This window comes from Gavia stellata, unplaced genomic scaffold, assembly GCF_030936135.1.
Source record: "Gavia stellata isolate bGavSte3 unplaced genomic scaffold, bGavSte3.hap2 HAP2_SCAFFOLD_95, whole genome shotgun sequence".
Taxonomy (NCBI): domain Eukaryota; kingdom Metazoa; phylum Chordata; class Aves; order Gaviiformes; family Gaviidae; genus Gavia; species Gavia stellata.
Genome location: NW_026776961.1, coordinates 128753 through 270423, shown reverse-complemented (window position 1 = coordinate 270423; position 141671 = coordinate 128753). Strand labels below are relative to the sequence as shown.

Below are 141671 nucleotides of genomic sequence, written 5' to 3'. Positions count from 1 at the left end.
CCGCAGAGGATCGCCGCGCCGCCCTCTTGCCCCGCCGTCGAGAGGATCGCCGCGCCGCCCGTTTGCCCCGCCGTCGAGAGGATCGCCCCGCCGTCGAGAGGATTGCCGCGCCGCCCGCTTGCCCCCTCGCCACAGGGGGTCGCCGCGCCGCCCGCTTGCCCCGCCGCCGAAGAGGATCGCCGCGCCTCCCGAGAGGATCGCCGCGCCGCCCGCTTGCCCCCCGCGACGAGATGATCGCCGCGCCGCCCACTTGTCCCGCCGTCGAGAGGATCGCCGCGATGCCCCAGAGGATCGCCGCTCCGCCCGCTTGCCCCGCCGTCGAGCGCATCGCCGCGCCGCCCAGTTGCCCCCTCGCCGCAGAGGATCCCCGCGCCGCCCGCTTGCCCCGGGCGACGAGAGTGTAGTCGCGCTGCCCACTTGCCCCGCCGTCGAGAGGATCGCCGCACTGCCCACTTGCCCCGCCGTCGAGAGGACAGCCGCGCCGCCCGCCTGCCCCGCCGTCGAGAGGATCGCCGCGCCGCCCGAGAGGTTCGCCGCGCCGCCCGCTTGCCCCCCGCGACGAGAGCATCGTCGCGCTGCCCACTTGCCCCGCCGTCGAGAGGATCGCCGCGCCGCCCGCTTGCCCCGCCGCCGCAGAAGATCGCTGCGCCGCCCGCTTGCTCCGCCGTCGAGAGGATCGCCGCGCCTCCCACTTGCCCCGCCGTCGAGAGGATCGCCGCGCCGCCCATTTGCCCCCTCGCCGCAGATGATCGCCGCGCCGCCCGCTTGCCCCGCCGTCGAGAGGATCGCCGCGCCGCCCGCTTGCCCCGCCGTCAAGAGGATCGCCGCGCCGCCCGCTTGCCCCGCCGCCGCAGAGGATCGCCGCGCCGCCCGCTTGCCCCCCGCCGTCGAGAGGATCGCCGCGCTACCCACTTGCCCCGCGGTCGAGAGGATCGCCGCGCCGCCCGCTTGCCCCGCCGTCGAGAGGATCGCCTCGCCGCCGCAGAGGATCGCCGCGCCGCCCGCTTGCCCCGCCGTCGAGAGGATCGCCGCGCCGCCCGTTTGCCCCGCCGTCGAGAGGATCGCCCCGCCGTCGAGAGGATCGCCGCGCCTCCAGCTTGCCCCCTCGCCACAGTGGGTCTCCGCGCCGCCCGATTGTCCCGCCGTCGAGAGGATCGCCGCGCCTCCCGCTTGCCCCGCCGTCGAGAGGATCGCTGCGCCGCCCACTTGCCCCCTCGCCGCAGAGGATCGCCGAGCCGCCCGCTTGCCCCGCCGTCGAGAGGATCGCCGCGCCGCCCGAGAGGATCGCCGCGCCGCCCACTTGCCCCGCCGTCGAGAGGATCGCCGCGATGCCCCAGAGGATCGCCGCTCCGCCCGCTTGCCCCGCCGTCGAGCGCATCGCCGCGCCGCCCCGTTGCCCCCTCGCCGCAGAGGATCGCCGCGCCGCCCACTTGCCCCGGGCGACGAGAGGATTGCCGCGCCGCCCGCTTGCCCCGCCGTCGAGAGGATCGCCGCGCCGCCCGCCTGCCTCGCCGTCGAGAAGATCGCCGCGCCGCCGCAGAGGATCGCCGCGCCGCCCGCTTGCCCCCCGCGACGAGAGCATAGTGGCGCTGCCCACTTGCCCCGCCGTCGAGAGGATCGCCGCGCCGCCCGCTTGCCCCCTCGCCGCAGATGATCGCCGCGCCGCCCGCTTGCCCCGCGCCGCAGAGGATCGCTGCGCCGCCCGCTTGTCCCATCGCCGCAGATGATCGCCGCGCCGCCCGCTTGCCCCGCCGTCGAGAGGATCGCCGCGCCGCCCACTTGCCCCGCCGTCGAGAGGACCGCCGCGCCGCCCACTTGCCCCCTCGCCGCAGAGGATCGCCGCGCCGCCCGCTTGCCCCGCCGTCAAGAGGATCGCCGGGCCGCCCACTTGCCCCGCCGTCGAGATGATCGCCGCGCCGCCCACTTGCCCCCTCGCCGCAGAGGATCGCCGCGCCGCCCGCTTGCCCCGCCGTCAAGAGGATCGCCGGGCCGCCCACTTGCCCCGCCGTCGAGAGGATCGCTGCGCCGCCCGCTTGCCCCGCCTCCACAGAGGATCGCCGCGCCTCCCGAGAGGATCGCCGCGCCGCCCGCTTGCCCCCCGCGACGAGAGCATCGTCGCGCCGCCCGCTTGCCCCGCCGTCGAGAGGATCACCCCGCCGTCGAGAGGATCGCCGCGCCGCCCGCTTGCCCTGCCGTCGAGAGGATCGCCGCGCGCCCGCTTGCCCCGCCGCCGAAGAGGATCGCCGCGCCGCCTGCTTACCCCGCCGTCGAGAGGATCGCCGCGCCGCCCGCTTGCCCCCTCGCCACAGGGGGTCGCCGCGCCGCCCGATTGCCCCGCCGTCGAGAGGATCGCCGCGCCGCCCGAGAGCATCACCGCGCCGCCCGCTTGCCCCGCCGCCGCAGAGGATCGACGCGCCGCCCACTTGCCCCCTCGCCGCAGACGGTCTCCGCGCCGCCCTCTTGCCCCGCCGTCGAGAGGATCGCCGCGCCGCCCGCTTGCCCCGCCGCCGCAGAGGATCGCCGCGCCTCGCGCTTGTCCCGCCTTCGAGAGGATCGCCGCGCCGCCCGCTTGCCCCGCCGTCGAGAGGATCGCCGCGCCGTCCACTTGCCCCATCGCCGCAGAGGATCGCCGCGCCGCCCGCTTGCCCCGCCGCCGCAGAGGATCGCCGCGCCGCCCGAGAGGATCGCCGCGCCGCCCGCTTGCCCCCCGCGACGAGATGATCGCCGCGCCGCCCACTTGCCCCGCCGTCGAGAGGATCGCCGCGCCGCCCGCTTGCCCCGCCGTCGAGCGCATCGCCGCGCCGCCCGCTTGCCCCGCCGCCGCAGAGGATCGCCGCGCCGCCCGCTTGCACCGCCGCCGCAGAGGATCGCCGCGCCGCCCTCTTGCCCCGCCGTCGAGAGGATCGCCGCGCCGCCCGTTTGCCCCGCCGTCGAGAGGATCGCCCCGCCGTCGAGAGGATTGCCGCGCCGCCCGCTTGCCCCCTCGCCACAGGGGGTCGCCGCGCCGCCCGCTTGCCCCGCCGCCGAAGAGGATCGCCGCGCCTCCCGCTTGCCCTGCCGTCGAGAGGATCGCCGCGCCGCCCACTTGCCCCCTCGCCGCAGACGATCGCTGCGCCGCCCGCTTGCCCCGCCGCCGCAGAGGATCGCCCCGCCGCCCGCTTGCACCGCCGTCGAGAGGATCGCCGCGCCGCCCGAGAGGATCGCCGCGCCGCCCGCTTGCCCCCCGCGACGAGATGATCGCCACGCCGCCCACTTGCCCCGCCGTCGAGAGGATCGCCGCGCTGCTCCAGAGGATCGCCGCGCCGCCCGCTTGCCCCGCCGTCGAGCTCATCGCCGCGCCGCCCGCTTGCCCCGCCGCCGCAGAGGATCGCTGCGCCGCCCGCTTGCCCCGCCGCCACAGAGGATCGCCGCGCCTCCCGCTTGCCCCGCCGTCGAGAGGATCGCCGCGCCGCCCTCTTGCCCCCTCGCCGCAGAGGATCGCCGCACCGCCCGCTTGCCCCGCCGTCGAGAGGATCGCCGCGCTGCCCCAGAGGATCGCCGCGCCGCCCGCTTGCCCCGCCGTCGAGCGCATCGCCGCGCCGCCCGCTTGCCCCGCCGCCGCAGAGGATCGCTGCGCCGCCCGCTTGCCCCGCGGCCACAGAGGATCGCCGCGCCGCCCGCTTGCCCCGCCGTCGGGAGGATCGCCCCGCCGCCCACTTGCCCCGCCGCCGCAGAGGATCGCCGCGCCGCCCGCTTGCCCCGCCGTCGAGAGGATCGCCGCGCCGCCCACTTGCCCCCTCGCCGCAGAGGATCGCCGCGCCGCCCGCTTGCCCCGCCGTCGAGAGGATCGCCGCGCCGCCCACTTGCCCCCTCGCCGCAGAGGATCGCCCCGCCGCCCACTTGCCCCGCCGCCACAGAGGATCGCCGCGCCGCTCGCTTGCCCTCCGCGACGAGAGCATCGTCGCGCTGCCCACTTGCCCACTCGCCGCATATGATCGCCGCGCCGCCCGCTTGCCCCGCCGTCGAGAGGATCGCCGCGCCGCTCGCTTTCCCCCTCGCCGCAAAGTATCGCCGCGCCGCTCGCTTGCCCCGCCGTCGAGAGCATCGCCGCGCCGCCCGAGAGGATCGCCGCGCCGCCCGCTTGCCCCCCGCGACGAGATGATCGCCGCGCCGCCCACTTGCCCCGCCGTCGAGAGGATCGCCGCGATGCCCCAGAGGATCGCCGCTCCGCCCGCTTGCCCCGCCGTCGAGCGCATCGCCGCGCCGCCCAGTTGCCCCCTCGCCGCAGAGGATCCCCGCGCCGCCCGCTTGCCCCGGGCGACGAGAGCATAGTCGCGCTGCCCACTTGCCCCGCCGTCGAGAGGATCGCCGCACTGCCCACTTGCCCCGCCGTCGAGAGGATCGCCGCGCCGCCCGCTTGCCCCGCCGTCGAGAGGATCGCCGCGCCGCCCGAGAGGTTCGCCGCGCCGCCCGCTTGCCCCCCGCGACGGGAGCATAGTCGCGCTGCCCACTTGCCCCGCCGTCGAGAGGATCGCCGCGCCGCCCGCTTGCCCCGCCGTCGAGAGGATCGCCGCGCCGCCCGCTTGCCCCGCCGTCGAGAGGATCGCCGCGCCGCCCGCTTGCCCCCTCGCCGCAGATGATCGCCGCGCCGCCCGCTTGCCCCGCCGTCGAGAGGATCGCCGCACCGCCCGCTTGCCCCCTCGCCGCAGATGATCGCCGCGCCGCCCGCTTGCCCCGCCGTCGAGAGGATCGCCGCGCCGCCCGCTTGCCCCGCCGTCAAGAGGATCGCCGCGCCGCCCACTTGCCCCCTCGCCGCAGATGATCGCCGCGCCGCCCGATTGCCCCGCCGTCGAGAGGATCGCCGCGCCACCCGCTTGCCCCGCCGTCAAGAGGATCGCCGCGCCGCCCGCTTGCCCCGCCGTCGAGAGGACGCCGCGCCGCCTGCTTGCCCCCCGCGTCGAGAGCATAGCCGCGCCACCCACTTCCCCCTCGCCGCAGACCGTCGCCGCGCCGCCCTCTTGCCCCGCCGTCGAGAGGATCGCCGCGCCGCCCACTTGCCCCCTCGCCGCAGACGGTCGCCGCGCCGCCCCCTTACCCCGCCGTCGAGAGGATCGCCGCGCCGCCCGTTTTCCCCACCGCCGCAGAGGATCGCCGTGCCGCCCGCTTGCCCCCCGCGACGAGAGGATCGCCGCGCCGCCCGCTTGCCCCCCGCGACGAGAGGATCGCCCCGCCGCCCGCTTGCCCCGCCGCCGCAGAGGATCGCCCCGCCGCCCGCTTGCCCCGCCGTCGAGAGGATCGCTGCGCCTCCCGCTTGCCCCGCCGTCGAGAGGATCGCCGCGCCGCCCACTTGCCCCCTCGCCGCAGAGGGTCGCCGCGGCGCCCTCTTGCCCCGCCGCCGCAGAGGATCGCCGCGCCTCGCGCTTGTCCCGCCGTCGAGAGGATCGCCGCGCCGCCCTCTTGCCCCCTCGCCGCAGAGGGTCGCCGCGCCGCCCGCTTGCCCCGCCTTCGAGAGGATCGCCGCGCCGCCCGCTTGCCCCGCCGTCGAGAGGATCGCCCCGCCGTCCACTTGCCCCATCGCCGCAGAGGATCGCCGCGCCGCCCGCTTGCCCCGCCGCCTCAGAGGATCGCCGCGCCGCCCGAGAGGATCGCCGCGCCGCCCGCTTGCCCCCCGCGACGAGATGATCGCCGCGCCGCCCACTTGCCCCGCCGTCGAGAGGATCGCCGCGGCGCCCGCTTGCCCCGCCGTCGAGCGCATCGCCGCGCCGCCCGCTTGCCCCGCCGCCGCAGAGGATCGCCGCGCCGCCCGCTTGCACCGCCGCCGCAGAGGATCGCCGCGCCGCCCGCTTGCCCCGCCGTCGAGAGGATCGCCGCGCCGCCCGTTTGCCCCGCCGTCGAGAGGATCGCCCCGCCGTCGAGAGGATTGCCGCGCCGCCCGCTTGCCCCCTCGCCACAGGGGGTCGCCGCGCCGCCCGCTTGCCCCGCCGCCGAAGAGGATCGCCGCGCCTCCCGCTTGCCCTGCCGTCGAGAGGATCGCCGCGCCGCCCACTTGCCCCCTCGCCGCAGACGATCGCTGCGCCGCCCGCTTGCCCCGCCGCCGCAGAGGATCGCCCCGCCGCCCGCTTGCACCGCCGTCGAGAGGATCGCCGCGCCGCCCGAGAGGATCGCCGCGCCGCCCGCTTGCCCCCCGCGACGAGATGATCGCCACGCCGCCCACTTGCCCCGCCGTCGAGAGGATCGCCGCGCTGCTCCAGAGGATCGCCGCGCCGCCCGCTTGCCCCACCGCCGCAGAGGATCGCCGCGCCTCCCGCTTGCCCCGCCGTCGAGAGGATCGCCGCGCCGCCCTCTTGCCCCCTCGCCGCAGAGGATCGCCGCACCGCCCGCTTGCCCCGCCGTCGAGAGGATCGCCGCGCTGCTCCAGAGGATCGCCGCGCCGCCCGCTTGCCCCGCCGTCGAGCTCATCGCCGCGCCGCCCGCTTGCCCCGCCGCCGCAGAGGATCGCTGCGCCGCCCGCTTGCCCCGCGGCCACAGAGGATCGCCGCGCCTCCCGCTTGCCCCGCCGTCGAGAGGATCGCCGCGCCGCCCTCTTGCCCCGCCGTCGAGAGGATCGCCGCGCCGCCCTCTTGCCCCCTCGCCGCAGAGGATCGCCGCGCCGCCCGCTTGCCCCGCCGTCGAGAGGATCGCCGCGCCGCCCGCTTGCCCCGCCGTCGGGAGGATCGCCCCGCCGCCCACTTGCCCCGCCGCCGCAGAGGATCGCCGCGCCGCCCGCTTGCCCCGCCGTCGAGAGGATCGCCGCGCCGCCCACTTGCCCCCTCGCCGCAGAGGATCGCCGCGCCGCCCGCTTGCCCCGCCGTCGAGAGGATCGCCGCGCCGCCCACTTGCCCCCTCGCCGCAGAGGATCGCCCCGCCGCCCACTTGCCCCGCCGCCACAGAGGATCGCCGCGCCGCTCGCTTGCCCTCCGCGACGAGAGCATCGTCGCGCTGCCCACTTGCCCACTCGCCGCATATGATCGCCGCGCCGCCCGCTTGCCCCGCCGTCGAGAGGATCGCCGCGCCGCTCGCTTTCCCCCTCGCCGCAAAGTATCGCCGCGCCGCTCGCTTGCCCCGCCGTCGAGAGCATCGCCGCGCCTCCCGAGAGGATCGCCGCGCCGCCCGCTTGCCCCCCGCGACGAGATGATCGCCGCGCCGCCCACTTGCCCCGCCGTCGAGAGGATCGCCGCGATGCCCCAGAGGATCGCCGCTCCGCCCGCTTGCCCCGCCGTCGAGCGCATCGCCGCGCCGCCCAGTTGCCCCCTCGCGGCAGAGGATCCCCGCGCCGCCCGCTTGCCCCGGGCGACGAGAGCATAGTCGCGCTGCCCACTTGCCCCGCCGTCGAGAGGATCGCCGCACTGCCCACTTGCCCCGCCGTCGAGAGGACAGCCGCGCCGCCCGCCTGCCCCGCCGTCGAGAGGATCGCCGCGCCGCCCGAGAGGGTCGCCGCGCCGCCCGCTTGCCCCCCGCGACGAGAGCATCGTCGCGCTGCCCACTTGCCCCGCCGTCGAGAGGATCGCCGCACTGCCCACTTGCCCCGCCGTCGAGAGGACAGCCGCGCCGCCCGCCTGCCCCGCCGTCGAGAGGATCGCCGCGCCGCCCGAGAGGTTCGCCGCGCCGCCCGCTTGCCCCCCGCGACGAGAGCATCGTCGCGCTGCCCACTTGCCCCGCCGTCGAGAGGATCGCCGCGCCGCCCGCTTGCCCCGCCGTCGAGAGGATCGCCGCGCCGCCCGCTTGCCCCCTCGCCGCAGATGATCGCCGCGCCGCCCGCTTGCCCCGCCGTCGAGAGGATCGCCGCACCGCCCGCTTGCCCCCTCGCCGCAGAGGATCGCCGCGCCGCCCGCTTGCCCCGCCGTCGAGAGGATCGCCGCGCCGCCCGCTTGCCCCGCCGTCAAGAGGATCGCCGCGCCGCCCACTTGCCCCCTCGCCGCAGATGATCGCCGCGCCGCCCGATTGCCCCGCCGTCGAGAGGATCGCCGCGCCACCCGCTTGCCCCGCCGTCAAGAGGATCGCCGCGCCGCCCGCTTGCCCCGCCGTCGAGAGGACGCCGCGCCGTATGCTTGCCCCCCGCGTCGAGAGCATAGCCGCGCCACCCGCTTGCCCCCTCGCCGCAGAGGATCGCCGCGCCGCCCTCTTGCCCCGCCGTCGAGAGGATCGCCGCGCCGCCCACTTGCCCCCTCGCCGCAGACGGTCGCCGCGCCGCCCGCTTGCCCCGCCGTCGAGAGGATCGCCGCGCCGCCCGTTTTCCCCACCGCCGCAGAGGATCGCCGTGCCGCCCGCTTGCCCCCCGCGACGAGAGGATCGCCGCGCCGCCCGCTTGCCCCCCGCGACGAGAGGATCGCCCCGCCGCCCGCTTGCCCCGCCGCCGCAGAGGATCGCCCCGCCGCCCGCTTGCCCCGCCGTCGAGAGGATCGCCGCGCCGCCCGAGAGCATCGCCGCGCCGCCCGCTTGCCCCGCCGCCGCAGAGGATCGCCCCGCCGCCCGCTTGCCCCGCCGTCGAGAGGATCGCCGCGCCGCCCACTTGCCCCCTCGCCGCAGAGGGTCGCCGCGGCGCCCTCTTGCCCCGCCGTCGAGAGGATCGCCCCGCCGCCCGCTTGCCCCGCCGCCGCAGAGGATCGCCGCGCCGCCCGCTTGCCCCGCCGTCTAGAGGATCGCCGCGCCGCCCGAGAGCATCGCCGCGCCGCCCGCTTGCCCCGCCGCCGCAGAGGATCGCTGCGCCTCCCGCTTGCCCCGCCGTCGAGAGGATCGCCGCGCCGCCCGTTTGCCCCGCCGCCGCAGAGGATCGCCGCGCCGCCCGCTTGCCCCGACGTCGAGAGGATCGCCCCGCCGTCGAGAGGATCGCCGCGCCGCCCGCTTGCCCCCCGCGACGAGAGCATCGCCGCCGCAGAGTATCGCCGCGCCGCCCGCTTGCCCCGCCGTCGAGAGGATCGCCCCGCCGTCGAGAGGATCGTCGCGCCGCCCGCTTGCCCCCTCGCCGCACAGTATCGCCGCGCAGCCCGCTTGCCCCCCGCGACGAGAGCATCGTCGCGTTGCCCACTTTCCCCGCCGTCGAGAGGATCGCCGCGCCGACCGAGAGGATAGGCGCGCCGCCCGTTTGCCCCGTCGCCGCAGAGGATCGCCGCGCCGCCCGCTTGCCCCCCACGACGAGAGCATCGTCGCGCTGCCCACTTGCTCCACCGTCGAGAGGATCGCCGCGCAGCCTGCTTGCCCCGCCGTCGAGAGGATCGCCGCCCACTTGCCCCGCCGTCGAGAGGATCGCCGCGCCGCCCGCCTGCCCAGCCGCCGCAGAGGATTGCCGCGCCGACCGAGAGGATCGCCCCGCCGCCCACTTGCCCCGCCGCCACAGAGGATCGCCGCGCCGCTCGCTTGCCCTCCGCGACGAGAGCATCGTCGCGCTGCCCACTTGCCCACTCGCCGCAGATGACCGCCGCGCCGCCCGCTTGCCCCGCCGTCGAGAGGATCGCCGCGCCGCTCGCTTTCCCCCTCGCCGCAAAGTATCGCCGCGCCGCTCGCTTGCCCCGCCGTCGAGAGGATCGCCGCGCCGCCCGAGAGGATCGCCGCGCCGCCCGCTTGCCCCCCGCGACGAGATGATCGCCGCGCCGCCCACTTGCCCCGCCGTCGAGAGGATCGCCGCGATGCCCCAGAGGATCGCCGCTCCGCCCGCTTGCCCCGCCGTCGAGCGCATCGCCGCGCCGCCCAGTTGCCCCCTCGCCGCAGAGGATCCCCGCGCTGCCCGCTTGCCCCGGGCGACGAGAGCATAGTCGCGCTGCCCACTTGCCCCGCCGTCGAGAGGATCGCCGCGCCGCCCGCTTGCCCCGCCGTCGAGAGGATCGCCGCGCCGCCCGCTTGCCCCGCCGTCGAGAGGATCGCCGCGCCGCCCGCTTGCCCCCTCGCCGCAGATGATCGCCGCGCCGCCCGCTTGCCCCGCCGTCGAGAGGATCGCCGCACCGCCCGCTTGCCCCCTCGCCGCAGAGGATCGCCGCGCCGCCCGCTTGCCCCGCCGTCGAGAGGATCGCCGCGCCGCCCGCTTGCCCCCCGCGACGAGAGGATCGCCGCGCCGCCCACTTGCCCCCTCGCCGCAGATGATCGCCGCGCCGCCCGATTGCCCCGCCGTCGAGAGGATCGCCGCGCCACCCGCTTGCCCCGCCGTCAAGAGGATCGCCGCGCCGCCCGCTTGCCCCGCCGTCGAGAGGACGCCGCGCCGTCTGCTTGCCCCCCGCGTCGAGAGCATAGCCGCGCCACCCACTTGCCCCTTCGCCGCAGACCGTCGCCGCGCCGCCCTCTTGCCCCGCCGTCGAGAGGATCGCCGCGCCGCCCGTTTTCCCCACCGCCGCAGAGGATCGCCGTGCCGCCCGCTTGCCCCCCGCGACGAGAGGATCGCCGCGCCGCCCGCTTGCCCCCCGCGACGAGAGGATCGCCCCGCCGCCCGCTTGCCCCGCCGCCGCAGAGGATCGCCCCGCCGCCCGCTTGCCCCGCCGTCGAGAGGATCGCCGCGCCGCCCGAGAGCATCGCCGCGCCGCCCGCTTGCCCCGCCGCCGCAGAGGATCGCTGCGCCTCCCGCTTGCCCCGCCGTCGAGAGGATCGCCGCGCCGCCCACTTGCCCCCTCGCCGCAGAGGGTCGCCGCGGCGCCCTCTTGCCCCGCCGCCGCAGAGGATCGCCGCGCCTCGCGCTTGTCCCGCCGTCGAGAGGATCGCCGCGCCGCCCACTTGCCCCCTCGCCGCAGAGGGTCGCCGCGCCGCCCGCTTGCCCCGCCTTCGAGAGGATCGCCGCGCCGCCCGCTTGCCCCGCCGTCGAGAGGATCGCCCCGCCGTCCACTTGCCCCATCGCCGCAGAGGATCGCCGCGCCGCCCGCTTGCCCCGCCGCCGCAGAGGATCGCCGCGCCGCCCGAGAGGATCGCCGCGCCGCCCGCTTGCCCCCCGCGACGAGATGATCGCCGCGCCGCCCACTTGCCCCGCCGTCGAGAGGATCGCCGCGCCGCCCGCTTGCCCCGCCGTCGAGCGCATCGCCGCGCCGCCCGCTTGCCCCGCCGCCGCAGAGGATCGCCGCGCCGCCCGCTTGCACCGCCGCCGCAGAGGATCGCCGCGCCGCCCTCTTGCCCCGCCGTCGAGAGGGTCGCCGCGCCGCCCGTTTGCCCCGCCGTCGAGAGGATCGCCCCGCCGTCGAGAGGATTGCCGCGCCGCCCGCTTGCCCCCTCGCCACAGGGGGTCGCCGCGCCGCCCGCTTGCCCCGCCGCCGAAGAGGATCGCCGCGCCTCCCGCTTGCCCTGCCGTCGAGAGGATCGCCGCGCCGCCCACTTGCCCCCTCGCCGCAGACGATCGCTGCGCCGCCCGCTTGCCCCGCCGCCGCAGAGGATCGCCCCGCCGCCCGCTTGCACCGCCGTCGAGAGGATCGCCGCGCCGCCCGCTTGCCCCGCCGTCGAGAGGATCGCCGCGCCGCCCGCTTGCCCCCTCGCCGCAGATGATCGCCGCGCCGCCCGCTTGCCCCGCCGTCGAGAGGATCGCCGCACCGCCCGCTTGCCCCCTCGCCGCAGATGATCGCCGCGCCGCCCGCTTGCCCCGCCGTCGAGAGGATCGCCGCGCCGCCCGCTTGCCCCGCCGTCAAGAGGATCGCCGCGCCGCCCACTTGCCCCCTCGCCGCAGATGATCGCCGCGCCGCCCTCTTGCCCCGCCGTCGAGAGGATCGCCGCGCCACCCGCTTGCCCCGCCGTCAAGAGGATCGCCGCGCCGCCCGCTTGCCCCGCCGTCGAGAGGACGCCGCGCCGTCTGCTTGCCCCCCGCGTCGAGAGCATAGCCGCGCCACCCACTTGCCCCCTCGCCGCAGACCGTCGCCGCGCCGCCCTCTTGCCCCGCCGTCGAGAGGATCGCCGCGCCGCCCACTTGCCCCCTCGCCGCAGACGGTCGCCGCGCCGCCCGCTTGCCCCGCCGTCGAGAGTATCGCCGCGCCGCCTGCTTGCCCCGCCGTCGAGAGGATCGCCGCGCCGCCCGCTTGCCCCACCGCCGCAGAGGATCGCCGTGCCGCCCGTTTTCCCCACCGCCGCAGAGGATCGCCGTGCCGCCCGCTTGCCCCCCGCAACGAGAGGATCGCCGCGCCGCCCGCTTGCCCCCCGCGACGAGAGGATCGCCCCGCCGCCCGCTTGCCCCGCCGCCGCAGAGGATCGCCCCGCCGCCCGCTTGCCCCGCCGTCGAGAGGATCGCCGCGCCGCCCGAGAGCATCGCCGCGCCGCCCGCTTGCCCCGCCGCTGCAGAGGATCGCTGCGCCTCCCGCTTGCCCCGCCGTCGAGAGGATCGCCGCGCCGCCCACTTGCCCCCTCGCCGCAGAGGGTCGCCGCGGCGCCCTCTTGCCCCGCCGTCGAGAGGATCGCCGCGCCGCCCGTTTGCCCCGCCGCCGCAGAGGATCGCCGCGCCGCCCGCTTGCCCCGACGTCGAGAGGATCGCCCCGCCGTCGAGAGGATCGCCGCGCCGCCCGCTTGCCCCGACGTCGAGAGGATCGCCCCGCCGTCGAGAGGATCGCCGCGCCGCCCGAGAGGATAGGCGCGCCGCCCGCTTGCCCCCCACGACGAGAGCATCGTCGCGCTGCCCTCTTGCCCCGCCGTCGAGAGGATCGCCGCGCCGCCCGTTTGCCCCGCCACCGCAGAGGATCGCCGCGCCGCCCGCTTGCCCCGACGTCGAGAGGATCGCTGCGCCTCCCGCTTGCCCCGCCGTCGAGAGGATCGCCGCGCCGCCCACTTGCCCCCTCGCCGCAGAGGGTCGCCGCGGCGCCCTCTTGCCCCGCCGTCGAGAGGATCGCCGCGCCGCCCGTTTGCCCCGCCACCGCAGAGGATCGCCGCGCCGCCCGCTTGCCCCGCCGTCGAGAGGATCGCCGCGCCGCTCGCTTTCCCCCTCGCCGCAAAGTATCGCCGCGCCGCTCGCTTGCCCCGCCGTCGAGAGCATCGCCGCGCCGCCCGAGAGGATCGCCGCGCCGCCCGCTTGCCCCCCGCGACGAGATGATCGCCGCGCCGCCCACTTGCCCCGCCGTCGAGAGGATCGCCGCGATGCCCCAGAGGATCGCCGCTCCGCCCGCTTGCCCCGCCGTCGAGCGCATCGCCGCGCCGCCCAGTTGCCCCCTCGCCGCAGAGGATCCCCGCGCCGCCCGCTTGCCCCGGGCGACGAGAGCATAGTCGCGCTGCCCACTTGCCCCGCCGTCGAGAGGATCGCCGCACTGCCCACTTGCCCCGCCGTCGAGAGGACAGCCGCGCCGCCCGCCTGCCCCGCCGTCGAGAGGATCGCCGCGCCGCCCGAGAGGTTCGCCGCGCCGCCCGCTTGCCCCCCGCGACGAGAGCATCGTCGCGCTGCCCACTTGCCCCGCCGTCGAGAGGATCGCCGCACTGCCCACTTGCCCCGCCGTCGAGAGGACAGCCGCGCCGCCCGCCTGCCCCGCCGTCGAGAGGATCGCCGCGCCGCCCGAGAGGTTCGCCGCGCCGCCCGCTTGCCCCCCGCGACGAGAGCATAGTCGCGCCGCCCGTTTGCCCCGCCGTCGAGAGGATCGCCCCGCCGTCGAGAGGATTGCCGCGCCGCCCGCTTGCCCCCTCGCCACAGGGGGTCGCCGCGCCGCCCGCTTGCCCCGCCGCCGAAGAGGATCGCCGCGCCTCCCGCTTGCCCTGCCGTCGAGAGGATCGCCGCGCCGCCCACTTGCCCCCTCGCCGCAGACGATCGCTGCGCCGCCCGCTTGCCCCGCCGCCGCAGAGGATCGCCCCGCCGCCCGCTTGCACCGCCGTCGAGAGGATCGCCGCGCCGCCCGCTTGCCCCGCCGTCGAGAGGATCGCCGCGCCGCCCGCTTGCCCCCTCGCCGCAGATGATCGCCGCGCCGCCCGCTTGCCCCGCCGTCGAGAGGATCGCCGCACCGCCCGCTTGCCCCCTCGCCGCAGATGATCGCCGCGCCGCCCGCTTGCCCCGCCGTCGAGAGGATCGCCGCGCCGCCCGCTTGCCCCGCCGTCAAGAGGATCGCCGCGCCGCCCACTTGCCCCCTCGCCGCAGATGATCGCCGCGCCGCCCTCTTGCCCCGCCGTCGAGAGGATCGCCGCGCCACCCGCTTGCCCCGCCGTCAAGAGGATCGCCGCGCCGCCCGCTTGCCCCGCCGTCGAGAGGACGCCGCGCCGTCTGCTTGCCCCCCGCGTCGAGAGCATAGCCGCGCCACCCACTTGCCCCCTCGCCGCAGACCGTCGCCGCGCCGCCCTCTTGCCCCGCCGTCGAGAGGATCGCCGCGCCGCCCACTTGCCCCCTCGCCGCAGACGGTCGCCGCGCCGCCCGCTTGCCCCGCCGTCGAGAGGATCGCCGCGCCGCCTGCTTGCCCCGCCGTCGAGAGGATCGCCGCGCCGCCCGCTTGCCCCACCGCCGCAGAGGATCGCCGTGCCGCCCGTTTTCCCCACCGCCGCAGAGGATCGCCGTGCCGCCCGCTTGCCCCCCGCAACGAGAGGATCGCCGCGCCGCCCGCTTGCCCCCCGCGACGAGAGGATCGCCCCGCCGCCCGCTTGCCCCGCCGCCGCAGAGGATCGCCCCGCCGCCCGCTTGCCCCGCCGTCGAGAGGATCGCCGCGCCGCCCGAGAGCATCGCCGCGCCGCCCGCTTGCCCCGCCGCTGCAGAGGATCGCTGCGCCTCCCGCTTGCCCCGCCGTCGAGAGGATCGCCGCGCCGCCCACTTGCCCCCTCGCCGCAGAGGGTCGCCGCGGCGCCCTCTTGCCCCGCCGTCGAGAGGATCGCCGCGCCGCCCGTTTGCCCCGCCGCCGCAGAGGATCGCCGCGCCGCCCGCTTGCCCCGACGTCGAGAGGATCGCCCCGCCGTCGAGAGGATCGCCGCGCCGCCCGCTTGCCCCGACGTCGAGAGGATCGCCCCGCCGTCGAGAGGATCGCCGCGCCGCCCGAGAGGATAGGCGCGCCGCCCGCTTGCCCCCCACGACGAGAGCATCGTCGCGCTGCCCTCTTGCCCCGCCGTCGAGAGGATCGCCGCGCCGCCCGTTTGCCCCGCCACCGCAGAGGATCGCCGCGCCGCCCGCTTGCCCCGACGTCGAGAGGATCGCTGCGCCTCCCGCTTGCCCCGCCGTCGAGAGGATCGCCGCGCCGCCCACTTGCCCCCTCGCCGCAGAGGGTCGCCGCGGCGCCCTCTTGCCCCGCCGTCGAGAGGATCGCCGCGCCGCCCGTTTGCCCCGCCACCGCAGAGGATCGCCGCGCCGCCCGCTTGCCCCGACGTCGAGAGGATCGCCCCGCCGTCGAGAGGATCGCCGCGCCGCCCGCTTGCCCCGACGTCGAGAGGATCGCCCCGCCGTCGAGAGGATCGCCGCGCCGCCCGAGAGGATAGGCGCGCCGCCCGTTTGCCCCGTCGCCGCAGAGGATCGCCGCGCCGCCCGCTTGCCCCCCACGACGAGAGCATCGTCGCGCTGCCCACTTGCTCCACCGTCGAGAGGATCGCCGCGCAGCCTGCTTGCCCCGCCGTCGAGAGGATCGCCGCCCACTTGCCCCGCCGTCGAGAGGATCGCCGCGCCGCCCGCCTGCCCAGCCGCCGCAGAGGATTGCCGCGCCGACCGAGAGGATCGCCCCGCCGCCCACTTGCCCCGCCGCCACAGAGGATCGCCGCGCCGCTCGCTTGCCCTCCGCGACGAGAGCATCGTCGCGCTGCCCACTTGCCCACTCGCCGCAGATGACCGCCGCGCCGCCCGCTTGCCCCGCCGTCGAGAGGATCGCCGCGCCGCTCGCTTTCCCCCTCGCCGCAAAGTATCGCCGCGCCGCTCGCTTGCCCCGCCGTCGAGAGCATCGCCGCGCCGCCCGAGAGGATCGCCGCGCCGCCCGCTTGCCCCCCGCGACGAGATGATCGCCGCGCCGCCCACTTGCCCCGCCGTCGAGAGGATCGCCGCGATGCCCCAGAGGATCGCCGCTCCGCCCGCTTGCCCCGCCGTCGAGCGCATCGCCGCGCCGCCCAGTTGCCCCCTCGCCGCAGAGGATCCCCGCGCCGCCCGCTTGCCCCGGGCGACGAGAGCATAGTCGCGCTGCCCACTTGCCCCGCCGTCGAGAGGATCGCCGCACTGCCCACTTGCCCCGCCGTCGAGAGGACAGCCGCGCCGCCCGCCTGCCCCGCCGTCGAGAGGATCGCCGCGCCGCCCGAGAGGTTCGCCGCGCCGCCCGCTTGCCCCCCGCGACGAGAGCATCGTCGCGCTGCCCACTTGCCCCGCCGTCGAGAGGATCGCCGCACTGCCCACTTGCCCCGCCGTCGAGAGGACAGCCGCGCCGCCCGCCTGCCCCGCCGTCGAGAGGATCGCCGCGCCGCCCGAGAGGTTCGCCGCGCCGCCCGCTTGCCCCCCGCGACGAGAGCATAGTCGCGCTGCCCACTTGCCCCGCCGTCGAGAGGATCGCCGCGCCGCCCGCTTGCCCCGCCGTCGAGAGGATCGCCGCGCCGCCCGCTTGCCCCGCCGTCGAGAGGATCGCCGCGCCGCCCGCTTGCCCCCTCGCCGCAGATGATCGCCGCGCCGCCCGCTTGCCCCGCCGTCGAGAGGATCGCCGCACCGCCCGCTTGCCCCCTCGCCGCAGATGATCGCCGCGCCGCCCGCTTGCCCCGCCGTCGAGAGGATCGCCGCGCCGCCCGCTTGCCCCCTCGCCGCAGATGATCGCCGCGCCGCCCGCTTGCCCCGCCGTCGAGAGGATCGCCGCACCGCCCGCTTGCCCCCTCGCCGCAGATGATCGCCGCGCCGCCCGCTTGCCCCGCCGTCGAGAGGATCGCCGCGCCGCCCGCTTGCCCCGCCGTCAAGAGGATCGCCGCGCCGCCCACTTGCCCCCTCGCCGCAGATGATCGCCGCGCCGCCCGATTGCCCCGCCGTCGAGAGGATCGCCGCGCCACCCGCTTGCCCCGCCGTCAAGAGGATCGCCGCGCCGCCCGCTTGCCCCGCCGTCGAGAGGACGCCGCGCCGTCTGCTTGCCCCCCGCGTCGAGAGCATAGCCGCGCCACCCACTTGCCCCCTCGCCGCAGACCGTCGCCGCGCCGCCCTCTTGCCCCGCCGTCGAGAGGATCGCCGCGCCGCCCACTTGCCCCCTCGCCGCAGACGGTCGCCGCGCCGCCCTCTTGCCCCGCCGCCGCAGAGGATCGCCCCGCCGCCCGCTTGCCCCGCCGTCGAGAGGATCGCCGCGCCGCCCGAGAGCATCGCCGCGCCGCCCGCTTGCCCCGCCGCTGCAGAGGATCGCTGCGCCTCCCGCTTGCCCCGCCGTCGAGAGGATCGCCGCGCCGCCCACTTGCCCCCTCGCCGCAGAGGGTCGCCGCGGCGCCCTCTTGCCCCGCCGTCGAGAGGATCGCCGCGCCGCCCTCTTGCCCCCTCGCCGCAGAGGATCGCCGCGCCGCCCGCTTGCCCCGACGTCGAGAGGATCGCCCCGCCGTCGAGAGGATCGCCGCGCCGCCCGCTTGCCCCCCACGACGAGAGCATCGCCGCGCCGCCCGCTTGCCCCCCTCGACGAGAGGATCGCCCCGCCGCCCGCTTGCCCCGCCGTCGAGAGGATCGCCGCGCCGCCCGAGAGCATCGCCGCGCCGCCCGCTTGCCCCGCCGCTGCAGAGGATCGCTGCGCCTCCCGCTTGCCCCGCCGTCGAGAGGATCGCCGCGCCGCCCTCTTGCCCCCTCGCCGCAGAGGATCGCCGCGCCGCCCGCTTGCCCCGCCGTCGAGAGGATCGCCCCGCCGTCGAGAGGATCGTCGCGCCGCCCGCTTGCCCCCTCGCCGCAGAGGATCGCCCCGCCGCCCGCTTGCCCCGCCGTCGAGAGGATCGCCGCGCCGCCCGAGAGCATCGCCGCGCCGCCCGCTTGCCCCGCCGCCGCAGAGGATCGCTGCGCCTCCCGCTTGCCCCGCCGTCGAGAGGATCGCCGCGCCGCCCACTTGCCCCCTCGCCGCAGAGGGTCGCCGCGGCGCCCTCTTGCCCCGCCGTCGAGAGGATCGCCGCGCCGCCCGTTTGCCCCGCCACCGCAGAGGATCGCCGCGCCGCCCGCTTGCCCCGACGTCGAGAGGATCGCTGCGCCTCCCGCTTGCCCCGCCGTCGAGAGGATCGCCGCGCCGCCCACTTGCCCCCTCGCCGCAGAGGGTCGCCGCGGCGCCCTCTTGCCCCGCCGTCGAGAGGATCGCCGCGCCGCCCGTTTGCCCCGCCACCGCAGAGGATCGCCGCGCCGCCCGCTTGCCCCGACGTCGAGAGGATCGCCCCGCCGTCGAGAGGATCGCCGCGCCGCCCGCTTGCCCCGACGTCGAGAGGATCGCCCCGCCGTCGAGAGGATCGCCGCGCCGCCCGAGAGGATAGGCGCGCCGCCCGTTTGCCCCGTCGCCGCAGAGGATCGCCGCGCCGCCCGCTTGCCCCCCACGACGAGAGCATCGTCGCGCTGCCCACTTGCTCCACCGTCGAGAGGATCGCCGCGCAGCCTGCTTGCCCCGCCGTCGAGAGGATCGCCGCCCACTTGCCCCGCCGTCGAGAGGATCGCCGCGCCGCCCGCCTGCCCAGCCGCCGCAGAGGATTGCCGCGCCGACCGAGAGGATCGCCCCGCCGCCCACTTGCCCCGCCGCCACAGAGGATCGCCGCGCCGCTCGCTTGCCCTCCGCGACGAGAGCATCGTCGCGCTGCCCACTTGCCCACTCGCCGCAGATGACCGCCGCGCCGCCCGCTTGCCCCGCCGTCGAGAGGATCGCCGCGCCGCTCGCTTTCCCCCTCGCCGCAAAGTATCGCCGCGCCGCTCGCTTGCCCCGCCGTCGAGAGCATCGCCGCGCCGCCCGAGAGGATCGCCGCGCCGCCCGCTTGCCCCCCGCGACGAGATGATCGCCGCGCCGCCCACTTGCCCCGCCGTCGAGAGGATCGCCGCGATGCCCCAGAGGATCGCCGCTCCGCCCGCTTGCCCCGCCGTCGAGCGCATCGCCGCGCCGCCCAGTTGCCCCCTCGCCGCAGAGGATCCCCGCGCCGCCCGCTTGCCCCGGGCGACGAGAGGATCGCCGCACTGCTCACTTGCCCCGCCGTCGAGAGGACAGCCGCGCCGCCCGCCTGCCCCGCCGTCGAGAGGATCGCCGCGCCGCCCGAGAGGTTCGCCGCGCCGCCCGCTTGCCCCCCGCGACGAGAGCATAGTCGCGCTGCCCACTTGCCCCGCCGTCGAGAGGATCGCCGCGCCGCCCGCTTGCCCCGCCGTCGAGAGGATCGCCGCGCCGCCCGCTTGCCCCGCCGTCGAGAGGATCGCCGCACCGCCCGCTTGCCCCCTCGCCGCAGATGATCGCCGCGCCGCCCGCTTGCCCCGCCGTCGAGAGGATCGCCGCGCCGCCCGCTTGCCCCGCCGTCAAGAGGATCGCCGCGCCGCCCACTTGCCCCCTCGCCGCAGATGATCGCCGCGCCGCCCGATTGCCCCGCCGTCGAGAGGATCGCCGCGCCACCCGCTTGCCCCGCCGTCAAGAGGATCGCCGCGCCCCCCGCTTGCCCCGCCGTCGAGAGGACGCCGCGCCGTCTGCTTGCCCCCCGCGTCGAGAGCATAGCCGCGCCACCCACTTGCCCCCTCGCCGCAGACCGTCGCCGCGCCGCCCTCTTGCCCCGCCGTCGAGAGGATCGCCGCGCCGCCCACTTGCCCCCTCGCCGCAGAGGGTCGCCGCGGCGCCCTCTTGCCCCGCCGTCGAGAGGATCGCCGCGCCGCCCTCTTGCCCCCTCGCCGCAGAGGATCGCCGCGCCGCCCGCTTGCCCCGACGTCGAGAGGATCGCCCCGCCGTCGAGAGGATCGCCGCGCCGCCCGCTTGCCCCCCACGACGAGAGCATCGCCGCCGCAGAGTATCGCCGCGCCGCCCGCTTGCCCCGCCGTCGAGAGGATCGCCCCGCCGTCGAGAGGATCGTCGCGCCGCCCTCTTGCCCCCTCGCCGCAGAGGATCGCCCCGCCGCCCGCTTGCCCCGCCGTCGAGAGGATCGCCGCGCCGCCCGAGAGCATCGCCGCGCCGCCCGCTTGCCCCGCCGCCGCAGAGGATCGCTGCGCCTCCCGCTTGCCCCGCCGTCGAGAGGATCGCCGCGCCGCCCACTTGCCCCCTCGCCGCAGAGGGTCGCCGCGGCGCCCTCTTGCCCCGCCGTCGAGAGGATCGCCGCGCCGCCCGTTTGCCCCGCCACCGCAGAGGATCGCCGCGCCGCCCGCTTGCCCCGACGTCGAGAGGATCGCCCCGCCGTCGAGAGGATCGCCGCGCCGCCCGTTTGCCCCCCACTACGAGAGCATCGCCGCCGCAGAGTATCGCCGCGCCGCCCGCTTGCCCCGCCGTCGAGAGGATCGCCCCGCCGTCGAGAGGATCGTCGCGCCGCCCGCTTGCCCCCTCGCCGCACAGTATCGCCGCGCAGCCCGCTTGTCCCCCGCGACGAGAGCATCGCCGCGCCGCCCACTTTCCCCGCCGTCGAGAGGATCGCCGCGCCGACCGAGAGGATAGGCGCGCCGCCCGTTTGCCCCGTCGCCGCAGAGGATCGCCGCGCCGCCCGCTTGCCACCCACGACGAGAGCATCGTCGCGCTGCCCACTTGCTCCACCGTCGAGAGGATCGCCGCGCAGCCTGCTTGCCCCGCCGTCGAGAGGATCGCCGCCCACTTGCCCCGCCGTCGAGAGGATCGCCGCGCCGCCCGCCTGCCCAGCCGCCGCAGAGGATTGCCGCGCCGACCGAGAGGATCGCCCCGCCGCCCGCTTGCCCCGCCGCCGCAGAGGATCACCGCGCCGCCCGCTTACCCCGCCGTCGAGAGCATAGCCACGCCGCCCACTTGCCCCCTCGCCGCAGAGGATCGCCGCGCCTCCCGCTTGCCCCGCCGTCGAGAGGATCGCCGCGCCGCCCGAGAGGATCGCCGAGCCGCCCGCTTGCCCCGCCGCCGCAGAGGGTCGCCGCGCCTCCCGCTTGCCCCGCCGTCGAGAGGATCGCCGCGCTGCCCGAGAGGATCGACGCGCCGCCCGCTTGCCCCGACGACGGAGAGAATCGCCGCGCCGCCCGCCGCTGCAGAGGAGAGCATCAGCATTTGGGTTGTTTGGGAGTCCTGCACCTTTTGGAGTATTTGTTGGGGGGTCCTGCACAGTTTGTAGTAATTTTTGGAGGGACCCCTGCACCGTTTGCAATAATTTTTAGGGAGCTCTTCACCGTTTGCAGTAATATTTGGGGAGCCCTGCTCCGTTAGGAGTAATTTTTGGAAGGACTCCTGCATCCTCGGTCTTTTTTGGAGTTCTGTGCGCTTGGTCTCGTTTTGCAAGGGTCACCGTTTTGGGTTTTGGGTGCCCTTTGTGGTTTTGCTGTTTTTTAGAATATTATAAACCCCGTCATTTCTGGAGCGCATCACTCTGCTGCGCACCCCCCCGCCAAAGGAGAGGATCACTGCGCCACCCTCCCCCACCCCCCCCACCCCTCCGGAGGAGAGGATCACCGCGCCGCCCCACCGGAGGAGCGCATCACCATTTGGCTTTTTTGGGAGTCCTGCACCGTTTGGAGTAATTTTTGGAGGGAGCCCTTCACTGTTTGGGGTAATTTTGGGGAGTCCTGCACGATTTCGGGTATTTTTTTGAAGGAGTCCTGCAGCCTGCGGTTTTTTTTTTTAATCACTCCAATTTGTCACTTCTTGGAGCTCTGTACCCTTGGTCTTTTTTTTTGTATGCATCAGCATTTTTTGCGAGCTTTTTTTTTTTTTTTTTTTAAATATTACAAAACCCGTGATTTCTGGAGAGCATCTCTGCGCTGTCCCCCGCTCCGGAGGAGAGGATCACCATTTGGTTTTTTGGGGGAGCCCTGCACCGTTTGCAGTTTTTCTGGGGGAGCCTTGCACCATTTGGCGTGGTTTTGGCAGGAGCCTTGCACCGTTTGGAGTAATTTTTGTGGAGTTCTGCACTGTTTGGAGTATTTTTGGGAAGGAGTTCTGCACTCTGGGGCTTTTTTGGATCCCTCCAACCTGGCACTTTTTTGGAGCTCTGTACCCTTGCTCTTGTTTTGTGTACATCTCCGTTTGGGTTTTTTTGAGCCCTTTCTGGTTTTGCTAGTTTTTGGAATATTACAAAACCCGTGATTTCTGGAGCGCATCACCGCGCCGCCCCCTCGGACGAATGCATCACCATTTGTTTTTTTGAGAGCCGTTCACCGTTGATTTTTTTGGATGTTCCTGCACTGTTGTTTTTTTTTCTGGGAGCTCTCCAGACTAGTTCTTTTTTGTACCTCTGTACCCCGGGGCTTGTTTGTAGCGCGTCACCATTTCGTTTTTGGGAGTCCTTTACAGCTTTGGTGCCTTTTGGAATTTTACCAAACCCGTTTTTTCCAGAGACCTTCACAGCGCTGCCCCGGAGAAGTGTATCACCGTTTGTGTTTTTGGGGAGCCCTGCACCATTTGGAGCCATTTTTGAGGAGTCGGCTTTTCCCCTATTTTTTTAATATTCCGAAACACAGATTTTCTGGAGGCCTTCACAGCGCTGCCCTAGAGGAGTGCATCACCGTTTGTTTTCTTGGGGAGTCCTGCACCGTTTGGAGTTTTCTTGTAGGGAGTCCCGGACTCTGGGGCTTTTTTTGATTGCTCCAACCTGGCACTTTTTTGGAGGTCTGTACCCCGAGACTTGTTTTGTGTGTGTGTCACCATTTTTTTTCTTGTGATCGCTTTACAGCTTTGCTGCTTTTTGGAATAGTATAAACCCCGGAATTTCTAGAGGGCTTTGCATCCCTTCCCTGGAGGAGTGCATTACCGTTTGGTGTTTTTTTGGGGGAGTGCTGCACCATTTGGTGGTTTTTTGGAGGCAGTCCTGCACCCTCGGGCTTTTTTGGAGGAGTCCTGCACCCTGGGACTTTTTTGCATCCCTCCAACCTGGCGCTTTTTTGGAGCCCTGTACCCCGGTCTTGTTTTGTGTGCGTCATCGCCATTGTGGTTTTTGGAGCCTTTTACAGTTTTGCTATTTTTTGGAATATTACAAAACCTGGGATTTTCAGGGTGCATCACAGGGCCACCCCAGAGGAGTGCATCCTCATTTGGGTCTTTTTTGGGAGAGTCCTGCACCATTTGGGTTTTTGGGAGATCTCCAAACCGGCAGTCTTCTGGAGCTCTGTACCCCGGGACTTGTTTGGAGTGCGTCACCATTTTGGTTTTTGGGAGCCCTTTACAGCTTTGGTGCCTTTTGGAATATTGCCAAACCTGCTATTTCCAGAGGCCTTCACAGCGCTGCCCCGGAGAAGTGCATCACCATTTGTGGTTTTGGGGAGCCCTGCACCATTTGGAGTATTTGTTGGGCAGTCCTTCACCATTTGGAGTTGTTTTGGAGGGAGTCCTGCGCCCTCGGGCTTTTTTGGATCCCTCCAACCTTGCACTTTTTTGGAGCTGTGCACCCTGCAGCTTGTTTTGGGTGCGTTCGTGTTCGGGGCCAGCACAGTGCGGTAAGTTCTGCCTCTTCGGAGTAGCCACGGTATTTTTTTTTTTTCCAAACATTCTGTTACTTCCTCAGGATCCTGTAGTTGTTGGGGAGTGAAGTTCCAGAGCTTTGGAGGTGAGTTCTCTAGATATCTGCCCATATTCTCCCCCAGGGCCGTGCCACCCATGACCATACTCTCCCGGAGCCTGGGTCATATTCCTGAATTGCTTCAGTACAGAGACCAAGTACCAGATTAAGCTCAAGGTCAGTGTTTTAATAACGAATCTCCCAGGCAAAACATCACTAATCACTACAGAGCAGAGCAAACTGGAAAAGCCAACACCAATCTTTAACAGGTAGATCAAAAAAGAAGAGCACAGTGCAGATCAAATTAATGTCGAGAACAGCTGAATCAATATCGTGACCTGCAACTGTTAACAGACGTAAATCGCTTCTAATACGCTCTGTTGAACCTTCGAGCCCCACGTCGGTGCCAAAAAGGACTGTCATGGTTTAACCCCAGCCAGCAACTAAGCTCCACACAGCCGCTCGCTCGCTGCCCCCTGCCCCAGCGGGATGGGGGAGAGAATCGGAAAAGCAAAAGTGGGTTGAGATAAGAACAGTTTAAGAAATGAAATGAAATAATAATGCTAATGTTAATAATAAAAATTGTAATGAAAAGGGAAATAACACCACCACCACCAATTAAAACCCAAGAAAGACAAGTGATGCAAGGGAAAACAACTGACCAGCCTGTCCCCGAGCAGCGGTCCCCCGGCCAGCTTTCCCCCTGGTTTATATACTGAGCATGACGTCATATGGTATGGAATATCCCTTTGGTCAGTTGGGATCAGCTGTCCCGGCTGTGTCCCCTCCCAGCTTCTTGCGCTCCCCCATCCTCCTGGCTGGTGGGGCGGTGTGAGGAGCAGAAAAGGCCATGACGCTGTGCAAGCACTGCTCAGCAGTAACAAAAACACCTCTGCGTTGTCAACGCTGTTTTCAACACAAATCCAAAACATGGCCCCATACTCGCTACCATGAAGAAAACTAACTCTATCCCAGCCAAAACCAGCACGACAGGTCAAAACATTCCAGGAGATGCCTGGGAGGAGTCTCGGGTGCATCCCTGAGGAGAGAGCTTCCTCTAAAGAACAAAAACCGTCTTGGGAAGCTTTCTTGGGGGAGTCTGGGGCTGCTACCCGAGATCTCAGGTCCCTAAAGGAGAGGAGAAATACTCCGGGACGTGCCTGGGAGGCGTCTCAGGTGGATCCCGGAGGAGGGAGCTTCCTCCAAAAGAGGCCCAACACCTCAGGCAGCTGCCTGGGAGGAGCCCTTGGTTGCTGCCTGGGCTTACAGACACCTGCCAGAGGACGAAAACCACCTCGGCTGTCCGTGCTGGGAAGCCCCTGAGGTGCCTCCAGTGGAGGGAGGGAAGGGCTCAGGCAGCACTGGTGTCCCCTGCAGCCGGGGCAGCCCTGGGCCCTGGGCGGCAGGTCTGGCTCCCGTGCTCAGGGAGCAATCGCCAGTTCTGGGCTCAGCAAGTATTTTTCCCCCGGGGCAGATTGGCACAGGTCCCCGGGGGTTTTCCGCCTTCCTCCCCAGCACTGAGGAGGGCCCCTCGCCCGCGCTCCTCAGGGCCGTTTCTGGCCAGCGGTTCCCCGCTGTTGCAGGAGCAGGAGTCCGGCTGTGCCCTCCATCCCGCCGCCTCTCTTCCCTGTGCCAGGCGGGCAGGGGAGCCTCCAGGACTTCCCCGCATGAGGTCCCCTGGGGCTCTTCTGCCCTGTGCCGGACGTGGCCCGCTCGGAAAGGCTGCAGGCGTGCTGCTCCGTCGGGAAGGAGCCGCCGCTTGCGCTCGCTGCGCGGCCGTGCGCGCAATAAAAGCGGAGCGTCCGTCTCCTCTGCCGGAGCTGCCGTGTGTGTCTCGTCTGTCCTGGTCGCGCTGCCCGGAGCTGCCTGTACCCTCCTGCCCGTGGGGCCGTCCCCCGTGGAGAGCCCGCAGCTGCGGTTCCCCGCCAGTCCGGGGGGTTTCCCCCGGCAGCGTCGGCCCGCGGCGTGTTCGGCTGCTGTCCCCCGGGCAGCGGGTCGGGCTGTTGTCCCAGGCCAAGGGCCGCCGTGGGTGCCGGCTGCTCCGCACCCGCCCGTCTCCCGCAGCCCCCTCCGGGAGAGCCCGGCAGCCTCTGCCCCGCCGGCAGCCGGGGCTTCCCTGGGCCCGTCCCCGCGGGCAGGGACGGGACAGGAGCCCGTTGCCGGAGCCCGGCCCCGCTCCGGATCCCCACTTCCCCGCGGGCATCCCGGTGCCGGCGGCCCTGCCAGAGCCCCAGCAGCAGCGGGCAGGGGCCGGGCCGTGCCCGGGGGCTCCGGAGGGGCTGCGGGGAGGGAGGGAGGGGAGCACCGCTGCCCCCCCGGCCTGGCCAGCATCCAGCCCTTCTCGCCGCGGGACGTGGCCGACACGAGCCCTGCGCTCCGCTCGCCCTCCGCCCGCCTCGTCCCGCACCCCGGCCGCCCCCTTCCTCCTCCCCGCCGTCCCGCCTCTGCTCCCGGGCAGCGCTCAGGCCCCGGGAGCGGACCAGCCCCCTCCGCCCCTTCCCGGCAGAGAACCCGCCGGACGGGCCCGCCGGGCCCCGCGCACCGCCCGGCTGCGGCGGTGGGAGCCCCGGCAGGGATGCGCGGCCGCGCCCGCCCCCCGCCCCGGCTCCGACCCCGTCCCCCACCCCGGCTCCGTCACCGCTCCGTCCCATCTCCGTCCCCACGCCCCATCCCAGTCCCCCCGCCCCGGCTCCGTCCCCGCTCCGTTCCCCGCCCGCGGCCCCGTTATTCCAAACTGCTGCGAAAGGAGGAAAATCAAATGCACACGCCGGTGCGCGCGCGCTGCCCACCCGGGACGTGGGGGGTCGCCGGCGGGACGCCCCCCACCCCGCTCCCCGCAGCGGGGCTCGGCGGCGGCACCGTCTCCCGGGGGAGATGCTCCGCGTCCCGGGGCTGGAGCCAGCCGGGCGTCCCCGGCCAGGGCCCCCTCGCTCCGGGAGCTCCTGCGGGGGGGCGCGTTTGGGGTCGGCAGCCGGGGGCCTCTTCCACCCGCTTCGGTGCCGCCGCACGGGTGGGCGTGGGGCAGCAGCCCCGGGACAGCCGCTGCGGACCCCTCTGTCCCGGGAGGGGAGGGGAGGGGCGGGGAGGGGCGGGCCGGGACCGCCGCGCCTCTGCCCTGCGCCCGCCGGGGTCTCTCGGTCCCGCCGGCTGCCGCCCAGCGAGGGGGGTTCGGCGGAGCTCGGCAGGGGTGTCCCGGGACCCGCCCGAGGAGAGCTCCTGCGTGGGCAGCGCCCGGGCCGGTTCGCCTGGGCGGGGGCTGCGGCACCGGCACCGGGCCCGGCCCAGACCCGCCCCGCCGAGTCCCGCCGGGTCCCGCCGGGTCCCGCCGGGTCCCGCCGGGTTCAGCCGAGCCGGGCCGAGCCCCCCCGGCCCGTCGGGGCGCAGCGGCAGGGGCGGGCGCGGCGGGACGCTGGCGGGGGCCGGGGAGCGCCCCGGGGGTCCCCGTGTCCCGGGCGGCGACGAGGACACCGAGGCCAAGGGGCCGTCCCGGCGCTCCCCGGAGGCGCACGGTGCCGGCCGGGACGAAGCCCGCGCCGGCCCTCGGCCGCACGTGCGGCAGACTGCGCCCGGTGCTCGGCGCTGCCGGCTGGCCCGGCCCCGCCGCCGCGCTCGGTAGCCAGCCGGGCTCGGTAGCCAGCCGCGCCCGGGCTCGCCCCGCTCCCGGGGGCGCGCCCCGCTCGGGAAGCCCGGCCCGGGCCGGCCCCGGGAGGGGACCGGCTCGGGAGCGTTTTCCTGCTGCCGCCGCTCCCGCCCGTCCCCCGCGCAGGTCTCCGCCGGGCTCTGCCCGACGGGACGGGACCCCTCGGGCTCCGTGTGCGCAGCCCTGCCCCGCACGCTGGGGACGGGCAGCAGCGCCATCCCGCTGCAGCTGCCGCGGGGACAGAGCCGCGGGGGAGAAGAGGCGGGCGGGGGCGCGGGTGGGGGCCGCGGGAGGCGGCGGGGCCGGGCGGGCTGCGGGTGCGGTCCCGGTCCCTACACCGGGGCTCTTCGCCCGCTGTGCACAACGCCCGTCAGCACCGGGGGCCGAGACCTCGGTCCGTATCGCCGCTCTGCAGAGCGGGGTGCCGGGCACTGCCCATCAGCCAGCGCACCCCTGGGACACACGCGGGGTCCTTCGTACGGAACAGCGACAAGGACAGAATCACGTCGCAGTCACGGACTGGTCGCTCACACCAAAGTCCGTCTGCGCCTGTCTTCGTTTTAATGTCACTCGTGACACTGAGGTGGACCTGTACTTGCACCTAAAATCTCCTCCGAGGGGGGCATCTTTTACTATTAAAATCACTAACTGAGGTTAGTTTAGGATACGGGTCTTGATGACATCCCAGACTCCTTCTCCACAACAACTCCCACGTCCCCACACGCCATCGCACACACTCAGTCGGTTGTTGCTGTTACAGGACATGTTGAAAAACAAGGGTTAAAAGTAAGTGAGAAGAATGTAAAGAAGATACTTCATAACAATTGCGCCTGGTACTTAGACATATTAGAGATAAAGACTGTCTTCACTAACTCTCTGCTAACTAGCAATAACGATTAGCACAAGGACGAATAGAATGGACTGCCAAAATAGTGCCCTACAGTTAACTTGCCTAATTATAGCCTCATTATAATACTAAGGCACACACCTCCTAGCTAGAAAAGCCCCAACCCAATTAAGCCCCCTACTCTCTGAGCATGCGTGGTGAATTAAAAGAGAACTGTAACTTTAAGATGAAGTAAGAAAAGTATTAACCAAGAGTTAATTAAGGGGTAGCACCAGGAGGCGTAACTAACTTTGTTAACTGTTTTAAATACCTGTCATGATTTTAACCCGGTGTGCATGTTGGGAGGAGAAATCCCCTTGCACCCGGGACCGCAATAAACCAATGTCGGCTTTATACCTCTGTGTGAGTTGTGCAGTTCGTTTCCGCGTGTCAATTTTGGCACCCCAGGTGGGACCCTCTCTGCCCGGCTGCGGGACCGGCTGAGAGGGGGACATCCTCGGCGCGCCCCGAGATTTCTCGGAGGACCTCCTTCGCTCGCCCGGTCACTGCAGGGACAGACAAGGACCATCAGCGGACCCGGTGTGTTAAGGGAGGGGAACCTGTAAGTCGTGAGGAGACGTCCTACGGGAGGTAGAGAGCGTTGTGCTCGCCCCGGGTGGGATTCGAATCCAGCAGTGAGGGCGCGGGAACCCCTGGATAGGGAAGTAGGCAGGGGGGTGCTCTTCGCTGAAATTGCAGGAGTGAAGGATACCTACGCGAACGCGGGAATCCCTGATTAAGGGAAGTACGCGGGGGTGCTGTCGTTTGTACCAACTATTATAACCCATGGGAACTGAAATTCGTATTATTGTGGCTATAATTGACATTTTATGATAGTCATTACAATCTATATACTTAGGAAGTTTTGTGCCCGGTACCGTGTATTCTGTGAAAAGTGCTTCATTATACAATTAATGTTGTTGTAAGTTGGGTGAGTGTTTGAGTGAGTGAGGCGCAGTCGGACTGCGGGGCGAGTGCGGAGTCCTGATCCGCGGTTCCGCGTTCTCCGCGAGGAGAGCGGCCGGAGACGGACGAAGCGTATGACGGACTGTGTTAATCGAACCGATTGTTATCCCTTATTGTCCTATACACAGATATCAGGATTTTTCATGCAACCCAATATATGTTTTTGAATGTTTTGGTTGTAAATAGGACGTTTGAGTATGGTTTGGGGACAAGATCATTTCTGGAGTAGTGAGTGTCAAGGAAATGGAATAAGACTGAGGGCTCAGGCCAGCTTAGGCAGGTGCTTTGTGGAAATGTAAAAGGTATAAGGAATCAGTAGGAATGTCTCTGGTATGTGTGTGTGGGGGGGAATGTAGATGTAGTGATGGGTTTATTTGGCGTGGAGCAAGGACGAGTGCCTGTCTGATTTGCCATTGGTGTTGCTTGTTTGCTCGTGTTAAGTGTTTGGGGTGTCATAAGTACATTTTTTCCTTTTCGATAATTGTCTTGAATTTCGGTGCATTCGCTGTGGGGCGAGTACGCCTTCGCATCTTTTGCCCTGGATAGGGTAGTAGTGTTGTCAGTTCAATAGGTTGTGTTCTTAGGCTGAGAAATAAGCCCCTGCGGGCAGGGTGTTCATTATGGGAGGTAAACAAAGGGGCGGAATATTGATGAGGAGCGCTCTAGGCTGTATTTTAGCTCACTGGGAGGAGATAGGAGAGCTGCCAGGAGGAAGCGTGAGCAGAAAGACTTTAATAAAATATTGTCATCAATGGTGGCCTTTGTATAAATTGGATGATGAGGAGAAATGGTCCTTCGATGGAACATTGAATTATACCTTGTTGCAATTGATGTTGTTTTTGAGGGGGAGCCGGTGCCGTGTTTCCCGGATGGGGGGGAAGCAGGGAAACGTCCCCACGGCCTCCCCCGGCTGGGGAGGGAGCTGGAGCCCAAAAAAACCGCTGTGACGAGGCCCGAGCGCGGTGCTGCGTGGTGTGTGCCCCAACCAGCGCCCAAGGGGGCCCCTCCCGCCTCAACGGTGCTTCTCGGAGGCAGCAGCCCCGCTGCTCAGAATGACAGAGAAAGGGCAGACCCCGTCCTTGATTTTATTTTCTCAAGATGAAACCTATCAACCAAGCTTTAACACCTACGGATGATGATTTTGTAACGGTAAAGGAGCTACCGGCCAAAGTGAAAAGGGGTATTTTTTAAAAACCTCTTAAATTTAGATTGGGAAAACAATTGGGAATACACAAATTCTTATCTGTGCCTAACTCACCAAAACCTCTGTTGGGACGAGACTTATTGGAACAACTAAAAGCGGAAATAAAATTTGAGAAATGAATTAATTAAGGAATTAATTATAAATGCATTAGATGCGGCTCAAACTAATGTTTCTACAGCACTCAGTTGTATTCAAGCTCAGTTATGGATACAGACAATAGGAGCTGCAATCATTAGGGAAGGTGAAGACGGAATCCTACCAAAAGAAAGCCGAAAGGTGATTTGGAATAACGCAACGGAATTTGAAAGGAGATTCCAATCGTGGTGGCATTTGGTTAATTTTACCTTTGACCCTACTAACAACACAGCTACAGCTTTTGTACGAACAATATATAAAGCTTTAGTGTATAACATATACCCGATTGTTGCACTAGGATTAAACTACCATGGAACTGTACTTTATCCCCCAGAACATAGGGTATGGGCTATGAAAAACAGGAATAAGTGGCAAACTATTGATGTCGAGGCCTGTGTCGTACAAGACCAGCAAGGATTTCTTTGGAAACACCATCAAAGGGCAAGATATTTGTCTTGACACTGACCAAAATGTTTGTCACTTTGAGGTGCATCCCAACGAGACCCTAAGAACCATCACAATTTACAGGGATATGGGATGTGTTTGTCTGAGATCTCAATGTGATCTTGTACAAGTAGATGATCAAATGGTGGACACGAGCAACCATTCAAATATTTGCATTTGCAACTTTGTTAGTCTTACAGGATGTGATTTTACCTACACGGCTCCTGTTACTACTTATCAATTGCTACAGTTTAATTATACATTGATTCAGGATATACAGCCCACCCCTACTGGAATGAATCTCACTCTAATAAGAAAACTATTGCATCATGAAAATTTAAAAAGGTTGTTAAAACAAGTTGAAGAAAGTGGAAGAAAGACTTTAATTACTGTCCATCATGATGCAGAGGAAATACACCAAGCAGTGGAACGAGTGAAGTCAGAGGGAGAGCACCATTGGTGGGATGTGTTTAGGGGGTATTCCCCGTCAGCTACCAAAATCTTAAACATAATGACCCACCCGATATTGGTGTTACTAATAGCTACGACAACATTAACAACAGTAAATCTTATCCTTTGGTGTAAACGCAAGGAACTTATTGGGCAAGTGTGGACACTAAAAATAATAATGAAACATAACGAACCACTTTTAAAAGCCAAAGAATTTGCTTAGGGGACAGAAAAGGGGAGAATGTTACAGGACATCTTGAAAAATAAGTGTTAAAAGCAACTCAGAAGAATTAGAAGAATGTAAAGAAGATACTTCATAACAATTGCTCCTGGCACTTAGACATATTAGAGATAAAGACTGTCTTCACTGACTCTCTGCTAACTAGCAATAACGATTAACACAAGGACGAATCGTAGAAAAATAAAATGAACTGCCAAAATAGTGCCCTAGAGTTAACTCGTCTCATTATAATCTCATTCTAATGCTAAGGAACACACCTCCTAGCTAGAAAAGCCCCAACCCAGTTAAGCCCCCTACTCTCTGGGCATGCGTGGTGAATTAAAAGAGAACTGTACCTTTAAGATGAAGTAAGAAAAGTATTAACCAAGAGTTAATTAAGGGGTAGCACCAGGAGGCGTAACTAACTTTGGTAACTGTTTTAAATACCTGTCATGATTGTAACCAGGTGTGCATGCCAAGAGGAGAAATCCCCCATGCACCCAGCTGCAATAAACCAGTGTCGGCTTTCTAAACTATCATTTGGTTTGGAGAGTTTTCTTCGTTACAATTTTCGGTAACAGCTTTAGTAGGGAAAAAAGATCATCTAGTTAAACTGCTGTCCTCTTCAAGTAAGAGAAATCGACATCAATTGCAGCTACACGGGGTTTCTTTGTTCACCTTTTTTATTTTCCTCACAGGAGAAAGGTATTATAGATGGGAAGAGTGCTGGGTGGAAAGGGCCCCTCTCTCCCATGGACCAAGGTCCACCCCCCAGGACACATTTCAGGGCTGCACCACCCTCCTGGGGAACAAGTTCTCCCCAAGGCCCAGCCAGAGCCCACCCAAGCTGCAAGTCTGGTTTTGCCCCTTCTTTTACACAGGCTGCCACAACCCAGAGGAGTCCGGCTCCACTGGCCTTGCAACGGCCCTTAAGTAGCTGTAAACTACTCTCAGGTCACTCCTGGGACTCCACAAGCCCAGACACCTCAACCTCTTACCTTTACTTCTCCTCAGTAAAAGGCATTGATTTGGAAAATACTCAGGGGAACAGTGCCCAGAAATTAACAACAGCCCTTGTATTTCCACTTGTTCAAGGTAAATGCAGGTTAAGGGGGGTTTTTTTGAGAAAATACAGAAAAAGCTCCCATCAGTTTGTTAGTCTAAAACATACAACACACCATTGAAATGACAAATTACACATCTCCCTTCACCTTTGCTAAATTCTTTTAAAACACAGAAACTTCAGCATACTTGCGAAGGAAGTATTTTGGCAACCGCTCCACTACAACCACAAGAAACTCTCAAACTGAAGCTAAGCTGCTCACTCGCAACAGGCTTCTCCCCGCTGCTTTTGGAAGGGACTTTGAAGGAAGCCTTGCTTTCAGTCCGGCAGTCCCGATCGCTCTTTCTCTCTGGTACCACACACCTCTCTTCAGCTTCCCCTTGACATTCCTCAGACACAGCCTCTGTCACTTGGTCTGCTTTCTGTCTTTCACTTGCAATATTTGTCTCGTCAGAGAGGAAGAGACAAAAGGGACAAAAGATCTCTTGTCTCTTCAGAGGCGATGGGCTTTCTTGAGAGACATCACCTTTTTTCCCCCTCACGCCCAGGAAGGTTTCTCCAGATAGAGAGAACATCCAGCCGATGCTTTGGCTCCTCAGTGACAAGGCTTTTACTCTCGTACAGCATTTTCCCTGGAAGAAAAAGCAGGTTCAGGTTAAGTAGCTCAGCCTCAGCATTTGATTTTCCTACGGACGGAGAACAGCTGTAACAGAGACTGTGTTCAGATTTCATCCACGTGTGAATCCGGGAACCACAGCAGCAGCAGACATCACAGGCACAGCCGAGCTCTCAGCACCCACCCACCCACCCCACCAGCAGAGACCCAGGCACCCCTCTCATTACCAGCTCTGCAGAACCAAGATTGAATCGTGCAGGGGCTGAATTCTGCACAAGAATTCAGCAGCTCTAGAAAACCAGACCAGTCATTCCCAGGGACGGAGGACCAGCCCACCATGCCATCCTCCCCAGAAAGCACTTGGTCCAGGATTGGAGCTGTGGGACACCTGCCAGGGTTGAAAGACAGACATGAACATGAACCACTTTAATTCAGCTCAGAATAAAAGCCACAAGTTTACAAAGGAAACATCTCCTTGCTGGTCATCAACCTGCCCTCAATCCTGCAAAGTCTCTGACACACGCCTGAACTTACACCCGTGGGGAGTCCTCTTGACCCAGCGACAGCATGAGAGGGACGAGGAATACAGAGGCCAATTCACTTAAAAACCTTAAAGCTGGTGAATTGGGGAGAGCTGGGACAAGGTATTTCTACTTCTTGTTTAGACTCATGGTTACATTTGATCCTCAAAGCTGAAGGCCATCTGTGATCTCCCAAATACAACACCAGCAGCACGCAGACATCAATCTGTCTTACCTGAAATTCTTATTCCGACACCGACAGAGGATGTGACCTGAGTAGCTGAGGTTTACAAGAAGTCTGTGCGCTCAACAGTGAAGTGACACAGGATATACGTCTGGATCCGCGTCGCCTCAAAGAAAATGACTCCCCGCTAAAAGGCACACAAGAGGTCCAGAACGGGACTTCAGTTTCAGGGGGGAGCGGGGTTTTTTTGGGGGGGGTGGTGTTACACAAAGACATACCTGTCCAGTGCCAGCAGAACACAAGCTGGCGAGATCTCCGTTTCAAACGTGTTTGAAGCCATTTTCAGCACTAAACAAGCATCGCAAACACACGTCGGTGAAGGATCCACAGCCGTCAGTAACTAAGCGAAGTAAATCAGACACGAATTTCATACCTGGGACGTGAACTGGGGCTCCTCCCCCCGCGCACCCCCCCCCGCGAGCAAACCCGAGGGGTGGCCCGAGGGAAGGAGGCAGGGCCCCCCTTCTCTCCAGCACCTCCAGCCGGGGCTTCTTCCGCAGCCGCCCCCCAGCCCCGCGTCTGCTCCGCCCGCCCCCCCCGCCCCGCTCCGTGCGGAGAAGACCTTTCCCCGACGCCGTTCCCCCCCGGGAAGAAGCGGAGCCGAACCCCCGCGGGAAGGCGTTCCGGGCGAGCGCTGCCCGCAGCCCCGCAGCCCCTCAGGCCCGCTCGCCCCGGGCAGGGCGGAGGGCAGCGCGGAGCTCAGCCCCCCGCGGGGGGCGAGGGGACGCGGCCCGCCCGAGCGGCTCATCTCCCTGCCCGCGGCAGGGGCGGCCCGGACGGCCCTGAGGGGTCCCTTCCGACCCGGGACCGGGCCCGGGCCAGGCCCGTGGGGCCCCGCGCGGGCGGCGGCACAGCCCACGCCGCGGCCGCGCCGGGGAGCGAAGCGAACGAGGCCGCGTTCCCCGCCGCTCCGGGCCGGGCCTGGCCGGAGAAGACCTTTCCCGGACGCCGTTCCCCCCCGGGAAGAAGCGGAGCCGAACCCCCGCGGGAAGGCGCCGGCCCCCCCCCCACCTCCGCCGAGCCGCGCCCGCCCCTCCCGCGCCGGGGAGGGCTCCGGCAGCGCCCCGCCGCCCTCAGCGCGGGCCGGGGGGCCCGGCGGGACCGGCCCTCCGCGGCGGGGCCCCTCCTCGGGGGCGGCTCTCCCCCCTCGTCGGGGCCGGCGGGAGTCGCTCGGCAGCGCCCGCGCCGTGCGGGAGGGCAGTCTGCGGACCCCCCCGCGAGCCCCCCCGGCCGCAGGCGATGGCGGGCAGGAACCGGCCCCTCGGCACCGCGCACCGGGCGCTGCAGCTCCGCGTCCTGCCCCGCTCCGGCGGGGGTGGGGGGGCAGGACGCTGCCGGGGTCCGGGGAGCGCCCCGGGGGTCCCCGTGTCCCGGGCGGCGACGAGGACACCGAGGCCAAGGGGCCGTCCCGGCGCTCCCCGGAGGCGCACGGTTTCGGCCGGGACGAAGTCCGCGCCGGCCCTCGGCCGCACCCGCGGCAGACTGCGCCCGGTGCTCGGCGCTGCCGGCCGGCCCGGCCCCGCCGTCAGGCTCGGTAGCCAGCCGGGCTCGGTAGCCAGCCGCGCCCGGGCTCGCCCCGCTCCCGGGGGCGCGCCCCGCTCGGGAAGCCCGGCCCGGGCCGGCCCCGGGAGGGGACCGGCTCGGGAGCGTGTTCATGCTGCCGCCGCTCCCGCCCGTCCCCCGCGCAGGTCTCCGCCGGGCTCTGCCCGACGGGACGGGACCCCTCGGGCTCCGTGTGCGCAGCCCTGCCCCGCACGCTGGGGACGGGCAGCAGCGCCATCCCGCTGCAGCTGCCGCGGGGACAGACCCGCGGGGGAGAAGGGGCGGGCGGGGGCGCGGGTGGGCGCCGCGGGAGGCGGCGGGGCCGGGCGGGCTGCGGGTGCGGTCCCGGTCCCTACACCGGGGCTCTTCGCCCGCTGTGCACAACGCCCGTCAGCACCGGGGGCCGAGACCTCGGTCCGTATCGCCGCTCTGCAGAGCGGGGTGCCGGGCACTGCCCATCAGCCAGCGCACCCCTGGGACACACGGGGGGTCCTTCGTACGGAACAGCGACAAAGACAGAATGACATCGCAGTCACGGACTGGTCGCTCACACCAAAGTCCGTCTGCGCCTGTCTTCATTTTAATGTCACTCGTGACACTGAGGTGGACCTGTACTTGCACCTAAAATCTCCTCCGAGGGGGGCATTGTTTACTATTAAAATCACTAACTGAGGTTAGTTTAGGATCCCAGTCTTGATGAAATCCCAGACTCCTTCTCCACAACTCCCACGTCCCCACACGCCATCGCACACACTCAGCAGGTTGTTGCCCACTCGAAGGCCCTCGCACAACACCGTTATCTTTGCCAGGACACGTATCCCAGCGACCAGGGTAAGTCTCTGTCCCCTACCTCAGGGAGACCTGAATTCCGTTGCTCTAATCTGGTTCCAGATACAGCAATTTCCCCCCTTTTGAGGCTTATGGATATGTTTTACAATTCCCACAAGTCTCAACCTCCTTAATTTCCATTGTCTTCTGTTCGATCTTGCCAACAAAGGGGTTAATTTCTTTTTGCACCATTAAAATATTATTTGAAGGCTTTTTCTGAGAGATGATTTCAGCCAATTAGAACCTAAAGGTGAGCATTGTATCATGCAACAGCTGATCAGCATCCTAAATACCAGGAGGAGGCCAGCTATAAACAGCTGCTTTAACCATCCAAAACTGGGCAACCAGGATGTCAGCCAAGAAAAATCCAAGCCTTCTCTCTCTTTGGTGTTTTCCGCTAATTCTTTCAACTGTTGGATCTTTTCTTCTGTGATCTGAGAATCGTCTGTCAAATTAAAACAACACATTCCTTTAAATTCCTCACATCCATGGGTATGTCTTAAAAGCAGAGAGTCCATAGCTGCTTGGTTTTCTGATGTGGCTTCTCTAATTTGTGTCATCTCTTCTCCCAAGGCAGCGAGCACCTGGGAAGGAAAGTTAGTGGTTTTGGCTAATTCACAAGCTAGTCTCTTTATACTGTGATAATTCATAGCTACCCCAACTCCAGGTGCAAGGATGGCAGCTGCCATGATTTCACTAGGGCTCCGTAATGTCAGTTGAGAGTTACAATCTGGAGACAGAGTAGAGACTTGTCTCTTCTGGCTAACAGTTTTCTTTTCATGTGAGCCTTCCTTTTTTTGGTAACATTGCTGTTAACCTTCCCATGGTCCTCCAGTGACGTTTGCAGGGATATAGGCATATGATCTCTTTCCACAGAGAAGAAACCATCCTACTGGCAATTTAGCATGGGCCCAAGCATAACTCACTGTCTCAGTTTTATTACGTTTCAGTGGGGACTCGAATCTTGAAAGATTTTCACATTTAGACCGTGGAGTGCAGTTCACAAACTGAACACAACTTTCAGCTGGAAACATGCCCTTAACTCTCACTCTTAGCTTACCTTTTTCCCTGATTTTAGTTGGTTTTCCCCAACTATACATGCTGCTGTATGTCATATTGATACTAAAAAATCTTAAAATGTTACAATTTTTCAAAAGCGTCGGAGGAGTAGGTACTCCTAACAGGCAGGAGGTGAAAACTTCCTCTACTGAGGTTCCACCGGCTAGACAGAAGGTGGTGGTATTTATTACTTTTCTTGCCAAGCTTTCCCAAACATTTCCAGATCTGTCCCATTTTGGGAAAAACACATTTGTACCTCCAACCTGGAAAAGAAACAAAACCAGATAGCTTTTCATTTTGCAACCCGATTACGCAATAGTACAGTTTTCAAGGGTCCCGCCGGAATGGCTCTCCACTTGTCTTCGGGTTCTGGCGGAGGAGCTGGTTCGACTCCCGTGTATTGGATCCAGGAGTTGATTCCTTCTACCTTCACAGCGCTCTAGGTGGTCAGTAGGGTTGTAGAGGGTCCTTTCCACTTCTCTCTCAGTGGCTCATCCTTCCAGGTGCGAATATAAACCAAGTCTCCAGGTTGAAAATTGTGTACTGGCGAATCCAGGGGCAAAGGAGCTCCCTGACTGAAGTACCTCTGTAAGGATGATAAAACACGCGAAAGGGACAGCGAATCATTTCTCAACATTCCTTCCCCTATAACATGCATTTGGTCACTTCGGTTACCTGTGCTTCTGACCGTATGGGGTTTTCCATTAATATTTCAAAAGGGCTTACTCCTTCCCTTGCTCGAGGGGTAATTGTAATTCTCATTAAAGCCATTGGTCAAACATCCACCCGCTTAAGCTGAGTTTCTTGACGTAGCAAGGGAAAGCTTCTGGCCACCCTGAAAACACGTCTGCTAACACTAACCTAAACAGGTTACTGTCTACTTGAAGGTTCTTGTACAGTACTATTGTCTTCACCAGGATGCAGATCCTAGTGACCAGGGTGAGTTTCCATCTCCGTCCTCAAGGATACCTGAATTCCGTTGCTATGATCTAGTGCCAGATACAGCACATGTAACTGTCACCTGAACGATTCCCACTTGCACAGTGATCAGTAGTGATTTTGCTTGAGCGATTTTTCACTGCGTAAGCAAACTCAAATGAATGCAACAATAATAAGAACTCCCAGCAGAGCAGTTGTCATCGCAAGAAAGTCTCCAGAAGTGCGCGTGTGCACACAGACACACACACACGCAAGGTCTATCAGTATTATTAAATTATTATTCTTCTCCCCTTCTCAAACACTTCCTCCGCTGTGTTGCCCCACACAATGATGTCATCAATGCACTGCAGGTGTTCGGGAGCTTCACCTTGCTCCAGTGCAGTCTGTATCCATCCATGACAAATGGCAGCCTTGGGGCAGTCGATTCCAGGTGTACTGGACACCCCTCCATGTGAAAGCAAATCGTGGCCTGCACTCTGCTGCCAGAGGGATCGAGAAAAATGTGTTGGCGCCCAGCCGGGATGCCGGCACTGAGGAGTTCTTCTACAGGCAATTAGGAGAAATCTCTGGATGGGCAGCCCGTGTCCGTATGGGGGATTTCAACTTCCTGGGCACCAGTGGGGAATACCGGTCGCCAGCGGCGTTCCTCAGGGCTCAGTCCTAGGGCCGGTGCTGTTCACTGTTTTGATCCATGGTCTGGATGCGGGAGGTGAACGCCCCGTTGGCAAGCTTGCTGACGCTCCCAAACTGGGCGGTGCTGTTGACTCTCTTGAGGGACAAGAGGCCTTGCAGGGGGATCTGGAGAGATGGGAGCATTGGGCAATTGTCAGCGGCACGATACTGAACAAGTCCAAGTGCCGGCTTCTGCAGCTGGGAGAGTATTACGCCGGGCACAAGCCTAAACTGGGAGAGGAGTGGCTGGAGAGCAGCCCTGCAGAAAGGGGTCTGGGGGTGCTGGTGGGCAGCAGGCTCAGGATAGGAGTCAATTTGGACAATGCCCTTAAGAAGATGCTTTAACTTTTGGTCCGCCCTGAAGTTTGGGTTGTGGGCTTTTTCTTTTCTGCTGTTTTCCTCCTTCCCTGGAGCAGAAGAAGTCTCTGTGGCCCCCGAGAGCTGTGGGCGGTGGCGGTGCAGCTGCTCCAGGGGACAGGAGTTTTGGGGCGAGGAGGATGCTCGGGGCGGGTCAGCGTGCGAGGCAAGACGCTGAGCGGCAGCGGCAGCGGGAGCTGCGCCGTGCCATGCTGACGCCAACGGGACTGTGCCTGCCCGGGGTCCCGAGCGGCTCCCACCAACCCAGCGGGGTCACTGGGACTGCCCTAAGGAAGGGGCTTATCCCCCCGACCCCTGGCACTGTGGCACTGCCCCGACAGGGACCTCACCCTGCACTTTCTGCAAGCCAGAGCCGGAAAGGTGAGGCCACTTCCCGAAGGCGCCGTTGGCTGCATTGGCCCCAGGTTGTGGAGCTGGGATGGGAAAAGGGGGACAAAGAGAGATGAAGTTTCCAGGGACTTTCTGGCTGGTGCAGTGATTTTTTTTCTTCCTTTTTTTTTTTTTTTTGCCACCTTCCTGGTCTTGCGTCTGCCCAAGGTGCAGCCAGACAAGGGGAGGAGGGTCCCTGCCTGGCCTGCAGCTCCCTCCCTCGCCATTCTTGGGGTGATTTGGGGTTATTTTGCTGGGCAGTGAGGCAGAGCTGGCTCCGGAGTGGAGCACGGTGGGACCCAAGGAAGGGTGTGATTGTCTTGAGGCTTTGAAGGGCTTTGCACCGAGCCCTGTCCCTGCTGGAGGGGACACTGGTCGTGTTCGGGACGAAGGCGTTGCAGCCCCCGTTGTCATGTGTGTCCGTCCCCAGCCTGGCCCCCAAGGTCTGTCCTTGTCCCGGGGACTCCATGCTGCTTTCTGCGTGGGGCCGTGTCCGTGTGTCGTGCAGGGACCTGTCTGTCCTGGCTCCCCTGCCGAAGGGCTGCTTCCCCTGGGGAAGGGGACAGGGCAGTCCCCCGGCTGCCGCCATTGTCTGCCCCGCTGCTGGTGACTCAGCCCTGGGGACGGCTCAGTGCCCTTCGGGGCTCGCCGGCTCTGCTGTGGGGCTCTGCGGGGCTTTTGCAGCTCTTGGGTGCCCTTTCCCGGTGCCCCCTGCGCTTCCTCCCGCTCCCACACAGGCACGGAGTAGTTCAGGAGAAATGGCTTTTAATGAAGAAAACAAGAGAAGCGGCCTCATCAAATCTACTATAACACACACCCCCCCTCCCCAAATACCCATCCCTCCTCCCCCACCCCCCACTCCCCCCATCTCCCTCTCACCCCTGCTGTGGGTCTAATCCCCCCCCGCCACCCCCCTGCTGCCGGCGAGAGCCCTGCGTTTGCTGGCTGGCTGTGGCGAGGTGCTCGTGGCCCGCTTCTTCCCCCGCTTCTCTGCCGTGGCAGGCTGGGACGGTGGCGGGTCCCTGCCCTCATCCCCCCACGGCTCCTGGGGCTCCAGCCCCATGACGAACTCGTCCAGGCTGAGGATGGCGTCGGCGGTCTCGGGGACGCTGTAGTCGGGGCTGAGCAGCTCCTCGGGCAGGGAGAGCGAGGCGAAGTCGCAGTGGGGGATGGCTGCACTGGTGCCACCAGGGTCCCCGGGCCTGGGGCCGCTGCTGGGAGCGTCCTGGCTGACCCCCACCGCGTCCGGGGAGCAACCAAAGAGCCTCAGGGCCTCCTCGAGAAGGACCTCCTCGGCCACGGCGAGGTCGCCTGTGGGGTCCCCCAGGGCTTGCTCGTGGGGGGCAGCAGAGGGGCTGGGGGGGACGTTGCTGCCCGGGGAGATGTTGCTTCCCGGGGGTGCTGCCCTGGGGGTGGCACTGCCGGAGGTCTTGGTCTCTGCGGGCTGCCCCTGGATCTGCTGGTAGCCGGGGATGGACGTCGGCAGCAGCGGGGGGGCTGGGGTCACCGCTCTCCCCTGCTGGGTGTAGGGTGGGAGGTGTTGCGGCTGTCCCTGGGGGCTCCGAGGGGCTGCCCAGGCCAGGGGGGTCCCGCAGCCGCCGGGACCCCACAGAGCAGCACCCGGCAGAGAAGCGGCAGCGCGGCCAAGCGTGGCCGTGGCCAGTGGAGGCAGGTGGGTGCTCGTCCATGGGATGTGGAAGAGCCGGGGGTGGAAGCAGCAGCCGCATGGAGCCCTCTGCAGACCTGTGCGGGGGAGAGGGAGCCGTGCTGGGCCGGGGGGACCTTCCAAGGGCACCCGCCGAGCCAGCCCCGATGGCCGAGGTCCCCCGGCTCTGCGCCAGGCACGTGGGGAGCTTGTGGCTGGGGCACTCGCCATGGGGTGAGCTGCCATGCCAGCGGGACGGGATTGCAAATCGGGGAAGGAGACTCACTTCCAGGGGGCTGAAATGGGACAGGTGGCCCCAAGGATTTGGGAAGTTCTGTGGAAATGGGATTTAGTGGGCGCCCGTCACCCAGGCAAGGGCAGGGGATGGTCGCCCGGGCTTGCTGAAGCCCTGTGCCATATCTGCCAGGGGGGGGCAGGGGGTGGTGGGGATGCTGGGAGTGCTTGGGGGTGGTGGGGGGATCCTGGGCATGCCCAGGGGTCGGGGGTGCTGAACGTGCCGAAGGTGGCGGGGTGCCCGAGCAGAGAGGGGTGCCATACCTGCTGGTGGTGCCTGGGGGGCCTGGGGGGCCACCCCCACTGGGGGTGCCCAGGCTGCAGGGAAGAGCTGCTCCTGCCCAGGCAGTTGGCACCGGTTGGGTGAGCCTGCAAGAGAGACAGGAGCGATGGCCATCGGTCACCTCCGCTCTTGCCCCCAAGAGCGTCCCGAGCTGCAGGGGTCGGGGTGGGTCCCTACCTCGGGGGTAGAAGGTTTTGGGGAGCACAAAAGGCTGAAGGAGCCAGGGTGCCGGGGGGGCCTGGGGCCCACGCGCTGGGAGCCGCAGCGGTGGCAGCGCCATGGTCCGTTGTGGCTGTTGGCTGCTAAGGACTCTCTGGGTCTCCCAGGACAGAATGCGGGGGCTCCCCGTGTTCCGCCCCGCCCCAACAGCCTCCCCAGCTCCTCCTGGGGAGGGAAAGGGTTAAGGGGGGCTGGGCCACCCCGGCCCTGGCAGGCGGCTGTCAGGGGCTGTGGGTGTAAGTGCCTTTGGCTGGAAGCCTTGGTGCCTTCCCAGAGCTGGGATATCCTTGGGATTAGTGGGACTTGGTGGAAGGGGTCCTGCTGGGATGGAGGGTCCAGGCTGTTCAGGAGGGGTGGGCAGGGCAGGTGAGGTGGAGGCGTCACGCTGTATGCGAGGGAGAGGTTTGATGGTGGAGCCCTTACAGGCGGCGATGACGTGATCGAGAGCCTCTGGGTGAGGATGAGGGGGATGGAAAGCAAAGCAGATGTTGTAGTGGGTGTCTGCTAGCCATCGCCCAGCCGGGATGCCAGCGCTGGGGAGTTATTCTACAGGCAATTAGGAGGAATCTCTGGATGGGCAGCCCGTGTCCGTATGGGGGATTTCAAGTCCCCAGGCCCCAGCGGGGAATACCATACTGCTGTGTCGAGCAGGTCTGGGAAGTTCCTGACGTTTGTGGGACAGAACGTCTTGTCACAAGTACTCAGGGAGCCAACTAGGAAAGATGCCCTGCTAGACTTGCTGGTTGGGAATGGAGGAGGACTCGTGGGAGATGGGATGCTCTTGGCCACAGTGATCATGAAACGGTTGAGTTTAAAATTGTCAGTGTCATGAGAAAGAAGGACAGCAGAGTTGCTACGCTGGATTTTGAGAGAGCAAACGTTCCGTTATTCAGGGAGGTACTTAGCAGAGTCCCCTGGGTGAGGGCTGTTGAGGGCTCAGGAGTCGGCGAGTGCTGGTCAGTCTTTAAGAAGCACCTTTGATAAGGTCAGAAGCAGGCAATTCCCCTGTGTCGGAAATCAAGCGAGCGGGGCAGAAGAACACTTGTTGAAGATGGTGGCCTGACTGATAGGGACGGAGAAAAAGCAGAGGCATTCAATGCATTTTTTTGCCTCAGCCTTTAATAATACTGATAGACCTTGGGCTGCCCGGTCCCCTGACTCGGTGGAGCACGAGTGTGGGAACAGTGACTTTCCATTTGTGGAATAGTGAAGCTGTCAGGGGCCCGCTGTATCAGCTGAATGCTCACAAGTCCATGGGGCCTGATGGGATTCACCGCAGAGTACTGAAGGAGATGGCAGATGTTATGGCAGGACCCCTCTCGATCATCTGCCAAAGGTCTTGGGACCCAGGAACCTACAGACCTGTGAGTCTAACCTCAGTTCCTGGAAAACTTCTGGAGACGATGGTACTGGGTCCTCTTGAAAGGCTTTAAAAGAATAATGCAATCACCAGGCACAGTCAACATGGGTTCACAAAGGGAAAGTCCTGTTTCACTCATTAGATACCCTTCTAGGATAAGGTCACCCCGCCAGCGGATGAAGGGACGGCGGTGGTGTCGTGGTTTAAGCCCAGCTGGCAACTAATCACCACACAGCCGCTCGCTCACTCCCCCCCGGCCCAGCGGGGTGGGGGAGAGAATCGGAAAAGTAAAAGTGAGAAAGCTCGTGGGTTGAGATAAGAGCAGTTTCATAAATGGAATTGAACAAAATAAAATAATAATGATAATAATACTGAACATTGTAATGAAAAGGAAAATAACAACAACAACAAATAAAAGCCAAGAAAGACAAGCGATGCAAAGGAAAACAATTGCTCACCACCCTCAGACCGATGCCCAGCCTGTGCCCAAGCAGCGGTCCTCTGGCCAGCTTTCCCACTAGTTCATATACTGAGTATGACGTCATATGGTATGGAATATCCCCTCGGTCAGTTGGGATCAGCTGTCCCGGCTGTGTCCCCTCCCAGCTTCTTGCATTCCCCCATCCTCCTGGGTGGTGGAGCGGTGTGAGGAGCAGAAAAGGCCATGATGCTGTGCAAGCACTGCTCAGCAGTAACGAAAACACCTCTGTGTTGTCAACGTTGTTTTCAACACAAATCCAAACCACAGCCCCATACTCGCTACCATGAAGAAAACTAACTCTATCCCAGCCAAAACCAGCACGACAGGTCAAAACATTCCAGGAGATGCCTGGGAGAAGTCTTGGATGCATTCCGGAGGAGAGAGCTTCCTTTAAAGGACAAAAAACATCTTGGGAAGCTTTCTTGGAGGAGTCTGGGGCTGCTACCCGAGATCTCAGGTCCCTAAAGGAGAGGAGAAATACTCCGGGACGTGCCTGGGAGGCGTCTCAGGTGGATCCCGGAGGAGGGAGCTTCCTCCAAAAGAGGCCCAACACCTCAGGCAGCTGCCTGGGAGGAGCCCTTGGTTGCTGCCTGGGCTTACAGACACCTGCCAGAGGACGAAAACCACCTCGGCTGTCCGTGCTGGGAAGCCCCTGAGGTGCCTCCCGTGGAGGGAGGGAAGGGCTCAGGCAGCGCTGGTGTCCCCTGCAGCCGGGGCAGCCCTGGGCCCTGGGCGGCAGGTCTGGCTCCCGTGCTCAGGGAGCAATCGCCAGTTCTGGGCTCAGGAAGGAGTTTTTTTCCCCCAGGCAGATTGGCACAGGTCCCCGGGGGTTTTCCGCCTTCCCCCCCAGCACTGAGGAGGGCCCCTCGCCCGCGCTCCTCAGGGCCGTTTCTGGCCAGCGGTTCCCCGCTGTTGCAGGAGCAGGAGTCCGGCTGTGCCCTCCATCCCGCCGCCTCTCTTCCCTGTGCCAGGCGGGCAGGGGAGCCTCCAGGACTTCCCCGCATGAGGTCCCCTGGGGCTCTTCTGCCCTGTGCCGGACGTGGCCCGCTTGGAAAGGCTGCAGGCGTGCTGCTCCGTCGGGAAGGAGCCGCCGCTCGCTGCGCGGCCGTGCGCGCAATAAAAGCGGAGCGTCCGTCTCCTCTGTTGGAGCTGCCGTGTGTGTCTCGTCTGTCCTGGTCGCGCTGCCCGGAGCTGTCTGTACCCTCCTTCGAGGGGGGTATCTTTTATTCTTAAAATCACTAACTGACCGTAGTTTAGCATCCCAGTCTTGATGAAATCCCAGACTCCTTCTCCACAACAACTCCCACGTCCCCACACGCCATCGCACACACTCAGTAGGTTGTTGCTGTTACAGGACATGTTGAAAAACAAGGGTTAAAAGTAAGTGAGAAGAATGTAAAGAAGATACTTCATAACAATTGCTCCTGGCACTTAGACATATTAGAGATAAAGACTGCCTCACTAACTCTCTGCTAACTAGCAATAACGATTAGCACAAGGACGAATAGAATGGACTGCCAAAATAGTGCCCTAGAGTTAACTCGTCTCATTATAATCTCATTCTAATGCTAAGGAACACACCTCCGAGCTAGAAAAGCCCCAACCCAATTTAGCCCCCTACTCTCTGAGCATGCGTGGTGAATTAAAAGAGAAGTGTAACTTTAAGATGAAGTAAGAAAAGTATTAACCAAGAGTTAATTAAGGGGTAGCACCAGGAGGCGTAACTAACTTTGTTACTGTTTTAAATACCGGTCATGATTTTAACCCGGTGTGCATGTCAGGAGGAGAAATCCCCTTGCACCCGGGACCGCAATAAACCAATGTCGGCTTTATAACTCTGTGTGAGTTGTGAAGTTTGTTTCCGCGTGTCAATTTTGGCACCCCAGGTGGGACCCTCTCTGCCCGGCTGCGGGACCGCTGAGAGGGGGACATCCTCGGCGCGCCCCGAGATTTCTCGGAGGACCTCCCTCGCTCGCCCGATCACTGCAGGGACAGACAAGGACCATCAGCGGACCCGGTGTGTTAAGGGAGGGGAACCTGTAAGTCGTGAGGAGACGTCCTACGGGAGGTAGAGAGCGTTGTGCTCGCCCCGGGTGGGATTCGAATCCAGCAGTGAGGGCGCGGGAACCCCTGGATAGGGAAGTACGCAGGGGGGTGCTCTTCGCTGAAATTGCAGGAGTGAAGGATACCTACACGAACGCGGGAATCCCTGATTAAGGGAAGTACGCGGGGGTGCTGTCGTTTGTACCAACTATTATAACCCATGGGAACTGAAATTCGTATTATTGTGGCTATAATTGACATTTTATGATAGTCATTGCAATCTATATACTTAGGAAGTTTTGTGCCCGGTACTGTGTATTCTGTGAAAAGTGTTTCATTATACAATTAATGTTGTTGTAAGTTGGGTGAGTGTTTGAGTGAGTGAGGCGCAGTCGGACTGCGGGGCGAGTGCGGAGTCCTGATCCGCGGTTCCGCGTTCTCCGCGAGGAGAGCGGCCGGAGACGGACGAAGCGTATGACGGACTGTGTTAATGGAACCGATTGTTAACCCTTGTTGTCCTATACACAGGTATCAGGATTTTTCATGCAACCCAATATATGTTTTTGAATGTTTTGGTTGTAAACAGAATGTTTGAGTACGGTTTGGGGACGAGACGATTTTTGGTGTAGTGGGTGTCAATGAAACTGGTCTAAATGGAATAAGATTGAGCGCTCAGGCCAGCTTAGGCAAGTGCTTTGTGGAAGTATAAAAGGTATAAGGAATTAGTAAGAATGTCGCTGGTATGGAGGGAGATGTAGAACAGAATAGTGACGGGTTTATTTGGCGTGGAGCACTGTCTGATTTGCCATTGGTGTTCCTTGTTTGTTCGTGTTAAGTGTTTGGAGTGTCATAAGTACATTATTTCCTTTTCGACAATTGTCTTGAATTTCGGTGCATTCGCTGTGGGGCGAGTACGCCCTCGCATCTTTTGCCTTGGATAGGGTAGTATTGTTGTCAGTTCAATCAGGTTGTGTTCTTAGGCTGAGGAATAAGCCCCTGCGGGCAGGGTGTTCTTTATGGGAGGTGAACAAAGGGGCGGAATCTTGAAAAGGAGCCCTCTAGGCTGTATTTTAGCTCACTGGGAGGAGATAGGAGAGCTGCCAGGAGGAAGCGTGAGCAGAAAGACTTTAATAAAATATTGTCATCAATGGCGGCCTTTGTATAAATTGGATGATGAGGAGAAATGGTCCTTCGATGGAACCTTGAATTAGAATACCTTGTTGCATATGATGTTGTGTTTGAGGGGGAGCCGGTGCCATGTTTCCCGGATGGGGGGGAAGCAGGGAAACGTCCCCGCGGCCTCCCCCGGCTGGGGAGGGAGCTGGAGCCCAAAAAAACCGCTGTGACGATGCCCGAGCGCGGTGCTGCGTGGTGTGTGCCCCAACCAGCGCCCAAGGGGGCCCCTCCCGCCTCAGCGGTGCTTCTCGGAGGCAGCAGCCCCGCTGCTCAGAATGACAGAGAAAGGGCGGACCCTGTCCTTGATTTTATTTTCTCAAGATGAAACCTATCAACCAAGCTTTAACACCTACGGATGATGGTTTTGTAACGGTACAGGAGCTACTGGCCAAAGTGAAAAGGGGTATTTTTTAAAAACCTCTTAAATTTAGATTGGGAAAAGAATTGGGAATACACAAATTCTTATCTGTACCTAAGTCACCAAAACCTCTGTTGGGGTGAGACTTATTGGAACAACTAAAAGCGGAAATAAAATTTGAGAAAGGAATTAAGGAACTAATTATAAATGCATTAGACGCGGCTCAGACTAATGTTCTAAAGCACTTAGTTGTATCCAAGCCCAATTATGGATACAGACAATAGGAGCTGCAATCATTAGGGAAGGTGAAGACGGAATCCTACCAAAAGAAAGCCGAAAAGTGATTTGGAATAACATAACGGAATTCAAATATTTGCGTTTGCAACTTTGTTAGTCTTACAGGATGTGATTTTAACTACCCGGCTCCTGTTACTACTTATCAATTGCTACAGTTTAATTATACATTGATTCAGGATATACAGCCCACCCCTATTGGAATGAATCTCCCTCTAATAAGAAAACTATTGCATCATGAAAATTTAAAAAGGTTGTTAAAACAAGTTGAAGAAAGTGGAAGAAAGACTTTAATTACTGTCCATCATGATGCCGAGGAAATACACCAAGCAGTGGAACGAGTGAAGTCAGAGGGAGAGCACAATTGGTGGGATGTGTTTAGGGGTTATTCCCCGTCAGCTACCAAAATCTTAAACATAATGACCCACCCGATATTGGTGACAACATTAACAATAGTAAATCTTATCCTTTGATGTAAACTCAAGGAACTTATTGGGCAAGTATAGACACTAAAAATAATAATGAAACATAACGAACCACTTTTAAAAGCCAAAGAATTTGCTTAGGGGAAAGAATAGGGGGAAACTGATACAGGACGTCTTGGAAAAAAAGGGTTAAAAGTAAGTGAGAAGAATGTAAAGAAGATACTTCATAACAACTGCACCTGGTACTTAGAAATATTAGAGATAAAGACTGTCTCACTAACTCTCTGCTAACTAGCAATAACGATTAACACAAGGACGAATCGTAGAAAAATAGAATGGACTGCCAAAATAGTGCCCTAGAGTTAACTCGTCTCATTATAATGTCATTAGAATGCTACGGAACACACCTCCTAGCTAGAAAAGCCCCAACCCAATTAAGCCCCCTACTCTCTGAGCATGCGTGGTGAATTAAAAGAGAACTGTAACTTTAAGATGAAGTAAGAACAGTATTAACCAAGAGTTAATTAAGGGGTAGCACCAGGAGGCGTAACTAACGTTGTTAACTGTTTTAAATGCCTGTCATGATTTTAACCCGGTGTGCATGTCGGGAGGAGAAATCCCCTTGCACCCGGGACCGCAATAAACCAATGTCGGCTTTACACCTCTGTGTGAGCTGTGCAGTTTGTTTCCGCGTGTCACCGCCCCCTCGAAGGCCCTCGCACAGCACCGTCCTCTTCGCCAGGACGCGTGTCCCAGCGACCGGGGTGAGTCCCCGTCCCCGGGGACACCCGAACCCCCTCGCTATGGCGCGGTCCCAGACACGGCAGGAGGGGCGGCCGAGGGGGTGCGGTGCCTCCGCCCGGCAGAGTGGCGGGCGGGTCCCGCAGGAGAGAGCTGCTTCCAGCACCGCGGGAAGCTCCCCCGGAGGGGCCTGGGGCCGCTGCCCGGCTGTGGCGGAGAGGCGCGGGCCGTGGCCGGGGCGAGCTGCCCCGCAGCCGGCCCGGCCCGCAGCGGAGCGGAGCGGAGCGGAGCGGCAGGTCTGGGCGCAGCGGGGGGCTCCCGGGGCGGGAAGCGCCCGGGCCGCGGAGAGAGCCGCCGGCAGCTGCCGCCAGAGCCGGGGCGGGGCCGGGGCGGGGCCGGGGCGGGGCCGGGGCGGGGCCGGGGCGGGGCCGGGGCGGCGGCGGGCGGTCGCCCCGCGCTGTAACGGACAGGAGCGGCCGGTGGCCGAGGGGAGCCGCTCCGGAGCCGGCCCGGCCCGCAGCGGAGCGGAGCGGAGCGGAGCGGCAGGTCTGGGCGCGCCGGGCCGCGGCCGCCCCCGCGGCTCTCGACAGCGGCCGGGGCAGCGCTGGCGCCCGGAGCGGGCGAGGCCGGCGTGGCAGCCGGGAGGAGCTCGGCTGCGGTGCCCCGCCGGCAGAAAGCCGCGTCCTCTGCGCTCGCCAGGCCGGCGGCGGCAGCCGGAGAGAGCCCCCCCGAGAAGGGGCAGCCGCCCGGGCCTCGGGCTGCCGGGCGTGCCGGAGCCTGGGGCTGGTGCCGGCGGGCGGGAGCGAGAAGAGCTGCGGAGGGGTGACCCAGCGGAGCGCCCGCTCGGCCCGGTGGGAGAGCTGCGGGGGGAGGTAGGAAGGTGGGGGGGCGTCGGGGGGCTGAGACGGAGCTGGGCTGGGGGAGCCGCGCGCTGGAAGGAAACAGACGGACCCGGTCTGTTAACACATGTCTCTGTGACTCCTGTCACCATCACAGTTTGGGGTTTTTTGATAACGGGATGGCCGACACAGCACCAGGCCAGCTGGGGTCGGATGGGATTTCTCAAAGGGGGAAGAGGGTCTTTGCTGCCGAGCTAGCGGGTCTCATTGACAGAGCTTTAAAGTAGACTTGGAAGGGGAGGGAGATGATATCAGGCTTGCCCTGACAAGCTGTGGGATGACACGCCAAGGTTAGCGGGACAGGGTGCTAGCGAGAGCCCTCAGCCTGTTGCTCTGAGACGTGCTGGGTACAGGGCAGCACAGGTGAAGTCTTACAGAGATGAGCCGGGGGCTCCTGAGGTAATAGGAGCCAAGAGGGAAACAACAATGAAATCACAGAATCATAGAATGTTTGGGGTTGGAAGGGACCTTTAGAGGTCATCTAGTCCAACCCCGCCCCTGCCATGAGCAGGGACATCTTCCACTAGGTCAGGTTGCTCAGAGCCCCGTCCAACCTGACTGTTTCCAGGGATGGGGCATCTACCACCTCTCTGGACAGCCTGTGCCAGTGCCTCACCACCCTCATTGTAAAACATTTCTTCCTTATGTCTAGTCTAAATCTACCATCTTTTAGTTTAAAGAGATTACCCCTTGTCCTATCGCTACAGGCCCTGTTAGAAGTCTCTCCCATCTTTCTTATAAGCCCCCTTTAAGTACTGAAAGGCCGCAAGAAGGTCTCCCTGGGGCCTTCTCTTCTCCAGGCTGAACAACCCCAACTCTCTCGGTCTTTCCTCATAGGAGATTTGTTCCTCCCTCTGACGATTTTTGTGGCCCTCCTCTGGACCTGCTCCAACAGGTCCGTGTCTTTCCTGTGCTGAGGACTCCAGAGCTGGACGCAGTATTCCAGTTGGGTTCTCACCAGAGCGGAGTAGAGGGGCAGCATTACCTCCCTTGACCTGCTGCTCACGCTTCTTTTAATACCTCAAAGGAATTAATGTGTGTTCCTCTGAGGAGGTGACATGCTGAAGTGCCTCTGCACCAATGCATACAGCATGGGCAACAAACGGGAGGATTTGGAAGCCACCGTGCTGCTAGAAAGCTACGACCTAGTTGCCATTACTTAAAGCTGGTGGGAGGAAGCCCATGACTGGAGTGGGGCTATGGATGGCTACAGGCTGTTCAGAAGGGACAGGCAAGGAAGGAGGGGGGTGAGGGCTTGCCCTCTATGTCCAGAAATGGATAGGTTGTGAAGAGTTGTCTCTGGAGGACAGCCACGAGCAAGTTGAAAGCTTGTGGGTGAGAATTAGAGACTGAGGAAACAAAGGTAACCTTATGGTTGGAGTCTACTACAGGCCGCTGCATCAAGGGGAGCCTACTGAAGAAGCCTTCTTGCTGCAGCTACAGGAAGCATCGCACTCGCAGGCTCTCGTCCCGCTGGGGGACTTCCACCACCCCAACATCTGCTGGAAAAGTAGCACGGCGAGCTGTAGGCGATGCAGGAGACTCCCGGAGAGCACTGAGGATAACTTCTTAAGCCAGGTAATGGACAGCATGTCGTGGATGGCGTGATAGATGCACTTTGCTCCTAAGAGAGAAGCAGCAATATGTTTATTGATATCAAACCTTGTTAAATCACTGTTTCACAGTAAATGTGACAGTGCTTTAACAAGATTCAATGGCAAAGAACACTTGATTATTTACTGCATAGAGGACAGGGTCAGACAGAACTGTTAGGGAGACCCTCCCGCTGACTCACGAGGTAGAGAGGACCCCCTTTGCATTCTAAACTCCTTCCCTTGGAGGTGCGGCTGGATCCAAACTTGGCCTTGGACTTGGTCAACGGTTTATGTCTAAAGGATTATATGTGCACAAGCAATCAAAGGTATAATCTTAGTGAAGCTTACAAAGTTTAGCAAGCTATTAGTCACTTACCGAGGATCTGTTGCGGCAAGGATTCTCTCAACACCGAGGCGTAAGGGATCTCTGCGGCAGGCGTAGCATTGGGAGGCGTCCCTGCTCAAGGGGAGATCCCGTCGTGCAGCCCACTGCCATGCAGGAGAGCTCAAAGGGCTCTTGGGCTGCTCACTATTTATGGGGGTAAGATGACTGACTCCTAGTCATATTTGCATACCGACCACAGAGATCTTAGTTTCTATCAGCACTTGGCTATTGTGTTGTTATCTGTCTCCCGAATCCACTTTGAGCCGGACGTAGCCATCACCACCAGACACAGCCATCATGACTGCCACTGGTGGTTATCGATGGACTGCAAGACCGGGACTGAGGGAGCAAAGTCGCTCCCACTGTAAGAGAAGATCAGGTTCGTGACCACCTGAGGAACCTGGACATACATAAGTCTATGGGACCTGGCAAGATGCATCCCGGAGTCCTGAGGGAATGGGCTGATGTAGTTGCCAAGCCACTCTCCATGCTGTTTGAAAAGTCATGGCAGCCAGGTGAAGTCCCTGGTGACTGGAAAAAGGGAAACATTGCACCCATTTTTAAAATGGACAGGAAGGAGGATGCTGGGAACGACTGACCTGTCCGCCTCACCTGTGTGCCTGGGGAGATCATGGAACAGATCCTCCTAGAAGCTATGCTAAGGCACATTGGGGACAGGGAGGTGATTCGAGACAGCCAGCATGGCTTCACCAAGGGTGAGTCTTACCTGACCAACTTAGTGGCCTTCTATGACGGAGTGACTACAGCAGCAGACAAGGGAAGAGCTCCGGATGTCATCTACCTGGACTTCTGTAAGGCCTTTGACACGGTCCCCCACAACATCCTTCTCTCTGAATTGGAGATGGATTTGATGGATGGACTGTCCGGTGGATGAGGAATTGGTTGGATGGTCGCATCCAGAGGGCAGTGGTCAACAGCTCAATGTCCAGATGGAGATCAGTGACAAGCGGTGTCCCTCAGGCGGCAATATTGGGACCAGTACAGTTTAATATCTTCATCAATGACATAGACAGTGGGATCAAGTGCACCCTCAGCAAGTTTACAGATGACACCAAGCTGAGTGGTGCAGTTGACATGCCTGAGGGATAGGATGCCATACAGAGGGACCTGGAGAAGCTTGAGAAGTGGGCCCATGCGAATTTCATGAGGTTCAACAAGGCCAAGTGCAAGGTCCTGCACCTGTGTCGGGGCAATGCCCGGTATCAATACAGGCTGGGGGATGAATGGATTGAGAGCAGCCCTGCAGGGGAGGACTTGGGGGTACCGGTGGACGGAAAGCTGGACATGAGCTGGCAATGTGCGCTCACAGCCCAAAAGCCAGCTGTATCCTGGGCTAGATCAAAAGCAGCATGGCCAGCAGGTCAAGGGAGGTGATTCTGCCCATCCACTCTGCTCTCCAAAAGAGGAAAAACCATCTTGGGTAGATTCCTTGGAGGAGTATGGGGCTGCTACCCTGGGTCTCAGGTCCCTAAAGCACACGTGAAAAAACTCCTGGAGATGCCTGGGAGGAGTCTTGGGCAGTTCCTGGAGGAGAGAGTTTCACTCAAAGGACAAAAATATACTCTGGGTGCTTCCTTCGAGGAGTCTGGAGCTGCTACCCGGGATCTCAGGTTCTTGAAGCAGTGGTCAGAAGACTCCAGAAATTGCTTCGGAGGAGTCTGGGGCGGACCCGGAGGAGAGAACTTCCTCTAAAGAAGAAAAAATGTCTCAGGAAGCTTCCTTGGAGGAGTCCGGGGCTGCTACCTGGGATCTCACGTCCCTAAAGAAGAGGTTAAAAGACTCTGGGAGATGCCTGGAGAACTCCTGAGGAGGAGGTGAAGGAGGAAGATTACGATGAGTTCTGAGGAGAAGGATGAGGCGGAGGAAGAGGAGAAGAACTCCTGAGGAGGAGGAGTAAGAGAATTCCTGAGGAGGAAGAAGAGGAGGAGGAGGCCGAGGACACCTGAGGACATGGAGGGCTCCAGAACAAAGGAGGAGGAGGACCCCTGAGGCGGAAGTGGAGGAGGAGGAAGAGAATGATGAGGAAGAGGATAACTCCTGACGACGAGGAGAAGGATTTCTGAGGAGGAAGAAAAGGAAACCTGAGGAGAAGGATTCCTACAGAGGAGGAGGAGGATGAGGAACACTCCTTAAGAGGAAGAGGAGGACTCCATAGAAGAAGGAGGAGGACTCAAGAAGAAGAGGACTCTGGAGGAGGAGGAGGAGGAGGAGAAGGACTCCTATAGATGAGATAGAGGAGGAGGATTCATGAGGAAGGGGAAAAGGAGTCTAGAGGAGGAGGAAAACTCCTGAGGAGATGGATGAGGAAGAGGAGGAGGACTCCTGAGGAGGAGAATCTAGACAAAGAAGAGTCCTGAGGAGTAGTAGTAGTAGGACTCCTGAGGAGGAGGACACCTCTAGAGTAGAAGGAGCACTCATGAGGATGAGGAGGAGGACTCCTGAGGAGCATAAGGCCTGCTGAGGAGGAAGAGGAGGTGGACTCCTAAGGAGGAGGTGAAGGAGGACTCCTGAGGAGGAGGAGGAGATGGTGGAAGAAAAGGACTCCTGAGGAGGAAGAAGAGAAGGAGGACTCCTGAGGAGTGCTCCTCGGGAGGAACAGGACTCCTGAAGAGTAGAACACTGTAGAAGGAGGCGTCGTGAGTAGTAGTAGTAGTAGGATTCCTGAAGAGGAGGACTGCTTAAGAGGAAGAGTAGGAAGACTCCTGAAGAGGAGAAGGAGTCCTCCTCTTGAGGAGGAGGTTTCCTTAGCAGGAAAAGGAGGAGGCTGAGTAGGAAAAGAAAGAGGAGGACTCCTGAGGAAGAGAAAGAGAAGGAGGACTCCTGAAGAGGAGGACTCCTGAGAATGATGAAAACTCCTGAAGAGGAGAATTCTGTACAAGGAGTCCTGAGTAGGAGAAGGAGGAGGAGTCCTGAGTAGGAGGAGCAGGAAGGCTCCTGAGGAGGACAACTTCTATTGAGTAGAAGAAGCACTCATGAGGACAAGGGGGAGGACTCTTGAGGAGGAGAAGGCCTCCTGAGGAGGAGGAGGAGCAGAACTCTTGAGGAGAAAGAGGGAGGGGACTGCTGAGGAGGACGAGGAGGAGAATTCCTTAGTGGGAAGAGGTAAACTCCTGAGGAGGAGGTGAAGGAGGACTTCAGAGGAGGAGGAGGTGGATTAGGAAGATGACTCCTGAGGAAGAGGAAGATAAGGAGGAGTTCTGAGGAGGAGTACTCCTGAGGAAGAGCAGGGCTCTTGAGCAGGAGAACTCTGTAGAAGGAGGCATCCTGTGTAGGAGGAGGAGTCCTAAGGAGGAGGAGGCCTGAGAAGGAGGAGGAGGAGAAGAAAGAGGACTCCTGAGGAGGAGGAAGAGAAGGAGGAGGACTCCTGAGGAGGAGGACACCTGAGAAGGAAGAGGAGGAGAAGAAAGAGGAGGACTCCTGAGGAGAAATAGAAGGAGGAGGACTCCTGAGAAGGAGGATACATGAGACGGAGGAGGAGGAGAAGAAAGAGGAGGACTGCTGAGGAGGAAGAGAAGGAGGAGGACTCCTGAGGACATGAAGGAGGAATCCTGAGGAGGAGGAGAACTCTTGAGGAGAAAGAGGGAGTGGACTCCTGAGGAAGATGAGGAGGAGGATTCCTTAGCTAGTAGAGGTAAACACTTGAGGAGGAGGTGAAGGAGGACTTCTGAGTACGAGGAGGTGGAAGAGGAAGAAGGTGCCTGAGGAGGAGGAAGATTAGAAGGAGTTCTGAGGAGGAGTACTCCTGAGGAAGAGCAGGACTCCTGAGGAGGAGAACTGTGTAGGAGGAGAAGTCCTGAGGAGGAGGAGGCCTGAGAAGGAGGAGGAGAAAGAGGAGGACCCTTAAGAAGGCGAAGGAGGAATCTTAAGGAGGAGGAAGAGATGGACTCCTGAACAGGAGGACTCCTGAACAGGAGAACTCCTCTAGGAGGAAGACTCCTGAAGAGGAGAATTCTGTTGAAGGGGGAGTCCTGAGGAGGAGGAGGAGGGGAACTGCCAATGAAGAGGTGGAGAACTCCTGGACAGGAAGAGAACTTCTGAGGAGGACATAGGAGGAGGAAGAGAAGGAGGAGGACTCCTGAAGAGGAGCAGTCCTGAGCAGGATGAGGACTTCTGAGGATAATTATGTACAAGAATGAGTGCTGGGTAGGAGAAGGAGGAGGATTCCTGAAGAGGAGGACTCCTGAGGAGGCGGAGGAGTCCTGAGGGGGAGAAGGAGGAGAAGTCCTGATGAAGTAGTGTAAAACTCCTGAATAGGAAGAGAACATCTGAGGAGGACATAGGAGGACTCCTGAGGAGGAGGAAGAAGAGGAGGAGGACTCCTGAAGAAGAGGACTTCTGCGGAGGTGAAGGAGGACTCCTGAGGAGGATGAAGAGAAGGAGGAGGACTCTTGAGGAAGTGAAGGAGGAATCCTGAGGAGGAGGAGGAGAAAGATGACAACTCTTTAGGAGAAGAAGGAGGAAGATGAGGAGGACTCCTGAGGAGGAGAGTCTAGATAAGGAGGAGACCTGAGTAGGAGGAAGGCTCCTGAGGAGGACAACTCCTATTGAGTAGAAAAAGCACTCATGAGGACAAGGGGGAGGACTCCGGAGGAGGAGAAGGCCTCCTGAGGAGGAGGAGGAGAACTCTTGAGGAGAAGGAGGGAGTGGACTCCTGAGGAGGATGAGGAGAATAATTCCTAAGTGGGAAGAGGTAAAGTCCTGAGGAGGAGGTGAAGGAGGACTTCAGAGGAGGAGGAGGAGGTGGAGGAGGAAGAGGACTCGTAAGGAGGAGGAAGATAAGGAGGAGTTCTGAGGAGGAGTACTGCTGAGGAAGAGCAGGACTCCTGAGGAGGAGACCTCTGTAGAAGTAGGCATCCTGTGTAGGAGGAGGAGTCCTGCGAAGGAGGAGGAGGAGAAGAAAGAGGAGGACTCCTGAGGAAGAGAAAAAGAAGGAGGACTCCTGAAGAGGAGTAGTCCTGAGAAGGACAGGACTCCCAAAGAGGAGAATTCTGTACAAGAAGGAGTGCTGGGTAGGAGAAGGAGGAGGATTCCTGAGGAGGAGGAGGAAGACGACTCCTTAGGAGAAGAAGGAGGAAGAAGGGGATGACTCCTGAGAAGGAGGAGGAGGAAGAGGAGGACACCTGAGGAGGAGAATCTAGACAAGGAGGAGACCTGAGGAGGAGGAAGGCTCCTGAGGAGGACGACTCCTATTGAGTAGAAGGAGCACTCATGAGGACGAGGGGCAGGACTCCTGAGGAGGATAAGGTCTTCTTCTTCTGAGGAGAATTCTTGAGGAGAAAGAGGGAGCGGACTCATGAGGAGGAGACTTCCTTTGCAGGAAGAGGTAAACTCGTGAGGACGAGGTCAAGGAGGACTTCTGAAGAGGAGGAAGTGGAGGAGGAAGAGGACTCCTGAGGAGGAGGAAGAGAAGGAGGAGTTCTGAGGAGGAGTACTCCTGAGGAAGAGCAGGACTCCTGAGGAGGGGAACTCTGTTGAAGGAGGCATCCTGTGTAGGAGGAGGAGTCCTGAGGTGGAGGAGGATTCCTGAGGACAAGGAGATGAGCTCCTGATGAAGATGTGGAAAACTCCTGAAGAGGAAGAGAACATATGAGGAGGACATAGGAGGACTCCTGAGGAGGAGGAAGAGAAGGAAGAGGACTCCTGAAGAGGAGGACTTCTTAGGAGGTGAATCAGGAGGACTCCTGATGAGGAGGAAGGGAAGGAGGACTCCTGAAGAGAAGTCCTCCCGAGGAGGACAAGGACTCATGAGGAGGAGAATTCTGTACCAGAAGGAATCCTGTGTAGGAGAAGGAGGATGATTCCTGAGGAGGAGGAGGAGGAGGAAGATGACTCCTTAGGAGAAGAAGGAAGAGGAGGAGGACTTCTGAGGAGCAGAATCTAGACAAGGAGGAGTCCTGAGGAGGAGGAAGGCTCCTGAGGAAGATGACTCCTATTGAGTAGAAGGAGCAGTCATGAGGACAAGGGGGAGGACTCCAGAGGAGAAGAAGGCCTCCCTCAGGAGGAGGAAGAGAGGTCTTGAGGAGAAAGAAGGAGTGGACTCCAGAGGAGGAGGAGGAGGAAAATTCCTTAGCAGGAAGAGGTAAACTCCTGAGGAGGAGGTGAAGGAGGACTTCAGAGGAGGAGGAGGTGGAGGAGGAAAAGGACTCCTGAAGAAGATAAGGAGGAGTTCTGAGGAGGAGTACTGCTGAGGAAGAGCAGGACTCCTGAGGAGGAGAACTCTGTTGAAGGAGGCATCCTATGTAGCAGGAGGTCTGAGAAGGAGGAGGAGGAGAAGAAAGAGGAGGACTCCTGAAGAGGAGGACTCCTGAGGAGGTGAAGGAAGAATCTTGAGGAGGAGGAAGCGATGGACTCCTGAGGAGGAGGAGGAAGACTCCTGAGCAGGAGGACTCCTCTAGGAGGAAGAGGAGGACTCCTGAGGAGGAGAACTCTGTTGAAGGAGGAGTCCGGAGGGGGAGGTGGACTCCTGAGGAATAGAAGGAGGGGAACTCCTGAAGAAGAGGTGGAGAACTCCTGAATGGGAAGAGAACTTCTGAGGAGGACATAGGAGGACTCCTGAGGAGGAGGACTGCTATAGAGGAGGAGGAGGAGGAGGACTCCTGAGGAAGATGAGGACTCCTGAAGAGGAGGAGGAGGAAGAGGAGGCCTGCTGAGAACAACGGCTTCTGAGGGTGAGGCAGAGGAAGAGGAGTAGGGCAAGGTCTGCTGAGGAGGAGGAGAAGTCAAGAGGAGGACTCCTAAGGAGGAGGAGAAGGTGTGGAATTTGGATAATGAGGTGGGATTCCTGTGCACAAAGAGCCGTTAAGACTGACCTTGCTATCTCCAGGCGGGGAGTGGAGACCCGCCTGGCTAACACAGGGTGCAGATAAGGAGGGGGCCCTGTGGAGGCAGGACAGCCCTGCTTGTGGTCAGCAAAGAGAGCAAGATAACAGAAACCTGAATGGTTCTTTGTTTCTTCCAAAGGCTTCGTGTCCGATCACTGACCTTTGCCTCATTACCGGTGAAATGCATATTACAACTCACACCCCTGCATATGCTAATGAAGATTGAAGAGATCATGCTAAACATGTACGACTATAGCACTCGTTTCTCCACCCAAATCATGCTACATGTCACATAGTGGGGGTGGGTGGGGGTGGGTGGGGAACCTCGTAGTTCTGGGGATAAAAGAGGGAGAAAATGATTGTTGAAGTGGGAGAGAAGAACGTCGATACCTGACGGAGCAGTCGATGGGCTGCGTTCTCTTCCTCCACCCCAGGCAGGGACGCCTCACTGGGTACGCGCTGAACCTCTCACCCTCTGGGTGAAAGTTATCCCCGGGTTCGTGTATTACTGTCAAGTTTGTTAGCAATATTAACCTTAATTAGTAGCACTATTGTTGTTAGTGAATTTATGAATGGCAATCTTGAATCTGTTGTGTCGCTCTCAATAAAATAACTGCGCTCTTTGTGCACCTGCTCACTGCAAGTCCTTTTGCTGGGCTCTGATAAACGAATCGGTGAAAGTCCTGGGGCTCTGACAGACAAATTTCGAAACTACATTCCTTTTAACGCGACAGTAAAAATTGGCGTCATGGACAGCATTGCTATGGATAAACTGCTACAAAAATATAAATGTGCACCGTCCTACACGGGACTAGAGTCAGCCCAGAAATTCTGGAAAGATGAAAATAAACTAATAGAGCGAATCAAACAGTGCAGGAGTGAGCAGAAGGTTAAAGATGGTGAGGGTAAAGGAATTGTTTGCGCTATTTTAGGAGCTTGTTTATTGTGTGCGCAGAAGGAGGCTAAGGAGTTCCTGCCTCCTGAACGAACTGCAGATGTGGAATGTTACCTTAAAGTCATGCAATGATGTGTTACAGAAATCACTACATTTTGAACGTGAACTGTTAGGAAGGCAAGTAGATACCCTCCTAATAGAAATGCAAATTTAAAGAAGTAAAATGAGCTGCTTAAGACACTATTGTTGGCTGTTGGTGAAAAAACCTATAGAAAGTCCATTTTGGGAAAAGTTGCGCTCTGTGCTGGAATCAATGCAGACAGCTAGCGATCCCACAGCGCAGATCCGCAAAATTGTTCGGCACGCTGACCCTGAAACATGGGATGGAGATACCTGGTATGATGATGATGATTCTGATGAACCAGGGGAGGGTTCCAATTCGGATTATACCCCAGAGCCGGTATCCAGATGGCCGCTTATTAAAAATGAAGTCACAAATGAGGGGAGGGACGATGTTCGTACCACTATGCGAACTGTCCCATGGACAGTTCCTTGTTAAGGAGCTCCCCAATGTCAGCCCCTATTGATCCAGCTAGATTGACCCCCCCTTATCCGTGCACTCCCAGATAGTCTAAAGACGTATGTGGCAAATGTGCAAGATCACAAACGGGCCACCCACAATGCTGGGCAACAGGGTGGTGCACGACGAAGACAGGCAGAACAGGTTCGTGTAACTACTTGGGGGGAGTTTGTTCAGGAATTGGTAGATTATGGACGCAGGATGGACTGGGTCTATTTGACTGTCGAGAGGCCCCACAACCACCCCCCTCACTGAGTCCGTCAAGTCCATACTCCTAAGCCAAAACCTGAGGTCAAAACTAAATTTGGTAAGGAGCGCGATGTCCTCTGGCAACAGGCTGTGGTGATAGGAGTGCCTCGACGGTTGTTACACGGCTCACGCAATGCTGATGTCCGAGCTCTGGTAAAAGTGCTGAGCAGGAGAAGGGACTCGCTCCAGGGAGGTTGGTCCCAAAGGAGACCTTTGGCCCCTGACAAACCCCACCCTCAGCACCACAGAGGGATTTGATTGGCGTGACAGATAACCTGCCAAAAAACGCATGTCCCTCGGGAGGACAGTGAGCCATCCTGCCCGGAGGGTGTTAGCTACGCAGCAGCTCTTCCAGGAAACATCAGGAACCAATTATTGCTATACCAGTGGGACCCCGGAGAGTTTTTGTAGATTTTCTTATTGATACTGGCACCCAAATATCAGTGATTACTAAGGAGATGGCAGAACGCCTAAATGTCAAACCTGGCCACTGCAAACTAAACTTCACTGGGATTGATGGGATCATAAAGGAATGCCCCACGGCGAAGATCACTTTATGGCTCCCGGGAGAAGATAAATTGACTCAAACTGAGGTATTCGTAGGTGCAGCCAATACTAACGTATTGGGATTTATTTTAGTATTTGGTAGAACATGGAAACTCCCTGATGGCTCAGGTTGGAGCTTCGCTGGGCAAGTTAACAGAAAAGGGGATGAGGCAAAAAGCATAAATTTATTGGAGATGTCCATACCCTCACCCCCATCAAAAATTACTAATGTGAGACAATACCCACTGCCAGCGACCGTGCAGTTGGGCATTGACGGGGTGGTAACAGACTTGGAAAAAAGAAGTATTATCACTCGCACTCACTCCCCATATAATTCTCCTGTCTGGTCGGTAAAAAAGCCAAACGGACAGTGGCGGCTTACAATTGATCATAGGTGACTGAATGCCAATGCAGCACCTTTAACTGACGCTGTACCAAATATTGCAAAGTTAGTGACCCAAATCCAGGGAGCATCTCACACATGGATGGCAACCCTAGATATAAAGGATATGTTTTCAACAGTGGCAATGGTATTAACAACCCCAAAGAACCTCTATGCTTGGGAAGCAAAGGACGGTTCTGGGAAAATACACCGAATTAGTACCAGATGGGTGGTACCTACTTTTTAACATAACTCTGCCAGTCAGAAGACGACCGAGCATTCTTTTGTTTTCCCTTGCAGAAACATTGACGACAACAAATTACACCTGGAACCACGGCCTATCCTACGTGGAGCTGGAGTGTCCTCAAGGCTAGCAAATAGCTCTAACAATCTGACTTGCTTTCGTAGTATTGATGATAGTTTGGCAACTGCAAGTTTTAACCATGATGCTGGTAGAATATAGTTTGAGTATTCTATTGTTGACTACCTGTGGATGTTTTTTTTCCTCAAACCTTATATTGCGATTGACCTGTGCTTTTAGGCACATGCATAATGTCAGACAAATAACTGCATGTTTGCCTCTACCTGCTGCTTCAGGTTTGGACTGGGGAATTTTAACCCTTGATCTAAATCGAACCTTTACAGCCATGACAAAAACTAGTGTGGGCAAGATGAAGTTTGGAAACATTACAACATATTCTCTTGGCTGGTCGTACATTGGCCAAAAAGAGACCTGCTGGGAGGGTAAATATTCTCCTGCAACAATCAAAGCCACATGTGACAAATTTCCCTGGGGAATGCACTTACCCAAAATATGGGACGCACCCCAAACGGGTGACTGGCATTACATGCAGACCACTGATTGGGATGGGACTATTGGACCATCAAATACCCTCTTTGATGTATATACCAATTTTAAGATTTCCTGTTCGGTTAAACCAAAACACTATAATTGGAACTGTACTAAAGTTCACAATTGCAATAGCAAAAAGAGCGGAACTCAGAAATTGGGCCTGATAATTCGAGCCCTTCGGCTGGGTTGTATTTGGTGTAACTATGCCACCTCTATCAATGACACCTGGTCACGTTTGACAGTTAATGATACCCATATAAATTGTAAGAAGCTAACATTGCCTTCTAGGGGACGCACTGTTTGGGTTACTAGTGATGGACTACCGATTTGCCAGTGGAAGGTCGGCGACGTCGGCGTGCATTGGCATTGTTGACACATTGTCCTCTCTGGTGAAAACAACCTCTTGTGCCACCCCTACGGGGGTAGATCAGATGGGAACCAGAAGACCCTTGGCAGCATCCGACCACAGGAACGGTAGTTGGATGGACTTTGGAATCTATCTTTACACCCCAGATAATGGCTTTCCAGAATCGCATGATGCTGTATAACCTTACGGGACAAATTGAAGCATTGGCTAATGCGACTCGGGTTGGACTGGAGAAATTAAATGAACAACTGCAGGCAACATCGAGAACAGCATTGCAAAACAGAGCAGCCTTAGGTCTGCTATTGCTGTATGAAAATGGAGTGTGTGGATATTTGGGTTTAGTAAATGATACTTGTTGTGTTCATATACCAAATGTAACTAAAGACCTTGACGAACAACTAGATCACATAGAATGTGTGGCAAAGGCCAGCCGTGAAGTGAGAGAAGAGACGGAAACAACCTGGTTGAGCAAGCTGTTACATGGATTGGGATTTTCCCTATCAGGATGGCTTGCTTCTTTATTGCAATCTGTGATTATTGTAGTTACTGTAGTCACTGTTTTCTGTACGATATTGGCTTGTGTCAAATCTCTGTTCACCCAGGTGTTAACTCATCAGGTGCGTATGATCTCTGGCTGTACAGAATTGAAGGTGAGCCCTGGAGTGAGGAAAAGTCGTCTAATGTGAGGGATATCCCCAAAAGCGATTTTATGCAAGTGTGATTTGGATTTCGATCCGAGTGACTATAGTCACGGGGTGGATAATGTGGAATTTGGATAATCCTCTGGGTGAAAGTTATCCCCGGGTTCTTGTATTACTATCAAGTTTGCTAGCAATATTAACCTTAATTAGTAGCACTACTGTAGTCAGTGGATCTATCAATGGCCATCTCGATTCTGGTTCTGTCGCTTTCAATAAAATAACTGATTGCGATTTCTGTGCCTCTGCTCAGTGCAAGTCCTTTTGCTGGGGCTCTGCTAAACGAATCAGTGAAAGACCTGGGGCTCTGACAGACAAATTTCGAAACTGCATTCCTTTTAACGTGCCACTGTATGTATTGAACATGATCGGACTTGTAATACAGGAAATTGGGCATCACTCAGAATCTAAGCCCAGCCGCCCCCAGCCCCTCTGATATCTGAGGACAAGCTGGAATGCAAGGGGGTTTATTTTCTGCCAAATTGCTCAGTCCTTTAACGCAACACAGAGACATCGATTTGTTTTGGAAAATGTGGCTTGGCAGTTGCATGTGTTGAGTCATTGGACCGGGTGTGCTTTTGGAGAACTGAATTTACAAGAAGTCCAACAAATGTCTAAAATGACGTTACAAAATAGATTAGCATTGGCTATGTTAAAGAACAGGGTGCTTGTGGAATGTTAAACCTGACCGACGGCAAATGTTGTATCACCATTCACAGCGCTACTACCTCTACTGAAGAAGCCCGTGCCAAAATGAAGGAAATCGCCAAGCAGACTGCTGACCTATTCCAATCACAACCACCTAAAGATTGGTTTAATGGACTCACCCCTGGGTCATGGGTTATATCTGTGCTAAAACCTCTGGGACTCACAGGGTGGGGAAGATGGCTAGTACAAATTGGGCTAACATTGGTAATCAGATTTATATTTTTACTGATAGGGATAGCTATAGTGCGATGTCTCGCGTACTTGTACGATGTCTTCTATCTCATCTCTCTTTTCTCCATCTGTCCAATACTGAGGATCACCACCCTAGAGGAAGAAATTGAGGCTCGAAATTTGACAAAACGTCTGTTAAAGTCATGGGGTGGTGTAACAAACAGGATGTGTGGCCTATTAGATATGCCTTAAACAAACCGGTTTTGCAAGTCAGTGGGAAAAAGGGAAGTGGCGAGCTTCGCGGAGGCAGGGCGGTGTCGTCTCCTGCCTTAACTCCCCCATTTTGATGAGACGCATACACAAGGAAAAGGTCACATCGTGGTCAGAACCGGAGGAGGGCTGTATTGACCACCAAGACCCCACACACCCCCAGACTCATTTCGAGAACGTTCCAAGTACTCCAAGTACATAGTGCACCTGTGTGTCAAGACTCCACCTGAAGGGAGGATCCCAGGAAGAAAGAGACTACAAAAGACACCAGGACAGACTGGGTAATGGCACTCCACCATCCAGGAACCACGAACCAGACACTACGCAGGAGAAGACATCGCTGGAACCAAGGGTGGTGATATCTCTTTCTTTTTTATTTCTCGCTTTTTCTTGTCTGTTCTTACTCTTCCTTCTTTTTCCTTTTACCCCTCGTTTGGGAATTTTATAACTATAAAGGTAGTAAGGGGTATTTTATCACTTTTGTCTGCAATCAATAAAGGATTTCTATGGAATCGCCTGGTCGCTTGGTGTTAAGCTCGCCTTTATTTCTCCGCAGGGGATCACAAAACCAAAACAGAACTTGTCCTTTAACCCAGGGCTTTAGGACTCAGCTTGCAATAGAAGGTGCAGGTTTTCTTCTTGCCGTTCATCCTGGCACTGAAGTTGATGAGCGAGGCAGGGTAAGTGCTGGACTTGCTGAACAGGGCTTTCACTGACACCCTTACGGGGATGATGGCAATGGTCTCGCCTCCTTCACAGATGCTGGGCTCAATCACCTGCAAACGGAGGAGGGGTTGGTAAATACAGCAGAGGACAGCCTCTATCTCTGTCCCCTGATGCCACCCCAAGTCCCCATCAGCTCACCCTCCCTGCTTAAACGCCTCCTCCAGAGCCAGAGCTTCAGCTCTGCTTAGGAAGCATCACAAATGGTTTCTGAAAGACTTGATTGATTTCATATGGATGAGAGAGGGTTCCCCAAATAAAGCCTTCCTTCCCGAAGACACAGGTCCTGCTTACACTCCCAAGACACGGTGTGCTAACACCGCCTGGCCCAGGCAGCTCACCTGGCACTGCAGGATGGGTTTGTCCTCAATGCTCATTTCCATCTTGGGGTGGAAGAGCAGCCGGACCTGCACGAGGCAGTCAGCACGCCCTTCTGCGGCTGGAGAGTGAAGCGGGATGCCAAGTCGCGTACGTTGGTATCTGCGGTTTCCAGCTCGAAACTGAGGTGAAAGGGAAGGAACAGACCTCTGCAGTTAAAAATACCAGTGCCACCAGCACAGCCGGGACTTTGCATAGGACCATAAAAAATAATACAAGGGAAAGGGTACAGCTCTGCTCGGGGAATCCCAGATCTTGACACAGAGTGCAGACAGTCAGCAGTGCTGTAAGCTAACTGACACCAAAGTTTTTCCTTCCCTCCTTTAAAGAGTCTCATAAAGAGAAATGAGCTGACCCTCAAAACAGGCAATGAACCTCCGCAGTGAGGGGCTTACATTTCAGGGTCTCTCCTTCTGGTTCCTGCTGAGCTGTGAACAACTGCTGGTGTGTGGCTGGATTCTCTATTAAAATATTTGAGATTAGAGAGCCCCGGTTTTGTATTTACTTGAACCGTGAGGTAGCCAGCATGGGAACAGGTTCTAACCATGGACAGAAGGAGAATGCAGGCCTGGGCAGGTGGTGGCACCATGCATTCATGGACCCCGCAGCTGGACCCACCTGTACGCAATCTCGTACTTCCCTTGGTTCTTCAGAGTCAGCACTTGCTTTGCATCATCCAGGACCTTAAGCATCCCAAAATCCACGCTGCTGCCTGTACCTGCAGAAAACCCACAGAGAGAGGTAAGAAATGGTGAATATTTGAGAGCTGCTGCAGACTACACCAAGTGACAAGTTACAGATTTGGAGTTCTCAGGTGGCACAAAACCCTTCTCAGCAAGTTTCCTTTCTGGGAAGTTTTCTCTAGCTACTTTGCTGCCCTCTCCCTTACTCGGAGAATATCCGCAGGGTTTAGCAGCTAAGGAGCTCGCTTTCCATCTCCTTGCTTCCAAGCACAGATCCAACCACTCTCTGTGCCATGCCGAGCCTTCAGGAGTTGCCAACTGCTTGTTCACATCACTGTCATTTCAAAGGCCCCAAATCAATCTGCACATGAAGCTGCACACTTCAAAGTTTAGAGTTGGGAGACTCAAGGCTCTCTCTGTGCCCTGACAGTGCTTCACTCCACGCAGCTTGGAGGATACGTGCGTTATGTATCCGTGCCACGCCTGCGTGGTACCTCATCCTGTCCCAAGTGCTTTGGTTGCCCACCTGCCAAGGCAATGCAATGCACCCGGACTACTTGGCTTCGGGGGCATCCACTCACCTTTAGACATGCTGATGCTCAGAGCAACATCATACACCTCCGCAAGGATTTGGGTATTTTCAATCTGAACGATCCCCAGCACGTTTTCTGCACCTGAAACCTGAGGTGGAAGCAAACAAACACTGCTTGGACCATTCTCCTCAATTCTTTTGTAGACAACATACGAGGCCTTGCCTCTGCCAGCTGCTTCCACCCTGGCCTCCCCTGCTTGACAAGCATTTGTGCGACTCCTAAGCTTTCCTAACCTGTTCATCTCATGGGCTGACCCAGGGAGATTCTGACACAGTAAGAAACCCTGTCAGCCCACCTTGGCACTCCTCTAGCAGCAGTGTTGCTGCTAAAGCACCCTGGGAAGCAAGGCAATGTTAGAGCAACCACAAGAAGTGTGAGGTGTCCCAGAGCATTGACGACCAACCCTCTCCTCTTCAACCACCCAGCACCCTCACTGAAACACAGCCCCTAAACCGTGGGGAACAAAATCCCAGGCTGAGAGTTTGTTGCTCTATGTTAAGAGCCCCAGATGGACTCCAGGATGGCTGCAGGGAGCACACCCAAGTCTGGACAACCAAACAACAGCATTCAACCATGCACAGCAGCAAAGTTGGTGTTGTACGGGCTCAGGACGAAGCCCCGTAACCCAGACGTAAGCCACGCAGAGGCAGCACCTCTTCCTGAGGTGCTGTACAGCAGTACATCTCTTGCAGACTCCACAGCATACTTGCCCCATGAAGCTCAGCTACAAGAGCACCCTAGGAGTCACCTAGTTTCCAAAACGTTATCCTTCAGTGAGAGTCCCTTGCTGCTAAGGGCCTGGCCCTCAGCAATGCAGGTAGAAAGGAATCTCGGGAAGGCTCATCCTTTTGCCCTCTTGGCAGGGTACCCTTCAAGCACAGTCTCCATCCGTAAAAGCACAGCGATCACTCTGCCCTGCTCTGCCAGGGAGGGCACAGTCCTCCTCACCTCCAGTCAGATGATCTTTTTAATGCTTAGAGCCTTTGTGGCCTTGAAATAGAGATGCACACCAAACTCTGTGCGGGGAGCAACGATGCCCTCATCTTGTGACGTGGAGAAGTCCTCGCCGAAGTTTTCCAGCCCACTGACCCACCAGGCCACGGGCAGTGGGGTACTGGTTTGCAGCACCAGGGTCTCCCTGTCCCTCCTGTAGAGACAAGAAGACACTCAGTACCGGTTGCTCAACGGTCATGCTAGCCTTGCAACTGAATGCAACTTGGAGTAGCCCTAGCCATGTGTATGAAACCATACTTTAATGGTTTCTCTATGTCACAAGTCTGAGAGGTGAGGTCCTTGGGGGGCAGCTTGGTGTTACAAGTGTATCCAACAGAAGGGAGATAAGGAGGAACAACTGGACTGCTCTGCAACCAACAGACAAGATACAAATGCATCGAGATGCCCATGGCACAGCATTGCTGGGGGGCTATGGAGCTCGCGGCTGTTATAGGATATCGAAGCCAGCGAGGAATGGTGAGCAAGAGACTGGGAATTGCTGGGAGAAAAAGGGATGCTAGCCCAGCCAGCTGGGAAAAACCTCCCTGGCCTCTCCCTTGTCCCTGCCCCTCCCTTGTCCCTGCCCCAGACTCTTCTCAGGATCCTACAGACTTCATATGCAAGAGTGCATTCAGGGCCCACAGGAGCGAAGATGGCACCAGGCTGCAGTGAAGTGATGGAGGTGACACTGAAGTCCTCCACTGAGGCCCTGTTGCCACAACAGACATAAAATAGGTGAAGGGCTTTGCGTTATTACCTGTCCCACGTCTTTCCTCAGCGCCTTCCTCCTCCTCCTCCTCTCCACATTCAACTTTAGAGTCCACCTTGCTGGACTGGCTTTCATCAAGAATGGAGGAGGGAACGACTGAGCTATGGGATGAGATGGTGTGAACAATCCCAGCAGAGTGCTTTCCTCCTTGGTCTGACACAGACTGGACATCTTCAAAGTTTGCTGAGGAGGAAGGACATGGGGAGGGAAGAGGAGGGTGAATGTGGCCAGGCAATCTGCTCTTGCCATTCATCACTTTGCACGGCCACGTGCAAAAGACGGAAAACTTCCCAAGAAGAGAAACTCCCAAGGCAGAGTTTCCCTGCCCAGGCTGTCTCTGCCCTCAGAATTTTGAGCTTGTGCTTTTGTTACTGGGAAGGAGCGAATACAAAAGAGCTTGTGATATTAGACCTGGTTCTACCGGCTGAAGAACTCATCCAGTCCTACTCTTTGTGGATGAGGGACACAAGGGGATATCCTGATTATTCCCCCAGTCCATGGTAGGCAGATATGAGCTTGCTTAGACTGCACGCAGGGCTGGTAGAGGGTGCGCATTCCAAGCCACAGACTTTCACCTGGGAATTCCTCCACCAAGCTGGGGAACCGGTGGCTGCTAAAAGCATGGGCTTTCCATGGAGAATGAGGTCACGGAGAGCTCAGGGGAGGTGGGCTGGACTCCCTGCTGTGTCCACACTCAGGACAGCCAATGCCAAACCCTCACCGTTGTCCTGGCCTGCTGGTTCCCCAGTCTTGCGCTTTGCCTGCTCATCCTGCAGTCTTTTCTGGTCCTGATAGTACTCCAGCACCTCTGGGGGCAGCTTCTCACCCGGGGCGTGTGGAAGCAGCAAGAAGGTGGTGTGGCAAACGCAGTCCTTGAGCATCCGCAGGATCTGTGTGCGTAGGGAAGAGAAACCATAGACGGGATGTGTTTCTTCACCTCCATCCCATGAACAGACTCCCCAGCCAACCTATCTTCTCCCTCATTTCTTCCTCCCAACAACACAGACTATCCAAGCCCCGCCACAGCCTGCCAGCCCAGTTGGCTAACCCTCAAATGCCACCAGATTTTGCCCTGGGGACTGCCTCCATCTCCCCGGCACAAGCCTGGGAACGCTGGAGCCCTGTGGAGCTACAGGAGTATGCACGTGCAGACCAGACCTTCCCTCTCACCTGCTCCTCAGCAAGTACTGCTGGTTGAACTCCAGCGAGTAAAACTCGACGGGGAACTCGCATGGGTTCTTCACCACCACCGTCCCCCTCCGCCCCACGGCTGTACAGCAGCACCGCTCCCAGCTCGAGCACTGCGGGGCTCAACTCCAGCTGTGGCTCCAGCCCCTGCCCCGAGACCTGCAGCTAGAGGGGCTGGCTGCTCTAGCAAATGTTAATCTTCAGCTCGCTTCTGTAGGAATTCTGAAAAGAGAGAAGTGCAGAGAGCTCCTCCATGAAGTCCCAGGTGACAGGTCCTCAAATTCAACCCTTGCCCCAAGGTCAGGGATGTTACCAGTACCTCTAAGGTGAATGGAAAACAGATAGTAACTTACAGCAGGGGCTACGGCACCTGCATGCTGGCTCTGAGTAATTGGGATGCATCCTGCTGTGAAGTGGAACTGCATATTTGGGGATCAGATGGATCTAAAACAGACTACCACATGTTTCCACCTAGTCAGTCATGAGGGAACGCAATGCTCATAAGAAAGGTCCTCATGGGTGGACTCAGCTCCCACAGGACTCAGGGGCTGCTTCACCTCCTTCTTCAGGGTTATGTTGCCCAGACACAGTCCTGGCAATGCTGCATCAGGCAAACGTCAGCTACGTGAAGGAGGCAGAGGAGCTCTCACGGGCTAGAAATAAGGGTCTTCCTCTATGCTCAGTGCTTGGCTCTGGTTAAAGCCAGAGACAAGATGGTTACAGCCTGCAAGCACGCCCATGCAAGGAGGAAGATGAGGGGAAACAGGCAGATTTCCCCCCATGCGCCGAGAGGGAGCCACACCGCAGTGCCCTGATGCTCTCTGTGCCAGCTCCCCATTGGCATTTCAAAGCCCCTCTCAGAAGAGTGCGCTGCAGGGGAAACTGAGGCACCGTGGGTACGGGGCTTGCAGAAAGCTCCATGTGCAGGCAGACCTCATCTCCTCCTCCCTGTGCTGGGCTCTTGTTACCACACTGCCCTGCCACACCTCCTGGGGGTGACACCTGCCAATCTCACCTCTTCTGGGGGGGAAAGCCTGACTTGCACGTTGCAGTGCTGTCCTGGGGCCAGGGCTCCAGCCGAGGGCAGCACCTTGAAAACACAGGGCTTGGCCTTCGACTCCTGCAGCAGCTTCTGATGCACCCTCGCTGGCAAACGTTTGTCCACCTGAGCACAAAAAACATTGTGGGAGGTCTCCCTGGTCTGCGAGAACAGACCCTCAGGTCCTGCAGTGCTCTGAGATACTGTCACGGTGCTGAGAGCATCCACATTCAAACCAGCCGCGGCCACCACTGGTCTAGAACTGGAGGGAAGACACATAGGCAGGGCAGGCAGATGGGGAGGCACTGTCCTTGGAGGAGGAATGGGGGAAGATGGCAGACAAGTGAAGCACCAGCTAGTGAACAGGTCCAGGCGAACCCGATTTGCTCGGTACTCTCTAAAGCTTCCTCAACGAGCTGTAGCCCAAGTGCTCAGGCAGCCACAGGGGCAGAAAAGGCAAGAGAGGCAAAGAAAACCCAACCAAGAAGTTAGGCGCTACACGTTGTCTGTGCTTTACCTTCTTAACAGGCTCATTCATGGTGATGAACCATTTACAGGGGACCTGGAGCTGATTGTGGAGCTGGGCGGTTTCTTCCTGGCACTGCCCACACTGGACAGCGGAGAACTCCAGTCTGTCCCTGGAGAGGCAGAGGGATGGCACAGTCACGTTGGCACGGAGGTGGACGTGAAACGTGGGGCCTCTTGCTGCCTAGTGAAGGACAGAGCATCCAGCTGAGAGCCCAAGTGACATCTACTGCTGTCCCCAACCTGCTGCCTGCCCCAAAAGGTGGTGTGGGCACAGGGAGGCAAGGGACCGTGAGGTACCTTGATGGGCAGGAGCACGTCCACGGCTCCCAGTGGCAGATTGGCACTTGGTGGGTCGAAGCGCACTGCAAATGTCTTGGTCTTGCAGCAGGGCAGGTGCTTCACAGGGTCCAGGTCTACGCTGAAACCTTGAACAGATGAAAATAAAGCAGCTGAGACACTCAAGCGACAGGAAATGTGTCACAAGCACGTTAAGGCCATACGGGTGTCCTGGCTGGTAGCTCTGTGAAGAAGAGGGCAGCTCTTTGCCTCTCTGGAGAAGCCTGCCACTCTTTCTCCCTTGCCACTGCTCAAGGATAAAGGCTTTTCACAGCCAGAATCCAAGGTTCGCATGGTCAAAAGGAAACATAATAGCTGACGAGCACCGGTAATTCCTTTATCAGGCAACCCAGGGAAGGATGCGCAGGCCTCTCCAAAGGAGAACTTCCAACTACGATTCCCACAGGCTGTGGTGCTCCCTGGAAAACAACTTAGAGGAGACACCTGACCATCCTTCAGACACAGCCAGTCACTGTCTGATGGCACTGCAGCCTTACCTCAAGGCCTGTTTCGCAAGCCTATTTTAATACACCAGAGGACCTCACAGGCTGTTTGCTCAATAAAGGCTGAACAGAAGTGCTGTGACATTATGAACTCTAAACCAAAGCACTTCCAAACCACCAAGGGGCCATCTGTTTGCAATGCAAACCCACTGCATGCACAAAAACTCAGATGATGCTCACGGTAGCCAAGAGCAGAAGATGCTCAGAGGTGACCACAGTGATCAGCACATCCAGCCCCTGCAATCACATGTTAGGGCAGCCACAGGCAGGCCAGGTCTCTGAGCACTGCTGGCCAGGACAACTCAGGCTCCGAGGCACCAAGCAGGGCGTACTAAGGAGGACAAAGCTATACAAATAAGCACTCAGAAAAACTCCCCATGTCCAGTGGCTTAAGCTAATCTGTCAGAGGCAGCTCCTTCAAGCGCACGTGAAGTCTCCCCAGCACTGGTTACCTGTGTCACACAGGACACGTCCGTCGGTGTGAAAGGACACAGGGAACTGCTTGGTGTTGGTGATCTTCATGACGTGTGTGTGGATGTTCCTGAGAATGACATAGCCAAAGTCCAGGACATACTCCTCCGGCAGCTCAGCTCTGAAAGGAGGAGTAAGGAGCACCCTTAAACCACAGCCTGGCTATGTTTCCAAGTGGATGGAAGATGCAAATAAAGTGGGTATTTCTGTATTTACTGCTGTAAAAACTCAACTCTAGCCAGTGAAACCCGAGCCTTACCACCTGGTAATAAGTCTTTGGTAAGTCATGGGGAGTGTAGGTCCAAGGCTTTTTCCACTACCAGTGGGACCTTAACAAAAAATTCGTTTGTACTGCTCTGCAACCAGATCTGTCCCCAGAGGAGCACTGGTAAATGCAGTAATCAACACCTACAAGATTCATGGGAAGGTCCTTTGCCAGAGTAATCCCACTCAGGAAAACACCTAAACAATCTGTTTTGCAGAGCCTCTTCCTCCTGAACTGGAGCCTACGGTGCCCGTCCCTCCTCATGAAGGAGCAAAAGGAAGGACAAGTTACTTAGGTAAGCCCTGCAGTCCCACCAGCACCCAAGCCACCTGATGTAGGGCTTGTCAAGGCTTTATCAACCTGTGCCATTGCCTGCTCTTTTTGCTTAGTGGGATCTGTTAGTTGGAACAAAGACGCCAGCTTTGAGCTGCCTCTTTCAGAGGTGGTCAGCAGGGATGCTGTCTGTGCTGTTTGGATGGGCTTGACGGTCGGCACTGGACCCCCTCAGCTCTAAGAACAGAACCCATCATCGGTGGGGAGCTGAGTGCCCAGCTATTCCCAGCTCTGCAGGCACAAGGAGCTCTCAGGAGCAGGGGTGTGCCGCCGGGTGTTACCCTCAGGGTGCCTGGAGATAGGGTACGGGAGTCCCCACTAACTTGAGAAGCCTCCGACGAGCACGCTGGTCAAAGGCAGTCTCCTCAGAGGGACCGGAAGCGAGAGCTTTCTGCTGCTCCAGGGCGTGTTCCTCCATCAGCACCTGCTCCATCTGCATCTGCAGCCGAGTGTCAAACTGAGGAAAGCAAAGACAGTGGCTGGTTAGCAAAGGCCCTTCCCAAGGGAGAGGCTTGTCTCTGAAAGAGGATCCCACCCTGCTTTGTTGAGAGGGGCGATGGGGTCCTCCTGTCTCGCTGCTCAGTCTCTGTGACACCTCCTGCTCTCTTAGACAGGACCTGAACTGGGGGGAAATGAACTCCAGCATCTTTGCCTGTCCGGTCACTGTTATAAAAGCTGATCTGGCCAGACAAACAGACAGACAAGCCAGGAACCTTTCAGCGCTCCAAGTATTTGCCTGCCCCCAGCCACTGCCAAAGCAGCTTGGACAAAAGCTCTCTCCAAAAAGGAACCACAACGAAGCTGGTGCCTCTTGGAGACGAACACTGACAGCGCGGTCCCAGGGCGCAGTCAGGCTGCTGCTATGAAGCTCTGTAAACCTGGCAGGGCTTGGCGTGTGAGTCACAAACACCCCAGCAATGACCTGCATCTCCATTCACAGAGTACCATAAATTCAATCACATGAGCATGGTCTTCAGGATCTCTCCCTGGGGTAGTCCGGAAGCTGGTGCATCTACAGGAGGGACAACTACCAGAGGTGGGCAGCCCCCGGGGCAACGCTGAGATGATGCGTGATCATGGCCAGATGCGGGCAGGGAGGTCCCAAGTGCCAGCAGGGTACCAGGAAGCCTGCTGCAGGGTGCAAGGGGCCCAAGTGACACGGCGGGAGGGTGGCACGTGACAAACGGGGCAGCAGCCATTCTCACCACGGTGCCCGAGTCGTTCATGGGTGGCTCCACGGCTGCAGGCTCCCCCAGAACCACTGCTTCGACCCTCTGGCTGTCGTCTTCCACCTTTGCTGTCACCTCGGAGGATCTTCTCATACTTTTTGTTTCCTGAAGGAAGAAAACATCCACAAATAGAAGTGTGGGTGCAGCACCATGCCCACTTAAGCTGGGAAGTCCCACTCCCCCGATGCTGGCCTCTCCCAGAAACAAACTCCTCGAGCAATCTATGCAAAATGGATGCTGCTACTCCTCTCTGAATCCTGATGTTCACTCCCACCCATCTTGCGCCCCACAGAGGAGCATCTCATCCCCTGCAATGCGATGCAAAGCCAACCCTGACAAAATCCCTGCCAGCCTGCATTACAGCTTTCCCAAGCTTTTCTGTCTAGGCATCATCTTTGCAGGCCACCAACAGATACACTGGCAAGCTCTGCAGGATGGTTCCCGGGGCAAAGCCCACATGGGCTCATCTGCTAGACACTCAGGAAGCAACCAGACGGTTGAGTGTTGGTCTGACAGCCCTGAAACCTCCAGGCTTGCGGGAGATGGGTGGGAGCTGCCCTATGGGCATATGATACGACATGGGGGAAAAAGCCGGGGACCTACCTGGGGAGCAGACAGGCAGTGCTCACCTTTGGTGTTCTTGGGCAGCTCCAAGTAGGTCCTGGGAAAGATCCCCTCTCCTTTGAGGGAGATCTCTTTCGGCTCCAGGTGACCCACTTGGACCTGGAAAGTCCTGCAAAAGACTCCCGGCACTCCTGGCAGGTAGTAGACCTTCAGCACTTGCTCCTTGCCAGGTCCAATGTAACCCTGCAGGGCACCAGAGAAGAGGGAGGAAATGTAAACCAAAGAGGGTTTGGTGGAGGGATGGCTCAGACGATAGACACGCTGAGAAGAGAAGGCAGGTTCTCAAAGATAAGAAAGCATCAGACAACATCGCCTTCTAGCTCTCTTCTACCCAAAAGCTGAAGTCTCCTACACCAGGATGCACTGTGTCCTTCAGAGGGCCTGTAGGGATGCATTCCCACAACACAGACTACCCTTCGCTCAGCATGAGCACACCTCTGCTAGCAAGAGCCAGACCAAATAAATAAAAGCTCTTTTACCAGCCGCTGTGGAAGATGAGTGAACTGCCTGCACTCTCAGCAGACCCAGCAGCTCCTCTCACAGCATGTCAGTGGTTCCCAGGCTGCTGTCGAAGGGCCTCACCCCTTATTAACGACCCCAACCAAACATCTCCTGCCTGTGCGGTTACACCGAGGGTGCACGAGCCTATCTGGACTCACAATGACCTGCAAACATACATCTCTGGAAACGCAGGAGCAGAGACCAGGATGAGATCTCAGGAAGAAGGTGTTGCCAGGAAGGTCACCTCCTCTCCGGGCTTCCAGAAGGACTGTCCGATCCCCGGGCTGGGCTCACGCCAGCCAGGTCGAGAGCAAACTCAAGCAGATGGCAACATGGCTCGGGGTGACAGGACACAGCCGCAGCTTTCCTCGGCTCGCCCTCTGCACGCGGGGCTGGACCCTCAGCTCCCCGCTCCCCTCCACACTGCAGGGACAAGCTCCTGAGCGGGACAGATCCTGCCACTTGGTCCCCCGAGCCCTTATCCAGCGCACAACACAGCTGCAGCGAAAGCGAGCCCTGTCAAGCTGCCAGGGCCGACAATGCTGCTTACGGCAACAACTGCGCGGGTCTGAGCAGAGCTGTGTGTTGGGAAGCTCGCAGGAAGAGGGCATCTACAACCCTCTCCTAGGCAGCCTGACAAAGGGCCAGGGTTAATCGCTTGTGCTACCTCCGTACTCACCGTGCTGGGCACAACCAGGGGCACGCCGGGCAGAGGGCTGTTGGCAGTAGCCGCGCTGGGGCTGAGCACCGCGTAGGTGAATCCCACCTTGCCGCTGTTCTGCAGGGTGACCTCTGCTTTGGTGACTTTGTTAAACAGCTGAAGAGAGGACAGAGGAGCGGGAAGTTACAGACACAGGCCTGATGCTGGGCATCTCCTTCCTCTTTCATTGGCTTGAAAGGAAATGAACACAGCACAGCAGCAGGGACCGCAGAGGACATATGGGCACTTGACTCTCCCGGGTTAACCTGGGGAGCCCACAGCCACAGAGTACCTCTTAGCCCTACACAGGAACAGATATTTACGGCAGCACGCAGAGGTGCAATAACAACCATGTAAAGACCAGTAACAAAGAAACGAGGGGATACAAGCCCTCTGCCCTTTAAGGTGTCATCCAACATCTAGCTGAAACAAAGAAGGAGGCATCGAGGCATTTCAGAGGAAAAGCCACCTGCATACAAGTACTTGCAAGCAAAATACTGGCAAAAAGGGAGACAGACGGTGCAACACATGCAGGGCCAACAGCTGGAAATATCTGTGGGGTTTTTAACCAAAAAGAAGTAAAGTGGGGATTATTCTGGGACATTCTCTCCAGCTTCAGTGACAGGAAGCCCAAGTTAACTTCCTCCCTGGTTTGTTTTGTTGATTAAGCGAGAGCACTGAAAAAGAGCATCTCCTTGCACCTCAGGCTTTAGGAGCGGATCAGTGGATGGATGTCTCAAGGCACGTCCCTCTGGAGATCACCGCTGGGATCCTGCCTGCCCCAGGAGGCAGCGTTAGGAACCTTGAAGAGGAGCAATTCCCAGCTTTGGGGGGGATGGAGATGGCCATTAAAAACCACCTCGGATGCAGGACCTGTCACTCAAAGGTTGTACAGCTGACAAAGTAGCTGGGAAGGGGAGAGACCCCTAGACCAAGGTCAGCAGCAACCCACCGGTGATGGTTTTAAAGACCGCTGCCAAGAGAAGTGCGTGGTACCTTCAGCCCGCAGTCGATCTCCGTGGTGTCTAGGAGGTAGTCAATGAGCGAAGCCTCCCCACTCAGCGCGATCTCATAGGTCGGGCCTCCCTCCACCTTGCACAGTGCCGTGACGCTGGCCACGATGTTTGCGTGGCCAAAGAAGGTGAATGTGACCCGCTGGCTCTCGCCCGGCTGCAGCACACCATACAGTGGCAGGATGTCAAAAACCTGGAGGGAGGGGAGGAGAGGAGAGATCAAGATGTCAAGCATCCAAATTGATGCAGAAGAAGAGCCGTGGCTTGAAGCAAAGGACAGACATGACTGGAGGGGCCTGTTCCTCAAACACAGGCAAAATCATCCTAATGTCATCCCGCATCCATGACACTTCCCAGTGGAGAAACCATGGGAAAAATCTCCCATACTCACTAATACATTCATTAATACAGTACATCAAAGTAACTTGGGACGTCTCCTCTCTCTCTCTGATTTGCATGCTGCTCTCTCAAGATGCCGCAGCAAAATCTACTGCAAAAATTTCCTATCGACCACTTGATTAGTAAGAGCGGGACGAATAATGCCCTCCATAGGTGCCGCACAGGTAACGTCCTTGGCCAACCCTACGACATGTCCTGCACGGCTTCTCCAATGACTGGTTGATTCAGCAGTGCTGTGCGACGTGCTGGGAGGGCTGTGACGCCACTCTGTGAGCAGCGCCGAGGGCCACCAGTGGGAGCGGGGCCTACATAAGCAAGTCAGATTCCCACTTACCTCCTCCACTCCCAAGGCGAGGGGCTCTGCCTCCGTGAACGGCATCAACTCCTTGATCTTCACCCGGCTCTGAGTCTCCGCAGCACCCTCCATCTCTGCAGCACCTTCCAGCTCCGCAGCAGTGGACGGCAGCAACTGGAAAACAAGCACCATGAGCTGCAGAAAGCAGCTGCCTGGTCTGGGTGAGACCACTCTGCTGCAGGCTCCACCACCTCACCAAGCCAGGAGCAGCTGAGATGGGACCTGGGCACAAATCAAGCAGGGGTATGTCCCTTGCATCAGTTGAGCGTGGGTCCGAGCCCACCCACAGATGAGACACGGGCTCCATCTGCACTTCCTACATGCAAGCTTGCACGAGGAAGCTGCGTGCGCCCAGCACTGAGTCCTGGCAGAGACCTCAAGGGTACTTTGCACCCTCGTGCCAGCCTGGCTTTGCTCACTCCTGCCTGAGGAACACACTGAGAACCCCATGCCTTGACAGGTTAGGTTTTCTGTGACAAAAAGAGGAACACAGCTGCAAGTGAGATGTATTAAAAACAGGAAAATAAGGACTTAGAAAGTGCTCAGCACAACTATCCTGTTTCAGATGGTGCTTAGGCTTCATCTCATGCACTCATCGGTGCTGGAGAGCTGAGGATCTCTGCTCGGTCATTCTTCTCCAACAGCACCTTCCTGAAGAAGGCAGCTGAGATGTTTTTCTGTCTTGCAGCAGCCAAGAGCTGGTATTGAACCTCAAAGGCACCATGTCTCAAGAGGAAACTCATCCCTGGACTTCTGACCCCTATTTATAAAAGAGGGCTTTGCGACTGCTCTTGACGTTTAAGAACACCCCCTTGTTCACTAATGTCAAGAAGTGCTTTGTGCTGTGGCCGTGACTTCAGCAGAATCTGCAAGAATATTTACAGGACATCCTTAGACCTAATCAGAGGCTACATCTCCCCAGTAGATAAAGCACTGGGGAGGGAAAAGTTTTCTCTCATCTCGATGCTCTTTCTGTTGTCCCTACGTTTTCAAACTTAGCAAAGCTTTGTCAAGTGTATATTCCCAAAGATGGTAACCCACATCTTTCCTAGGCCTGTGGTCTCCCACCTCCCCAGGGAGGTTATATGGCGATTGCCTTGATAGAGTGACACAAGCAGAAGACCAAACTGCAATCTAGAAGCATCCTTTGAATCCAGAAGAATCCTTTGAAGCAATTTTGGATCCTACTTAGCCACGTCCACTTGTATTTCCCTGGTTTACTTCCCATGCATACGTGTCAACAGAGCAGGAAATAAAGATCATTTCATGCTTCTATCCAAAACACATTCAGCCACACTATTCTTTACGTCTACAGGGTATCATTTCTCCTGATTCAGAAAAAATGTGCAGAGTTACAACATTAAAACTGCTGATATTTGGATGTAAGCATGTGCAGGTCCCCTCCTTGAACTTAATGTCAACGCTGGCACTTTCAGAGCCTCTCGGGCTCTCTTACATCCTTTTCCATGGCCCTAGGAGCAGCCTCTGTCCCACACGATGCACAACAACATGCCAGCTCCCACTAGTACCAAGGTCAAGCTCCAAAGCAGCGAGCTTCACCAGGAAGGTCAGCACATCAAAGGCAACTTTGTCTGCAAAGCCTTCTTTTATAAAAAGTCATCTCTGCGGCCATCACTGCAACACGGGCTCTTGGGGGAAGGCAGAAGCGTGAAAGCGGGTGGCTCCAGCTGGGCTTGAGAAGGTGCTACATGCAGATCAGTACTTGGCACAGCTTGAGACAGAAAGGAAACTGAAAGCCCTCACATCATGATGCAGATAAAAGCCTCCTTTGATGTTGTAAACAAAAAAACCCAAAACCAAACAAAAAACAAAAAAACCCCAAACCCAACGTGAGTCAGGAGAATCTGAGTGACCTTCTCCAAGCAAAACTGTCCTATTTCTCCCTCCCCAGAAGCCCCGCGTCCAGCCGCTGGCCCTGATGCCCAGCCCGCTCTCAGGGCATGTGGCAGCAGGGCAGCAAAAAGGGAGGTTGGCACGAGCACGGCTTTTCAGTGGAAAGCTGGGGGAGGCAACACAGATGGTAGGCAGAGAAGAAAATCTACCTTTGCTTCCAGGGAGTCATCTCCAGCTGCTGGCTCTTGGGCAGGATCCCCCGCTGCTGCCAGGGCTTCGGCTGGCTCCTCCGCACCCCCGTCCCTGGAGCTGCTCTCTGCAGATGCTGAGCACGCCGACCGGCCTCCCTCCTTCTTAGGTGGTTGGGCTTTGATGAAAAATTTAGGTGCTGGAGGGCTGAACCTGGAAAAGAACGTAACTTTGGTCACAGACCTGCAGTGGGAGGGAGGGGAGCCTGCACCAGCGGCCCCTTGGCAGGATGCGGCCCCTGGCTGGGCACTGGTGGTGTGAGCTCAGTGATGGGTCTGACCCAGCAGCTCCGAAACCAGGATGGAGCAGGACAACGCTTGGGGCTGCCCAGGGACGATGCTGGTATAGCAGCTGTGCAGGCAGCTGGCAACTGGCTGCAAGGAGAAATGGAAGAGGACAGAGGGGAATGGCTTGTAGGGAGGTAAAAAGTGCAGCAGAAAAGGAGAAGAGACACAAACTGTGCAAAAAGGTGAGGCTGAGATGCAAAGGGGCAGATCTGGACCGCGATGAGCCAGTACAGACCCACCGGTGCCCTCCTGAAAGCACCCACCGCCGCGGACCATGCCTTCCTCACCCAGAGGGCCAAAGCAAGAAATTTTGCAGCTCTACTACACCTTTATGCTGAATATTTCCCCTGATAATTACCCGCAGCCGTAGGTCACTACGAGCAAGCAGGGATGCTGGTGGCTTTCTCAAAGCTCCATCAGGCAGGAGCAGGGGTGGAGCCCGCAGCCTGCTGTGCCCGGACCGGACAGAGCCCAGCACCGCTCGGGGCACCCACGGAGCCCAGCGTGGGACACCCTCGCACGCGCACGGCAACACGGAAAGACACGTCAAACAATTCCAAGCAGGGGCTCGCAATTAAACAGCCCATTGATCCCTGATGAGTGCCAAAGCAGCAGCGATTAGTACTTTGGGGAAGGAAGCTCTGGCCATTTTTAATCAATATACAGCAAACGTCGATGACATCATTCAGCTCCCTGCTGTGCCGCAGGTATTCCCCGATCCCAGAACAATGGCTCCAACAGCACCTCACGCTAAAAGGGCAGCAGCTCTGCTGAAAGAAGGTTGGAACCGACGTGGCATTTACCGATGGCGTGGTTACCTCCCCAGCAGTTTCTAAAAGCAAACCGGTTGAGGACCAATTTGGCAAATGATTCACAAAGCAGTTCAACGGCTCGTTTTACAAACAGAGCTGAGTTTATGGTTTGACCAACATCTCTCAGGAAAAAGTACATGGTATAACTTTTTCAAATGTTCCCAGGTGACTCAGATTATGTTCCCTGTTTCAAATCGCACAGTAACTCTGCTCCTATTTCAAATGCCACACACTCGAACCATGCCTGCCTGTCACTGTGCCTATTTGCAAGTGTTCCCCATAGGCAAACAAGGCAGATTTTTTTTACAGCAGCCTGGGTGCTTCATTCCCAGCTGGGAATTTGGTGCCTTTAATGACACGCTCCCAAATGAATATTTCTCTTTAGCTTTGTAGCTTGTTATTTAAGGCTGGTTTTCTTTTCTGGATTAGAGGCCCTGCTCTTCACAACCCCCAGGAGGTCTCACCTGACTTGGCCTTCCTGCAACCACATGCAAGAACAAGGCTTGGCCCAGGCGACCTTCCCCAAGCAGGGACCGATGAGCAGTGGTGCTATCACCCCTCCCCAGCCCTCCCTCTGCCTCCTGCTGGGACCCCATGGGGGACCCCAAAGACAACCGCGGCACTGTCTGCGTGGAAGAACAAACCAGGACTGGAGGGGACGAAGGCGTTCGCTTGCCCCTGCAGAGCATCGCCCATCTCCAGGCCCATCTGCACAACCTTCACTCCTCTCATTCGAGGCACCTTAATATGTGTTGGGGTGCACCGATGGGCGACCAAACTGCTCAACACCTCCAGCAGCCACGATCTTGGGCATCTACATAAGGATGAAATAAATTGAGCTCAGCTGCAACAGCAGTGCCTCTGGGCAGCCTGCAACTGAACACTACTTCTCCTGGGTGGTAAGGGAGATGCCTGCAGCATGGGAGTACAAATATCCAGGGCCAGGAGCACCTTGAAGCCCTCCAGCTACGCACCAGGCCGCGCACCAGTTCGGCGCATGAGCCTGGCCATCATCACAGTGGCTGTCCCAAAACTGCTACCTGTGATCCACCCTAGCAAGGAAATGAAACTGCGGCTCTTAGAGCGCTTCTGATGAATACTGCGGGTTAAAAACAACTCCTGAGAGTTGTTAATAACAACTCCAGCTCCTTTGCAGAGCCCCATGAAATCTCCCTGTGAGCTGAAGTCCTCCCCAAGCTGCTCTGCTGTAGAGAGCTAAAGGGTTCCCCTCTCTTTGCCCCTGCCTGCCTCCCTCTCCGAGTCAGGAGATGTAGATTTATGGTGATACCTCCTCAACATCCCAAAGTCCTCACCCGAGCTGTTTGAACACAGGGGCCATACACTCTTAACACAATTGCTACTTGTTTTTTGAGTGGGCAAAGACAATCCACCTGCTTCTGCGAGCAGCACGGCAATCTGTCAGAGTTCAAGGATCGTCTGGGCAATGTTCTTAGGCATATGGTTTAGTTTTAGGTAGTCCTGCGAGGAGCAGGGAGTTGGACTCAATGGTCCTTACAGGTCCCTTCCAACTTGAGATATTCTATGATTCTGTGAATCAATGCTCCTGTGCAGCTACGAGGGCAGAAGGAATGGCAGTTCTTCACACTGTGGCTATTTTCAGGGATGAAGAGATGGGCCAGCTGGATGAGAGATTATTTTTTTTTTCACAGGGACCTTTAACAGAGTTTATCGCAGCACAGAGTGGCTCCTCACGTACAGCACATGGAGCTGGTGGCGGTGGCCAAAGAAATCATTGGCAAAGAAACCACTGAGGACCAAAACACTGGCTTTGGCCACCTGACTTTGAGAGGAACAGCACGCATTGCTGCTACTCCACGCCGGGACAACCTCCTGCCTCCTCAGTGATACAACAGGAAAACAGAGCACTGGCACATGCCAGACAGATCCCGCCCTTTCTGAAAAAGAAATGTGTGATGATGTCTTGGGAAACGATCTCCCTGACTGGTACTCTCCTCATCTGCCTTAAAAAAAAAAATTAATTAAAAAAAAAAAATTAAAAAAAAAATCAACATTTTGTTTCATAAACAGTAAAGCTCTGCGGAGACGGGGCCTTGAGCGGCAGCCCAGCAGCAATTAAAGCATGAGCCATCCCGGCAGCACAGGCGTAATGGCATTTATATGGAGAGGGATGCGTTTGCAGTGCAAACGTACCGCGGGTTCCCACTGTGAGCCTTGGGTAATGAAGACCTTCAGAAAGCAAAGAGAGAAGTCGGCTGCTCCCCAGGTTCCCTAGCTGAACATTGCTGGCACAGCAAGAAGTCACCTTCCAACCAGCGTTTGCTGGCCAGCTGTAAAACCAGAAGGCAACCCCCGTCCAACCGCAGCCCACTCAGGGCGTGGATGACACATGGACATCTCCCACGTTTTGTCCTGATGGCACAGGACAAAGCCAGGGAGAGAATCAGCTGCCTGACAGCACCTCAGGGGGGATGTGCAGCGCTTTTCACCCAAGCAATGGGTTCTCCTTCACCTCCCTTGCCCTAAATCCACTCCTCCAACTCCCTGGGGCTGCTCCCCCATCTGCCAGGGCAAAGGAAAGCTCTCGGGGTCTGTCACCCTCATACAAAGGAGGAGGCTGAGCCTCAGAAAACCCAAGTGTAATACTTGAAGTGATTCCCACGCAGCCGTTCTGGGCTCCAACCTCCATCGCGATGGCCCAGGTAAAAGTCCTCCAGGTGCTCAACAGTGAAACCATTGGTCAGAAGCCCCGGGGCAGCAGAAGCTGTCTCAAACCTGCAGCTTCCCAGCAAATGAGCTGGGAAAAAGCAGTGTCGTGCTGGAAGGCACAGAGCTGGAGGGTACGTGGTGAGGGTCACCATGCTGAAGGGGAACGCAGAGAAGCAGCAAGCTTACAGACATGTTTCAAATAGGAAATCATCACCCTCCAACCTTTGTTCTGATAAAGCATCAATGTACACACCTAGTATATGGGTTTATGTCTCTAATACAGACTTGGTAACAACATATGCTCACTTACTCCTGGCTCCAAACCCCTCCTTGGCACTCACTGTATTTACTTCTCATCCTTTCTGGAGGGGAACAGGTCGCAAATTTCCCCAAGTCTCCCTTGCTTCAGCTCCCCAGTGCCTCTGTCCAGGAGTACAGAGCCTCTCCATAAGCTGTTCACGGCAGCCGGACTGCCACCCCAGAAGTGAAGCCTGCCCGGCACCCAGCCCTTGCTCCAAGAGACTTCGTCTCCAAGAAAGAAGAGGCCACTTCTGTGTTACACCGAGCAAACCGCTTCTCGGCTGCTGCCAAACCACACGCAGCTGAAAGACTCCTTCAGCAGCACATTTCCATCATGACTCAGTCCTCCTTTTCTGAGTTACCCATGGGATTGAAGCAGGAGAATGAGCACCCATAGGGCTACCAAAGCCCAAAACGTACTGCCCCAAGGAGCTGATAGCACTGGGGGGTGACAAGGGGGTATGCTCTACTGTCACCCATCCCAGACTCCCCAGCAGCAGGGGCACGGTGGATGTATGCATTTCTGATGTATATTCTCGCTGCTCATGTTGCTACCTCTCCCCTCTGGTTGCTGACAGAGCACTGCTGTCAAATTTTTGCCTTGCCCGGTTTCTCACTCTCTACGTTTTCCATCTTCCTTGTTATAAAAACATCAGCAAAGCAAAAAACTCATCAAATATAACACAGACTTGGGGTTGTGGGGTTTTTTTGTCACTACCAAGGCTGGGATCTGGCTCGCAGGGTCCCTGCAGGGCAACCTGCCAAGGGACATGCACGGAGAGATGGCAGCGGCATGAGGAATTCCTAATGCTATAGGAAGATCCACTTGGGAGGAGATAAGGCTGCTGGTTTGTTCAAAACAAATTGGCTGAAAAAATCCTGGATGGAAAGGGAAGAGTCATCTTCTACATGTTTAGCCCAACAATCCCTTTCCCCAAAGAATCTACCGGCAATTCATTATGCTGGATTTGTAGCCAAGACTCTCCCACTCTCCAGAGACGTCGGATCAACACACGGAGGGGACCTGACATGTGCCACGGAGGTGCAGAGCCCCTGCTGATCCACCCTGGCACACGGAGCGCAAGGCGTGTGTTAGCTCTATCCCAGGGAGGGAACATGTCTCGCGTGAAGGGGATGAAGAGGTGATGCAGGAACAGCAATGCTCAAAGGAAATGACAAGGCATGGATCCTTAATAAAGGATGGAAACTCTAGAGAACAGCTAAGTTTGGGGAGGAGCCTTTGGCAGCCTTTGTCACAGGTCTCTAAGAAAATCCTTGTATACCCCTTGGATTTAATGTCTTCCTTTTGATGGGAATCCCAAACAAAGCTGAGGAGCTGGGTACTGCCCTTAGAAAGGGGGACAAATCTGTCTTTCAAGAAGAAACCTTTAAGATAAGAAAGATGATGGAATGTTTGAAATTGACTCCAGATCTATTATCTCCTGCTGGGCCATTCTGGAGATCCTTTCCAACACCACAGAAAACATCTGGGTGCAAAGGCCTAACTCAGCTTTGAGCTATCAAAGGTCCAAGAGGTAAGGAGAGCCTATTCTCACTCTGTCTCTAACCACAGAGAAGAAGAGTACCCAGGAGAGATTTATGGCTCAGCAGTGTCAGAGAAGGGGCATGGGTTGGTGTGAGTTGGGCATGTCCAGCCACACAGCAACGGTTGGACTCTGCTGCTTCTATGATTGCTCTGCTCAAAGTAGCAGCAGTGACTGAAGAGTAAGGAGGAAAAAATGGGTTGAACAATTAGAGGAAAAAAGAAAAGAGATCCAAGCACACAGCATCTTCTCCAGGCAGAGAAACAACACTTTTCTCTCCTGGCCAAAATAAATGTGTGTGTGTGTCTGATTGACGCTGGGAGCCTCTGATGATTGGCTCCAGCAAGGTTAGATGTATGGACGGTTAAATTCTATTGATCTCACCTTCATGGGACCTCGTGTTTGATTCCCTCAGTGTCAGACTGAGTGACCTTGATCGGACAATTTAGAATACCAACAGTGCTTAATGTGGACCAGAAATAACATCTGACATGTTGCCCTTCTGCAGGGCTCTTCACGAGCCATTTGAGGTGTGAATAGCTTGGAGACAGTCTTCATTTCCAGCTCTGCCACAGAGGATCACATGGTGTCTGCTGAGGGACCCAGAGAGAGTACATTACTGCTTAATTAAAATGCAGAGCAGAAAAGGGAGCTGTTGTAACATCCACAGTGCTAACGAGCCAGCAAAGGGGCTATGCCAAACCCTTTGGAGCCGAGGCTGCTATCCTGCCAGATGCTCTGGACCCTCAGCTGCTACCGACTCAGCAGAGTTGGGTGACTCCGTGTCCACTGGAAGAATGAGCACCTGCAGGCTCAGGTCCAGCAAAGCCTTTTTAGGTGGAGACCGGGGTAATTAAAAGCTGAAAACTGATTCAGCATTTACATTTCCAAAAACCTAAACTGGTTCTAAAAAAAGAAGAGTCAAGATAAACAGGCAATCGGCCAACAAGTGGCTCCAGAGGAAATTAATTCCACACAGGCTTTGCTGTAATACGTTTGTTTCTCTTACTATAAAATACATGCATTGTTCTATCATCAAAATTAGATTTTCCCTTTAGCTAGTAATTAAACCCTAATCTCATTTACCAGGAGATGACAGGGGCCTCCAAGCAGAGCTTACAGCCCTGCTCCTCTTCCCCTGCCCACCTCTCTCCACCTGCTTTTGCAGAGTTTCCTCTGCATTTTAGGGTCTGTTCTTGAAGGTGCCATGCATCAAGAAGGGCCACACTAAAGACTTCTTGTTACTTGCCAAGAGCCAGCTGTGAATGGGCTACCCCAATGCCCAGGTCTTCTCCCCCAAGCCCTCCTCATAACCATAGCTAATTTCCACTTCCCAGTAGGTTGTCTCCTCTGAGACAGATCCCAATGCCCTAAACAAAACTGTTTATTGAGGATCTCTACTATTTGTAATAGCAGCACTTCAATGCACAATGGCTAACTTTGCTCAGTTTCCTAAGGCATTATGGAAAAACCATTTGCTACTGTAATCAAAACTGCCCAGACTAGACTTTTGTACTATGCAGAGAGGCCACAGCAGGAGGAACTGCTAGAAATGTGTTTATAGATCTGCTCCAGCAGGACTGCATGATTGGCTTGGAAACCACAGACCAGCGCTGGGTGGCCCTGCTCCCAGGGGATGTTCAGACAAGTCCTCCCACCAACACCTACAGCTGTACCCAAAGCTGCAGCAGAACCTGCCATTTCGCTGTAAAACACTAAAGAGCTGTTTGGCGAATGTAACGTGCAGTTGAGCAGATGAAAACTCACTTCACCAAGGTGGTAATTGCCTCAGGCCATGAAGGTCTGAGAAAGCAGCTTTCCACACCAGCTTTCCTGGAGAATGCTGCCTCTTTCCCAGCATCAAACTGGTGGAGATCACCTATTCCCTGCGCATCTAGCCTGACCACAGCTGGTAGGTGTTCTTTCCACAAGGGAAAGTTGAAAGCAATTCGTCGGATGCCAGGCAAACAGCTTGGTCTTTGCAAAGTACAAACAGGACACTGGGAAGAAGAGCTTCAAGGAGAGGGTAGAGGCGCACATACCTCATCTGGTCCACGTGGCTGTCCATCAGGAAGGACCAGTGGTACCGGACAGGAAGTGGGCTGCAGTTTGTCATCCTGACATAACGCACAGCTTCGGTGTCATTCAAGAGGCACCCAAAGTCCACGGCCATGGTCGGGAAATGGAGATTGGGGAAGTAGACTTCTCCCCGAACGGTGACCTGCTCCTCCTGAGGGTGCTCGAGAAAGCGTATCTTCAGAGCCTTCTCTGCTACCCAGATATTCAAACCCTCTTCATAAGCAGGGTTAAATCTGATGGAGAGATGAAGTTCCTCTCCTATCTCCAGCTTCATGGGCTGCAAGGAGATGAAGAGTATTAACCACCAGTGTGATGAAGTCCCAAGGTCTGACGGCATGAAAATGTAAATATTCAACGTGTGACCCCAACGTGGCCTTCTCAGTTCATCCTTCCTTTTCTTCACAGTGTGCGCCTGCCCGCAAGCACCACAACACTCTGGTCTGAGACTATCTCACGCTCATGCCTCTGGGCTCTGAATCCATACAAGAGGGAAAGAAATATTGTCCTCCTGAATTCTGGACCCACAGAAGCTATACGCTAAATACATAACCAAACCAGCACTCTGGCAAGCCCGGGCCTTTTGCCCCAACTCTAGAGGAACATCTTTTTCCTCACAGCACAAGCGCAACGGCATTGCAGCCTCACCCTTGCAGGTGCTAGTCACTGGCACGGCACAGAAATGGTGGCCGTGCCTACTACAACACGTTTAGCAGAGTCCATACCCAACACCTTCCACCAACAATGGGGCAGGTGCCAGGGAGCAGCTGGAGGAGCATCCTCAGCCTTCCTGAAAGCAGGGCTGCCCTTGAAGGGAGCAAGCTGCTCTTGAGGTTATCCAAGGATGGCTGCTGGAGAGCTAGGATGGTTTCCAGGAGACACCTTTACTACATGGCGTGCCCAGACCTAGTTGCACGCTCCCCTCTCCTCATGGCTTAGAGCCAGGACGCATTTCCCCAATTCAGATGATATTTCGTTTCCTTCAGCAACTCGTTTCAAATCTAATTTAGTTCAGGCCAGTCTACTGCTGATTCTAAAGAATAAACCTCTCTACCAGAGGACCTCCCAACAGAAATGCACCACCACTCTCCTCCCTCTTCAAACCCCACCAGCAGGAAGGTCCACGGCTGCTCACCTGAACATCTGCGGGGAGGGGCTGCCGGTCCGCATCGCAGATCACGAAGGGTTGCTCCAAGGCCAGGACAACGCTGAGTGGCAGGGAGGACATGTTTTTTAATGAAAGAGGCTGGTACTGAAGAGTTAGGACATCACTGGGTTGCTACAGAAACAGGAGACAAGGAAAAAAAGCAACCTGAAGCGGCCACGGACCTCCTTCCCCTCTCTGATGCATTTCAAGGTTTTCAACCCCAAAAGAGCATACATCTCTATTTACTATTTTTATTCACTTCTACCCTTCTAGAAAGGTTTCCTTGAAGTAGATCAGATGCTTTTCGTGTTTAGAAACTAGAGCATCCCCCGGGGGACAGGAAAACAGTCTCACGTACAGATGGGGGGATAGGACCCCGAGAGGAGGCAGCTGCTTGAACAAGATCAAAAGAGAACGTGAACCCAGAGCTTTTGTCTCTGCGTGGTTTATATAAACTAGACAGGCTTTGGGAAACTACTTTGGGGTGTATTGACATCAATCAGCTGCAGCTTCGTAGTACTCGATAAATCAGAGCGTGTGGCATCAAGCAGACCACAGGCAGACATCAGGCAGAGCTGAAAAGCTTCTAATTAAACCTGAACTCCCTGCTCACAGGATTTTGTGCTTCTCTGGAAGCCTGGGAACCAGAGGAGAGACCTGAAAACACAGAAACTAAATAATGAAGTATCTTCTCTTTTTCAGACACCTCATGGGAGAGAGAAAGATGATGCAGGAGTCAGGATCCAGAGACTAGAGGGCTCCTCCTTTGTGTTGATATTACCATCACTGCAGCTGAAGGACATCTGCGGGTCCTTTGAAGAAAGTGAGGCTTGGGGAAATGCAAAGAGCATACCAAGAGCAGAGAAGGCAAAGAGAGACAAGAGATGACAGTTTTCCCTCATCAGCCTGAGGAGCTGACAGCTCTCTCAGTTTTTCTCAGCTCCCCTACAGGATCAGTGTTCAGACTTCACTGTGCCTTGAAGGAGGATCCTCAAAAACCTCCCTTTATACTGAGTACAGAAACTGGTGTCTCTCTAGAAGTGGCCACGATCCCCCTTCAGCAGAGCAGCTGTAATCTCAGTTTTACATCAGTGAAGTTAAAAACCAGTCCCATCCCTGAAAACGTCCTCACTTACTTTACAAAGCACCTCAGGAGGGGTGAGGAGGGGGTTTAGCATTGCTCAGCTGCAGCTCTCTGCTCTCCCACCTGCAGCCCCAGCACACGAGGGGGCTGCGCAAAGCCCACGCTGTTCTCGTGGGTCCCACACGTCTCACCCTGTGCCCTTGGCTCAGCAGCTCAATTCTGTATCCACATCAAGAAAGGCCGAATACGGCTGGTGAGACTGTCCCCAAGCCCAGAGGAACGAAATAATGATCTCGGTGTTAATGGCAAAAACTTGGTCCTGCTCAAATCAATAGTCAAAGCCCTGAGGACTCGGACAAGATATTTAACTTCCCCCTTTGAACACAAGCACACACACCCCACGGGCTCTCAGTCATCAGCCAAGCTATTCAATGCCAGCATGCAATCCGCAGACTTACCTTCTCCACCCGGAAAGTGATTTCTCTGCAGGATATTTGCAGAATGGGAGCAACGAACTCACAGGTGACGTCCACTTGCATGATCTGTGCCTTCCCTGCCTTGCTCCCCACCATGGCGTGACACAGCAGCCGCTCCTTCACCACCTGCATGCAAGAGTCACACGTCACCCAGCGGGTGCTAGCAGGGCGTCCAGAAAACACCCCGCATTTGCTAGCCACCCGACCGTGGACATAAAGGATTTTGATAGCCTGGATAAAAACTGTGCCATGGGATCTTGGCCATCAACCATCAACAGGTATTACTGCCCTAAAGTGACAGTCACTCGTCTCCTCAACAGCCCTCTCTCTTTCTATGCTACACCCTATTTATGCTGCACTCAAACATCCATACCGCTACACCCCAACATCCACAAAAGGCACTTGAGTCACGTGCTGTCTACAATCGTAATAATCCCTGCCCCAAATGATGCTTGTTTTGATGTGCCCCATCGCTAAGCATAATCCTTACAAAAAGCTGTAGGAACTGATTAAAAAAATATATAACTATATTAAGGGAAACAAGTGGTAGAAGGGCCAATGGCAGCAAACCCTCCCTTGGAAGCTTAGTGGAAAGGATACATGGCAAAAACCCAAATAGCCAGCCTGCCTTCAGGTAAAGAGGGGATCACTCATTCCTAGGATGTACTGTGCCCTTCTAGAGCTGCTTTGAAAAGAAATCTCCCTAGGAAAGAGATGTCTTGCACTCCACACAAAAACCCTCTGCTGAAGCTGGATGCTCTTATGTTCAAGACTTTTTCCTGATTTCTCATGGTTTCACTTTCCCAAATTCCTCCTGTCATTTCTCATTCTTCCCTCTGGTACAACACCACAACCCAACAACTCCTCGGAGTCTACAGCCTCCAAAATCATCTGTGTTGCACAGGCAGTGCAGGCAGTTGGGCTTCTGACCAACCTGAAGAAAATTAAGTTCCCAAGACCCAAGTAAGGTGGAAAGCCCACTCCCAGGGTCTGGGCTTTGACTGCATGAGCCAGGCAGCCACAGCTGAGCTCACAGATCCCCTTTGGCCTTTCCAGGCAAGACACCCTCACCAGTGCCCTGATCACTTTGTTTCCTTTCCAGTACCTTTTTCCCTCTTCAGCAAAACCTTTGGGCTCAGAACTGCACAGGGACAATCCCATCACAGTCAATTGAGTGAGTAATCAAGTCTTCCTCAAGCTGCCACTGGGGCAACCCTTTAAAAAAACCTTTCAAAGCACTGGTATCAGCAGGAGCTTAATGCAGATTTAGTCCATAGTTGCTTAAACATCTGTGCCCAGTGGTCCTGGAGCCAGGGAATGCACACCAGGGTTAGCTGGCAGTTTCTCTGCAGAGTTGGATTCCCCCTGGAAAGAAGGGTCCAGGGAGAACGCCCAGTGACCCTGCTGAAATCCCCCCCCTCTCAGCTGCCATCCAAGGGTGCTGCAAGACCTGGCTGCCCTTGGGACACCGGGGCTGGCTGAGAGACTGGGGCGAGCTGTTATGGAAATACTGACAAAAGTCAAGCTGCCAATTATAAAGGTCCCTGGGAACAGGCTCCCACATGGGGAATGATCATTAGAGCTGACACACCCTGTTCGTTTTTTTTTCCTCCAGGACTCAGTGCTAGACAAGCCCTCTGCTTACGTTTGTCTACAGAGGAAAAATGATGCTGCTCCCAGACACTCCCTCCCTTCACAGGTGGTTTGTTTTGCTCACTGCTTCCCCCAGATAGATGACCTTGCATTTTTTAATCTACTTTCTGCCTGTGCCCCTAGTGTAAGTAGAACTTATTTGCCCTGCCCTTCCTTTCTGCCCCAGCACACGACACCTTATAAGCTGCCCTTGGCCCCTGAAGTAGCAATACTTCCTTCAGCCCCCATTTTGGTGTCAGCAAGTTGGGTTTATGGTAGTTCTAGAAACACAAAAAAGCCTTAGCAACTGATGGTGGCCAGCAAGAAAAGCAACTGGTGCTCCCATCGTAACTTGTGGCATTAAAACAGTTTCTGGAAAGCTCTTGCTCATTTTCGCAGGCAAATGTCAAGGGGCTGCAAAAGAAGTCCCAGTGGACGTGATCTGATGGGAAAGGCTCAGCCCTCATGGGGGACCTCACCTGCGGAGTGCTGGAGAAGCCTTCCAGCGTCATCTCCACAGTCTTGCCCGGCATCAGCTCCATCCTCAGAGGCCGAAGCTTAAACACGGGGCAGGCAGGTTTGGGGTTCTGGGCGGAATCTTTGCCCTTGGTGGCACCAATGGCAGGGAGACGACGATGCCGGTGAAATGGGCTGAAACCTTCTGTTGTCCAATACAGGTATTGGGTGCGTCGCCCTTTATTCGTCATCTTGAAGTGGTAGCAGCAGGGATCCAGGCTAGAAGAGAAGCAGAGATGGAAAATGTCACGGGAGCTGCCATTTCCCAGCAATCACCCAGCTTCAGTACCCTGAAGGCATTATCCAACTGCACACTCAGCAATAAAGGCACCTCCCAAAAGGCTGACCTAGCTCAAAGCTACAGCAAGAGCCAGACCTTGGCTGCCCCGAAGTTTATCACCATCCAGCAGCTGCTCTGGTTGTGCACAGCAGGGAAAAGCTTCGTGAAGAACATTGTGGTGGGTTGACCTCGGCTGGACGCCAGGTGCCCACCAAGCCGCTCAATCACTCCCCTCCTCAGCAGGACAGGGCGGGGAGAAAATAAGATGGAAAAAAACTCGTGGGTCACGAGAAAGGCAGTTTAATACGGCAAAAGCAAAGGCCGCGCACAGAAGCAAAGGAAAAGAAAAGATTTATTCTCTGCTTCCCATCAGCAGGCGATGTCTAGCCACTTCCCGGGAAGCAGGGCTTCAGTACGCTTAGCGGTTGCTCCAGAAGACGCACGTCGTAATAACGAATGCCCCCCCTTCCACCTTCTTCTCTTAGCTTTTATTGCTGAGCAGACGTCATATGCTATGGAATACCCCTTTGGGCAGTTTGGGTCAGCTGTCCTGGCTATGACCCCTCCCAAGATCTTGCCCACCCCCAGCCTAGTGGTGAGGGGGGAGTGTCGGAGAGACAGCCCTGGTGCTGTGCGAGCACTGCTCAGCAGTACCCAAAACACTGGTGCCTTATCGACACCTTCCAGCTACCAATACAAAGCACAGCACTATGAGGGCTGCTGCGGGGAAAATGAACTCCATCTCAGCCAGACCCAACACAAACATCATCTCAGTTGCTGCAAACAGAGCATCAACAGCCTTTGGGGCTTAATAATCAGAGTATTTTTCCAAGGGGCTTCCTGCAGGTCTCGCTGCATCAGACACTGAGCTGGCCTGGCCTGGCTGCAAGTGGAGGGAGGAACAGCTTCGCTGCCATTTCACCTTCCCCTTGGGAGCTGCTGCCTCAGGTGGCTTCCTCCAAAGATGCTACTGGGGAGGCTGCAGGGTATATAGACTCATCTGGTGATCCGGGCACCACCTGCCTCACTGGTGGGATCCCCCTCATCCCCCCATCCCTTAGAGAGCAGCCAACCCTCATCGCCCCCAACATATCGCCCTTTGCCTCAACAGTGCAGCTGGTTTTGTAGTTTAGGGAGATAAATGCACTCTGAGAACACAGGATCAACAGAAGTTTTCCCAATACGAACACGGCAGCAAGACCAGCTCTAGCTGCTGAGGGAACGGAGCGACAACCAGAGATGAAGAACTAGAGCTAGATATAAAGCCAGATGAATATTCAATGGAAATTGATTCCTTCAGGTAAAGAAACACTAACCGCAGGCTAGTCTGGAGTCATTATTTTACCCTCTATAAAGCTGAGCATGACCAGGAAATGAAGAGTTCCTGGAACAGTTATTGTCTTTTTGAAAGGTACAGAACATGTGGCTTACAAAATGCATGTCTGCCATAAGCAGCTAAATACAAACACACAAGCATATACTATAGAACAAACAAGTCTGTGAAACAGACTGTTAAAAAAAAAATAACGAGGTTTACAAGTTCAATATGAAATGGTGTGTGTTGTGGAGAGCAACGGATGAAAGCTCGGAGCAGCTCTGGGGAGATGCAGAATTTGTGGCTCTGGGTGTATTGGGTTTGCGTGGCAGCGCTTTGGTAGCAGGGGGGGCTACAGGGGTGGCTTCTGTGAGAAGCTGCTAGAAGCTTCTCCTATGTCTGATAGAGCCAATGCCAGCCGACTTCAAGACGGATCTGCCACTGGCTAAGGCTGAGCTTATCAGCAACAGTGGTAGCGGCTCTGTGATAACATATTTAAGAAGGGGGAAAAAACGGGAAGCGGCAGCCGGAGAAGAGAGGAGTGAGAATATGTGAGAGAAACAACTCTGCAGACCCCCAGGTCAGTGAAGAAGGAGGGGGAGGAGAGGCTCCAGGCGCCGGAGCAGAGATTCCCCTGCAGCCCGTGGTGAAGACCATGGTGAAGCAGGTTGTCCCCCTGCAGCCCATGGAGATCCACGGTGGAGCAGATATCCACCTGCAGCCCGTGGAGGACCCCACGCTGGAGCAGGTGGATGCCCGAAGGAGGCTGTGATCCTGTGGGAAGCCCATGCTGGAGCAGGCTCCTGGCAGGACCTGTGGAGCCGTGGAGAGAGGAGCCCACGCTGGAGCAGGTTTGCTGGCAGGACTTGCGATCCCGCGGGGGACCCACGCTGGAGCAGTCTGTTCCTGAAGGACTGCACCCCGTGGAACGGACCCATGCTGGAGCAGTTCATGAAGAACTGCAGCCCGTGGGAAGAACCCACGTTGGAGAAGTTCATGGAGAACTGTCTCCTGTGGGAGGGACCCCACGCTGGAGCAGGGGAAGAGTGTGAGGAGGAAGGAGCGGCAGAAACAACGTGTGATGAACTGACTGCAACCCCTATTCCCCGTCCCCCTGCGCCGCTCGGGGGGAGAGGTAGAAAAATCGGGAGTGAAGTTGAGCCCAGGAAGAAGGGAGGGGTGGGGGGAAGGTGTTGGGTTTTTTTAAGATTTGCTTTTACTTCTCATTATCCTACTCTGGTTTTGATTTGTAATAAATTAAACTAATTTCCCCAAGTTGAGTCTGTTTTGCCCATGATGGTAATTGGTGAGTGATCTCCCTATGTCCTTATCTCGACCTACGAGCCTTTTCCTCATATTTTCTCTCTCCTGTCACAGAATCACAGAATCACTACGGTTGGAAAAGACCTGTAAGATCATCAAGTCCAACCTGGGGGAAAAAAAAAAAAGACAAACAAAAAAAAAACCACCAAAACCCACCACACAACAACAAGCCACAACCCACCCAACACCACACAGCACCACGTCCATCAAGCTACATGCCACAATGCCACATCCACACGCTCCTTGAATATCTCCAGGGAGGGTGACTCTACCACCTCCCTGGGCAGCCTATTCCAATGTTTCACTACTCTCTCGGTAAAGAGAGTCCAGCTGAGGAAGGGGAGTGAGTGAGCAGCTGTGTGGTGATTAGTCCGGCTGGGCTTAAACCACAACACTGGGAAAGCCCAACTCATCGGAGATGTTACTGGGGTCCCACCACAGCTCACTCGGTGGCAGTTCTGCAGCCGACACCAACGGCAACAACTCCAAACAGAGCCTGCGGGTGAAGGGGGGCAGAGCACAATGACATGAGCCACCCCAACATTGTCCCCTGTGTTGTGTAGCCAATCTGTGGCTGCACAGAGCACAGGACACGCTGGGCAAGCACCAACCTCCCTGCAACATCCCTGCTGATGTGGATGGCTTGTGGATGCATATTGAAGTTGCTAAAAATCTATCCTAAATGCTTAAGGTAGGATTAACCTGCTCTTTCTAACCAAAAATGTAGGTATCGGAGCACTGTGGACCCTCTTTGCGGCCAGGGAAAGCAACAGGCACCTCGAGAAGATGATGCCTCTCGCCCCAAAAGGTCTCCAACACAAGGCAAGCAGCACTTTGCAAAGGCTTATTTCCCTCCCCTGTTTAGAAGGACGTGCCTGGTTTCAGACACACACGGTAGCATCAACAAATCCCCTCCTCCGAGCCAAGCTCTTTCAATGAATACTCTCAATTTATCCCACCCAACCTCAGCAGACCTCTCCTCCTCTCCCTTTCAGAGCTGGGCCTGCAGCCACCCTCGCTTGCCCGTGCCCCGGGCTGCTGCTGCGGTGTTGACGGAGGAGACAGGGAGGAAAGCAGGCAGGAGAAACCAGGAAAGAGCAACTACGTCTAATAAAGAGCAGCCTGGCAGGGGAGCCAGGGAAGACGAGTGAACTGAGGGATGATACAGGGCAAAGACAAATTCTGCTGCTCCTCCAGGACTCCCGGCAGAGGGGAAATAAAGCAGCACCATCACTTTACTCGAGGAGTTGCTAACAAGTTACCTCCATGGTTTTCCGCTGTTGCAAGACGATACTCCATTGTGAGTGAAAAAGCAAGCCATGTTACTGCAAAGGGAAATATGTTTATACTCGTGATGTAGTGTTTTCCAGCAGGAGGCTTATGGGACCTGCTGGTTTTCCTCTGTATTTTTATCTGATGAAGTGAGGAAATAAAGGTATTAGAAGTAAGGGCAATTCAGTGACAATGTAGCAACTGGTGTCCATTTTGGTGGCTTTTGAGGGCATCTAACATCTTTCAAATGGCCACAAAATGCTTCTAAAGGAATTCCTGTGGCTTCAGTGAAACAGAGCCAGGACCTTGAGCACGGAAGGAGAACTAGCCTGAAGGACTACAGCAAAACTCCTCCTGGCTGAGCCCACGGCAGAAGCGGGAGCTGAGATGTATCCTACCTGAAGTGGCGTCCCAAGTTGAGCTCCGGACCAAAGGGTTTGTCGGTGACAATGGTGGTGCCAATGCCGACAGCCCGGACGGGGATGACATAGGAACGGCTGTTCTCTATGAACAGGTTCACCTCGTCCCTGAATTTCTCCGTGTCGTCCAAGTTTGCGATGATGGTTACAGACACCTCCGTCTCGGGGGGGATCACTCCTTTACTGGGTTCAATCCTCCAGCGCGAGCGTTTGCCAGCCTGCAAGACAAGCCAAACACTAACTTAGCATGGAAACCATGGACCCTGGTCTCTTGTAGGGTGCAGGAAAAGGAAGGACTAAAGATATGAGGGTAAAAACCAGAAAGGCTTCATTTCCCTAAATCTAAGCTACGGTGTCTGCAAACAGCAACTCTGCAGGAGCTTTTACAACCTGTAGTTTACCCTCCTTTAACAGACTCACTTCATTAACCCCGTTTTGCCCGACCCAAGAGATGCTCATCCTCAGGAGAATGTTATTCCCGCTCCTCTTTTGGTCTCTCGTTCGGAGTGCACACCAAGGGAAGCTACTTTCTCTCTCCTGGCTTCCCAACAATGGTGGCCGGGTTTGCATGAAGGCTCAAGGCCAGAGGAAGCCAGAGGACTGCTCAAATCCCACCGTGGCAGCCACGTGCCTGGGGGATACTGCTGAGAGCCTGAAGAATAACTCTGCAAAACTGGTTGATCAAAACCCCAACACCAAAGTCGTCTCTCCCAAGAGTTAGGCAGTGCTTCTCAACAGCCCCTGAAGGACTGAAGCACTCGGTCCCCACTGATCACCAGCTGCAGCGAGGTGTCCCACTGTCCTTGGCTTTGAAACACTTCAGCTGTTAAGTGTTTACAGCAGGGCAGTAAAGAACTAAGCAGAAAGAAAGAGCAAGACATGCCCTGTGGGCATGGCCCGGGCTTCCCAAGCATTCTCTTCCTCTGGTTTCTCATGCACCTTGCACTACAGATGGGGCAATGAGGGGGCTGGACCCCCGGTCCATTTAAAAGCACAGTTGCAGGGAGCAAGCTTGCAGCGGACAAAGAGAAATGCATGCAATGTTCCCCGGCCAGCATGAAATGCACTGGGATGTAGATGTACGGCTTCAAAGCGTCCATCACGGTGTTAGTGGCACACACACCCCACAGTTCAGTGCTGTGTTTGGGACAACAGGCACTACTCACCCAAAACACCTCAGTATTCTAAGAGAAAAGGCTTTTTTCTTCTTTTTTTAATGAAAAGCAATGATGAGCTTGGAGGCCTGACATGATCCAAGTGCCTGATCCAGGTGAAGTCAGCTTGAGTTTCCATCTGTCAGCCTGGTGGCACTGAGCTCTAACAGGACACCAGACAGCCCAAGGGAGAAGAACACCAGAAAACCAAGCAGCACTTCAAAGTCATGGAAAGCATTTTAAATAACCCCCCCAAAACGACCTCTGCTAACAAGGGTAAGACTAGCGGGAGGACAGGGAAGCAGTAACTTGCTGAGCATTCAGGGTCCCGGCAGCGTGGGGAGGTGCCCCAGCTATGAAAACTCCTTAGGCTGACTGCACGTCAGGTCTGCATGCCTGCATCCCAGGATGGAGCATGCCAAAGGCATCAAAATTATTCCAGGCACTGGCAAAACTAATAAACTCAGTTCCAGGCTCTTCAAAGCCTTCCCTCCCCACAGCCCGCACAAATTGCTCAGATAACAACAAAATTGCACATCAGCAAGAACAAAAAACAGAATCATTAAAACAGCATCTCTTTATCGGCACTGTTTTGAAGTTTATCTCCCTGTTCTGCTGTCTCTCCATATGACCATTTCTTTAATAAAGGGAATGTCATCAAAAGCTTGAGATAATATGCAATGAAATCAGGAAATGAAACAAAACCTGCACTAAATGAGGAGAGAAGCAAATATGGGAATGGGAACTGCATGTTCTCTCCTTGCTTACACCGAGTTTGACCAAAACTCTTTATATGCTGCCTGAAAATCACTTGATTCTCTCCAGGGAATCCCAGTGAGAAGATAAACAGGTGCAGCTTCTTTTTTTTTTTTTTAAATAAACAAAACATGGTCTCTTCTGCAACATCAGCTCCAGTTGAATCTGAGGGCAGCTCATCCCTGGGAAGGTGGAAGGGGATCTGCTCCCCAGGTGCTCTCCTGAAGACGACAACACATCTGGCTGGATGACCGCTGCTGGAGACCACGCGGCAGTGAGCTCCATCAGGAGCACAGGGCTCTGGATTAGGGAGGTCAAGGATCCCGTCAAAGGAGACAGGAGCCCAAAATTAGGAAACAGAGCACCGTCACTACAAGGGGAAGTCCCAAGAAAGCTTTCCTCTCTCCTCCCTCATTACAAGGCACCAGGAAAACACCATTTGCCTCCCTGCGGTAGCACACAACACACCCAGCGCGGTGGTTATGCAGGCAGAAGAAAGCTGCCGCTGATGAACAAAAATTGCACCCTAGGCCTTGTCTTTTCCTTCCTGATCACACAGGTGTGATACGCAGCTGCCTTCTGTGATGCTGAGACATGTCATTCTTGGTAGCCAAATAAAAGATGCCTGAGGAGACAGAGTGACAACAAACAAGTAGGAAATGATCAAAGAAAGATGCTTTTTTCTCTCTGCCTTTCTGCAGGGAAAGCAAACACTTCCATTAATCAATACAACTCTTTTGCACTTGTCAATACAGCAAAAATCAGACACTTAGGGAAACAGGAAAAGAAGATGACAGCGACAGCAAGGAGGAGAAATGGCTGCTTTTTTCAGCAGGTCGCATCAGCCCCCAGCTAAGCTGCAGCAGCTCCTTCATGTTGACCTATTCCTCCAGTCTTTTTTACCACAAAAAAGGCAAACCCTCCCCTTGCGGGATCCACAGGATGCTCTAACAGGGCTGCCTGGCAGCTGGGAAAGCAATCTGACAAGGAAAGGTACGTCAGACAGACACAGGATTCAGTGGGTGAGCACGGGATGACACGCTGGCCCCAAGGGTCACAGCCCTGCAGCTACCCCGGCAAGCAGGGATAAGCCAACCAAGGACTAGGGTATGAAGTCCCTACACTCCACTACAAACCCAAAAAGCCCCATCTCAAGGCACAGCTTTGGAGGGGTTTTTTATTTCCTTCCTTCTGGTGGCAGAGATGCTCAGTGCTGCTCCCCACAACTCATCCGACAGACACAAGAGGGGTACGGGGAAGCCTGTGCACGATGAGGAGTACTCCAGGTAATTCCTTAAGTGTCTATCCCAAAGTGAAGTTATCCACAAAAAACATCTCTGCTTGCTCAGATAATGCTCTTTTCTCCCATAAAGCAAGAAGAAAGCTTGACTTGACAGGAACAGCAATTTGCATGTGGTGGTTAAGGATACCACCATGGCCATCTGCATTACAGCATTTTCCTTTTCTGCTTTGAACAAGACACCAGCCTTTTATTTGCCCTGTTGCTGCCCCTTAATCTAATCTCATTCAGTTTGTTGAGCTGCCAGTCAGCATGCTGTAATGTTGCTGATCCAACACTGCTCTGAAAATTTCAATCAAGAGCTCTTTCTTTCGAGTGGGGACCGTGATCCAGAAGCCTAACTGCAAAGAGCCAGGGTTTTGAGATTAGCCATCAAACGGGAAACAGGGAAATCCCAGCTCGCTGTCCTGCGGCAGTCTCCAAGCAGGAAATCAAAGCAGCAGCTTTGGCATCTTCGAGAACACAAGACTTGGGTTCAGGGGCGCAAATGAATGAAGGATGCCCAGGTCACCCACCAGCTAGGCTAAGGGACAGCCGGAGCCAGTTCTGCTCTCAGAGCTACATGTGCAGGTCACCCTGACACCCGACTGCATCTCAAATTTTATCTCCAAAATTATTCAGTCCCCTCTTCTTCCCATCAATAAACTGCCAGGCAGCCTAAGGCAGCAGCAAAGGGCAAAACTTCAACCGAGGCAACAAAACAGCACCAATGGAGGCAGCTGCTGAGGGCAAGGGAGGAGCTGGAGCACATCTCGCCTGCCGCGGTGCTGCTCCCATCAGGCAGGCTCAGCATCACCGTCCTGAAGGGTCTGAAGAGCCCTTGCTGAAACAGCTGATCCAGCAGGTTCCCAGCACCTGCCTCCTTGAACATCTCCAGGATAGCAGCAGCTATCCTGAGAAGCTGAGATGCTCACCATGGGGTAACTCCATGCTGGGGAGTCAGCAGAGGGGCTATGGAACAGCAGAGGCCATCTTTGCTGCAGGGAAAGAAACCATCCCTGAACCACCTCATATTACAGTTCGAGTTATTGATTAGCACAATATTTGCAGAGATCGCTGGGAAGCAGGATGGGATTTATTGCCCAGTCCCATAAGTTAGGGCACTGAGGCAATGGAGAGGCAGATATACCCCTGCAAGCTCCCTGGGTGCACTGCAAGCTGCCCAGGGGAGGGAGGGAAGGCATCACACCCCGATGGCAGGACCTAAACGGAGCTCTGAAGGTCAGTCTTGGGTACAAGCATGCAAACCCCATCATTTATACACCAGTACCACCCATCCGAGGTGGCTTGCTCTCTGCAGAGATGGAAAGCAGATTTTCTTTGTGGAGCCAAAGAAAGCTGCCCTGGGAATCCCCCACTTTGAGGTTATGTTTATGCTCCGGGGCACAGAAACTGGAGCGAACAAGCTGCAAAAGCAGCAAGAGGGAAATTCAGCCTGGGTTAACCAGCCCCAGAACTTCAACCCACCTAGCACAGAGAAGCACAAACCCCCTCCAAACCCTGTTTTCCTGCCTCGATCCCCCCTCCAGTGGGGAGCACATCCCACCCAGCCTCAGCACCCGAGCCCTTCCCGCCTGCATCAGCCCCGCTCCCCCTGCCAGGGAAGCAGCCAAGCTCTCCTCCTGCTACGCAGCTTGTCACACTAGGCAGCCTCCATGAATTAAATAACCTTCTTCTGCAGCTAGTCTCCAGAGATGCTCTGCAACGCTACGGAGTCCACAGACTCCGTCACTACACCACCCTTACAAGCATATCTTTGGGCAACAATCCAGCTGGGGTGACCCCCAGTAGGGGTGAAACTCACCTCACCACCAGCAGTTGGAGGACAGACCTCACACCCTAGTCTCTATCGTCAGCTGGAGGTTGAGGCAAAGGAGATGCAGACAGAACAGGGAAACCACAGGGAAACCCATGCCCTTTCAGGAGCAAAGGGCCACAGGGTTCCCTTCATCGCCTAGAGCTCCAAAAGCATGACTCTCAGAGCTAAATACCTTCCACAAAACAAAGGGACAACTTGTAAAAGTGATCCAGACTCATTTCTGCTCAAACATCTACGCAAACTTTCTATTTTACTGAGGGGTTCCCCAGAGAAAACTGCCCCCAGAGCCAGGCTCCTCTTCCCGCGTTGTGATGGAATATCTCCCTTTCTCCCTCGGGGAGCAATATGGAAATGTTGCATAGAAAGGTCAAGTCACAGGCTGCTATGGACCATTTTTGCTGGAAAAGAGCCCCACAGATACTTACCATCTCTGCCCAGAAGGATGCAGGGATGACAGTCTGATTGCAGAGGCGGAGAGTTTGGGAAGCATCTTGTAAAACTTGGATACGGCCAAAATTTATTTTACTCGGGTGCACGGAGACAACTGGTCCTTCTCCAACGCTCACTAAATGGATCTTCTGCTCCAGGAAGCAGGTAGGAAAGATCAAAAAGAACAGGGAAAGTTGAAAAAGATTAGACCGCTCTAAGGGTACTCCTAGACTGAGGGATAATTAGGGTGGTTTGAAGTTTTCAGTGTGGTAAGACTGAAACAGAAGGCCTGGAGCACGTGTGGGATCTGGAGCCATCCCATCTGAAAGCCACAAGCTCCCGGTATCAGGGGGTAAAGAAACCCAGTTTCCCACGCTTGCTTTTTCACACCTCCTCCACACTGTTAGCTCTCTTCCCTGTACCCTGTGCCTGCTCCCACCCCTTTTCCTGCTCAGTCTTGCCCCAAAGCACCCTCCCTGACTTCTGCTGCTGCACAGCCCCACTTGGAGACTAACTTCGTTAACACTCCCAAAGCAACACCTGTGACAACCAGCACAAGTCAGAAGCAAAGCAGGCTCTTCAGAGTACAGATCATGCAAGTTACTTGCCTCTGATTTGTGCTTGTGTGTATTCCTGGTATTATATGAATAACAGACATAAATTCTAGTGGGGGGAAACCCTTCTTTTGAAGGGAAGCATGCCTTATATTTACGAGCAACTCTTTTGTCAAACTTCACATTTCCCTGCAAAGCCTGCGTTGCCTGGCCTTCCCGTTGACTGCTTTACATTGCACACCCACAAGGGCCTGGGTTGAGAGGTTCAGTGGCATCCAGGGGATTTAGCAGCATCATTTCCATTCCTTTTCATGGAAGTTTAAATCCCGCAACTACTTTCAACATGTCAGCCTTCCTTTCTGTTACAGAAAGCCTCAGGTTCCCAGCAATCCTCTGACATCCTCCTTCATGCTCAGACAGATGACAAGACATTTTAAAACAGCTGCTTCAAAAGTTAGTATCATTTTCATTTTAAGTGTAACTAAATTTCATCTAGATTTCAGCTAGATGAAGCCAGGACACTACATACAACGGTCTCTTGACTACATTTTGTTGTCGCTGCTGCTGTTGTGTATGCAAATGGTGTGGAGACTCACATGTTTTCAGCTGGGACTTTTGGCAAAGAGATTTGATGGATATTTCTCAAACATGATGGGCCTGACTTCAGAAAAGCTTAAATCCAGCTTTGCACAAAACATCACTTCAGCATGTTTTCTTATGTGCTTGCTTTAGCAGGATTCAGGGAGGTCCCTGTGTGCTCCTGAGCAAAAGTCCTAATGAAGCAGCGGTTGCTGCTCATCTAATAATACAGCAGAGTAGGAGAGGCAGGGATCGTGCTGCATTTTAGACTGGGCTTGTTATCCCACCTCACATATCCATAATGACATGCTGTGTCAGACACTTGGATTACCACCTAAGAGAATACCATCCCTCCTCTTCTCTGGGCATGAGCCATTGCTCATGCCACGGATCCCTTCTTTCCTTGTCCACGCCAGCCATATATTACAAGTTCTTGTTTTCCCAGGAAGAATCCCTGTACACTTTATGCCCCACCAAGATGAGTCGCACAAAGGCACACATCTCCCCTAGCACTCACCAGCGGGGATCCTTCGCTCCCAAACACCGCGACACGAGCCACTGTGTCCTGCTCTCCCGTCACCTGGGCTTCCAGTGTAACCGGGACCTCCACCAAGCTGCGAGGCTGGATAATCCCGCATGGCGTGGGGCTGGAGTACCACACAGGAGCATCCTTCTTGTGTTCCTATAAGGCACAGAATCAAAACCAACTTTAAAGCTTCCTCAAAGGTCACTCTAAACTCCTTGACATCTACCACAATGACAATTCACGCACATTTTTAAAAATCCCTAGGAGAAAGCAGAGAGGCACAAAAACAGATGCAAGACTAGTATGGGCTTAGCATCCTGAGGGGGTCCGAGAGCTGCTGCATGCACAAACACCCGCTCCTGTGCTGGCAGCCTCCTTGCAGCAGCCTTTCATGACCTTTTAAGTTCTCCTACAGGAAAGCACCCCAAAGACTAGACTATGAACTGCTTCCTAAAGTTTATATTCAGGCAGGTTCCTATTTAACTGCTTTCTAAAGTTTCTATTCAGGTAGGTTCCTATTCTCAGCAAACCTTTAGGTTTGACTATAAACCAGCAAGGTCTTCTCCAAAACTCCTTTTTTCCTAATATACCCCTTGACAACATTGGAGGAAAGGAGGTGGATGCGATGCCAAACCTGAGGAAGAACTGCGTAGCAGCCTGGGAGATTGCTGTCGTTCTCAAGGGTCAGCATCTGCCGATACGGGTACTTTAGAAAGCACCGTCCAAATGTCATGACCGGGTTGAGCACTCGCAGCTGAGGAACGATGCATCTAGGCAAAGAGATGACGAAAAGGGAATTGGAGATACTGAGAGAACGTAGAATTTGTTTACTCCCCAAATAGCATGAAATGGAGCATAACACGTGTCACTGTCAAATGGACGTTTAAGACCCCTACAGCAATAAATTGCCTTTAATTTCTTTTTATACAACAACCTCTTGTAAAGGAGGAGCAAACCCTGAGTCTCAGCATTGTAGAGGCTGCCAAGTGCCCAGGCAGAGCACTGTGCCCTGTCCCAGAGCTGTCTGATGGGCACCTTTGCCCCAGGAGGCTTGCAAAGACACCTTGCACCCTCCTGACGCTCCCAGCAAGGCATGAGCTCCAGGGGAGCCTTCCCACCCATGACCAGGGCTCACCAAGCCTCAGGGAACACAAGACCCCACAATCTCAGTAAAAATTACTCCCTCCTCTCCCATACCTCTCTTGCCCTGCCTGAAAACTCAGCCATTTACCCCAGCAGCAGAGGGCACAAGCCACCACCTGCCTCACGCAGTGGCTGGTCACCCCTTCCCCACTTCTGTAGCCACCTTGCTCCTTGACCCTCACGGGTCCATACACTGTCTGCTCCCATTTGCACTTCTTTTACGGAATTGCAGCCCAGGCACTGACTGGAAGACTCTGCCTCTTGCAATTCAACTGACACCCACTGCAGCACAACAGCATCGAATCTGGCTGCAGCAAGAACAGCTTTTGGCTTAAATCTGAGAACAGTACGTCTCAGAAGGACCAGAGGAAAGCAGAGAAACCTGAGCTCACCTTCCACATCAAGGACTATTTTCCCCATCCTAAGATCTTGCCTCTACTTCCCCTCACCAGTCCTGACACAAGCCCCTTCCCCATTTGCACATGCCTTCGTTAACTGAACCAGACACCAGCTTTCAGCAGGCTGATCACTGTGTCCCAAATGAATGTTGCGTTTTGGTTGCAACCCAGCACAAGTCCACCACTTGCAGGAAGAAGGAGGGGCAGCCCTTTGGAAATTTCTTACACCTCAAGCACCAAAAGCCAGGCCAAACATGAATATAATTACTGTTCCCTTTAGAAAAAGGCTCAGCCCCATGCCTGTCCGTTGAGCACAGGTGCTTCTCAACGTGGGCTGCTTTCAAAGCACTGCTGTTCTCCTAGCTAGCTGGGTAGAACTAGCTCATTAAGCAACGCTTCTCATTTGGAGATGGAGCCAGAAAACCGCGTGCAAGGCAGTGTGCTGGTGGGGGGTGCACGAGGAGAGACGATGAGCTGCAAGGGAAGCGGCGATACCTGGCTGTGAGAGGCAATGCCAACACCTCCTTGCCAACACCGTCCACGTCCACCACCAGTGCCAGCTCGTATCTCTTCACGGTGTTGGAACACAGGGTGACCTGGCGGAAGAGAAGACCATCAAATACTTCATCGCTCCCAAAAGCCATCGTCCATGTGTGGTGTCCTCCGGTTCTCCTTCCACAGTAAGGAAAGGGAGGATTTTGCCCTAATTCTTCTGCTGGTCCATGTACAGAGCACAGGCTCTGCGAGTAATAAAAGTCTTCTGACAAGATCTGCTCTGTTAAATACACCGTGCAGTTATCAGGGTATATGCAAGCTAAATTAAAGCACAATTAGACTAATGCTCTACTCACCACTGTATTAAAATTAAGGGACCAGTTTGTAATCTCGACTAGAATAGCATAAATCCAGAGGAAATCTGCTGACTTGAACAGAATGAGTTCAGCTTTACAGGGGGAAGCTGAGAGCAAAACGTGGCCCAGCAGATGCTGTGCAGTTCACGGCTGCCAGAGCTTTTGCAGTCCCCCTTGGGGATCGCTGCAGTGAATACAGCTCCTCCTGCTCAACAGGACAGGAGAAATTAGACTGGGAAGAAAGGCAAACTGCTTTATCCAATGACATCTCTCTTTTTAACAGCCACCTTCTGTCCTCATCCTTCCTCTGCCCACTGTAAATCCAAGAGATCGCTCTAAGCAGCTCTCAAAAACACAGGAGTGGCTTCTGTACCTGACTATACGGTACAAGACCTTCCGCTCAGGATTTTGGAAACAAAACGGTGCTCCTTCTGAAACGTCCCAGAGTAACCCAGCCAACAAAAGCCTAACACTAATGCATATATCTTACTCGCGTTATGCTGGCAGCACTAAAGCCCTCTCATGCATCAGTGAAGCTTCAGCTCCACCTGCTGAAGCACGTATGGCCGGACTCTTTTCCATACCTGGATATCCACGACCCCCTGGGAGCGGATGGTCCCTCTGCACGGCATGATGGTAAATTCGGTTGGCTTCACAAGACCTTGGGCTCCCCTTCTCCAGTATGAGTGAGTGTTGTCCGACAAAGGAACAAAACTGGTAACACTGGGCTCTCCCGAGCCGTCCCCAGGAATGCGAAGGTTGAAGGTCATGGGCACCAAGGAGGTGTTAGTGAGGCGACACGACAAGGTGCGAGGAAAGCCTAGGAAATGACACAAATATGAATTTACACCCCAGTTATCCCCCTGAGTCCTGGTGTGAATATCCTGTTAGGATAAAACTGTGCCTGGAGTTTAGCTCTTCTCAATCTGAACCACAGCTAGTTGAGAAGCTAAGCAAGGAATTCATCGTCACTTAAGCTCTCTTTTATGCTGATCACAGAGATTGTTTCCTTGGCAATGCCCACTCTTAGCGATGCCGAACACCAGAATTTTGTCTCTCTTTACCTGAGGAGCGCTCTCACATGCCCCAAAACCAGCATCAGTTATTTCTCGCTTATGAGCGTACATCCAGACAGACCATTTTTTCTGAAAATTCAGTCCGTAACATTCCCTGTTAACTCCACGAACACTCCTACAGTTTTCAATATATAAAAGCAGTGTATTGTCATCGAGGAGAAGCTCCAGTAAAAGAAAGGATGGATGCAATTGGCTACTACAGCACGATGCAAAGCACTCTAATGCAGTTTCTCTAGGCAGCATCCTCAAGGCATCTCCTGTTTGGGGGCAATCAGACTCAGCTCGTGACAACCTGCAGCCCACTTCACAGGAGGCAAGCCTGATGCTTGCTTAGAAATTAGCAGGAACCGTGTCTCACCTTACCTAACAAACGGGGACATCACATCCATGCTGCACACTGGCTTTGGTTACTGCCCGCAAGGGTTTACATCACTTTACCTTTGATACTTGCTTTCCATAATGGAAAAGCAGTGATACAACCACACCTGGTGGGGATGTGCTGCAGAGACAGGACATCAGCCCACAACCTGCTCTGGAGTGGACATCTGCCTTGGACGGCCAGCTCTGTGAGGAGACATCTCCCATGGCCTGCTTACCAAGCGTTACTTGAATACAGGTGGGGAGGAAAACCAACTGCAGACACAGCAGGTAGTTCATCCATGCCCATCGACAGTGACCACTGCCCACCTCCAGCAACTACTCCAGCAGGGAGGCAGGAGACACACAGAAAGGACAAACACAGACTTCACAGTCCCAAAGGAGACCGAAGTCTCCAGATGCAGACAACAGTCAGCAGCAGAGCTAAAAGAAGCAAAAATACAGTAGCTGCCTTCAGCTCAAAAGGCCTTATTAACGAAATCAGATTAAGTAGGATGAAGCTCCTATTACATAACCATATTTCTGCCTGCTGTGTTTCTGGTTTTATTTCTTCAAAAGGAAATAAAGAAATGGCAGAGTGGTGATGTAGGGAGGGGAGGAAGCAGCTCAGGAAAGGTAATGAGTTTTCTTAGAAAGTCCATGAGCAGCATGAAAACACAGAGGCATCCTGGGTGCAGAATGATAATGGCCCTTCAATCACAATTGATTTCACAATTCAACTTTAGAACATCTCAGTACAAAGCCTTTTGTGAGACGGAGGTGGAGAACGAGAATCTGCACTTTAATGGAGATGCTCTGGACGCTCAGCCACTGGCTCCATCAGCAGACCTGGGCTTTTGGCAGGGAAGGAGAAGGAGCCCAGATCTCAGAGGACATCAGTGCCCGATGCCGAGCTATTGCTTGGGCATATTACCTGGGAGGTGAGAATGAGGTGCCCTCACAGCACTAATCAACAGCTCACACTGAAGGTCAGGTGGGGGAAATGGTGTCCTCCCCTTGCAACACGCACATTCACCCAGAGCAGCTACAGGCTAGCATGTGGCTTCAACTCCCTTCTCCTGCAGTCCCATCCCCTGGGCCCTTCTGGCACAAGGACTTTCACAGCCATTCTGCTGCCAAGCATTAGGAGCTTGGGGCTGAACAGACTATGAGGGACACCAGAAAACACTGACTTTCTGTTCCTTTGGTCCTATCTGACCTCATGATGGCACAACACTGCCTAAGCCACCAGCAGCCCTGGTTTTAACACCTCAAAGGCTGCTATGGAGGAACACAAGTGACAGGTGCTCTTCTGTTCAGGTGCTCTGTTTTGGTGATGCACAGGCCTCTCAACCTATGCTCCAAGCCCAGGGAACACTCACCGAAGGAGACATCACCGAAGCGGAGGGAAGGTACGTTGAAATGAAAAGTTGGTCCGATGACACAGCCCCTGTGAGGACAAAGACAGGCAGAGGAGGCATTGGTTTGGTTAAAGAGAAATGCAAAGTGTTCGGCTTTCGTTACTGCTCGGAGGGATAAAAGCTGGTCTCAGAACCACAGCGGGTTTCAAATCAACCCGTCGCCTTTCTGCTCAGCACAGCATCCATGTGGACAGGAGACAGCCAAAGCAAAGTGGTCAGCAGCTGAGAGCTGCTGATGTGCCTTAGGGCACCATGTCAGGCAGGGTATGCCCCCAAGTTGCTGCTGGCCTGATGAAGGACCCTGAACAAGTGATGGCTCCGTGCCTCAGTTTCCCCATCTGTAACGTGCTGACACAGAGGTCTCCACACAAAAGTGGACCCATTGTACTAGCTTTGCCAGCTGCAGGTTCTCTGCTTTGGTATTTCTTTGCTGGAACTGGTGTTCCCATGGAGTATATGAACATCTTGTCCTCAGATCATCTTGACCCATGCAATCATGAGGCATGCAGGATTTGGAGGCATGAAGCCAGAGGAGCGCCCAGACACCCACTGACACAAGAGCAGCAACAGTTCTACACAGCGGACAGCTGAATCTTGGGGAAAAGGATCAGCTTGTCACCAGTGCACCAGCTGACACATCCAAGAGCAACACACGTCTCCAACCACCGAACACGGGTGTCCTGAACCCACCACACCTCCTCACCTGTCCTTAAATTCAGCAGCCAGGCTCCAAACTCCAAAACTCACCAAAATCCCCTGAAATCAGCACTTGGAGCTGCACAACAGCCATTAATTTATTTCATGGTTGATGCCAATCAATGCCAGCTCTGCCTCTTAGTTAAAAATCAAGGACCACAGTGAACGCTGCCTTCTAGTTTTAGTCACAGGACTGCCACTGACTCTGTTTGGCACATGACCAGACTCAAGCATCCCGCAGGAGGGACCTGCGTTCATCCGTGGTGTCCCATTTCCAGCATCCCTTTCTAAACACCAAAGAAACAAGCATTCAGGACCTTGTAAGGTTGGGTTCCTTCCCAAGAAGAATCACCTATGGTTTGGGCATCTTCTGATTGCATAGTTAAAAAGCACTCAAAAACTGACTTTCAGGAGTTGCAATCCAATACTAATTCTCGATTCTTGGAGCTGAAGCAGCTCCTGAGACTAAGTCAGGGAGCAAATCCCTGATGATGATGATGAAGTTCCCTCTCCAAGGACCTCACATAACCAGACCTAACCGCCCAAGCCCTAACACCTTGCTTTGGACACAGCAAAGGGAGCAGGCGTGCTTTCCGCCACAGCACTTGCCACGAGACGATGGAGAACTACCTCCAAACCAACCATGACTGGGGATCACACTGGGAAACTGCCAAGGATGAGCCTTGCCAGGCAAGCGGAGAAATGACTGCCATTTCTGCTGAGTGCGCCGTATCTGTGCTCAGGGAAGTTAAACCTGAATGACTGCCCAGAAGGCTTGAGCAAGGAGCCAACCCGGAGCCCTGTGCACCACAGCTGATAACAGTACAGCTCGCAAAAAAATGGGGGAAAAGGCAGTGGTTTTGGCAACTACCGTGTTTTACAGTAGCATTAAATAATGCACTTGTGAAGGGAGATCAGGGTCCTTGCAGAGCACGAAGGATAACACAAGGTGGGAGAGGAACCGCTTCAACACTCATCCCCATTCCTTCCTTCCTTTGCAGCCCAGTCTCCCACCAGCCAGCTCGCCTCCATTCAAAAGAGCTGGGAGTTTTTCTCCATGGAGGACTAAATCCAGTGCTTCAAACTTCCCGACAAGGGAGGCTCAGCTTCACCTGGTGGGTGGACATCTCAAAGGCCTTGAAAACAAACAGCTTGAGCTGCGGGGCTGGAGAATGAGAGATAAGGACTGGATAGGGATCCTTGAAACTAAGGCAAGGCAGAAATCAAGGAGGCAGATGACATCTCAGAGCAGAGTGGACTGCAATGGGAATTACTGCTGAGGGACAGCTGTACCGGAGCAGGTGGGCATGCTGGGGTACCCTCAGATGGGCTGCATAGGAGCCACCACCTAGAAAGGAGGAATACAAGGATGGGGAAGAAATAAATAAAAAAGGACCAGCAATCCTCTTTCACTGAGACATAAGGTCTGCACCGAGCTCAGGGCCGTGCTGGCAGAACAGGGCAGAGCGGCCACAGAGAAGGGGAGGACATGCTGGGCACTGGCAGCCAGGGCACCAGTGGGGAAAAAAGGACCACTTCAACCAGCCCCAAAGCTCCAGAGCACCCAGCATCAGCTCCCCTGCCTACACCACATGATCCCACCAGCTCGTGGTTAAGACTTGCTGGGACAAGTTCGCATGCTGCTGTGGTCCTGAGAAATGAGCTTTGCCTCTCCTTTCATCAGCTTTTTTTTCCCCTCTTCTCCCCTCTTGCTCGGTCAGGATTCTCTTTTGCAATGGCACCAGCCCAGGGGATGATGCCCGAGTCCTTGTGACAGTACTTGCTGCAGAGCTTCCTGTCTCCTGCATCAGCACGTTTCTGGCTGCAGAAAGGAGGTACCGTAGCACTCGCTGCACAAGAGCCGGGAGGACAGCTTGTCCCAACGCATTAGCATGAGAGATGATGTTGATGCTGCTGCTACCCATTTTGTATGGAATGTTAACAGAGGATTTTAAAAACACTGCTTCTGGCTGCAGAATCACCCAGGCTGGCCCCTCTCCAAAGCCCTCTTGGCCCTGCTGGGTGTTCAGGGGGACATCCCAGACCATCTACTGCCCAAAGCTGATACCATCACACTGTCTGCCATGGCCCAAGGGGGAATGAGCTACCTGTAGCAAGGAGTCACTTCAGCTCCTGGGTACCGGGACAGGGCAGCAGGCATCTCCACACCTTTCCCGTACGGCCTCCAGTCAAACTTTTTTCCAGCACGGGCAGTCACTTAAAGCCCCAGGGTCCTCACACAGAGATGTCAAAGGGTCACAAAAGGAATCTGCTGCTGCCAAATTCTGGGCAAACAGTGTCCTAGAAAGTCACAGAGCCACCCTGGCTCAACCATGAAGGCAAAGCTGCTTCCCAGAGGAACCCAAGACTTTGAAAGTTAAACTGCGTATTGAGAGCAGAGGAGGCATGGTCACAGGTGGCCAGCAGCTCAAGGGAGGTGATTCTGCCCCTCTACTCGGCTCTGGTGAGACCCCACCTGCAGGACTGGGTCCAGCTCTGGAGTCCTCAGCACAGGAAAGACGTGGACCTGTTGAGGCAGGTCCAGAGGAGGGACACGAAAACTATCAGAGCGATGCAACACCTCCCCTATGAAGAAAGGCTGAGAGAGTTGGGGTTGGTCAGCCTGGAGAAGAGAAGGCTCCAGGGAGACCTTCTTGCAGCCTTTCAATACTTAAAGGGGGCTTATAAGAAAGACGGGGACAGACTTTTTAGCAGGGCCTGTAGCAATAGGACAAGGGGTAATGGCTTTAAACCGAAAGAGGGTAGATTTAGACTAGATAGAAGGAAGAAATATTTTACAATGAGGGTGGTGAGGCACTGGCACAGGTTGCCCAGAGAGGTGGTAGATGGAAACATTCAAGGTCAGGCTGGACGGGGCTCTGAACAACCTGGTCTACTTGAAGATGTCCCTGCTCACTGCAGGGGGGTTGGACTAGATGACCTTTAAAGGTCCCTTCCAACCCAAACCATTCTATGATTTCCTCTCGTAGACAATTACACTTTCTTGGCTGCTGCAATTGCAAGGTTCAAACTGGAGTCAAGGTTAAAAAGTCTTGGCTCTTAGTGGGGGGTGCTAGGATCTGAGCCAAGACAAAGACCTTAGACAACCCCTTTTTTCTCTGCTCCATCATCAAATGAGGTAGGGGGGAGCTGATTACCCAGAGAGAGCTACAGATGTGCCCACCAAGCTCCTATAACCCTCCTCACCTGATAGTCAAGGTCACAGGCTCAGGGGATCCATTCACACTGAACTTGAATTCTTCTGTGAACTGCCCCAGGATGGTGGAACTGAAGGAGATCCGGATCACCTGGAGCCCGTCCGGCAAAATGGTGCCCTCCCGGGGCAGAAAGGTGAAGCAGGAGCCCAGAGCTGTAGCTGGAGGGACCAACCGGAAGAAAGCATCGATGGCTCCTTTGTTAAACAGGACCGCCTGCAGCAGCAAGAAAGCAAAATGGAAATACATAAGGAATCTTCCTTTCTTACACAAGGCTGACTTGTTCTCCCATTAAACAAGTAACATCTGTAAAAAGACAGAAGATGCCGTGTGCTGCTGCTTGGCAGAAGCCAAAGAATATGCAACAGGACAAGTTCTGCCTTTGGGTTTTTACATGCAAAGCAGTGATAACTTCATCTAAACAGAGTCACGCTGGGTTTACTCTACTGATACAGAGCAGTCCACTCTGACTTGCAGTGCAGAGGACCTGCTCAGCATCAGCGAGTTGATTCAGACCCGTCCCTAAGGGCAATGAAGGGCAGTTACTAGTGGATCATCACACAACTGCTTCTGCTCCTGATGAGCCCGGTCCTGCCAAGGGCAGAACATGGGCAGCTTCCATTGCAGCCAACAAGTTCACTGCATGTAGAAGACCCCTCAGGCCAGCACTATAACCAACTTCAGAAGCACTCCCCAACTCTGCTACAGTATAGAAGTTAGGTTTCTCTTCTTTCTTCTTTAAGGTGATACTTTCTTAGTCTTTGCTCCAACAGACATGTCAGGAAAGAATGAGCGTGAGGTGCATAGCAGCTCCATCTATTCCAAAGAAGTTCTCTTTCCTAAATATTCACAGCCACCATCCAAGATTTTACCATTACTGGAATAAACTGCAAATTTAGAACCAAACCATATTTTGTTGAATGCTCGAGAGATCTACTGCCTCGAACAAGTAACACAATCCTGCAGCGTTTGTTGAAATTCAGCTCTTTTCATGTTGGGCGAGAAATGCCCACATCTGCCTGTGAGTACCGGCACGCTGTCAATCACCAACAAACCTACCCAAAGCAAAGCTGTAAAGTTTCTGATTGCTGCAGGGTGAAATCCTGCCATTTCCGTGGACTTAGCTATCTGCTTTGAATTTCTTTTCCCTAATTTTTGTCCTTGCAAAACCTGTCAGAAAAACTGAGACAGAAGCATAGAAACATCCTTTGTTTTTCAACTTTGCAGCTGCTGCTGAAAATATGCATGTATTCAAAGTCCACAATGGTAACTTGAACACTACTCTCGCCTCTTGTGTGTTTTACACCTTCGTTACAAATTGCACTTAGGGATCCGACGCTGAGCTGAGGTTTACCTCCAGTCTAGCTGCTTAGCAAAGCACTAACAGCTTCATCTACTTCATCACATTTTCTCAAGTAATGAAAATCATAAATTGATAGAGAGAGAATCAATAAAGTATCAGCATTAAAAATGCACAGAGCACACAATATTTCCGTAAGAAAACACCTTAATGTGTCCTTCCCTGCCACAGTCAAGGTTTTGAAAGTGTCTGGCATGATGTATTGCCTCGTCTTCTACCTCTTTCACTTGCTCTATCTTTTTTTTTTGCAGAAGACTTGACATCATTGGGGGGAGGCAAATATATAGAAAGTGCCTTTGCTTCATTTCCAGAAATGCTTTGCTCTTCATAGAGCCAGAGGTGCACCAAGCCCGAAGCGTGGTGAGGGGCTCGTCAGCGAGGGGAAGCACTCCCAATTTCTTTCCTAGGGACAGCTCTGAGCCAGGAGGCTGGACGGCTTTCCTCTGACTCCCAGGAATCGGTAGGATGCACTTAACTGAAAACTCTTTGCAAGGGACTTGAGTTCAAACACAGTAAATTTGTTCCAGCTGCTTTTTAAGAGCCAGAGTACAAAGGTGCTTTGCATCTAGGGCTGAAACAAAAGCCTCTGAATACTTATCTTTTTGACCCAGTGCTGCTTTCATGTGTCAAGGGGGGTTTTTTTGCATGAAGGCTCCCAGCTGATCTCAAATGGACGTTGCCAAAAAGCAGGGACTAGGGCTTCACGAAAACATACACCTTTCAGACCCCACCAGAAGTATCCAGATTCTGTGAAACCCCCCAAACTTGACTAGTATGTCAAATATTCCCTGCTCACAACTGCCTCAGTTGCCAGGAATCCCCCAGGTCCACGAGGCTCAGCGTTGCCCCGGGAGCCGTGAGGATCCAGCCCAACCCCTGCGAACCCCTCCTGCTCACCTCATAGCTGTGGGCTGATCCAATGAAAACCTTCCCGATGTCCAGCTGGTCAAAGTTGAAGCGGAGCCGGGGCCCTATGCCTTCACCTTTGATGCACAGGGGCAGCCTGGCCTCTCGGCCTGGGGAGAGATTGCCATTTCAGTACAGTAATTCCCTCTGTTGCCCTGGATTTTCCAGCCTGCCTCAATGCTAGTCCCTGACTCCACGATGGATGGGACCAGCTCTAGATGCTCCAGGGAGAAGATACGGGACCCTTCTCCTCCCTCAGGACATATGCCCTTGGGCTGGTTTCTAATTTAGTGATCAGTTTGCACCCTGAAAACGGGATGCTGAGTTTAAAACACGATCTCTGAATTTCTTCCCACACACTTAGATGAGCTTTGAAATCCATGCAGTGAAGGCACAAAGCTCACAAAACAGAACTGAAGATAAAAATCTGCCATCTATACTGATGCAATCAGAGACAACAGCACAGGAGCCGAGAAGTACGAGCCCAAGCAAGGCGAAGCTCCCTGCTAACGGCCATACGCACATCAACAGTAACCGCTCCCAGAAGAAGACTTGACAGCACTTCTGTTAAGACAGGATGGGCATAAAGCTTGTCTAGCGGACTGCTCGGATTCCGATTCCCAGGGAGGACGTTCACCCTGCTGAGTACAGCAAGGCCTGTGCAACGCTACCCGTATGCACCATAGACGCCGAGCCACGAGGTGACAATTCCCACACAGGGAGAGAAGCACGTGCTGGCCAGAAGTGGTCTTTTCGCAGACACCCCGCACTCAGCGGGACTCAGTCACCTGAGGTCTGACAGCATCTGGGGAGCGGGAGGTGAGCCAGGATCTGGGAGCACATTTGTAACTCAGCTCCTGCTGCCTCAGGCGTCTGATGATGCATCCATGTAATAAAGATTCATCTTGGAAGTATATAGTCTATAGGGGCTTAGTGCTCGTCCACGAAAGCTGTTCTGCTGTGTCATTCTTTGGCCTTTCCAGGCGCCTTGCAGCAGAGCAAATGCTGGCAAACCCATGGCATGAAAGCTTATCCCTTCACTGCCTTGGTTGGTCTGGGATCAGTGATCCAAGCTTGTAGCCAGGCATCGCGAGGGCTGGCCTTGGACAGGAGATCACCTGGAAACCGCAGGGACAGCGGGCATGTGCCAGCCCTGACCTGCTGACCACCCACCCTTCCCAGCAACTACATGAGAACCGAGGGGGCTGGAAGACTATTTGTGCCTCGCCTTCACCATGGGTAACAGAAGCAGGAGAAAGGAGCTGTACCTGAGATTTCACAGTAGACCGCTTGTTGATACACTCTGGCTTCTCGGGGTTTAAAGATCACCTTGATTTCAGCCGAAGAATTTGGCCAGACATCTCCCTCCTAAAACAGAAGCAGACAGAAAACCATTTATCTTTAAACGTTACATGTCTTGTTTTCAACCACAGCCCTGTAGCCTATGTTTAGAGCATCAGTGAAGAGCAAGGAGCAAGCAACACTTGCCAACAACATTTATAAAAGAGTCTGGAAGCGGTTGCAAAAAACTGTCCCAAGTCCCTTACCTTTACTGGCACCCGGGAGAGGCATTTTGTTAAATTAGGGCTACAACGAAGCAACCCAACTGGCAAACAAATTCCAGCGAATCAAGCAGGATTTCTTCAGAGGTACCAGCCAGTCTAAGGAAAAGGGACCTAGCTACACTTCACGTCTGTACATCATTACATGGAGTACCAGCACGCAGTACTGTGGGCAGCCAGACTTCTGCACCTCACCTTAATGCACTTCAGGAGCTCAAGGCGGGGTTGAGCTAGTTCTGGAGTCATACTCCAACTGTAACGAAGCAGGAGCCCTGGGACACACTCCAAAATCAACTCTAATGCACTGCACGATGCCCTTCAGGCTCAGCTCATCAGCTCCCACTCTACAATACTCCTACTGCTCTGACACAGTCTCTTGGTCACACCATGCTGCTGTCAGCTACAGTGGTGTGAAACTGCAGTTGTGCTGGCATTGCTGGCTCTCAGCCTTCGATGGGCTAAAGGAGTAACCAAGAAGAGAACACGATCCCCTTCCTTGGTTAAAAAAAAAAAATTAGTTTCACCTATTTTAAAAAAAGAAGAGGTTGGGCTTATTCTAGGGTTCACTCCAAGATGAGAAGGGATTTTGCACTGCTCAGACAGCAGGCGTTCTTCGTCTCAGACCATGCAAATACTCAGAATCAGAGCTCTGGTTGATTGAAGGACATGGGGTTTTGCTTGCAGAAACAGAAAAGCAAAGATTTTTCTGTACCTATGTGCCATACAACTCAAAAAAAACCTGCCAGTCTTGTGTCCAGGCTCACAGATGCCATTGGAAGGGAGATTCAGACATGGTGTAAGTCCAGCTTATACAAAGGGATTGGTGTTTCCATGACTAAACTTGGGCTGAATTTGGCCTCCTTTCCACACAGGACCGTTTCATTCTTCAGGTCAATATGTGAACTGACAATGCTCTAATACCCTTTGTTACTGCCCATACAGTATGCGTCAGGTGTGCCCTTACATATAATAATCAATACCTCTGAGCACTCTAAGAACACTTATTTATAGCCCTTGCAGTAGCTCAGCTTTAGGCAGGCTCTCACTGCCTGTCAGGAGCCCGCAGTTCAGAAGTGGTTTTTGTAACAAGCTCTCCCAGCCTCACTAGAAACCTGACCTTTTCTCTCGGCATGTCAAGGCAGCTGATGCAGGGATCTGCCAAGTGACCTCATTCAGGGAGGAGCAGGAGGAGGAGGAGGGGAGGTTCTCAGCTACAGCTTACCATCGGCTCAATGGTGAAGACATCATCGGAGAAAAGCATGGAGTCTCCTTGCACCTTTGCCCTCTGGTTCCGGAAGGTGCGGGAGAGAAGGGAAAGGCGTTCTCGGAGAGTGGGGTCCACCATGCACTCCTTGAGGAAGCAATCCGTCTTGTCCTCTTCCTGCCTCTGCAGCCTGCGACACAGCCTGCGGCCACGGGGAGAGACAAACCAAACAGATAATTCAATAAGCAACATATTTGCAGAGACTGCCGGGTAAGTGCAGGGGCAGCAACGCACTCGGGGAGGAACAGCAGCACCAGCAGCAGCTCAGCAAGGGGCTGACCCCGAGCCATGGGGTCCCAAATGGATCAGATGATCACTTGTTGCTCCCTGGCGTGGCAGGTAGTTTTACTCCACACTCACAAGTTAAGAAGAGGTTTTGGAAAGCTAGCAGCCCTCAAGAGAGCCTCCTGGCTCAAAGCCACTGCCACAACTGATGGAGAATCCACCAACCTCAACTGCCTTTTCCCACCATAGAGCTGCTCGGGGGAGGCAGATAAAGATCAAGGAGCACCCACTGCAGGGCTTCACTGGCAAGGGGAGAAGCACCTGGGGTTCAGCTGCAGGTTACGAGCATCACTCTTTTTCCTTCCTTTTTGGACCCGCGGGGATAAGCAAACAATGCCTGCTCCCAGTTCCCTATACTGCCTTCCACCAGGGGATCCCTGCTTCTCTGACAGCAGGACAGTGGCCTTAGAGCTATGACCATCCCTAAGACTTCCAAGTAAGGAAGAACAAAACCTCCTGCTCAGACTCTAAGACACAAACTGGCACGAGATCAAATGTAATTGGAAAAAAAGAAAAAAAAAATCCGGTTGAAGTCTACTGTGGGGAAACCTGGTTGCTTCTGAGGGGAAAGAGGAACACTCAGGGTCCAGGCTGAGACAGGCAGCTGGGAAGAGATGGTCAAGGAATGGGCCAGGGAAGTACCAAGAGAAGGTCAGGAGGTTTCCTTTCAACACACTGAGCGTGCACAGAAGTCACACACTGTGTCATTAAAAAGAGAGAACAGTGGAAAACTAGTTTTGGCCTTCAAGGCATTTCTGACCTAATTACGTTGCACTTTATTTGCTCAGAGGCCCTCAGAAAGTGCTCCACTTTAAGGCAGTTTCCTGATCAGCTATGGGTTCAGACTAACTCCTATATACCTACATCCATCCAAGTCTGAAAAGTCACACAAGGATTCCCTAAATCACCCAAGCTTTGAAGTGTCATTTCCAATTCACCCCCCCGGGCTGCAAGTGTTTCTCTGCTGCCTGAAATGGGAATTTCAAAGCTTGAGCAAAGACACACTTTCAAGAGCCTGACCCATCTCTCACCACCATGAAGACATGGGTGGCTGAAGCCCAAATGCACTTCCAGGTCCTGTGCTGCCCTACCTTCCCTGCAGAACCCTCCACCTCCAAACTCTCCCCAGCCTCAAAGGAAGGGCACAAATAGCTCCTTGTGCTGGAAACCAGGGCAGCGTGAGGCAATTAACACCCTACAGCAGGGTGGCCTCAACTTTCACCCTACCCTGCACATCGCTGGAAAAGGAGCCTGCCACCTTATCAAAGCTGGAGGGGAAAAAACTGCAGTGACTATCGTAATAGTTATGGTATCTGCAGCTACATTACGTCCCAGGTAACGAGTGCTGACACTTTCCTCAGCCTCATGGACCCTCTGTAGCCCAGGGATGTCTGGACCTCAGTGCTTTGTGCTCCCACAAACCACCAATTTGCTATCCAGTCATTGCAACCAACCTTTCCTCTCCAAAACATCTTCCTCAGCTGGGGTACGGGTGGAACTGGAATGGGAAGTGCTGAGCTCCAGTACCCTGAAACTCAGTGACACGCACCCTGATGCTGGGGATGGTTTACTTGTCCTAAACCATTCAAAAGCACCAACACCCCTGAGCCCACACGTCAGTTTTACCCTTGGGCAGCGTATCTTATGGAAGCGAATCTTTCAAACGCACCTCAGCTTCCGCTGATCCTCCTCTTCCTGTGTAGCAAAAGCCTTCCACTGGAAGTGGGCTATGATTTCACTCCGATTGTGGATGACCACGGATCCGTGGTTTGACAGCGAGAGGTAAGTCTTCTCAACTGCCAAGGAGTTCCTGTCTAGCCTGATGTTGACATCTCCAGCTGCTCCATAAAGGCTCGTGTGGGTATCTTCACCTGCAACAAAGCAAAGGGCAGTCTTTGCTCACCTCACTTGCTGATGGAAGTACCAGGAAGAGAGCAAACCACACGTAACAGAAGAAACCGTTACAGCTTTTAGCTGTATTAGCAGTTCCACGGATCAGCACATTTATCTCATCCTGAGAGCTGCCTGTGTACAGCACAAGGATGTCCTGGACACCATCTAAACCACCTTATTTCTGGGTGTGTTTGTAGAGGTTTATCCCCAAGGTGACAGCATTTACAGTGAGATTTTTCAGACGTGCCCAGGTGGCCTTTGGGTTGCCATCCCACCCAGGTCATGGGGAATTCTGCATCAAAGTCATTCAGGTGACTCTGAGGAGTCCCACCACAGTCATAGCTTGACCAGGGTCTCCTGCAGGCACACCACCAGTGGTGGGTCTCTCCTGAGGATCCCTTGTGGCTGGCAAGCAAAGATGCCTGGGGGCATGTGGGCAGAAAAGGGAGGTTCAGAGGAACAAGTGAAGGGACAGCCCACCGCAGGATGGCACGCAGAAGAGAACTTCACTGTGTTGTAGAAGCAGTACCCTCAACTTGCTGTTTGTGAAGATATGTCAAAATGAGACTGGTAGGGCACGGTCCACACCAGACCGCCCATTACAGTCCTGCAAGCCCATTTCTTCAGCCTGGATCCTGTTGCTTATGCCTGAGGGTGCAAGTCTACGCTGAATATTCCCAAGCTATTCAACGACCAGAGCGAGGACATCTTTGCTTTCCACCTCAGAACAAGCTGAAGAGGAGAGAGCCTTGCCTGTGCACATCAACTGATTAATGGCTGGAGTCTTGCTGGGGTACCTGCCAGCATCGCACCCTCCAGAACAGACTCCCACCAAAGGCTCCCTCATTCCCAGAGCTTTCAAACCTTCATTCTTCCCAACCAACAAACTCCTGGGAGTCAACCGAGCTCAAACATCACTACCAAGCCCACTCTTCCTGTTGTGGGTGAGTGTTTCCCAGGTGAGATGCAAACAGCAAACATCAGACATGCTCTCCAGAAATGGCATTTCTAGGGAGTGGTGCTTAAAGCCTCCGAGCCAGCCCCAACTGACAAGCGCAGCAACCCGGCCATGGCCTGGAGGGCATCCCTCTGCAAAGGCACAGCCTTCTCCTCACTGCAGGGCTTACAGCAAGGCAGCCAGTGGATGCACCTGCCTTTAAAAGGCTGCCATGCAACACCACAAGGGGAGAGCTGGACGGACTCCTTAAATCCTAAGCCAGGCAACGCAGCAGAATCACATTCATTCTGGGAGCCGGGTTGGGGAATGAGGCAAGACTCGCCCTTAAAACAGTAGATCTCTACAGTCAGTCATTCATGTCTGCACATGGAGAATTCAGCCTTCATGCCTGTACAATCCTCCATTTCTTGGCTCTTAAGGCAGTCTGGAGTGCAAGGTAAAGCTGGGGCAGGGCAGGTACACCTGGACAGGGAATTGAGGTGGCTGGGACAACGGGGAATGATGGTGGAAGACTGTCACGAGAAGGTGCTTGGTGCAGAACACCATGCTGACACCAGGGTCCCCCAGCGAGGGACCAGTGCAAAGGACATACAGAACAAGGACAGGCTCAGCCTCTGCCCCTTATCTGTTCACTTCTAAGCACTGAAACATGCAGAGCTTTTGGAAGAAAATGTTCTAGAAGTTGCCCACAAAGCAAACTTAACATTATTCTGCTTAGAAAGGGCTCTGCTTTGAAGGACGCAGAGAGTGTGCACCACGCAGCGCCCAGCACTTACCTGTGTCGTAGTGAACTACCAAGGACCTGGAATGGTGACCCGTCTTCAGTGGGTGAAACTCCACTGTCACTTGCATGGCATCACCAATCCCAAGAGTCCCGACGGAGGGATCGACGGAGAAAGGGCTGCAAGGCAAAGAGAGCTATCAGGACTATTGCGGGAGATTTGGGGACTGTATTCCTTTGGCAGTCTAGTTCCCTTCAGCTCACTTGCGCAAGCAAGGAGCAAACAAACCACAGCCAGCGGAAGACAAACACAACATACAGGATCAGAAACAGAGCGACTGACTCCCGCTTCTGCAGAGATCCAGCCCTCAGAAGATCCCATGGCATAAAATGACCTCATCTCCCCCATGCTCTGCGTCCCATTCTCTGCAGCCTCAGGAGTCCAACTGCTAGCAATACCATCAGAAAACGGCTTGTGAAGAGCACAGAAACGGTAAGAGCTATTCGCATGCACGACCTGATGCTGATTTCCTCAGGAATTTTTCTTTTCCTGCCACCCAGAAACCTCACCTCAAGAGATGCAAATGTCAAGGCAATACCTGTTGCAATGAGATCACAGCCTAGAAATCAGACACAGAATAAAAGTCTTTTTGAAGACCCGGGACTAGTTATGGTTCAATTTGCAGAATCCTTTTTTTTTTTTACCTTGAAAGCATCCTGGTTTAGCCTAAGAAAGGGCGAGTTTTATCGGCATTTCAATGAAAGCTGCTCTAAGAAGAAAAGAACAACAGGAAAAATCTGAATGCAAATGCAGACTGGAGTGATACCACAGCATGGAAACAAAACACAAAAGGAGTATCCCATTTACAGCCTGAACAATTAAATCCCTAGCGAAATGAAGCGCCATTAACAGGAGCATAGCAAGGCGAGTTTAACAGGAGGTTTTCTCTCTGTTCACAAGCAATGCAATCTGGGACTCCGGCTTGTACTCCAAGCTCGGTAACTGTTTGCCTGGCCCACCAGACAAAGTCTGTGCAATGTCTTGGAAATAATTATGAAAATGTGTTGGCATACTGTGGATTTAAGATGAGCAGTTATGATTTGTCACCAGGTAAACAGCTCTTGGCTGATAGAAACAAAACTCGATGCTTTAATGCTTAGGGCTAAGTCAGGTAAAACATGCTTCTGCACAACGGCAGCTGAGCTTCATGGCTCTTGTACAGCCACACTTAGAAAACAAAAGTTACTGGGTTTAGTGCTTTGCTGGTGGTCAATTCGTCACCTTAAAACCACGTTCTGGAGAGTTTTACCATGATTAGAGGACGCAATGCGCACACCAAAATAATGAGGACAACTGGAGCCATGCGCCAGCTGAACTTTGCTCACCTAAGTAGTGACAGCTGATGACATTGCACTCAATAGAGCAGTTGGCAAGGACACTGCAAAAACATGCCTGACTTTACTGGGTATTTAGTTTGGTGGTGACAACTAGATCTGGACAGCCCCGAGGAAAACTGTACACCGATTTGCAAGTTCCTGCCTATGTATTCTCCACAGCGATAAGCAGCAGCCTGCTGAAATAGCATCCTGGAGGCCTGCTTAAATAGCTTTGCCAGGCTTTGGTGGAAGCTCCTCTTGGACCCTCACGTTTCACAGGACAAAAGTAAGAAGTCTTCTTTCGAGCCCTGCTTTCCTGGGGAAGAAATTGAGGCTACTCAGGTGCACCAAGTCAGACGGTGGGTCTTTGCTGCATTCTTGACCTCGGCTCCTACACCAAGACCTCTGGGACCAAACAACTCTCAGCTCATTATCAACCAACTGAACTGGTTTACTTGCAGATGCGGTGTCAAAAACGCATTACCCTCTCCAATTCAGCAAACCCCAAAACGGGTGACTACCTTCTGAGACCAAAAGGAACAGCACAGGCTGACTGCAACACCACTCACATCAGGCATTTGATAGGGGACCACCGGAATACCCTGTGCTGTGGCCTCCCAGAGCACGGGTGTATTTGGCTGAGAGTGGTATGCAACCATTTCAGAAGGTACTTACCATCAGCAGGTTGCAAGCTAGCTACTAACATTCTAGCACTCTCCAGGAAACCTAGGAGAGATAAAGCTCTAGGAGAAAATGCCCCCAACCCCTGCACCACAGAGTTGCTGCATTTTTTGCCTGGGCTCTCAGTAGCATTCTGCTTGGGGGCTGTAGTGCAGTCTTGAAGCCCGTGTCTGCTCGTCTCCACTTAAGAGCTCATTCTACTTAAGAATATTTTGGTTCCAAGGACCAGACCAAACCTACCGGAAAACAAAGTTCCTGGACCACACGTTGTTACTGTCAGGACCTCAGTACCCTCAGCTTTGATCGACTGATCTCCAATTGCTCAGAATTACTTGCCAATAGAGACACAGCTGCTGATCAACTCTTCAATGTCTCTTCCACCAGCTCATAGCTGGTCATTTTCTAACACTGCATTTGGTCTACACGAACTGAGCTCCTAGAGCTCCTGTCATCTGCCACGCACTATCCCATACAGCCCAAGGGCGGTCAGGTTGCCTTCCTTTACTTGCTCTTTCAAACTAACAGAAGTGGTCTTGTGAGATGCTGTGCTGGAGACACCACTGCAGTATGAAACTTCCCTGCAGCTTGCCGAGTTTCATCGAAGGTTGTATCATGCTTAAAACACTGTAAGCAACTGCCAGACCCACATGTCCTGCCCAGTTCCAGCTATGCCTGCAATACAGCAGCTCAGATGCTCTGGTTCTTTTTTGTTACTGCTTACCAAATCTATTATCACGCAACAGTGTTTTGCACAAGCAAGATGTTGAGTTCCTTTACCTCTGAGTGCTCATGCGGTAGCGGGCCTCCCGGTTCCCGATGTTGCGAACCAGCAGTGTTTTCTGGGTGCTGTATTTGACTGGACAGACACCGAAGTTCAGCTGGTCAGGGAAGTCCAGGATGGCTCGGGCACCTATAGCTCGGATCGGCACAACGAACTTTTCCCTTTCCGTGATGCAGGTGACCTGGTGGAAGTAATCCTGCAGGGAAAGAAGCAATCTCAGCACAGTCCGTTTAGTACCATCCCCACGGCAGAAGGAAAGCTGCTGTTTTCTAGGACTCCAACAGGGGCATTCAATAATATAATAGTCCTTTTTGCCTTAATGACCTTTCAGTCCAGGAGCACGACTTGAACAGGGCTGCTAACTCGCAAAGAAGGAACAACCCCCTTGAGTCACCTGCTTTCTCAGCAAGCTGCCAGATCCAGACAAAATCATCTGACACTTGGATTCTGAGGCACCAAAATAGAGTCATTTCATGTACGGGATTACAGCAGTAACAAGAACCTGCCTTGATCGCCACTGCAGACTATTAAAGGCACCACTAAGAACCCAGTTGTGCCACAGGGCCAACTCCAATCCCAGCAATGCAGTGACCTCCTTGAAGCTTGGCAGGGGATGCTCAGGTACACTTTCAGAAGGACTTTGCCACATGCACAATCAAGAGTCAGTCTGGTGAAATACTTAACAAGTTGGACACAATAATTGGTTTATATCAGCTGAGTGTAGGGTACAGGTGTATTTCCCACCCCTTCCCATAGCATTATGGAGACAAAGCTGGGGACACACACCCTTAAAAGGTTATCTGATCCACCTCCCCACCCCAGAACTGGCTCAGCTCTGTACCCACACTACTCAAGAGATGTTTGACAAGTACTTGAAAGCACTAACAACTCCACCCCTGCCCTCAGCAGCCTGTTCCAGCTCTGCCCTAGGCTTAAAGAGAGCTCTTCCTCTGTGTAATCTCAATTTCCCTTTACATCTCCTCCTAGCCTCAGGGGAGGCAGCAAACAGCTTTGCTTCCTCTCCGCTGCATGGCTGATGTCTTCATCACCTCTCTTTTGTACAGTCTCCAGAATAAGCGACTTGCTGCCTTGCTAGCACGCCTCCCTGAGGAAGGTCAGACATCCCGACCAGAGCAAACTCAGCTCTGCTATTCCCAGTCATTGGCTTGCTCAGAAAAGAGCCAGACAGACCCCCCCCTCAAGCTGTCTGGCATTTAGCAGTAGGGAGGTGAATCAAATCACCAAAATTATTCTGCTGTAGGGTTGAGCAGATCAATCTCCAGATCTACAGTGTGGCATAGCTGGGCTGGAAGTATCACCTTGCCCCCCGCTGAAAGCAGTGGTAAAACTGATTCGTAGGGCCAGGAGCCATTACCTCCAGCAGCTCTTAGTGACCAGTTGATAAAAGCTCTGCCTCTTATCACTCACTTGTTCTCCTGATCTTTTTTCCACTCAGTGCTTTTATCTCGTTTGGTATTTTTATAATTGTTGAAGCAGCAAGCAGACAATTTAGGATTTGCACACAGCAGCAAACCCCCTCAACCAGACAAGATTCGGATTCCTCTGCCCTTGGGATTTCCTGCTCCCATACCCACCCTCTCCAAGCCTGCAAGGGACCTACAGCAGCCAGACGAGGCACAGACACAGAGCTACAGCTTTACCACAAAAGTTAACACCCAGCGCTTACCAACCGCCTGTTTGGCTGGGGTTTAAGGTTGCAGTAACAGACGCTGTCACATCCAAGGTGGAAAAAGAATCAAGAAGGATCTTTTATTCTGGGTATCTCAAATATTCACACTGGATATTGCAGAAGGGCTTTTGCTTCTCATATTTGGAAGGCAAAATACCAGGAAAGGAACTGCAGCAAATGACCTACAGACTGGAAGATCACATTTCAGGAATGCATTTCATCTTCAGCAAGTCCTTCTGAATTAGCAATTTTGTACTCAACCTTGCAGCCTAAGCCCTCTAAAATAAAAGCTATGGGCAGTCCATGTGAATTTAAAGCACCTATTAGCTGGGTACTTCACATCCTGGACTGTTTAGATCCTCAGAAACTGCATTAGCAAATAAAGAATCCTATTTACATTTTTTTTGTTATTTTGGCCACACTACTGTAACAAAGGCATTGTAAATCCAATTGAAATCTGCGTGCCTTATTAAGTCTTGGCATGCCATATTTACTTATCTCTCCCTTCCAGATGCCAGATAGACAGAGGAGGATGCAAGGAGTTCAGATCAGCAGGGGGATAAAGAAAAAAGAAAACTTCAACAGTTGGAGCCATTTGAGGGAATTAAAAGGAAATAATTTTCAAGTCATTGTCATTGCTAAGGAGGAGATCAGCAGCAATGCAAATAAGAGCCCAAGGAATCAATCCTCCCCAAAAGCAAGCACAGGCAGCCTTCCCAGCTCCGCTGCCAGTGAGGGGCACTGGGACTGCCTGCACAGCAGCGCCTGGGGAAGGGACTTCTCCAGGCGTGCGAAGACAAGGCTAAAGCAACAAGGATTTGGTCTCGCAGAGACAACCGTCACCTTTGAGAGAGAAAGCTGCCTCTTGTCATTCACATACACACATGTTGTGTGCTGAGCCCCTTCTCCAGGGACTCCCTGGGACGCTGCATCCTCTACAAAGCTTGACTCAAAGCACTTCAGCACGTGCTGACCCTTCAACCGCGCTCTAGGACCCCAAAGTGGGACCTCAGAGCAAAGTTGAATGCAGCGTCAGGCCAAACGGGGTGGGGGGGGAAAACCAAGGAAAGAGGGGTGCTAGGCAGAAGCTGGCTGCTCACACTGCTGTGAATCCATGGTCCTGTAAGCTTTTGAAAGCTGAACCGCCCTCTCCTGGAAGATCAAGGCTGCAATTCTCCACAGCAGCACTGCCCTGTCTTACCAACTCTGCTATGCACTTACTCACAGTCTAGGGGTACAGTCCAAGCCAGTTTAAAATCTTGTTTGACTTTGCAACTGCAAACCCTTAGCAGGCTGTTTAAAACCAGGTCTCTAAGTAAACATGCCTGGGTGAGGGAGGGGTTGCATCACTTCCATGCTTTAAAGACCATTGTGTTTAGATGCAGCTTCAGGCTATAGATTTTCATGAAAATACAACTTCATGCTTCATACAGCTCCGCTCTCAGTTTCAGGGAAAATACAGTTCATTGTACGATGGTTCCTCTTCTCTTACTCCCCTTTGATAAGCAGTAAGTTACAAGCTCTGGCCTGCAAAGCATCACCGATGGCATTTGAATTAGCATCCGCTGAAATTAAAGCAACTGCTTGTATCAAAGGTGTCACTTCAAGCTCTTTGCAAACTCAGGCTAACATTCATTACTGTCACAGGGATATCAGCCTTAACTGCCCAGTATGCCAGCAAACTCGGATGTCAGTTTTACTGTAGAACCGATCCTAAACACCTCACTGGGTTCCTTGCAGCAGGCAACTGCAAAGAAGAGATCCTTGTAGCAGGAGGTAGCATAGTAAGTCAAATAGGGCAAGTTCCCTGCTGAAACCATGATACCATCAAGGCTGGAAAATAAGGGCTGTTAAAAGAGGGAGGCTGGAGGATGAAGATGGCTTCAGACGAGAAGGGGTACCCCTCCTCCTGCCTCCCTCAGCTACCAAGTCACAGGATGCTTTGAAATCAGACCCTTCGCTCCAGGTTCATTTTGCGCAGGGCCATTTGCCTTGATCTTCTGCCCCTTTCCTCCTCCCCGGAGTCTTCTTGAAAGTATACTTGGAATAGCTTCCGTGTGCTACAAAACATCTAACACAGCTGGACTGAATTTTAAAGGAGTTCATTTCAGTAATGGAACAGCTCATCGTCCTGTCATATTTCATATTAATCAATGAGCATTAATTCAGCCTCCACTGAGCATCGGTAATGAATTTTGCAAACCTTACAGACTGAACCTGGATTGCCCGAAAATATTGTATTGCTACAGTGAAAAGAACAAGAGGACAAAACAGAATAGGCTGTGCTGTGGTTCTATAGTCGTCTTCCTTCCTTCTTCCTTTAAGATAATCTATTGATAAGCCTAAAGGACACACAAATGTCAGTATTTCTGGCTGTTGTTTATTCGCCAGTCAGTTCCATGATGGTTTCCAGTTAGGCAGAGACTGTCAGACCATCACGCAAGGACACCCGGGAACACAGGTGGCACGAGAACACCCCCGCTGTACAACCGGAGCCATAAAACAGAAATGCGTCAATCAGAAGCAGCAAGAACAACTAATTGCATATGTTGCCCAACAGAAGAATTAACATTTCATATTTGTAACACAAGTGCCAATAAACAAAGAGACATGTCAGCTATTTCTTCACTTTCTGACAGTCCAATCACGTGGCACATTCCCAAATGACTGCGAGACAATAGGAAATGGCTCATTTTTCAAGAAAGGCCTGCATGGCACATGGCATTTCAGCCACTAACAACTCCCATGGTCCTTTTAGTTAGGGCTTAGCTGCAATTTTACTCCCCTGAATCGTGAGCGACTTCACTGAAGTCAGACGTACCCTGGGGAAGAACAGATTCAAATCAAGAGAATTATAGAAACCAGCTCCACACCAGGAAGACTTGCCAACCTTGACAGAGGGGTTTGTACCTGCATCCCGATTCACTGGGTTGTCCACAATCCCAGTGGATCATGGAGCAGCAGAGAGGCAGAGGTTGTGCCAAGGGAGCACTCATAAGCCTTCCACAGCTAAACCACAGATATTCTGCATGCCAGCAACTGCAAGCCCAACGCAGGTGGCTTTACAGAACCATTTCCCAGAGCCTGCCTCTTCGCTAAGGGGTTTTCAAGGTGCTGTACACCTCCTGACCGTGCTACTGATGCATTTCTAGCTGAGCTACAGCACTCAGGTACTTCGCTGACTCACGCTCCACCAAGGACGAGACAAAATTTTCGATTTGTACAAAATTCTGATTCAGCTGTATAAACCCCCAAGTGCTCCTCACTGAGCAGCACGCACCCCTCTACCAATGCCCTGCACAACCCCTGCACGGGGCACAAAACCCAGTTCAGCAGAAACCCGCCAGGCTGTCGCCAAAGCTGTGCAGAGGACCTCTCGCTGGCAGAGCTCCCTATCCAGATGCTCACCTGTTCAAGGGCAAGACAAGGGACAAAGTATTGATCATCAGTGCTCTTGGGGGTTATCTCACCCTACTTCTACTTGTGGTGATGTTCACGTGTTGCTCTGCTGCCTCTCGAAACTTGAAGAGCAGCACTTTGCCGCCCTTCATGGGCGCCCGTTTACCTCTTCCACCCCAAAGATGAACACTAATTTATACTAATAAATCACATTTTAAAGGCACCAGTGTACTTTGCAAAGCCTACCTCAGTGACATTAAGCTCTCGTGTCACTTGGGTAGCATGGAGAACTGCCCGAGGCCAACATAATTTTTACCCTAAATATTAATGATGTTAAATAATTTCTCAGTCCCTCCAAAGGAACAGATTATTTCACACGCATGGGGAGCCAGGCACCACAGGGCATTCCCTCTTTAGTTTTCTATATCCATACTGTTTGAGGACAGGACAAAGTGTTAAACTGAATCTAAGCCGCAAATGGAAGATGAGAAAACAGCTATGCCCAAAGAGATCTTGCACCTCTGGCCTGCTGCAGAAACACCAGCCCGCTCAGAGCTATCCCCTAACCTTGCCTCTCCAACAAAGTCATGCGAAAAACAGTGCTAAGGGGTGGGAGGGTGCTGGTGGAAGGAGTCAGCCTGCCTGTCTTTGTCTGCCTGCAATGCTTCCTCCCTTCCCTGCCATGGACTAAATCCTCTGTATTAACAAGCCTCCAGGTAACAGCACTGACCCTTCGCATCACAGCACTGAGAATCAGACTTGCCAGGGCCACGGCACTGGTATTCAAACCTCCAAGCAAAAGTATGTGTGGCACGGAATAGGCGCCAGGTGACAGAGCAACCACAATAACACGCATGAAGACACAGCCACACCGGTATTACTGCCCACAGGCTCTGGGGTAAGGGGTCTGCCTGCAGACTGTACCTGCCCCTTTAGTCCTAGACATGCTCTGCCAGGCAGATGTCTCACTGTCATCTGCAGCACATCAACCTCCCGCTGAGTTAAGGACATCTAGAGCTCAGTGGCTCTGCACCAGCCTGGCTCCCTGCCATGGGCACAGCACTCCCTCTCCCCTACACTCGCAGCTGGATCGCAGGCAGGCAAGTATCCTCAGAAACAGCACGGCTGCAAGGCTTGGAAACACAGGGGATGAAAAAGCATCATCTTTGCTCCAGTCCAGAGCCAGGCAGGGAAGTGGCTGCCAGGTGGGAAAGAGAAAACCTCTCTGGATCTACTCATGCCTCTAGGATTTTCCATAATAATTACACCCCTGCCATTGAGATGGCTAAACATCTTATCAACACCCCTCCCTGCCACTTTCCTACTGTTCCACGTGCACCTTCCCTCACGAACGCTCAAGAAAGCACAGGGAGGGAAAGCACAGCCTGAGAGTCCCTGCTGCAGCGCCTAGCAGCACCCTGCAATGCCAAGATGTGACCAACTGCAGCCTGGAGCAGACCTCACAGCAGGGTGTGGACTAGAACCGGCATGCAAAAAAAGCGATTACTTTAGACACAACGTTCAGCTGTGTCACTACTGTGTCCAACGTGATATACATTAAGGTGACTGCAGTTTTCAAAGGTGGTGGTCCTCACTCTGATCAGGCTTACTTCGGGTCCCCCAAATAACAGGTCACTTTTAAACAGACCTTTGTATCTATAATTAGTGGAGCAAACCGATAATTATGCAGCAACGCACAGATACTACAAACCGACACCTTGAGAGGCTGCCCCACCACAGACAGTAGACTCTCTTATCCCTGAAGCCAATAGACATTACATTAAATGTGCCAGCGCTGAAGGATAAAAGCAGTCTGGAACACGGAAGAGCCTCCAGCCTGTGAGAGCGTAATCTTCACCATGGGGAAAGAGTTTCCCCCAGTTCTAGATCCAGCGCAACCCCACCAAAACCAGGACAGTTCCACAAAACCCACACCAGATGCCCTGGTCTGAATCCGGCCCTGCAGGTGCACCTTCCCCTGAAGGCACCAACCTCTTGGCACCTCCACTCTCACCTTGTTCTCCTCAGGGGTGAAAAGGATGCGGAAAGTGGAACGCATGCCAGGTGCTACCTTACGGTACACATCCCTGGGGCCGATCAACTTGAAATAAGGTGAGCTCTCCAGGACGACCTTCACCAGCCGAGGAACCTGCAGGAAAGACATGAAACTATGACTTTGCCAGTTGTGGAAACACGAGGAGAAGAGACCTAGCCATGCCCTGGTGACATCCTTCCTCAATCACCTTTCCAAAGCACTTTTACCTCTCGAGGTACATACACATAATACACAAGGGTGGACCTGAATCCCTTCGGCTGGGGCAAAATAGCTCCAGGCCAGAGGCAGTAGGGCAATGCCCTGCTGTGAAGGAAGTGCCAAGCAGATAAGACACCAGCAGCATGGCGATACGATACCAGAATCAAGTCATCCACATAGTCAACAAACCCCGAGAACCTGCTTGCTTCTGCCTGCGCACATCCATGCCATCACACTTCTAAAGGGGGAATGTATCATCTGAAGGCAAAACAGGACGTGTTATACTGGGGCAAGGAAGAAATTCACCTCTAACATACCGGGTTTGAGCAAGGCAGTCAAGCTGCGATGCTACAGAGTCATGCAGGCAGACCAACAAGAGAAGGAGACCACAGACATTGTGGCCTTACTGGGAATAAAAGCAAGCTGAGGAGCAAAAGGAGGAACATAGGAAAACAAAGGGACAACCCCAGAAACAAGGAGATGGCTAAGAGAATTTAAAGGGGGCTGTAGAGAAGCAAGGAAGAAGCATGATACTCTACAAGGAAAGGCTGATGCAGAAGATCAGAGCAGTCAACTTACCACAATAATGGCAAGCCAGACGACCCCCCAGGCTGTGCCTATCAATTATGGGCTTCAAAGGCATTTTCTGCCTTGAGATGCATGACCAGCACTGACTCACACTGTGGTTTCATTACTAAAAGCCAATCTCAGCTCTCCGGAGCCTCTTGCTGCCTGCTGATTGTAGCCAGGCAGCTGCCAGTGCAGGCAAGGCAGATCTCTGGGCATTCCTCCCCACACCCGGGAGTCCCTGCAGGCACCCTGCTGCAAGTTTCTGGCTCTGGGATGCCACAAACACAGAGACTGCACACAGGCATTTTCTAGCACACGGATATCAACCCCTGAGCACCAAACCTCATCTCAGAAAGTCTAAAACAGGTGATTTTGACTGACAGGCAGCTGCACTGAGAAACAACGAACCCACATGAGGCTTGGCAAAAGTGGAGATCCATTCTGCACCACCCACCCGAGCCTGATAACCCACGGCTGAGGCAGTCCTGAACTCTCCAAACACTCTTTCCTCCCAGCAATGCCCTGGGGCAGCGAGTTCCCAGAGCCAATTTCACACTGCAGACAAACATTTTGGTCACCAAGTCCCTTGGGAGATGAGTTAAGACCTTCAGCAAAAGCCACCCAGAAGACGTGAGGAGCAGCCTGAAGACAGAAAAGCACTTGTACAAAACACAGGTACAAACAGGAAGTATGTAGCAAAGCGCTTCTGTATTTGAATGATTACAGAGCCTCTCTTTGGAATACACTTTGCTGTCAGCTGGATTTTGATGGAGCAGACAGCACCAGGCTACCATGCAGTATAAGTCAGTATGATTCAGAAGAATCTGGGAAACTGGTGAGAAAACTGAGACAGAGCACATGTTGCTTTTCTCTAGGACATTATCAAAAGCCAACGAAAGTAAAATATAATAACCTCTCTTAGGACTATCATCTCTAACTTTGTGTACTTAAATATGCCAAGGATTTTCCTTAGAGCCGATCTTACTTTCACACCAGCACTATCCAATGGTTGAGGTCTTACTAGCTTCAAAACTAATTCATTTTGGAAAAAAAAAAAAATCAACAGTTCACACATTGCCTCCTCTTTCCAGGGCATACAAATCCCAAGGTGCAGCTGTACAAGTTTATGATTTTTTACTGGGAAAGGCAGAAATGTTGATGCAGATGTTCTTTTCCACTTGAGGAAGCAGGAATAGAGCAAATTAACTGTTTGCCTGTTGGCTGGTACTTGGCAAAGACAAACATTTTGAAGTGCCACTTGGATAACGGAGCACCTGAAGCCAAAAGACTTAGTGGGAATGAAGCAAAGCCATAGGGAAAGAGAAACTGAGGCACACTTTAATCAGGAAAGGATACCTACAGCAAAGAGTGCCCAGAATCACTGTGGACCACATAAATGGTATCCGTGGGGCATGGGCATCCACGCTGCATCTTTCCAATATCCCCGAGCTGAACGCCAGACCAGGAATGGCGCAGCACTCTCCAGGAATAACTGAGGGACCACGCCTGCATCCTCCCTTGCCAAAGGGTCTCCTTTTCAACCGTGTCCCTGTCAAAACCTGTCATCTCACAATATACTTTGACTTCTCTTGCTTTTCCTCCACCTGCCATATGCCCCAACAGCGCTTTTTTGTCCACCTGTTTGTTTCCCCCAACAGGGAGATTTGGAGAGGTGGTTAATTCACCCGCTCTCGTGCACACTTCCATCTTCCCATCCTGCCGCCCTCCTCTCATGGATACGTCTTACTCTTCAGTACACAAGACTGTCTTTAATTACACCTTTCTTTTTCTGACCCTTCTCTGCTTCCAGCACACTTACTGCTAGGTGTCAAGAGAAACCCTTGCCTGTACAATGTTCTCTCCCAGAGCACCTTCTAACTCAGCTCCTTTCCTCGCTCCTCTCTTTTCCCACCAGCTTGCTCTTGGCACATGCCTCACTTCATCAAGTATTTCCCCTACTGAAATTCAGAAGGTCTCAATTCTCCTCTTTACAGTGGAACAAAATTGCTGACGTTTTTCAACTTTTCCCTTCTCAACTTCCTTGGGAAATCTCAAAACGATCACAATTTTTTCAAGGAAAGGTGGAGACCTTCAAGAGCATGTTACTGTGGATGGGCTGTGGTTCTCCAAAGGGAAAGCAGAGAGCCACGTTGCCTTAGAAGAACCTGGGCAGAACTGAATTAAACTTAGCAGGAGCCTAAAGTGGCCCCTAAAGGCCTCCCACTGCTCCTGCTAAATCAGTCCGCTTCCACTGCTGTTTCAAAACACCCCTTCTGGAGTGCTAACACCACTAATTGTAACTTATTCCAACATAAAGCAGAGAAGACTCAACCCCTGTGCTCTGACAGTGAGCTGCAGAGGCAGCTAAACAGGTTGTGAGAGGCAGAGATGCCCTGCCAGAAACCAAGGTTAACCAAGGAGCCACCAGGACACCATACACACTCGAGGTAAAGCATGAGGGTAGGTACGGACTGTACAGCCCTCGACATTCCCCTCAGTCCGGGGATTTCGAGAGGAAGGATGCTCACTAGAAAAGCTCCTTTGGGCTAGATACCACCAACGCATGGCCAAAATCAGGGGGAGAATCTCCAGCATGGGAAGATTTCCACCAGCTTGCAAAATAAAGGCGCTGAGACATTTGATTCTGACGTGCTGCGCTGCAGCAGATAACTTGCTATGCTGTATACCACGTGAATTACACTGCTCTCCTCTTCCAGCACGGCATTAAACCTCCACGTCCCAGCACTTACCTTGTCGGTGTTCCTCAGAATCAGCGGCGCTTCATAGACCTCGCAGGGGACGTAGCTCTGAAACACCACCTCTGATGGAAAAGGCTGAAACAAGCTCTGGTCCAGGTCAACTGAGGAGAACTGGAGATGCAAGAGAGAGCAGTGAGAGGTTCAGCTGTTGGGAAAAAGATTCATGAATGAGATTCCTACATTGATCTCCTGGGAAGTACAGTCTCTTGGTGAGTACGTCTGCCCAGCTCACACTAGGGAAACAGGAGCTCACCCACCTGTGTTCTGAGCTCAGCAAAAGTTTCTGGGCCACGCTGAGCGCGCTCAAGCTAATAAGCTCCTTTGGGAGGTGTTTCTCCAGGTTTCCTTCTCCAAAATGCAAGGCAGCGCTTACCTCCAGCAGAGCCCTGTGCTAACGGGGTCACACAGCTCCGGAGCACTTACTGAAAGAGCCATGAGCGCTCACGGAGAAAGCGAAACCCAAGAATTTACGTGAGACTCCATGGGAAACCATTTCGGGATGATCTTTGCTCTGAGACAGAGAGACCAAGTCCCACACATCCCCAGATATCATTTTTTGATACAGAGCCTAGAAATCAGTGAGAAGAGAACAGTACCAGAGGAGGTAAGGCCAACAAGAAAGTAACAGTAGTTAGGAAAAAGACATGTGAGGGGAACATTGGATGGTGATAAGGTTCAGCTCTTTTCTCAGCATTACTGGGCAACTTGAGTAAGACTGGACTTGAGATCTCCTTTTGCCATGAGCTTTAAAAGGGATGCTTTACTGTATTCTATTATTGCTCTTAATTAACACCACTGCAGAAGCATGGCTGAAAACATACACAAACAGCAAATGCTTACAGAGCAGAGGCATTACTTTGAGGAAATTCCTCCCTGCTTTGTCTCCCCTCTTCCAGCTGCACTGCTCCCCCTCGAAAAACATGGGCAGGTCTCCATGTGTGGCGGCGGCACACTGCCAGTTAGTTGTGCACTCGTCTGACGCATTCCCAACCTCCCGTGCTGTCTAGGGCAATCCTTAACCAATTCGTTACAGGTCTCTGGCTGGCAATTTTCCACTCAACAGCCTACCTCAGCAATCTACCCATTTGGACTGCGTGTTGTACTGAGCAGTCCTGTAGGAAAAGCAGCTTTAAAGTAAACGTTGATCCAGATAAAGCACCTCCACATCGCCTCTGCCCGGCGTGATTCCCCTGTATATCTGGCACCCTGCAATTTCTAACACCCTGCAAGGGTCCCACACATTGTTCCAACCCAAAGCATTAATGCAATTGGTTTTGTTAAATCTTGAATAATTACCGTAGGCCCTCAGCTTTCAAAGGCCAATGCTGCCACCGTTGAGGGAGTCCTATGGCCCCAAGCATTTGCCAGCAACTGTACCGAAGCGAGATATGACTATTTCAGCAGGAGGATGGAAAATGGCAAGCTCGCACCCTGGTGTCCTGCCCCAGCCTTCCCCCAGTATCGGGCTTTAGCACTGGTAGCTAAATTCCAGCAAAACCCACCAAGTTCAGCAGAGGTTATTTGTATTGGCTACTAAGCATATCAGGACTTCAATGTCTCACCGGGGAAAAATGTTTTACTTTTCCCCCAGCAGAAGGAACTCCACCACCACCAGCAGTTCACAGAATCACTAAGGTTGGAAAAGACCTGTAAGATCATCAAGTCCAACCACCAACCCAACCCCACCATGCCCACTAAACCATGTCCCGCAGTGCCATGTCCACACGTTCCTTGAACACCTCCAGGGATGGTGACTCCACCACCTCCCTGGGCAGCCTGTTCCAATGCTTCATTGCTCTCTCCGGAAAGACATTTTTCCTAACAACCAACCTAAACCTCCCCTGGCGCAACTTGAGGTCATTTCTTCTTGTCCTATCACTAGTCACTCGGGAGTTGGAAAGGACAACAGGACCTAGTCACCGAGGTATTCAGAGAAGCTGGAGTCAGGCCTGTCACAAGCACGCACCCTCTTCAAATGTCACCAACAGCAAGGAAAAGGGCAGGAAAAGGCTACCTTTTGATGGGAGGTTTCACTCATGTCTAGAAGCTGGATAATCCGGGGCCGCCTCATCTCCCCAGTGCTGGCCAGCCTCTGCTCCGTGGTGAGAGACATCTCCTTCAGGAAGGCCGAAGGAGTCAGCTGAAATGCAAAACACCAGCAAGAGTTACACAGATGCCTTTGTTCAGAAAGGCTTTTCTTCTTCAACTGCCACTGATGAATAATTTGTGATCACAGCCACTAGGATAGTCCTGGAAGTCCCCTAAGTTACCTGCTGAAATATTTAACATCAGTAAATTAATGATATAGAGCGGAACACACACGCTCTAACCAAGTGGCTCTGCCCCGCCGTTAGCTTCTCCTTCGTGATTTGATGTGACATGTTTGGGGATCTCTGCTCTTCGGGCATTTGTTTTCTTTTTAGTTTTGCTGCATTGAGCCAGTGACCTTTGAAGACAGTGGGGATGAGTTATCAGAAATCCCCAAACTCTATCCTTGCACAATTCTCACAACCAACACGTGTGTGATGTCACAGCTGGGTGAGTCAGAGGAAAGCAGAAAAGCAGCATTGTGCCAAGACTGACGTGGAGAGGAATGGGCCCAAGTTTTAGTTATTTCTTCTTAATTAGCACTTGTTTTCTCTCTGTTCTGGCCTCACAGACCCCTCTGCAGAAGTACACAGAGATATCTCATTCACAGACCCTGAGCACTAGGTCATCTCCAGTCAAGTGAGCTCCAGTCAGCAAAGGGGACATCTTGGATGGGAAGGAGGAATCGCCCTGACTCCACTGCTGTTTGCAGGGCTGGATCCGTGCTCCACACGGGATATGAGATACAATTACTGTTTTGCAACCTGTTCTGTCTGGGACCAGCCACGTCTTCAGGCAGAGCTCAAGCAGCCCACCACATGCCCGGCTGCCTGGAGGGCAGGTACGGTCAGAGCAGCACTGGCAAGTATGCCTACGCGACAGAAGATATTACTGCCCACACAAAGAGGATGGAACGAAGCACACACTCACGCTTCAGCTATGCCAGTGCAATGCCCAGGACATTCATTTAACTTGGCCTCCAGGCAAGACTCTGGACTTTCCCCAAAGCAGCACGCACTCCATCCCCCACTGCACCATGACAGCCACCTCCGGCAGAAGCCGGGCAGCAAAGCGATGGGGAGGTGGGGTCCAGCTTCACAGTGCTGCTAGACAACACGAGGGGAAGGCGAAGGAGGGACACAGGGGGAGTTTCCAGCCTTAACACAGGTCCTGCCCAGCCACAGCAGGTACTTACAGTTACAGACTCCTCTGTCTCTCTAACTAGCTTTGGAAAACGAGGTGCTACCACTTTGCTCTGGAATCCATCAGCCATTTTGGAGGACCCCATGGACAGATGCATCTTGCCAGTGGCCATCTCTCAGCTCACCTGGAAGGAGCAACAACGGAACTTTGAACTCTAGAATCCCATTCATGGCAGAACCAGAGGACACACCCACGTCTCCAGGCTGCGGCATCCTTCCGAAGTAGAGAACTTAAGGCCTCCCCACCCTGTTCCGTGATTAGACCGTATTTAAGTGGCACAGTCAAGATTCATAGCAGTAAAACCCCAGAACAAACATTCCCTGAGCCAAAACAGCCTTTTGCTGTGGGTGCAGTCCCACGAGCCACAAACACACACCAGGGCCTGCTGGCATTTCTCACCTTCCCCCGCTTCCATTGCTTTTGGAATCCCATTTACTGGCATTATTAACCCAATCTCTAGTAGTAGCCAAACTGTCCTTTATTCCTTTTTACAAGTTTTCCGGTGGGAACAGAAGGAAGGTAAATGTCACTTAGCTGCTTCATTTTGCCAGGGCAGCTGACCTGATGTGACTGTATGCCTGACCCTACTAAGTGCTCGGAGTACTATGAACAACCTTAAACCCAGGGATCGCTGCTGCCCCCAGCGTTAATAAAATCAGACTACTTGCTGACTTTGCAAACCCGATGTCCACCCTTTGTGCAAGGAGCCTGGTGATGCTTCCAACTAATGGAGCGTAGAGTTCAATACTTTCATTAAGAACTATAGTTTCTCAAGGCTAATTTGGTTGGTTTAAGTTACAAAAATTATACAGCAAATATGACTCCTTCCAGGCATGAAATTACCACAGTGCCCAAGAATGTTTCTCCGTGGAGAACGAGGGCCCTCATTTTCACTTATTAACACCCAAACTGAAGGCTCTGGTGAGCAAGCAGAAGGGGACCGGTGCTCTCTGCAAAAAGCAGCTTTCTTGGATTCTCTCGGCTTTTGCACACAAAGCCCTCGGGGGGGCTCCAGCGTTTCCCAAAACACACACGGTCTGCCAAAGCTGCTTAATTTCCGATGGCAGAGAAGGTGAACACTACAGATTATTACTTTTTCGAGCTAACGGGGACTTTGAGGGGTAGGAATACACTGCATTCCCAGAGAGCACAGCGGGGAGGTGTCGCTGCAGCTGTACGCTACCAGACAGAGTGCTGGCAGCTGAGCAGGGGGAGGCCACAGCCAGCTTGTCCAGTAGCTTCTTCACCATAACCATGGCTCTTGAAGGATACAGACACCAGGCAGCACTGCCAAGCTGCCATTTTTGAACAGCAACGGACCCGAAATTAAAACCAACATGGGTGTACATACTTTGCAAGCCTACACACACGGTTCAGGACGTCCTGCAGGATGTAGAAGACTGCAGCCACCGCTTTCTGACCCAGTCTTGGGCTTCACCATGCTTGGAGGTGGAAAGATCATCCCTCTCACAGAGCTTGCTGCCAGAGACACAGGTGTAGCTGAGACAGGGAAGACCAAGTCCCTTCCAGGCTTCTTCCTCAGGACAGGGCTTATCAGTTCCAAGAACACTTGCAAACTAGCCACAAAGTGAAGCATCAGCCATCTTCCCCAGGGGAGACCCACGCTTTCAAAAGGAGAGCCCAGAAGCTGAAATTCACACCACCACGGATGCTCAGGACCACCAGCTCAGAGAAGGTACAGGGTTTACATCACTGCTCCTTCTCCATTCCTGGGGCTGTACATACAACCCCACAGGGACCAACAAGCCCCTCTTCCCTTGCCAACACCCTCTCTGCCCCATGAGCTCACCTCTGTTTTCCTTCACAATATCCAACTCTCACCATCAGGTTCACCTTGGAGCCACCATTCCCAATTCACACTTGGCTCTCAGTTGCCTGCCTGCGTTTCTGCCTCAAAGGACACATTTCAAACAGCACAGACTGCAGCTAGTCCCAAGGAAGCAGAGAGGGGGGGATCACACTTGCACACAGCCCAGCACAGAAGCAAGCCACCCACCTCAGCACTTCAGACAAGCCACCCTTCTCCACCCTAGCAGGGTCTGACCAAACCAGGCTCTTGGCCCTGGTCTCCTTAGAGGCACAGGTAACAGTCCATGCAGGGAGCTGCTCTACAGGGCTCCAAATCCTCCCCCCCATCCCCTGAGAAGCGTTGTTTACACAGCTCTTACCCTCCTGCAGAAACAAAAGAGCATCCAGCCAAGGGCAACAGGCAGCCATGTTGCATTAGTAACCTCTCCTTTGCTGCAGTGCTAGAGGGACACAGAGCACTATCAGCCACCATCCCCAAAAGCCCTGCTGCAGGCTCTGAGATGAGACCTGACAGCACAGGCACTGTCTAGCTTCCGAACACCAACACC

General features: G+C 55.7%; 1 protein-coding gene and 1 pseudogene across 1 annotated transcript; both read right to left on the bottom strand.

Annotated features, from left to right (window-relative positions):
• Positions 1-40504: 40504 nt before the first annotated feature.
• LOC132321538 (proline-rich protein 22-like) lies at positions 40505-42114 on the bottom strand. Its single transcript, XM_059835037.1, has 2 exons — positions 42012-42114; positions 40505-41355 (listed from the first exon to the last, which is right to left on the bottom strand). The coding sequence occupies exons 1-2, from the start codon at positions 42112-42114 to the stop codon at positions 40505-40507; spliced, it is 954 nt and encodes a 317-aa protein (XP_059691020.1).
• A 22783-nt stretch (positions 42115-64897) lies between these two features.
• On the bottom strand, positions 64898-139405 carry LOC132321537 (hydrocephalus-inducing protein homolog; annotated as a pseudogene).
• Between the last annotated feature and the right edge of the window lie 2266 nt (positions 139406-141671).

Excerpts from the sequence above, each read along its gene's own strand:
- LOC132321538 (XM_059835037.1), bottom strand. The coding sequence starts at position 42,114 with ATGGCGCTGCCACCGCTGCGGCTCCCAGCGCGTGGGCCCCAGGCCCCC. Across the intron at positions 41,356-42,011 it reads CAAAACCTTCTACCCCCGAG|GTCTGCAGAGGGCTCCATGC; the intron begins GTAGGGACCCAC and ends TCCCCCGCACAG.